General features: G+C 39.0%; 1 protein-coding gene across 2 annotated transcripts; it reads left to right on the top strand.

Annotated features, from left to right (window-relative positions):
- Positions 1 to 35,985: 35,985 nt before the first annotated feature.
- JMY (junction mediating and regulatory protein, p53 cofactor) lies at positions 35,986 to 102,621 on the top strand. Of its 2 annotated transcripts, XM_069880723.1 has the most exons (11): positions 35,990 to 36,997; positions 54,598 to 54,771; positions 69,359 to 69,509; positions 71,547 to 71,716; positions 78,207 to 78,372; positions 82,087 to 82,274; positions 86,853 to 86,939; positions 89,320 to 89,415; positions 90,681 to 91,227; positions 93,586 to 93,896; positions 97,236 to 102,621. In XM_069880723.1, exons 1-10 carry the CDS (start codon positions 36,227 to 36,229, stop codon positions 93,891 to 93,893), a joined length of 2,658 nt encoding a protein of 885 aa, XP_069736824.1. In that variant the 5' UTR covers positions 35,990 to 36,226; the 3' UTR covers positions 93,894 to 93,896; positions 97,236 to 102,621. The 2 variants fall into 2 exon arrangements, with proteins under 2 accessions (XP_069736825.1, XP_069736824.1); XM_069880724.1 differs by lacking the exons at positions 78,207 to 78,372; positions 82,087 to 82,274 and having other exon boundaries at positions 35,986 to 36,997.
- Positions 102,622 to 104,613: the final 1,992 nt, after the last annotated feature.

Below are 104,613 nucleotides of genomic sequence, written 5' to 3' on the forward strand. Positions count from 1 at the left end.
TTCCTTTTCAGACTGTTACTGGCACACAGATTTTTAAAGAAAGCCATGAGCCTTCACCAACCTTATAATGAAATGAAATAGTTACTAGCTGGAAATTTTGCCTGAAAGCCAAAAGTAGTCAAATCAAGAAAGTGGATTATTTGTGTAGATAATTTGGAAAGCATCCATGCAAGTATACATCCTTTCCTTCCTAAACCCTTCTGCACATCCTCCATGCAGAAAGTGGAATAATGCAAAACCTGTAAAACAAAAAGGCCAAATCTTTGATCGCCACCAAAATGCACATAGCATTAAAGATGTATGCATGATAAGGAGACTTAAAATACAAGATACAACTGTTAAAGAAGTTGCTTTGAAAAATAACTTCTGGTTTAGGGACTTCTTCTGGCAAAGGATGCAGCTTGACCATCATACTCTATATATAAGATGCTGGACTTTTTTTTTTTTTAAATTGTCCAGACATGCAAATATTTGTATTGAAGTGAGGGAGTTCACTTCACAACACAGAATATTGAAGAACCATGATATTTAAAAAGGTGATCAAATATGATTTTGAGTCTTTATGAAAGCTCACCCAAGAGGGAAACTATACAGTCCCTCTTTGATTCTTACCACAGACTGGGCTTAGAGAGGAATTGATAGTGGGACAAGTTGACAAAACAAGTTGACATGGTACTTTATTTATCACTACAGACCCCAAACTGCCACTGGTGCTCCCCATACCCTCGCCCACCAAAAATGAAAAAGCCTGAGCAGCAAAGCCAACAAAACTTTTTTTTCCCTTTCCTTTCTGTTCTGTGTAACACCTTAGTTAGGGGTAGGGAAACTCCTGGACTTGTTAAAGCTTTCTAATGGTTTATTACGTGACTTGTTAAGGAACTAAGATGGGCTGACAGCAAAATCAAAGGAAATTTCTCTCCTTAGAAAGCCTGTCTGAAAACTTAGGTAGAAAGTGAAAGGTGTTTTAGAAGGTCACCTCCTGTATTTAGTAACCTCAGGCAGGATCGGCTATTCATAGCTGAGAACATTTGTTTAAACTTTCTGGAAACACATCCAATGAAAGACCATTCATGCTAATCCCAGGCAGTCTGGTTACTTCACTCTTCTTAGTATTTTTTCCTAATTTGAATATTTATTGATGGAATTTAAATCCATTATTTCTTTCTAGCTCATTACAGACACAAAGAAATTATTCCCTTGTCTTTGCTGAAGTCTTTTATACATTTGAAGATTTACATACATTTCTTGTTTCTGTCTCAATTGAACAGACTCTATCCATTCATTCTTTCCCTGTGGCCTCTAAGTCAGTGATTCATCACAAACTCAGAGATCACCTCCATGAGACTTTTTCCCAGAGTTTCCTGTCTCTATGGGTTTTTTATCTGGAAGTAGAAGGGAAGTGATCTGAACTTTGGGAGTTCAGATCCAGAACAGAAAATCCGAAGTCTTTGTTATCTAAAGAATAAAGCTTTACTCATGAGGCTGAATGTCAGGACAAGAGGGATTTGAACAAACCATAAACTCCAGAAATTACAAGTTCTCTGTGCATCTTTTCCAGAACAACATGTGAAGAAAAAAAAAAATAAAGGCTTAGAAACCTGTTTAATTGTCAGGTTTTGGCCTGATTTATCTGTAAACTGTAGGAAAGCAAGGTGGTTTTTTTGTAAAGAAGGAAATTTTGTAGTAAGGCACAAAATCACAGAAAAATTATTTTAATTCTTATTCTTTTAAAAAGAGATTTTTTGAAATCCTACCAAATCTGAGACCTGTATATAGTATAAATTTCTTCCTGAAGTCATTTGTAGTTCACGTCTTCTTTTCCAACTCTATACACAAATGCGTTGGCAGGTTCTGTGACATTTTTTAACCTAAGGATAAAGAAGTAGACTCATATATCTGTCTTCTTCTACCCCATTGACTTTACAAAATACTGAACATAAACTAATCTCATTTCATCCTGCAATGAATTAAATTAAGTATATACAGCATTAGAGAATCACAGAATCACCTCTTGAATCATCAAGTCCAACCATTCCTATCAATCACAAAACCATGTCCCTCAGCACCACATCCACCCATCTTCTAAACACCTCCAGGGATGGTGACTCAACCACCTCCCTCGGCAGCCTGTTCCAGTGCCTAGTGACCCTTTCCGAGAAAAATTTTTTTCTGATGTCCAGCCTGAACCTCCCCTGGCAGAGCTTGAGGCCATTCCCCTTGTCCTGTCCCCTGTCACTGGGGAGAAGAGGCAAGCTCCCTCCTCTCCACAACCTCCTTTCAGGTAGTTGTAGAGAGCCATAAGGTCTCCCCTCAGCCTCCTCTTCTCAAGGCTAAACAACCCCAGTTGCCTCAGCCACTCCTCATAAGACTTGTTCTCCATCCCCTCCACCAGCTTTGTTGCTCTTCTCTAGACTCGCTCCAGAGCCTCAACATCCTTCTTGTGGTGAGGGGCCCAGAACTGAACAAAGGATTTATGGCGTGGTCTCACCAGTGTTCTCTGGACACACTCCATTCAAGTAGGATGAGCAGAATATTATAATAAAATATATTTTTTCAACACCTTGCTTTACTACAAAAATTCTTCATTACTTTTTCCTTATATTCCACTTTATTGAGAGAGATGGCATCTGGCCTAAGTTTTATATGAGATATTAACCTCCACTACGTACAATTTCATTAAATTATGATTTGTTCAATGGTGTATACCTCTCCCTACACACAACTCCTGACACCAACAGCAATCAACTACATCCCAGCTTTAGGAATCTGAAGATAGACTGCCCATATAACTTGGCCAACTTCACCTCAGAGATTCTGTGTCCAGCAGAGTTGTAAATCTGAAAAGAAAAGCAAATTTGGATAATAGGAATTGATACAATCAGAGAGGAGTGTAGATGCTAAAAAAAGAATTGCAAAGCATGCTGAAGAAATCTGTTTGGAATAGGGAGAAGCAGCCTGATTCTATCTCATGACTAACACAGCAACAGCAAACATGCATCGATCAAAAAATACTTTACAAGAATCACCAGTCATTGGTAGGTGCTTCAGGAGTAGTTTGTAATATTCATTAGCTAACATTTGCATGTCATCATTTCAGTGTGATTGAAGAAGGGGAACAAATGACAACTGAAACACAGGAGGAAAATGGTCAGAAGCAAATAAGCCCTGCTTTGCAATTAAGCTGCTAGCAAATGAAGTGAGTGTAGAAAGAGACCAAACTCGTACAGCCCAGTAGGCTAGTGTTCGCCTCTTGGCCGACAGGGTAGCAAGCTTTATAATAGATGTCATGCAAAATCCCCTGAACAGTTTTTATTTCTAATCAAACAGAAAAATAGGGCAGTTCCACCCAGGAAAAAACAAGAATAAGGGCTGTACTATTCTTTGTGTCAAGCAGCAGCATTCTTCTGCCACATTAGGAAGGGAAGTCTTTTCCTGTAAAAGGAAATTCCTGTATGCATGAAAGTTTTCATGTTCTTTTCAACTATGTCAGCTGGCCTATTGGAAGATCCTGCTGTCTCTTCCTACAAACTTTTCTGTAAAAAGGCCTTTCTCGTAAGTATCACAGTACTCCAGCTTCATGGAAAATCAGGAGTGTCCTACTACAGCAAAAGCTTTGTAAAAATCTTGTTTCTCACTATATAATTGAACATCTTTGTCAGTAATATGCACAGTGGGATTGAGTGCACCCTCAGAAAGTTTGCAAATGACACCAAGTGGAGTGGTGTGGTCAACACACTGAAGGGAAGGAGATGCCATCCAGAGGGACCCTGACAGGCTTGAGAGGTGGGCCTGTGTGAACCTCATGAAGTTCAACAATGTCAAGAGTGAGGTCCTGCACCTGGGTTGGGTTAATCCCAAGCATAATTAATTACAAGCTAGGTGGATAATGGATTGAGAGTAGCCCTGATGAGGGGCAGTGTTTGTTGATGAGAAGCTCAACATGAGCTGGTAAAGCACACTTGGAGTACTGCATCCAGCTCTGGGGACTTCAACGTAGGAAAGACGTGGACATGCTTGAACAGTACTTCAAGGAGGCCTATGAGAAATCTGGACAGGATCTTTTTACAACGGTGTGTAGAGGTAGGGCAAGGGGCAATGGATTTAAACTTAAAGAGAGGAGATTTACATTAGGTAGAAGGAAGAGATTCTTTACTGTGAGAGTGGTGAGACATAGGAAGAGGTTGTCCAGAGAAGTCATGGTTGCCCCATCCCTGGAGGTGTTCAAGGCAGGTTGTATGTGGCTTTCAGCAACCTGTGACAAGGGGGTCGGATCTAGATGATCATTAGGGTCCCTTCCACCCCAAATCATTTTATGATTCTATGATTACAATTTCTGCCCAGACTTCATGTATGATTAAATCTCATAAATTGTACTTCACATACACGGGCTTGTAGCATTCTGTGCAAATACTGCCTCCTGGTGACTCTCCATATGGCTACAGGCTATGGGAAGACAGAACCTCAAAACAGTTTGCCAGGTTTGTAAAAACAGATGTTAATCAGAAGAGCAATTGGTTTTTTATTCCATTTCAGAACAGACTTGTTTACACTTGTTTCACTACTTACTTCTTGTAAATATGAATCAGAACTCCTTTCAATTAAGATTAGGTGTAAGATCAGCCCTTCTGCTCTCTGGGGAACTGCCCACTGGAGACTGGAGCAGCAGTTTTCCTGGAAGAATCCCCCTTTATGATTGTTTTTTCTTGCAACTCATGTACCCATGCCTTTAGAGCTGGTGTAGATTTTCCAGCCCACTTCCTCACGTCTTCACTATTGTCACACACATTAAACCACAAAGTGGCCTGTAGTTTAATATCCTCTCTCTTGAGCAGAAGAAGCTTACTTTTAATAGCTGAGGTACTGGTCCATACAGGTGGGGAATAGGATCTAGCCAGTTAGAGTTGCTGGACCAGCTTCTCCACAGCCAATATATGGTAGGAAGAAATATTTTCTTGATGTTGGTGGAGTTGGCCAGCTAATCCATCTGCTGTTTGTTCCTTTCTGTCTTTCCAGGTCATTACTGCCAATAAGTTGGCATACAACAATGGTGCACTCTGTACAAAGTTCTGCCACAAATGTTGCATGCACTTGACTTCATCTGGATATATGGATAACTGGTTGTTCAGGTCGTTGTAAATCACCTCAGCACAGCTAATTCCCTCAGGTATGGGACAACTCTGTCTATGCTAGTCCACCTGCCTGGATGACTTACAACATCCTCCTTGAAGGGGTACCTTTCCCTCACACCTGACAGGAGTTGCCTCCAGAGGCTGAGGACTTGTGCCCTTTTCCAATTGCTTTGTCAATGCCCCCTTCCCTAGAAAGGGATTCCAGTTGCTTGGCTTCCCTACTTTCTAACTCCTGGCTAATGGTCCCACTATCCCAGCATCAGAGTAGCCAGATGACAATACTCACCTGGACAATGGCTGAATTCTTTTCACATATCTTGCAGCTCACGCAATGATAAGAATCGGGTGGTTACCACCTTGTTTATTATTTCTTCCTCTTCCTTCTCCACAGTCAGTGGCCGCCTCTCTTCCTCCTCCTGTTCTCATGATGTCCCTGCTTCAGCATAGACTGTCGCCTCTTTCTGCTTCTTATCCCACTTAGAAGAAGCTTGTTCATCCCTAACTAAATGAGCTGACTTCCACTTCTTGTGTTTAGAGGTGACTGATACTGGCACAGGTTGGTTCTTTGGTTCAGCTGCAGTTCCTATCATGGGGGTTTTAGTAGCCACAGTGCTTGTTACAGGGGTTGGAGCAACCTCAGTGCCTGTTTTAGGGGTTGGAGTAACCGCAGCGCTTTCGCCAGTGCTCGAGTAGCTGCAGTACCTGTCATTCTGCTGTCAGATACAGAGATCTTCTTTTCCCCTTGAGGGTGCTGAATAGCATTGAACAGGGCTTGGCAGGCGTGGGCCAGGCCCGAGCATGTTGCAGTGATTTGTGTCTCTCTGGAATTGCCAGGATGACAGCATACTTTTTCCCAGTATTTTACTAGGTTTTTCAGGATTCTGCACTTGCTCAGAAGTGAAGTTCCAAAACACTGGAGGTGCTCGCTGTCCTAAGTGCTTGTTCATGCTACTCCACACACCCTACCACTCATCACTATCCAGCCTTGGGGCAGATCTCTGAGAGATATTTTTAAATAGTAGTTTAACTCTAAACAAGACCTGAAGCGCATCCAGGAGATATAGCAATAGCAGCATGTTGGCCTGAACATCTCAAGGATATTCAAAATTCTCAAGAGCTGTTTTAAGTACCTTGAAGGAGAAAAGAAAGTTAAAAGAGCAAGGGGAAATTGCCTCCACAGTTCCCCATAGGTTGGTTCTCCAAGGAGGAAAGATGGAGTGTGATTATTAGTAGCTTCCGAGAGATGGCTCTCAAGGTACGGAAATGACAGTGACGCCAAGCACAAATACCAGATTAGTCTCATGACTAATAATTTTATTATAACATATGCCAGTGTTACACAGTACAGCTAAATAATAACCCTGACCCATCTCCTGAAGGTGATAAACAGCACCGCAGTACAGTATTACATAACAAAACTCTGAGAGCAAATAAATCAACGTTGTGAACAGTGACACTTAAACTAACACAATGAATGCTTCTAACAAATTTATTTTAATAAGCTGTTTTCAGATCTGTTGTTATCTCAACAAGTGGTGCACAGTACAATTGCTGACCACCCATTGACCAATGCTTAGCCAATGTCCAAGCTGCAGTTCCCCCAGCCAGCTTCCCCCTGGTTTATATACTCAGCATGATGTTATATCACAGGGAATATCCCTTACACCACTTGGGGTCAGCTGTCCTGGCTGTTTCTCCACCCAGCTTCATGTGCACATAGTCACCGCCAGTGCGTAAGAAGCTGAAAAATCCTTGACTTGGTAGAAGAACTACTTGACAACAAGTAAAACATTGGTGTGTTATCAACATAATTCTCATACTAAATCCAAAACACAGCACTATACCAGCTATTAGGAAAAAAAATAACTCTATCCCAGCCAAAACCAGGACAGTTACTTAACAACGAAGTGTTTTCTTTACAAGAACGGTCAAAGCTAATTAAATATCTAATTGTGAGACATTTCAGTCTTATTTTACTGCTAGAATAAAAGGGCTGGGCTGAGTATTTCCTTTGAGTGTGGCCAGGTCCACTCTTTTTAAAATAAAATCATACAACTTACAAAGTAGTCAAACGTATTTTAAATTATAAGGCACAGGACAGTGGAGAAAAAAAGTTGGAAGGTAGCTAGCCTTAAAACTTAAAATATATCTAAATGTTACCTTCTCCCTGCCTACCCTCTAAGACTAAGCCAAGGTCCTGACACTATTAGAATGCAAAGTTTGGACATTTAGTTCTTAGTAGTTCAGAAATTTAATGAAATGTCCTTGAACCTGCTTGTTTGTGTGTTTGTCCTACCAGTGAGTAATAAAAGACATAGTGTGTAGTATTAAATGCCATACAAAACTGCATCTGCCACACATCAGGGCAGAATTTAGCTGAGCTGACAGACATGCGGTGTTGCATCCACTGTAGCCACTGCTTTCTGCAGGGCTAGACCTTGCCAGGTTTCTGTCTTCTATCCTGGCAAGACTGCCCTATAATTGAAGAGCAGATTTAAGCCGTATTCTTTAAACCTTCCACTGCCTTTCCTGATGCTTTTATTCATATGAAATTTCTTGTCTCAGACAAGTAGTTATTCCACGCTACTTTCAGGCTGCTACACCTATGTCTAATGTGACTGGTTCTGCTGGTTATGCTAGGCAGACAGGACTCTTAAAGATAATTAGTATTTGCACCACTGACTTGAAAGATTATTTGCTCTTTATTTTTTTTTCGGACTTGAAGCAATATGTGTTCCATTCTATTCACACTGATACAGCAGCACAAAGGGACAGAAACTGGATTAGTTGTGTTTGCCTGAAAATGAAGCAATCCTTGTGTGGCATAATGATGATACACGTGAATCTTACCCACTAGCTTCTTTCCATGAGTAGGAATGTGAAGCATGGCAAAGGTGTGAGAGTGTGGCCAAGCCAGCTCACATTCCAGTTGCTTTTGGCTAGGAATCTAAAATAGTTCATCAGTTTAGTCATGTGAGCCTGTGGAAGGAAGATTGCATAGGTAAAAAATAATGGTCTGCTCATGATTTACATTTATGCTGAACAGAATTGTTATAAACTGCTCAAAACATAACAGCATAGCAACTCAGACCACTGATTTTCACTTGTAATTTTTACCAGAGTATTTAGCTTAGAGTACCCTGAGGTACTCTAAGCCATGTCAGGAAGTTGCCCTCAGCCAGATATAGAAAGGAGAGAGGAATATGCCCAAGTGGTAGTTGCTAGCACTTCTCAAATTGTATGCAGAAAATTGTTTGGTCAAACAAGATTCTTGGTTCAAAGCTTCATGCATAAACCATGCATAAATCCTCTGCAAACCTGATTAGCTTTTCTGTTCTCACTAATATATGCAGAAAATCATGGATCTAAATCAGTATTCCCTTATTAATAGTCAGGCATATCACACGGGTGAATGTCAAATGCTGACAGACCAAAGTCCTTCATTCCAGATCTCTGGGCCGGTGTTCTTCCCTTCAATGTAGCTGAGTAGCCAGGATCAAGACAAACAGACAGTCATATAGCTAACTACAGCAGAAGCATTAAAAGTAAGGACAGACTGCCTTCACTATTAGATATGTATTTACTGGCTAGAACAGAATCTGTTTTAACAGGGTGTCTGGTTAAAAACATATATCTGAAGCATAAAGAGATTTCCAAGTAACATAGCCTATTCCATCTCTTGGTTAGGTAGTTGTAGCTAATAAATCAATGGTCTTCTCATTCTTTCGTCCTAATATCCTGGCCTCATTTCTAAAAGTAGTGACTAAATGTGTGTCATACATATGATAACTTACTTATGAATCCCATCCTACAAGTACTCAACAGCTATAAAAGGTTCTTTGCAGGCACATCTGGTAGGACATTCTTCAGGTTTTTTTCTACTCATAGAGAACATATACATCAAGCTTCCATAAACTAGCAAAAATCACATTCATTTACAGGAGTGCACAGTGACTTTTTTGTTATAATTTTCAGGGACCTGACCCATGGAATTCATTAAAATAATAAAATGTATGCTACTCACAGCTGAAGATTTCCTTGCACATGAAAACCAGTAATATTTTCCATGTGAAAACCTGCTGCCTCTCAGTGATTTCTAAAGAAAACAACAGAAAAATGCCACGATCATTCAGAACAATAAGGACTTGCTTAGAATCCAGTGCTTTTAGTTAGTGAGTAAATTAACAGTTAATTATTTAGTTAGTATCTAGAGAACAGCACAAAGTCAAGGAATATTTTGTAAACAGTGGTCTGATGATAACGCCAAGTTGGTCTACTTAATTCCTGAGCCTACTACGTGTACCTCCTTCCATCCAAATTGTGTTTGTTGTCATTTCCTATAGGGTCACAATGAACTTTGAGTTAGGTGGTAACTATGTGTCATAGTGAATTCTGTAAATGGCAAGGAGGGAGATGCTATAGTAAAGAAATATTGAAAATCTTCAGAAAATTGGCCCCAATGCCTCAAAGTATTAAGTGTCTGCAACTACAGATGGAGCTAATGTGACCTGCAAGCAGTTTGCATGACCAAAACTAAATTCTTCACTGAGTAAAGAAAACACAACTGAGATTCCTCATGTGAAATAACATCTAGCCTCTGTAACCAGCAATAGTATGAATAAACAACAAGGATGTAGCAGAAAATTATGGTAATGAAAGCCTAATTCATCTGAAGAACCTTACATAATTGAATTACAATTATATAACCTCCCTCCTTGCAATATCTCAGTGCTTCATAGTCATTTAAAGTGTTTAATTTCACAGGAACCCAGAGAGTTCTGGTATATATATATATATATAAAAATAACTGCTGACCATCTGCTTCAGAGCTGGGGAGCCAGAGCAGGATAAACAGAGGTTACAATCAGATCAGTTCAAGTTAACTTCTCTGCCTTAAATACTTTGTCCACTGGTGCCATAGGAAAGCCGGGTCTTTCAGCCTTGTATGAACTTCTTGGACTTCAGTAAAGCCTTTGACATAGATTCTCACAGCATTCTGCTTCGGAAACCGTCAGCCTCTGGCCTGGACAGGCGCACACTCTCCAGTGGAAAACTGGTTGGCTGGCCGGGCCCAGAGAGTGGTGGGAAATGGAGTTAACTCCAGCTGGAGGCCAGTGACAAGTGGGGTTCCCCAGGGCTCAGTGCTGGGTCCAGCCCTGTTCAATGTCTTTATCAATGACCTGGATGAAGGCATCGAGTGCACCCTTAGCAAGTTTGGGGATGACACTAAGCTGGGTGGAAGTGTCGACCTGCTGGAGGGTAGGGAGGCTCTGCAAAGGGATCTGAACAGGCTGGACCACTGGGCAGAGTCCAATGGCATGAGGTTTAACAAGGCCAAATGCCGGGTCCTGCACTTGGGGCACAACAACCCTGTGCAGTGCTACAGACTAGGAGAAGTCTGGCTAGAAAGCTGCCTGGAGGAGAGGGACCTGGGGGTGTTGGTTGACAGCCGACTGAACATGAGCCAGCAGTGTGCCCAGGTGGCCAAGAAGGCCAATGGCATCTTGGCTTGGATCAGAAACGGCATGACCAGCAGGCCCACTGTACTCGGCACTGGTGAGACCGCTCCTTGGTGTTCAGTTCTGGGCCCTTAACCACAAGAAGGATGTTGAGGCTCTGGCGTGTGTCTGGGAAAGAGCAAGGAAGCTGGTGAAGAGGCAGGAGAACAAGCCTTATGAGGAGTGGCTGAGGGGTTGGGGTTGTTTAGCCTGCAGAAGAAGAGGCTGAGGGGAGACCTCATTGCTCTCTACAACTACCTGAAAGGAGTTTGTGGAGAGGAGGGTGATGGCCTCTTCTCCCCAGTGACAGGGGACAGGACAAGAGGGGATGGCCTCAAGCTCTGCCAGGGGAGGTTCAACCTGGACATTAGGAAAAAAATTTTCACAGAAAGGGTCATTGGGCACTGGAACAGGCTGCCCAGGGAGGTGGTTGAGTCATCTTCCCTGGAGGTGTTTAAAAGACAGGTGGATAAGGTGCTGAGGGGCATGGTTTAGTGATTGATAGGAATGGTTGGACTCGATGATCCTGTGTGACTTTTCCAACCTAGTGATTCTGTTATTCTGTAAACAACGCCCTGAATTGCTGAGCAGCACAATCTTGAACCTATATGCCACAGCAGTTGTGAAACCAAAGGTTTGTACTGGTAGCCAGTGGTCTGAATATGGCTCTAAAGATCTTCTCCATAGTCATGCTGAGTTTGAAGCAGAGTAGAAAGTTGACACCGGATGCTTTCCAAGTCCCACAGATCAAGCAGGAAAAATATGGAAAAAGCAGTATTTCTGAAAGTAATCCTTTAATGCAGTGGTAGTTTTAGGTGAGCCAGAGGAAAGTACAATCCCCTTACCTAGCTTCAGGAGTGTCCTGCAGGAGCTTCTGGCGCATGTTCACAAACTCACTTTGCCTTGATATTTCTTTCTTCCCAACAGTCAGTTAGGTCCTCCTGCTCACATTTTTTTTTTTCCCTTTTAAGACACCAAGAACCTCATTTTGAATTCAGCTGAAGATGATTTTAATTGATGTGAATTATGCAAAGCCTTTTGTTGGATTTTGCATTCTGGCTCATTCAAAGCCCTGCATCTAAAACCCCACTCTTTTCTGCTGTTCCAGGTCTGAACCTGTAAAGAAATCCCATTTCTAGTTTCAGAAATCTTCATCTGGTTGATCATATAATAATTATGATTTGTATGAACATAAGTAGTGGCCTTTAAATTTGAATTAGTGGATGAATACCACCAGATGAAACTGTTCTTTGCTAAGTCCTTTGTGATCCATAAATAACTCTGCTGAGAGCAGAACAAAGGCCCTTTGTGTTATTGCACGGCAGAGCCAAAAATGTTCTTGAAGGAAAGTTTGTTTTCAGTATAATTGCATACAGCTCATCCATAAAACAGCTTGTCGTGCCATAACCAAATATGTAGTTCTTTAGATTCCAAGAACATCTTCATCTATCTATATTAACAACAGAAACAAATGTATGGTAAGACCATTAGTATTTCACTGGTTTCTTTCTTTTATTCTATTTGATGTATTACTTCTTGCCTAAGGACACGGGTCCTGCAGGAATCTTAATGCTGGCACAAATATTTGCCTGTACAAATGGCCTTGCAGCACTGGGAGTTCAGGCAGTGAATTCAGGACTGTTCTCATATGTTTTGTGATAGTGTCCATCACCAACCCTGAGTGGAGACTTTAAAAACCTGCAGGATATGTAGCTAATATATTTTCAAGTACTGCAAAAAAGGCTGAAAATAAAGACTTTGATTATTTTAACTTTTACATACATATATACACTGGGTGGGCTAAGAACAGGAGGCTGTATTCAAACTTTCCAGTGAAAGTTTAGAAGCATAAGATTTTATTTTAGGAAAATTAATACATCCCCAGCCACCTCTACCAGATGAAGCATCCTGTTAGGATAATCTGTTTGGACACTTCTCAACAATTAAACAATCATTCTGCACTTGAAATGTTAGAAAAAAATTTGGGACCTCCAATGTTAGTGGACCAGACTATAATCCCTACAAGAAAATACCATAATTCAGCTAAGAAATTTTGTTTCTTAGTCATTTGTTCTTGCATCCTTGCATCCTTCCATTTACAGTGTAATGACTGTAGAGCCAGATGCCAATAATATCCTAATTCTCCACTGTGTTCTTGCTTATTTTTCAGCACTTAGTATCTTCCTTTTTTGTAAGCATTAGCGGGTAAGCAAATGATACTAATCCACAGTGCTGTCTTATTCCCCAGTAGCATATGTTTGTCTCCCACTACAACATCTGGGTTTGTATGGTTCCAGAAAGAATCATCTTCTACAGAAATAATTTTCCCTGTATAGAAATCTATAGTTAGAAAAAGGCTGCTATAGTGACCCACCTCATTGTCATCTTTACTTCTAGTGAAAGGACAGAAAGGATGTGATGACTATGTCGCAATGATTAGTGGAATAGACTGAAGGAAAGCTGGTTGTTTAAATTCTTCAGAAATATATCAATGCTACTCTTCTCTGTTGGGGACATGTCAGATCCCTGGAGGCCTCATATTAAAGTCACTAAGTGTGTGCAGAGCACGGCTTACTTTGCTAGGAAAGCATGAACCAGATGCTACCATTGAAAAAATATCTCTTAGAGTTGGGAAAAGTCCCTCTTCATCTCAGTTTCTGATTTTTTTTTTCTTAAGAAGCAAAAGGTAGCTCTGACTGACACAACATACACAACTGCAGCAGCATGTAGCTATTTCCACCAACAGCCTTGGAACCACATCCTGAAAGATCCATAGTGCTCTGATTCTTCCCTCTCACTTCCTTGTGCCACTCTGGCAAAGAATAAGTATTCCTGCAAGTGTGCCTGGCACCTAACCAGGGTAGAGCTAATGCTCGAGCACCACCTGGCCCACTTCTGTCAGGAGAAGAGCAGCTTGTAATAAAAAGCAGTGATTATAAAGGAGGTCTGCAGTAGGTTATAGAAGTAGCTTTGCCCCCTCTGCTACTATCACCTGCATCTGTGTATGCTCTATGCCCTACTCACTCTACTGGCAGCAACAACTGGGAGCAAGGAAGGCATCCAAAACCCTTCTGCATTTCACACGCATGCAAGTATGCAAGACCAATCTTGTCCCAAATTACAATCTATATAAAGACAGCCTGGAAATCATAGAATCATTTAGTTTGGAAAAGACCCTTAAGAACTTCAAGTCCAAATGTAAACCCAACATTGCCAAGCCCACCACTGAACCACATGTCTAAGCATCACATCTACATATCTTTTAAATACCTCCAGAGATGGTGACTCACTGCCCAAGCACTTCCTCCAGTAGCCTGTTCCAGGACAAGATAACCTTTTAAGTGAAGAAATTTTTCCTAATATCCAATCTAAACTTCATCTTGCCATGTTGTCATGTTAACACTGACATCATAAAATTGTGACGCAGGGCATGAAACAAACCCTTCACTGGCTCAAAGGCTTCTGGCTTTAATAGCAATAAGCAAAACTCTGGAATACCCTTTTCAAAGGAGGCATTCAAAGACAGAACCTAGAAAGAACCAACACAAAAGAACATATATCATAAAGGCACATCCAACTGAAAATCTCAAAATTGCCTGTTTATTACTTTACACAATGCTAAAATTTTAATTCTATAAAAATAAATCAGGAAGTACATAGTATACAAGGTCCCTATGCATGGAAAGTACAACTTTGCCTGTTTCGTCATAAGAAACATCACAAGGGAACAGTTGATTTTACTAGTATAAATGAAGTAGTGCTATACATCAAAAAGAGGGAAGACATGCTCCAAGGGTCAATATGCATATTATATTTATTGCTAAATCTCTGGAAATAAATGACTGCTTGTTTAAGCAGTTTCAAGCTAGCTGATAAGTTACACTGACAAAAATACTTCTTCATCTGAGAGACAGAGGAAAAGGTAAATCCAGCCATGACGAGTGTTCTATTCTCTATATACTTTTCAGCTGTGTGTTCATAAATAAAGGCTTGTAAATATGGGATCCAGCAAAGAAGATCCTACAAGACTTCCCTTTTAAATTTAAAAGTGCAATGGAAAACAAATTTTAAAAATTGACAAGGGAATTTGGGGCTCTTGAAACTTTAAATAATGAGAAGAGTCTGCCAAAGGACTACCTGTAGCAGACTTCAAAGTAACACTACACTTCAGCCTGAAGACACCATAACCATCTGTATATCTCTGGAAACTAATAACACACTGGCAGTCTGGGCCCTAAAGGCTATTTTTAGGCACTCTTTGCCTGCACTTCAATTAAAACTTTAGACTTAAATAACAAAAATAAAGATCAAATTCACAAGACACCCAATAGAAAAGAAAAACTAGAAAAGCCTATAGCGATTAAGGCACAGACCCTGTCGATGAGGCAACAAGCACGATCACCTTTATTGAGTGGATGCAAACCTTATATAGTGTTTCTGTATCCAGTCAGCAGCTACCCCAGTGAATTTCCACCTGTGAAAAACTCGCAGTTACAGGGAGAGAGTGCAACCCAATATTTACCACAGATGTGGCCCTCATCTTCATGTTTTCCATCTAGTGCATTCTTTTCTTATTAACTCACAGGTCTTAGTAAAGATTCCAAGGTCTCAACAAGCTAGCAAGCACGAGAACACCAGCCATTTGCTCTGTGCTTGCTGCTAATATCATGTGTATGCCAAGGCATCAGCTCCTTGTCCCAGCATACACGCCACTGAAATCTTTCATGTCCACAAAAGCCAAACTGAAATTTTTACAGAAGTGTCATTAAAATGTATGGCATTCAGATAATCTAGTGCTTACTAAACAGAAATTCCAGGAGTAGAACTAAACCCCTATGTTTTAGTCAGTTTCCTACCACAGAGCTATAAAGAACATTCTGTAGTTCTCTATCAGCTAAATTCCCTGTGAATGTGTCTTTGATCTGTGGGCAATTGCACTTTGCTGAAGTTGTTGCATGGTAATTATTTTCCGCACAGCCTATTTCAGGAAACAATTCAAAGATGAAAGCACAAACACTATTGCTTTGATTTAAATTTTTGTGATTCTTGAAGGAAGAGAAGCTAAGAAAATAAAATATCTCTATCTCTATAGTGCATACCCTCACAAGCAAGGCAAAAAAACCTTCAAGCTTAAAAAAAATTAGAGTCAAAATTTAAATTAAATTTTGTCATATGCCAAAATAAATTCAAGTCATGTTACATTGTCAGAGGAAACTGCAGCAAAGAAAATCCCTTTTTTAATACAAATCTGTAGTTAGATTTTAATTGGGGCACCCAAAGAAGGCCAAGCAACAAGAACACAGGTATGGAACTACAGAGGAAAGAGGCAAACAACAACATCAGGACAAAAAACAAAGCAGAAAAAGTAGAACAGAGGAAAGAAACAAATTGCTTACCTCTTGCTGCAGTGCTCTGAAAGCTTTTATTTCACTTCTCTCACACTCAATGCTCCTCCCCAGGGACCTCAGTGCTTCACAACCATAGCGATGCATTATAATGGAAATGCATTTTCATCACATCATATCCTCCACTTTTTCAATCTGCCCTTTGCTTGACTTACTTCACACCTCTACGATTGACTACAGTCCATTAAAATTACTTGGAGCACATTTCTGAGCCATCAGTGTGTCTCCAGCAAACTCATCTTTGCAGATTCCCACCCAGCAATTTCCTGCCCCTCTACAGCTGCACCTTACATTTCCCTCCAGGCTTCAGCTCCTCTGGCTGACAGAGTTTATAGGTGGTAAAATGTATTCATTCATGTGGCTAAATTGGAGAAAATGCTTCTTTCAGGGCAGTGGAATATCTAATTACAACACAGTCTTTAGCCCGTATTCAGGCACAATTAAATTCTCCTGGGCTCCCAAACCCCTTTGTTTTGTAGGTCAAAGGCATAACAGTTCCCATTGCTTCTTTGCTCTTTACAAGCCACAACATTCCAGCAAAATAAATTCAAAACTGCTCTGATTTTCACAAGGAAAATGCTTACATTATTTAAAAGTTTCCTAAAATTTCATTTTCATAATTAAACAAAAATGTTTCCTCTGACCCTTGAGAAGGTAAACAAAAAAATAAAGCGATTTGCCTTGCATTTCTGTCTAATATCACTGGAACAGTTTTTATTTCCAATCAAAGTGAAGAAGGAATTTGAACAAAATTGGAATTAGTCTTTGCTTTTCTTCTTCTCATTCAAAATCAGCTGGTTTTGCCAATAAGCTCAAAGGAGTGAAGGGTCCTGGGGTCCCACCAAGGTCTTGGCTTGGGGGGCAGAAACTTCCAAGTGTTCCAAGTTGTCCAATGCACAGAAGTCCACGTCAGTCATAGAATTACAGAATCAGAGAATCACTAGGTAGGAAAAGACCTCTTGGATTGAGTCCAGTAATTCCTATCAACTACTAAACCATGTCACTCAGCACCTCATCCACCTGTCTTTTAAACACCTCCAGGGAAGGTGACTCAACCACGTCCCTGGGCAGCCTGTGCCAGTGCCCAGTAACCCTTTCCGTGAAAAGTTTTTTCCTGATGTCCAGTCTGAACCCCCTTTCAGGTAGTTGTAGAGAGCAATAAGGTCTCCCCTCAGCCTCCTCTTCTCCAGGCTAAACAACCACAGCTCTCTCAGCCGCTCCTCGTAAGACTTGTACTGCAGACCCTTCACCATTTTCATTGCTCTTCTCTGGACTCGCTCCAGAGCCTCAACATCCTTCTTGTGGTGAGGGGCCCAGAACTGAACACAGGATTCGAGGAGCGGTCTCACCAGTGCTGAGTACAGAGGGAGGATAACCTCTGTGGGCCTGCTGGTCACACCATTTCTGATACAAGCCAAGATGCCATTGGCCTTCTTGGCCACCTGGGCACACTGCTGGCTCATGTTCAGTCACTGTCAATCAACACCCCCAGGTCCCTCTCCTCCAGGCAGCTTTCTAGCCAGACTTCTCCTAGTCTGTAGCACCGCACAGCTGTTATGGAGAAGATACGCAGTAAATCCAAAACTCTGTGGTAAAAACGAGAACTACTTAGTAGACCGTAGAATGCAAAATGTCATTAAATGTAGGTTAAGAGAACATTTGCTGCTGACTGAAGAGAAACACAGGGCTTGGGCTCCCACATGGAAGCCCAGCCAGACCAGCTGTTTTGAACACCAAGGAACAAAGAAAGGTAGAGACATCATTCAGCCTTAAAAGACACACTATAGTAAATGTGAAATGAACTGTCTTGACACTTTTTATAATGAGGGTGATGAGGCACTGGAACAGCTTGCCCAGAGTTGTGAATGCACCCTCTCTGGAATTGTTCAAAGTCAAGTTGGACGGGACTTTAAGCAAGCTGATTTAGTGAAAGATGTCCCTGTCATGGCAGAGGGAGTTAACTAGAGGATCTTCTAGAGGTCCTCATAAATCATTCCACAGTTGCCTTATAAAACCAGTTTTTTTTCCCAAAGTAAGGAAGAAAATGTTTAATGAGAGCTAGCTGATGTCTGTCATGTATCCATTTTAGCTCAAATAAAAGTTTAATGGTTCTTTCAAGGAAAACAGTCAGTATCATGGTAAATCATGGTATTTTAAGAGTTATGCATGGGCCTCAAACTATAAAAGCAGCTCTGATTATCTAATTACCTAATATTCAAAGGCAAATGCCCTGAGAGAAGCTCAGTCAGAGAAAAGACAGCCAGGAAACACCAGTGTTGAGCAGAAGAAGCCGCTTATATAAGAGCATTATCTATACAAGTCAAAAAAGTTTAAAGCTAGAAAGGTCTCTAGGTAGCCATCCGAGGTCCATGAAAGAATTGTTTGGCAAACAGATAGATCCACTGTGATCCCAATGAGTCTTCTCTCCTCAGTCCTAAGAAACACCCTGACTAGAGTAGTGCCTAGAGGCTGCATGCATGACACTGCCTCTTCCTTCGGTTTAAGCACATACAGCGGCTGGAAGGCAAATTACACTCCTGCCCTCACATCTTCTCACTTGTGCCTCTTTTCTTCCCCAGCATCTCCTTCTTTCTGCTCCTTTTCCTATGCCTTCAGTCTCTGCTTTAACAAACTAGATTGTTCTTTTGGTAGCACCAAAATGAGTCTAAAACAGGAAAGCAGAATAAAGCAATGCCTTTAAACAGCTCACAAAAGCTAAATCTTGGAGTTACCATGTGTTCTGCTCAGTATCCTCTAGCAACAATGCTGTAAATTAAAGTCAGGAGCAGAAACAGAAGGTACATTTTCTAACTTGGTTTCTTCCCCTCCTCCCCTTTATGTTTGCTTCTCTTAATTTATCATTTAGAAGGCAGATTCAGGCTTTTTACCATAGCAGTAATAACAGCAGCTCCTGTTGTCTTAACTTCTTTGTCCAAAAAGAACAGTTATTACCATCTTTAATACCAGCTAAAAGGCTGCCAAATACAATAGTTTCCCTTATTGTTAGAAACAAAACAAAACTAGCAGCAACTACTGAAGCTATGGAGAAATGAAGCAAGAGATGTGGTTAAAATCTCCCTCAACTGCTTCCTCTGCTTTTCTCTTTGTGGCTAATAAAGTTTTAAACTTCTGAGTTTTGCTTGTTTTGTCATTTTTTTTTAATATGTGGGTGGGTTTTTTTAGGTATGGGTGTTTGTTGAAGGACATTTGGGTGTTTCTGACTGGACAGACATTAACTATTCATTATTGTACAGTGGGTCATATAAATAAATAAATACCTTTGACCCTTCTGACTCATTTGTTCCAGCAAAACAGGCTTAAAGCTTCTAATTAATACAGGATGTCAGTGTCATCTCTCCGTCCCCAACAGATGACTCTACAAACACTATGCCATTGTTTCTTCCTTATTTTCTTCTTCCCAGTCCTCTTCCTCTCACTGCTTAGCTGCCATTCCTTGTGTTACCTCCCCATCTTTACTGACTTAAGAGCCCCAGCCATCTCTGTCTTCCCCAGGAAAGAGCTGCTTTTACCCTGAAATTAAATTGAAAGACAGTCCTTCGTGATAAAACTCAGTGTCTTTACTTTTGCTTACAGAAACCTGAGAAAACATAGCTCTTCTGATGAAGAAATGTGAGGCCTGAATGTATTCTTATTGTTAAGATCATATTCTATATTTCATATTCTTGCCTTCAAGCTCTTGCCTACAAATATAGTATGATTTGTTACCCCATTGTAGCTTATGACTCCCTTCTGTCCTTGGCAGCCATTGCAGCATCTCTATTTCTTCCCACAGCGTAATTCCATACTGTTTGCTGTACTTTCCTTGGAAAGATTCTTTATGCATGTCAGGCTCATGGGCATCCATCCTCTCCCAGTTCCTTGTTCCCTGCTAATATCACAGATGATTCTAGCTAGAATAGAGCCAAAGGACTTCACCTAGTATTGAAACTGCAGAAGGTAAGTAAGTTTCATACAAAGAAAGATCTTTATGTTGCAAAGAAAACCTGGCTGTATAACAGTTAACCTAACAAGACTGAGGAACCTCATGTGTTGCACACACAAGGAAAGAGACAGCACGGACATCTGGCAGGAATGAGTTACCAGGAGTGGATTGTGTTCTGGGAGAATGGATGACCTGCATGATCTGTTGAGGTCCTTCTCAGACATGGTTCCCGATTCTGTAAAAAAAGTAGCAATATCTGACCCCACTTAAGCTAGGTAAGACTACCTTCTGTTCAAGCAGCCGCTTAAAAGCTGTGGTCAAATTACACTGAAGCCAGGCTCTTGGTAACTGTTTAACAAAAGAAGTATGTTGCCACCATCTAGGCCCCATTGCAGGTTGTCCTTCTATATTAGATTTTTCTCAGATCCCTTCCCTTTCCTCTGTTCCTTAGTGCCTACTCCAACTGCAAATCTGTCAAGAGAAGTAGCTTGTATTAAATATTTGCCAGACTACTGGGAATGGAAGATGTTCCATTCAAGTCAGTGAGTCAATTCAGGGTAGTAAAATTAAGCACATAAATGTCTGTAAAATATTAGTGTAATAACAATGCTCATTTAAGGGAGTGTGGAGACTCACATTCAGATAGGTATAATAAGGAATCACAAATTAACTACATTGAAGTTATACTTTTGATGACTCAAATGGCATTGAACTTTTTGCAGTTCTACAAATTAAAAATAGGGTCCTGCAGTAAATAATTATTTTTCTTGCCATGCAAAGTACATTTGGTACCACTCAGAATGCTCAGGAAAATTTCAAATGTAATTTGTGAAATTAATATCAATGGATACTAAACAAAGGCACCAGAGGGAGAGTCTCCTGTTACTGTTGAGGTCACCAGTGAATATCCATTCCCATGAGGAACTGATCAGATCTCCCTGCAGCAAAGGTAAACAAGAGATGAGGCAATAGAAATTGTTGATTCAAGACATTGAACTCCTCTGACATATCCAATAAAATCAGAATACATTGCAGGTGACTTGAATTGGTTGCAACAAGTGAAGATCTTCAGTAGACCTGTTTCTGTCAACACACATATCCAAAACTTTGACTGAAAATGATCAAAAGACAGAATAGGTTAAAGTCCATCTACTCTTACAGAAAACAGGAAGACACTAAAAAGAATGCTGTTGTTAATTAGAGAAGAAGCATGGACATTTTAAAGAAGAAATAGAGTGATTAATGCATAAATGAGTTTTCTGTGTTAGTAAGTAAACAAGGAATTACCAAGCAAAAGAAACAGGACCATCTCTCAGTGTTCAACAAATAGAGAAATAACATAATCATTAGGAAAACAAATTTCATACTACCAAAATGGATCCTTATAACCACGTAAAGGGAAAAGAACAGAATTTAACAGCTGCCAATAGTGTCAATTAAAAGTATTTAAAAAAGGGCGAGTTTTTCCCCCAACTATACTTGTCTACTAAAAAGCATCTCTCCCTTATTTTAAACATCATTAGTCTTCTGTTTTCCATAACTATGGTTATGACAACCTGGATATCTCCAAAAGCAGTAAACATGCAGTATATGGCTTTGATACAGTTAAAGAGAAAGGATGTGACACAGAAAGGTGACAAAAAATTTCCAACAGGAACTTGAATAACAACTCAGAATCCTTCAGAACTTGCATCAACAGTGAAGGATGTTAACATGTGTTTGTCTTATGATGCAATTCTAGGAATAAAGACTGTCTGGAAAAGGTGTCAGCTGGTAATTAATGACAAGCACATGAGAAATCATTAATAAAAAATATTCCTATGGATGACCAGGTTCTCTGCAAAAGAAAAGAAGACCACAGCCTTAAAGCAAACATACCATACCACAATAAAAATAGGTTTATCTTATACATGCTAAGTCACACTAAAAACAAACAGGTGGTTCTTAATATATATGATAATAGCTTATAACATCATATTGTTTCATTTCAATAAGGTCAAGCATGAAGCAAATTTGTTCAACAGATGCTGAAAGTAAATGTTGGTAGTATAAGAAGTAGAGCCTGAGCTAGCGACACTGAAGTGTCTGTCTCAGAGCCCACTGTTGGGTGTGCTATGCTAGCCTGATCTTCTAAGAAAACAAGGTTTACACAATTGCCACCCATCAGTCTGTGTCCATGTCACTCCACACTTAATAATATTTGAATGTGCTGGCCAATATTTGCACTGAATTGCAAAATAATTCAGGTTAGATGAGTCCAACTGCTGATGTATCCAAAGGTAAATTAATTATAATCATGAATCACAAAATTATTCAGATTGGATGAGATCACAAGGGGTCACCTGGTTCAACTGGTGAAGTGTGAATGGGTAAATGCACTTTTTACAAGTTTCAAAAAAATCTGCCAGTAACGCTCACATAAATACACAGCTTAGGCTTTGTATCAGTGACCAAACAACTAAGACTCACATATACGTATTAACATAGCTTTTGATGAGTCACAGCACATACTGATGTTTACCCAGATGAGGTGGTGCCTTAAGGGGGTGCACAGAGGGTTAGGACATTGAATTGACGATATGGAACAAAAATCTGTAAGAAAATGGTTTTGAATAATCTATTGCTCATACAATAATTTTTTTGCCTGAGGCATAAATGTAAGAACTGAAAAAAGACTCATTAAATGGGCTAGAGAATATTAGCTTAAAATCTGACACAGGTAACCTTCTAATTTCAATTAAAAAGGCCACATTTCATGTCTGCTTACAAAGAATTTTATAAAGTAATAATTAAGGACATTGTTTCTGTTCTGAAGGGCCATAATCAGAAGATGAATTTTTATGCAGAGTTTGAATATTGCTTGAGAGGAAAAGTATTTCTTCCTAAAAATAAAAGCTGTTCTTTTTTTATTATACAAGCCTGATTCTCATTCAGCCCAGCTATTCATCAGTAATCATGTGGTATTAATGAAAAATCAGAAACAACCACTTACTACAAATACTGAATATTATTTGGATATAGATACGTGTATTATTTCTAACAATGTGCCCTCTCCCATTTCACATCCTTGACCTTTGCCGATTCACTGCAGAATGCCTAGTCACAGACTTGCCAAATAGTAATGCCCAGTGACATTACAAAAAGAAACAAAACTTCTCTCCCTTTCATCACCCTCATTTAAACTGCAAATTATAGTTCTGTATGATATCTCTTGGACTTTGCTACTCTTCAAAATCTGACCATCTGGATTTAAGGAGGGATTTTATCCATCCGCTAGGAGGCATGGAGCTCCTCAACAGATTTGGACTTCTTTTTACAAAGGCTGTTTCCTTTCCTTGGTGCTGTCAGAGGGATCACATGTCAATTCAGCTGAAGATGGAACCAGATGAAGATACCATCTGTTTCTCCTGTACCAAGTAACTGGATCAGACTCAAGTACGTAGCAGCTTCGGGTGTAGCTATGTCAGACATATGTAGCTATGTCAGACAGCAGCTGATGCTATCCAGTATTTCTCCAGAACAGTTTAATCTGGATGTGAACTTCTTCCGTAGGTGAAGACAAATCACAAAATCACAGAACCACAGAATCACAGAACCACTAGGTTGGAAAAGACCCACAAGATCATCAAGTCCAACCATTCCTATCAAACACTAAACCATGTCCCTCAGCACTTCACCAACCTGTCTCTTAAATACCTCCAGGGATGGTGACTCAACCACCTCCCTGGGCAGCCTGTCCCAGTGCCCCATGACACTTTCAGAGAAAAATTTTTTCCTAATGTCCACCCTGAACCTCCCCTGGCACACCGTAAGGCCATTCCCTCTTGTCCTGTCCCTTGTTACTTGGGAGAAGAGGCCAGCTCCCTCCTTTCTACAACCTCCTTTCAGGTAGTTGTAGAGAGCAATAAGGTCTCCCCTCAGTCTCCTCTTCTCCAGGCTAAACAACCCCAGTTCCCTCAGCCGCTCCTTGTAAGACTTGTTCTCCAGCTCCTTCACCGTCTTCGTTGCTCTTCTCTGGACTTGCTCCAAAGCCTCAACATCCTTCTTGAACACAGTATTCAAGGAGCAGTCTCACCAGCGCCAAGTACAGAGGGAGAATAACCGCCCTGAACCTGCTGGCCACGCCATTTTTGATACAAGCCAAGATGCCATTGGCCTTCTTGGCCACCTGGGCACACTGCTGGCTTATGTTCAGTCGGCTGTCAACCAGCACCGCCAGGTCCTTTTCCTCCAGGCAGCTTTCTAGCTAGTCTTCTCCTAGTCTGTAGCACTGCACAGGGTTGTTGTGCCCCAAGTGCAGGACCCAGCATCTGGTCCTGTTAAACCTCATGTCATTGGTCTCAGCCCAACAGTCCAGTCTGTTCAGATCCCTTTGAAGAGCCTTCTAGGGAGGTAGCCCTCCAGCAGATCGACATTTCCGCCCAGCTTACTGTCATCTGCAAACTTGCTAAGGGCGCATTCAATGCCTTCATCCAGTTCATTGATAAAGACACTGAACAGAGCTGGATCGAGCACTGAGCCCTGGGGACACCTCCTGTAACTGGCCTCCAGCTGGAGTTAATGTCAGGTCTTCTTCTGATGTGTAGGGGAGAACGCCTCAGATCTTCAAGATGCAGGGGTCTTATATTGACAGGCTTTCACATGAACACTCGGGATGAATGCTTCCCTATTCCATCAGCAACATTATTGTCACTTTTCATTCTATAAGCTGAGCTTGTGCTGTCGAGTGGAGTGTTCCCACAGCACTCCAGAGAATTTTGTTGCAAGACTGCCTCATGGACGTGCATCTTTACCCAGCAGGCTGTCCTCTGTCTTGAACTGTCTCCAATCTCATTGGATTCTAAAATGTTGGAACATATATCTGCCAGACTATTGCTGCTACCAGTTGTTACCTCTGCTCATAAGCTGGTAAGACTAAACTTTGCTCCACCCTGCTGAGTTGGGCTTTACTAGGAGAGAGAATTTCAAAATGGCTAGGAAAATACTGTGTTTAGCAAATATCAAATAAGTCTATTTTTTTTTATGTTACAATATCTGTTAATACTGTTAGTTTGCCCTGTCTTTTAGCTTCTGCCCCAACTCTTCCTCAATCTTGGCTTACTCTCTTTCTGTTGTGCCAACCAAAAACTAATTTTCTAAGATGTCTCTCTTCAAAGGCTTCAAGCACGTCTACACTGCAATCAGTTCTGTGACTGAATCCTGCACCTGTATACAAGACAGCTTTAGAATAAGCAGGTTGGTATAAGAGTACTGCTGAAATAGCTGTAACAGTACGTACTGGCTGGAGATACACTAGTTTCTGTGGCAAGACTTTGAAGTGACTCAAAACACACTAGGCATCTTTGACATAGTAAGTGAATACTAAATAAAATCACTAAGTATCCATGGGCTTCCCTGCTCTGCATGAATGGGGTGCAGAAGGATAAGCATAGGAATATATTGATAAAAAAATTATGTCAGAGTTTTGTGACTTTATACATTACTGATACTTAATCTTATAATTGATAGTGCTTAGAATCTTAAGCAATACACAGAAAGCAACGAGGATTAATTGGACAGCAAAAGACAAATTTCCTGCCACTCCTTGAAGTTGTTGTCTTGATAAGCGATCAAATGTCTTGCCTGGGAAGACAGCTTTGAAAGTCGCAAGCAATGAAAAAAAAAAAATCCTGATGCTTTCTTAGCTGAATATAGATTCTTGTCACCTTAATAGATTAAATTGATCACATCTGAGCTAAGACCCCTTGAGTATTGGCTAGAAATGTCACTCTTCCCCCTAATCATGTAATTGAGTAATCTAGGTCCATTACACAATCTATTCTTAGCTTTTTAGAGAATATATTTAGAAATCTGATCATCCAAATTGTGACCCAAGGACAGTATTAGCTGTGCTTACAATAGTCTGCTATGCTCATCTCAGCCAGCATATAATACAGTGACGTAAGCCATGCAGAATCTTGCAGGGGTCAGGTGGCCTGGAAACATACTGTAAGCATGAATGACTCATCAAGCGTTCAGTTTTCCTTCCTCAGATGAAAGGAACAACAAATTATATGTTTATGAGAGATGCCAGTATCCCAGACTAAAAAGATATGTGGTTGCAGTGGGTTGACCTTGGCTGCTAGGAGCCCACCAAGCCACTCTATCACTCACCTTCCTCAGATGGACAAGTGGAAAGGAAAATAGGACAAAAAAGCTTATGGTATAAGGACAAGGATAGAAATTACCACCCCAGGAAAAACAGACTCAGCTTGGGGAAATTGAATTAATTTATTGCCAATCAAATCAGAGCAGGATAATGAGAAATAAGAACAAATCTAGAGACAAACTTCCCCCAGCCCCTCCCTTCTTCCTGGGCTCACCTTCCTTCCCAATTTCTCTACTTCCTCCCCTTGAGCGGTGCAAGGGAACAGGGAATGTTGGTTGTAGTCAGTCTATAACATATTGTCTCTGCTGCTCCTTTCTCCTCACGGTCTTCCTCTGCTTCAGTGTGGGGTCCCACACACAGGAGACAGTCCTCCACAAACTTCTCCAACATGAGTGCTTCCCACAGGCTGCAGTTCTTCACAAACTTCTTGAACATGGATCCTTCCTGTGTGGTGCAGTTCTTCACAAACTGCTTGAACATGGGTCCTTTCTATGCGGTGCAGTTCTTCACAAACTGCTTGAACATGGGTCCTTTCTATGTGGTGCAGTTCTTCAGGAACAGACTGCTCAAGCATGGGTCCCCCATGGGGTCACAAGTCCTGCCAGAATATCTGCTACGATGCGAGACTAGGATCCACGGCGTCCTGCCAGGAAGCTACTCCAGCACTAGCTCTCCATGGGGTCACAGTTTCCTTCAGGACACATCTCCCTGCTCAGGTTTGGGTTCTCCCACAGGCTGCAGGTTGATATCTGTTCTGCCATCAACCTCCAAAGCCTGCCTTCACCATGGTCTCCATCATGGACTGCAGGGGAATCATTGCTTTAGTACCTGGAGCACCTCCTCCCCCTTCTTCTTCACTGACCTTGGCATCTGCAGAGTTGTTTCTCACATATTCTCACTCCTCTCTGCTGTTGTGCAGTATCACAGAGGTCAGCATTGGCCACTAGCAGGTCTGCCTTGGAGCTGGCTGGTACTGGCTCTATCAGACATGGGGGAAGCTTGTGGCATCTTCTCATACATGCCACACTTGCAGCTCCCCTTGCTACCAAACCCAGATAAACAAAATACAGTGGTCAAAAGCTAAGTGGTCTTTAACCCACTTTTTTCTAATCAAAAGGCAATTCAGGTTTTATCAGACAAATCTTTTTCTGTACATTCACATTATTTTGTTATAGGCCTGCCATGATCTTGCACACACCAGGATTGTCAGGCAACCAATCTCTCCATCAACATAGCAGAGACAGAGAGGATTGAACCTCTAAAACTACTTAAAAGCATCTGAACATTTTCTTGTTCTAGTGATTATTCAGAAGGCAGTCTGCATTTACTACCACAGGAACTAAAATTTCCTTTTTTTAGATTCATGTAGGTATTTTGTCTGCTATAACTTGATGCTTGTTCTGTGGTTTGTGGCTTCCCCACCTAGTCATAAATGTTCTTGATTGAGTTGAATTGTGGATGTGGCTAAGCATACTGCTTCCTGTTTCCTTGAAAAATAGCTTCCAGTGTTCCACAACAGTCTTGATATTGCAGCACAGGTCAGTACACTGTATTCAGAGCCAAGTAGACATTTTCTTCTTTCTTCAAAGAGCAGTATTTTGAGGAGTCTCAAAATATACCTGGAGTTTTCACTCTTGTACCCAAAGAAAATACAACTTTTGGGGAACTGTTTGATAAAATTATCTTTGTTTAATTGTGAGATATTAAGCATGACAAAAAGAGGGATTTTTTCCCCACATTAGAAGTATTTTTTGTGTTTTTGCACGTCAGACAAAAATCAAGTCCTTTTAACAAACCCTATATTTCTCAAAGCTACAAATTGTTCCTTCTGTCATCAGGATCATTTTCTCTAGCCCCACATACAGCACATAAGAGTACGGTTTCTATAAACAAACAAGTTGATGGATTGCTTTGTAAACCGCTAAAGGAAACTCCAAGCATCACCACTCCCAACTCATCCAGCCTGGAAGACAGGACTGCTCCAATTGTTTCTCTTGTTGCAAGCTGGTTTTTATCTACCACAAAGACTGCTGGTGAATTTCATGCAATTTAGTAAAACTCTCACTGGTTAAACTTAGAATTTTGCCACTAAAATGGCAAGTTTAAATTGGAAACAAGTTTTTCTACCTTCTGAGTTTTCAAAGAGGGATTCTTGAGTACTACCAACATAATTTTTACTCCATGAAATTCATTCTGCTTTTCATTTAAACAGACAAACTAACTTTGCCAGTGTACTCGTTTGGCTAAAAGAGAGAAGAATAACTTTTATGAATGATTCCTTTCAAGGAAAGATTGATTTGTATTTAAACTACTGGGTCCTCTCAGCAGTAAGCCTGAGATTACATTACATATTCAGTTTATCACATATTTTTAAAGCTTACCACACAGCAGTAACTCCACATGTTCTGCAACTGCAATAACATTTAATTGCAGAAGAATCTTCATTTTAGAGCAAGCATATGTATACCCAAAGAACATAGTTTTTCTCCATAAAATGGATGGGCTATCACATGCACTGCAGCTGCACTAATTCTGTGGTACAATGCAACTCCTTGTCCTTGGAAACTACCCCAAATCACTTATATCTTCACATACTCTCAAAACTATAAACACTCTTGAAAACACTCTTACTTTCCAGAAATACTATCATACAGACATTGCTGTTTGGCTTGCCCATGTTAAAACTTGGATCATACTGTGAATAGAAAACTATTTAAAATGCTTTTCCAGCATAGCTGTGTTAAGCACAATACTTAATAGCAATTTCAGGACACCTAAAAAGACTCCTGATGCTGCAGTACTTTGAAGATGCTATTGAATATCCTCCCCCTTCATCTTTACTCCTGTAAGGAACTGCACAGACAGTAGCATTAAATTTCCAGAGGGCAGACTTTGAACTCTTCAGAAGGCCGGTTGGCAAAGTCTCATGGGAGACAGTACTCAACAGCAAGGGAGCCCATGAGAGTTGGGAGCTCTTCAAAAAGGAAATCCTAGCAGCTCAGGAGAAAGCCATCCCCATATTCCGGGAAAAAAACAGCTTGGTTGAACAGAGAGCTCTTGAGTGATATCAAGAAGAAGAGAAATGTTTATGGGCTCTGGAAGAGGGGACAGGCCTCTTGGGTGGACTACAGGAGGGAAGTGAGATTGTGTAGAGAAAAAATCAGAAGGGCTAAGGCTCAACTAGAAATCAGATTGGCAAAGTCTGTGAAAGATAACAAAAAATCCTTTTATAAATATATAAATAATAAAAGGAGGACTAGGGAGACCATACAGTCCCTATTGGATGCAGAAGGAACAACAGTGACAGGGGATGAGGAAAAGGCTGAGGTACTTAATGCCTTCATTGCCTCAGTCTTTAATTCTAAAGAAAGTTGTTCCCTCTGTGTACAAACCCAGGAGCTAGAGGAGCAAAATGAGGCTCCCATGATCCAAGAGGAGGTGGTCAGAGCCTTGCTAGCCCAACTAGACACCCACAAGTCTATGGGGCCGGATGGGATTTATCCAAGGGTATTGAAGGAGCTGGTGGATGTGCTGGCCAAACCCCTTTCCATCATCTTCCAACAGTCCTGGAAGACTGGGGAAGTCCCACTGGATTGGAGGCTGGCTGATGTTGTGCCCATCTACAAAAAGGGCCGCAGGGAGGATCCAGGGAACTACAGACCTGTCAGTGTGACCTCAGTGCCAGGGAAAGTCATGGAGCAGGTGATCTTGAGTGCTGTCATGAAGCACATGCAAGAGAACCGGGTGATCAGGCCCAGTCAACATGGGTTCACAAAAGGCAGGTCTTGCCAAACTAACCTGATCGCCTTCTATGACAAAGTGACTCAGCTGCTGGATGAGGGAAAGGCTGTGGATGTATCTTCCTGGACTTCAGTAAAGCCTTTGACACAGTTTCTCACAGCATTCTGCTAGGAAACTGTCAGCCTCTGGCCTGGACAGGCGCACACTCTCCTGGGTGGAAAACTAGTTGGGTGGCTGGGCCCAGAGAGTGGTGGGAAGTGGAGTTAAATCCAGCCGGAGGCCAGTTACAAGTGGGGTTCCCCAGGGCTCAGTGCTGGGTCCAGCCCTGTTCAATGTCTTTATCAATGACCTGGATGAAGGCATCGAGTGCACCCTTAGCAAGTTTGCGGGTGACACTAATCTGGGTGGAAGTGTCGATCTGCTGGAGGGTAGGGAGGCTCTGCAAAGGGATCTGAACAGGCTGGACCACTGGGCTGAGACCAATGGCATGAGGTTTAACAAGGCCAAGTGCCGGGTCCTGCACTTGGGGCACAACAACCCTGTGCAGTGCTACAGACTAGGAGAAGTCTGGCTAGAAAGCTGCCTGGAGGAGAGGGACCTGGGGGTGTTGGTTGACAGCAACTGAACATGAGCCAGCAGTGTGCCCAGGTGGCCAAGAAGGCCAATGGCATCTTGGCTTGTATTAGAAATGGTGTGACCAGCAGGCACAGGGAGGTTATTTTTCCTCCGTACTCGGCACTGGTGAGACCGCTCCTCGAGTACTGTGTTCAGTTCTGGGAGTCTCACCACAAGAAGGATGTTGAGGCTCTGGCGTGTGTCCGGGAAAGAGCAAGGAAGCTGGTGAAGGGGCTGGAGAACAGGCCTTATGAGGAACAGCTGAGAGAGCTGGGGTTGTTTAGCCTGGAGAAGAGGAGGCTGAGGGGAGACCTCATTGCTCTCTAGAACTACCTGAAAGGAGATTGTAGAGAGGAGGGTGCTGGCCTCTTCTCCCAAGTGACAGGGGACAGGACAAGAAGGAATGGCCTCAAGCTCCACCAGGAGAGATTTATGCTGGACATTAGGAAAAAATTTTTCACGGAAAGGGTCATTGGGCACTGGAACAGGCTGCCCAGGGAGGTGGTTGATTCACCTTCCCTGGAAGTGCTTAAGGCATGGGTGACCGAGGTGCTGAGGGGCATGGTTTAGTGTTTGATAGGAATGGTTGGACTCGATGATCTGGTGGGTCTCTTCCAACCTGGTTATTCTATGATTCTATAGTAGTCTTGTATTTGGACAGAAGTCATTTGCAACAGCAGTAGTTTGGAATTGATCAAACTTTAAATCAGGCTTCCCAGATGAGACCCGGTTTTCTCAAAAACACTTTGTACTAAAGCCAGATTCTCCAAAGGGTTCGAAGATTCAGATCCAGAAGGGTATGCTTTCAGTTCAGCCTGCAGCATGCTGTAGTAGTCACACACTTTGTGCAAGCACTTAGAAGCATTATTTCTGTTCTTGTTCATAACATCAGCACACAGAAAACAATTTTGGCAGCACTGGGTGAGACCACTTTGCTGTGGTTCAGGTTATTCAGTCCACAGAGGACCCACCCTTTTACGCCCGGCAACTACTAATTCACACCACATATGTGCAAGTAAGCACATATGTCCAGTTCCATGCAGTTTCATCGCATCACCAGCTCGGTTCTGCATTTACTACGTACACGTCTAGGCAGACTACCATTTGTGCTGGATTGCCTAGTTTCCTTGTTCTCCCAACACTGAACTGAACTGAGATTATGTCTGAGAAACAACAGGGTCAGGCAAATGATACTGAGAGGCAGAAAAAGCACGGAGTAACTCCTGGCATTGTACAAACCTGCTCCTCACTGGCTTACTAATTCAAGATCTTATTAAATATCACTGTTTGGAGACTGCCCAGGGATAGCAATGACTCAAAAGTACTTCCTGCCTTAAAAGTTCTGGCACTTGACCCAGTTGTTACAAAAAAAACACAAATAGGACATCAAGAGAATTCCTTACATTTCAGCTCACTGTCATTTCAGTGACAGGATGCTTGTGGCTCTTAAAAAGCTTTGGCTGTATAAAATGTAATAATCCAGTTTGTCGGCTGATTAACTGCTGCTCCCAGCAGCCCTGTTGGCAAGGTTAACAAGGTCCCTCACATGTGCAGTTTCCATGACGGTCATGGTATCCTCATGTGCTGAACTGCCATTTCTTTGACAGCAGCATGGCAGCAGTTCCCTTCTCTCCAGACAGCTTGGGTCTTCTTCAGAGACACTGTCCAATAGTTATTTCAGTTGCCATAAACTTGGTATCCTTTTTCAGGGAATCAACCACAGATCAGGCTGATTGGGTCCTACCTAACCCACTTCTGTTTAGTGATGAAGAGTACACCTCATGACAAGCCCTGTTCAGACGCAACTTAGGCCTTTAAGAATGTTTTTTTGTTTGTTTTTTTCCCCCAGTTTATTCAGTAGAAATCAGCAAAGTATTTCCTTTAACCACCCTTAAGAACAATTCACCAACATCAGGAAAGTGAAAAACCTTCCCTTCATATTTTTATGAATGACAGGTAATGCATGTCCCCCAGTACAGAAGTTACTATGAAGGCTACTTGGTGCCCCTTGATAATGTGATTTTGAAAAACAGGTATTTCCTTGCAGTTTTTCTATAAGGGTACAATTTTGACAATATGTAAATAGCTCTTGAGTGCTGATGGCACAGCTTTCCTGCTGTATGAAAAAAAAAGACCTAGCAGAAAACTGATCGTAGCTGAGTGATTTTCAGACAAGTTTTCAGCCAACTCTCTAATATTATATTTATCAAATATCTGCTTTAAATCACACCAGCTTGTTCTTCTGCTGTTTGAGAACAGTCAGGCTAATACTGCTCCATATACCTCAGTCTCTGCAGTTACATACCTGAAATACTGAGGCTCTGATATTCTGGTTTACGAGAAATTGTGAGTCCTTGTTTAATTCTCTTAAACCTGGAGACAGAGATTGACATCTTCATTGTTTTGATTTTTCTTTTGTGCATTACTGAAGACAAAATTGAATGACTGCTTACTTTCTTCTGCTGAAAATTTGTTTCCAAATACTTAACAGATAGATTGTATTTCCTTCACTAATGTATTCTTTGTTCCCCAGCTTGGCCACTTCACGTGGAGTATAATCAAATCTTCCAGATCACTTCACAGATGCTTTGATCTGGTGCCTAAATTTACAGTAACAGAAAAGAATGCTGCTCTTCAAGATGTACAGCGCACATCACCCTTAGCTTTAGAACACAGATAGTCTTTCCTCTGGCTGCTGAGCCATAATTTCCTCCTTTTTTATAAGAGCCATGACTCTGGGCATATGAGACTTCGTCACCTTGATTCTCCTGTGTGTATGAGGTTGCTTTGTTAGTGACCAGAGAATGTTTGGCTTTTCAAAGGCCCTCTTCAAATACTTCAGCCTCCAAGGACAGGATGCTAGTCAATATAGTAACTTTAGAAAAAAAAGCTGTGACTCACTCCTGCTTTTCAGGCAAATGCAGTTAAAAATGTTTTATTTCCCTAGTGCTTCCTTTAAATTTGCAGAAGGAAAATATCACAGGTGGGTGATTGTGTATTTTATACTGATTATTTTTGATGCAAATATTTTGGGATAGTTATTTTTTTTCATTTATGCAAGAGGAGAAATGGTATGTCCTAAAGGTCTCCAGGAAACCAGACGTTGGCCTTAGGATTGCAGGCGATTATTCATTCCTTTCAGACATGCTTATGACAGTTGTCTGTGCTGGCTTACTGTAAGCTACATGCTCTGCAACATACGTGGAGGTCTCAGAGGGCACTACAAGCCCTACCAACTCTTAAGCTTAAACTGCTTAAACTTAAACTTAAACTGAGAGAGAGCTTAAACTGAAAAGCTTTAACTGAAAGAGCTTAAACTGCTGCCTCTGTGCAGTTAACTCCAGTAATACAAGTACACAGTTACCCAAGACTAGAGCATGCTCTTGTCTCCAGGCCTTGTTACAGATGCTGCACTCTTTTGCAGCCTGAGTGAGAACTTGTGCTGCACAGCACACTGTTAGGTGCTCTCCACAATGGATCTCTGAAGTCTTTTGGCTTCATACCATAAAAAGCCAGTCTCATTAGAATCATAGAATGACTAGGCTGGAAAAGATCCTTTGGGTCATCGAGTCCAACCATTCCTATCTGCTGCTAAATCATGCCTCTGAGCACCTTGTCTAACCGTCTTTTAAACACTTCCAAGGATGGTGACTCAACCACCTCCTTGGGAAGCCTCTGCCAGTGCCTGATGACCCTTCTTGTGAAGATTTTTTTTCTTGATGTCCAGTCTTAACTTTCCCTGGCTCAGCCTGAGGCCATTCCACCTTGTCCTGTCACCTGCCACTGTAACCACGCAGAAAACGACTTCACAGAATCACAGAATCACTAGGTTGGAAAAGGCCTACAGGATCATCGAGTCCAACTATTCCTATCAATCTCTAAACCATGCCCCTCAGCACCTCATGCACCCGTCTTTCAAACACCTCCAGGGAAGGTGACTCAACCACCTCCCTGGGTAGCCTGTTCCAGAGCCTAATGACCCTTTCCGTGAAACATTTTTTCCTGATGTCAAGCCTGAACTTCCCCTGGTGAAGCTTGAGGCCATTCCCTCTTGTTCTGTCCCCTGTCACTTGGGAGAAGAGGTCAGTTCCCTCCCCTCTACAACCTCCTTTCAGGTAGTTGTTTACAGCAATAAGGTCTCCCGTCAGACTTGTTCTCCAGCCCATTCACCAGCTTCATCGCTCTTCTCTGGACTCGCTCCAGAGCCTCAACATCCTTCTTGTGGTGAGGATCCCAGAAGCGAACACAGGATTCAAGGAGCGGTCTCACCAGTGCCGAGTACGGAGGGAGAATAACCTCCCTGGACATGCTAGTCACGCCGTTTCTGATACAAGCCAAGATGCCATTGGCCTTCTTAGCCACCTGGGCACACTGCTGGCTCATGTTCAGTCGGCTGTCAACCAACACCCCCAGGTCCCTCTCCTCCAGGCAGCTTTCCAGCCAGACTTCTCCTAGTCTGTAGCACTGCACAGGGTTGTTGTGCCCCAAGTGCAGGACCCGGCATTTGGCCTTGTTAAACCTCATGCCATTAGACTCAGCCCAGTGGTCCAGCCTGTTCAGATCCCTCTGTAGAGCCTCCCGACCCTCCAGCAGATCCACACTTCCACTCAGCTTAGTGTCATCTGCAAACTTGCTAAGGGTGCACTCGATGTCTTCATCCAAGTCATTGATGAATACATTGAACAGGGCTGGACCCAGCACTGAGCCCAGTACTTGTCACTGGCCTCCAGCTGGATTTAACTCCATTTCCCACCACTCTCTGGGTCCGGCCAGCCAACCAGTTTTCCACCCAGGAGATTGTGCGCCTGTCCAGGCCAGAGGCTGACAGTTTCTCAAGCAGAACGCTGTGAGAAACTGTGTCAAAGGCTTTACTGAAGTCCAGGAAGATACATCCACAGCCTTTCCCTCATCCAGCAGCTGAGTCACTTTGTCATAGAAGGCGATCAGGTTAGTTTGGCAAGACCTGCCTTTTGTGAACCCATGTTGACTGGGCCTGATCACCCGGATCTCTTGCATGTGCTTCATGACAGCACTCAAGATCACCTGCTCCATGACTTTCCCTGGCACTGAGGTCACACTGACAGGCCTGTAGTTTCCTGGGTCCTCCCTGCGACCCTTCTTGTAGATGGGCACAACATCAGCCAGCCTCCAGTCCAGTGGACTTCATAGGAAAAACAGACGCCCTTTCCCCGCGGAAGGACCCTCGAGTGATCTCCACGCTTAAAAACCTCCTGCCGGTCCCACCCCTCCAGGAGGTCACAGCGAGCCCCAGCGTCCACACCCTGCGTAGGGCCGAGAGCGCGGACGGCGGGGAAGGGGCGGGGGCACGGCCGCAGCCAATGGGAAGGGCGCGGAAGGATCTGGGCGCGGCGCCAGCCAATGGTAAGGGCGGAGAGGGGGCGGGGCACGGAGGCAGCCAATGGGAAAAGCGGGGTTGGTGCGAGGCGCGGCGCCAGCCAATGGGGAGGCCGGGGCGGAGCGGGATGGGCGGGGCTGCGGCGAGGTGTTGCCGCAGCGCCGCCGCTGCCGCCGCTTGTAAACAGACGCCGCCCCACGTGACGCGCGCGCGCGCTACCTGCGCGCGGGGGGCATTGTCCGCCGAGGCCGCGATCCGAAGAGGGACGCGGTTCGTCTTCGTTCTTTCCCCGCTCCTTCCCCGGTCCCCCGGCGCCAAGATGGCCGGTGGCGGGCGGTGAGGCGGCGGCCGGGCGCGGGGAGCGTGCCTGCGTGGGAAGCCGCGCAGCGCCATGTCCGCCTTCGCCCTGGAGGAAACTCTGGAGGCCGACTGGGTGGCCGTGAGGCCTCACGCCTTCCAGGAGCGGGAGAAGCACAAGTTCGTCTTCATCGTGGCCTGGAACGAGATCGAGGGCAAGTTCGCCATCACCTGCCACAACCGCACGGCGCAGCGGCAGCGCGGCGGCTCCCGCGAGCCCCCCTCCAGGCCCAGCGGCGCCGCGGGCCGGAGCGCGGAGCCCGGGCCGCCCCGGGGCCGGCCCCGCGCTGAGGCGGCGCCGCGCGGCATCGGGAGCCCGGCCCGGCGAAGGGGCCCGGCGGCGGCGGGCGGCGCCGAGGAAATCGAAGTGCTGGAGCTGGGCAAGGAGGAGGGGGCCCCCGCGCCGCCGCCCTCCGAGCCGGCCGCTCCCGACGCGGAGCCGGCGGGGGAGGAGTGCAGCTGGGCCGGCCTGTACTCCTTCCAGGACTTGCGGGCTGTGCACCAGCAGCTGTGCTCGGTGAACTCCGAGCTGGAGCCCTACCTGCCCGCCTTCCCCGAGGAGCCCTCGGGCATGTGGACCGTGCTGTTCGGAGCCCCGGAGCTCTCCGAGCAGGAGATGGACGCGCTCTGCTGCAGGCTGCAAGCTTACTTGGTCCATAGCTTGGATACCTGCGGCTGGAAGATACTGTCGCAGATACTCTTCGCTGAGACTGACGACCCCGAAGAGTATTACGAGAGCCTGAGCGAGCTGCGACAGAAAGGGTACGAGGAGGTGCTGCAGCGGGCCCGCCGGAGAATCCAGGAGGTGAGGCTACCGCGTCTCCACCTCGGTGTTACCTTTTCCTTACTCTGTGGCATCTGTAGTTATCTCCAGCTGCCCCCCTCTGACTTTGCAGAATCAATCGAACTGTGGGACCAAAAAAATAAGTATAGGAAAATCGTCTGGTTAAAAAAAAAAAAAAAGCTTTGGAAGATCTAAGTAAGAGAACGGAGCTTAACCTTTCCAAGGTCTCTAGGGCTAGGATTTAAGAAGTTGCGTATGTCCTTAGGCATCTGAGTGTGGCTCAGTACTTTTTTCCTGTGCAGTCGAGTGTGGATGTTTGTGACCAAGAATGTGATGGGTTTGGCTAGGTCTTACTCCCGCATTTTTGTTTTTGAATTGCTTTGCATCTCTCTTTCTTATGTCATACTATTTAGGTGAAAGTAACTAAGCTTCTACTAACTTATAGCATCAGTGTGTGATAATTTTTTCACATCTTTGTGGATGGAGGTATATGAGGATCCAGATTTTTCCAAAGGAGAATTTTATAATTCTTTTAATCTTTCAGTGACCTTGGTCCAGTATGTACTGTGTTCTGTCTAGGTGCACCTATGTGTATGTGTTAGGTTGTTATTGAAATTTTTATTTTTGAAGACACCATCTAAGTTGTATTGTGTAGATATAGGTCAAGTTTGGCTACGTCAGCTGTCTACATATACCCTGCCAATGTCTTGTGTTCAAAAATGTGTCGCGGTGAATATTTTTCCTTGCTGGAGTGTGTCTGCTTGCTGTCAATTATGATGGCATAGTTTTGAGTCTGTAGGATTTAAGCCAAGCTCTTCCTTAGTGACTGGAATTACTAAGTTTGAGAAAATTAATTTGTCAACGATGAAATCACGATGAGGGCATCCAAGAGTAGCATTGTCACATGCGAGTCTATTTCCAAATTGTAGCATTAGCATATATTGTTGTGATTTTTCTTTTTTTTAATGACTGTTTAAAGGCCTAGATTAATTAATTAATTTTGGTGTACAACTTATGCTTAGTTTCACGGTCTTCTGCAGCAGTTTCAGTTCAGAATATATTAAAGCATATTGCCTCTGTTTTGCTGTTTGACTCCGTGAATGCTTAGGAGTGTGTGCTTAGATTAACTTAGCCCTTAGATCAAGAGTTTTCTTAAGGAGCCAAGCATGGTAAGAGAAGTTCTTGTTAAACGTGTGGAGTATGGGAACAGGATACCTGATTAGAAGTGAGTGATGTTTCTGAGAAAACACTAATTTGGAATTTTTGTGCAAGAACTGTTTGTTGGAGAATCTTAGCTTCTGTTAGCACCAGTACTGTCAAAAAAAAAATGAACTGGCTGTCAGTGCTAGCTTTATCCGTAAAGAACTCTAAACAGCACTTTTATTATCATTTAACATTCAAAACTTGATGCAGATGAAACAGTAGAACCTGTTTGTGTATTTGACTACAGTACAACCTTCCTAGCTCACGGTAACCAATCCAGTACTGCATCTAAAGTCAGAACAGCTCTACTTCTGTCATTGTCAGTATGTAAATTGATACTTCTTTAATTAAAAGTAGTTCATGTTTAATAAAAGAAACCAATAGAATGTCTCTTTCTTTTTTAGCTCTCTCTCCCTTCATTACCAGTTGGGGTTTAGTTGGTCCAGAGGAAATGTCTGTCTTTTAAGCAAATACTTGTATTGTTTGTCATTGCAGTTCTCAGCAAATGAAGCAATGGATGATGGGTACTGCTCGGTATTTATGAAGTAAAGGGTTTTCATAGTTTTGAGAGAGCCAACCAAGTCAATGTTTCATCTTTTGCTTTGATATACTTTTCCATCTGTGCTTGAAGTCTGACTGTTAGCTGACTGGAGGAATGCAGTGTTAGATTCCTGCAATTTTAAATGATTTTGCATCTTGGGGAGAGCTTTTGAGGAAGAAAGAAAAGGATTGAGCACCATTGGCAACCAAAATGGTTATCGAGGAGTCTAATGAATGTGGAGGATCTTCATTAGTGTAAAATTCTGTAATAAACAGGTATAGACCTCCAAGACTTCAGCTTAACATTTCAAAATATGTCTCTGTGGTTTACAGTCATGTCACATATATCTTATGAATTCCTTTGTGCAGTTAGATGTTACCTAAGAAACACTTGCAGTTTCTCTAGCTTATGTTCTTCGGTGTGGAGAGTTAAAATGAGCAATGAAATCTCTCATGTTCATTGTTTCAGCATCCTCTACTTGGCCATCTGTTGATTTCTGTAAACTGCACACAAGTCAATTTATTTTCACAGTAGTTAATAATTGTTTCTTTTTGTAATAGACATTTTTATCTTGGTCTCAATTATTAAGCTTTCATAATCCAAGAGAATGTTGCAAGTAGAAACAGATCCAAGATGAAGAAGGAAAGTAGTTGTGGAGGAACTGTATGACCTGGAATTAATTTCTTCTGCATGACTTGCAGTTTTGAAATACCACATCTTTTATTTTTTCAAATAAAACTATTAATTCTGAAGTAGCTTAAGAGTTTATATCTAAAGGAATACTTTTATGCCTCATTTTTGAAAACAAACACTTGTTTGGAGCCCATGTTCATGAAGTTTGTTTAAAAAATTTCTTAGATGCTCAGCTAGAGTTCTGAGCTCCCAAATGGAGACATGATACAGAATCAGTTAATGACTATGAAAAGATGTTATTATCTCAGCAGAGGATGACACTGAATCCTTATTTGGGATTCCAGCTTCTTGGCCAGTAATTCTAAAATCTTAAACTTTGCAGAGGGCAGAAGTTCTCCTCTCTTCCAGTTTCCTGTCTGTGTTCTTCCCCGTGTAACAAGAGAGGAGTAATATCAAAGACAGCATCATACCTCTTTGGCAATGCTGTGTTGTCAAAAGGTTGAAAGCAGTTACAGTTTTGCTGAATAAAAAGTGATGTTACCATAAGATACTATTAGAAGGTTGTGTTGGCTTAGTCACACTAACCAACATATTCTGTTGTATGCTTATTTTACTTGCTCTTGCAAATAGTGTGTTGTAAGTTTGGGAAGTCTCTTTGTTACATGCCTACCTCAGCATCTCTGAATTAATGGTACTTGTGAATCTCTTTGTTCCTTATTGCTCTTACCTGCAATAGCAGTCTGAAATTTGGCAGAAGATGGCCTGTAGGATCTTGAATGCCAGATATAAAACTATTCAAGAGGCGTACTTTTGGTTTTTTTGTTGCTCTGTGAAATCTATGAATTCTAGTATCTGCAAGCAGACTGTTAAAAGCCATTTTGCATCTCTGTTCTGTGTGTGTTCTTTTGAATTGCTTTAGTAGAAAAGGTCTGAAACTCTTTATAGTAATAATGAAATTCTGAAGAAATTCTGAGAGCATCATATTTTCTGTTGCTAACCTAAGACTGCCTTGGGAGCTTTCATCTACTGATATTTTTAATCTCCTTCTCCTGCATAATGGAATATTTTACTAAGCAGGAGAACGTACTAGGAATTGATATTTTATGTTGGTTGGCTTAGTTTTATGTTGACTCAAAGGACTAGAAAGGTTAAGAAAAATTAACATAAGAATCATTTTATCTGTTTTGTCATAGCAGTAAGTTGTATGAGAAGAAAATGTAGGGGTTTTGACAGACATTTGTATTGTCATTCTCTTCTTAAATCGGTATGTATACAAGTTTTTATAATAATTTGCACAGCTTTAGTAGGGTAGTACGTTTTGGTTTTTTGATGTCAGAATCACACAGATTGGTAAGTAATCAATCCAGTTATAAATGATGGAGTTTCACATTTGTTGCTTTCCAATGGTGCCATTACATATTTCTGGTTTTATCAAAAAAGCTAAATAAGATCCATTATTATTCTTTTGCTTAGTTGAACCTGTTCTAATATTTTGGAAAAAAATTTATTCAGGATCATCTCAGTAACTAAAAGAACTTTATTTCCTTGCTTTTTGACAACGTGCATTCAGTTCTAAAGTAAATATATGTGTGTCAGTAGTGGGGCACTATATGAAACATGCAAGTTTTCCGGAAGTAAGGTGACCTGTTTCTATTTTCTATGCAATGACCTACTGTTAGGCATACTGTGATTTGAAGAGAGGTTTAAATGTCAAACTTGTAAATAATGCAAAAGTACATAATATTAAACACAAAAAAAAAAGTATTCTGAGTTTCAGTAACACAAAAAGTAAATGCTAGCACTAGTGTTTCCATTAAAACTAATCTTTTAGTACAAGAAGCAAAGACAACTGGATCACGTGTGTGAACTGCAGTAGCTAGATTTAGAAGATATCTAAAATGTCGTATAGAAAAGAGTACTGGTTTAGATTTAACTTTGGGAGCAGAGAGGATTCAAATAGGATACTCTGGAGTTTTTGGGTTTTTTTTCTTCCTCTTGACACGAACAGAGCAGAGATTTCAGACAAATGCTGACCATTCTGGAAATCCAGCCTGTTTTTGTTTGAAAGCTTCTTTTTCCATGCTCATTATTTGTAGGGCTAACACTTGTTTCCAGTAAAACTCTTTCTGTTTACATCTGCATACTTTGTAATAAGCTATTTAACTACTGTGTCAGTACTACAGGCTACTACAACCAAAATATAACATGTCAGCAGTGCTAGAGCATGCTCTCTACAACAGGAAGGTAGATTCTAAATTCTTAGGAGGTTCATGCTTACAGTGCTCTGGGTAGTAATTTGTGTTGAAGTCCAACCAAAGATATTTTCTTCCTTGTCAGCCATCAGCTTTTTATTTTTATGATTTGCAGCTGCAGTCATTAGCAGTTATTTCTGGTTGTTACCAAACAGTCCAAATCTAATTGATATTTTAAAGGCTTATTTTAGGCATTGGAAAGCCACACCTGACTGCAAGCATCAAACACAATACCAAGGACGCTGCAATACATTTTCAGATAAGCAGAATTAAATTTGAAGGGGTTCTCCCCTTCCGCTACCCTGCAAATAATAAAAATCTAAGTCACATGGGTATTTTCAGTGTTTCAGTGAGTTTCTGAAGCACATTCTGTATTTGTAATTCCATGTTATGTGCAGATTCTTGGACCCTTTGTAGCAAGGATAATTACATGCACAACGGCTTAATCATATGGTAGACTCAGAGCTGCTGAAAGCCTAAGATGTGGTTGCATACAGTTTTAAAATATATACCTCAACGTGGCTTCTAGGAGTCCCATATTTAAAGGATGTTAGATCATATTACCATAGTATTTGCTCTTTATTCTGTGTATTAAAACCTTCTAAGTAAAATAACAATTTACCTTTTAATTGAAAAATCTTATCTTTTATCCTTCTTCCATTTGATATCCTATTGAATAAATGTTAATTTTTTTCTACTGTCCCTCACTTTTACTTCTGCTTTATAGGTAGCAGTAACTTTTTTCAGAGATTTACCGAATTGTGATCGTAAGTTAATTAGATGTGGTTTTTTTGTGCATCTTGGTGTTGTCTCTTTTCTAGCCTAAGTAGGATACTTATTTTGGATTTAAAATTTGGGATTTTTTTCTTTTTTCCCCGCTTTCTACAGTGGTGGTGGTTTCTTTCCTATGTGCCGACTTTTGTCTTCTTGCATATTTTTTCTCATTTTTTTCAGCATTATTTTCTTTCCCTTCAATTCACTGTCCTAACTTAAAGTTGATAACTTTTAAAACTACTTTCTTAATCCAGTAATTTGCCATCCCCTCTGCCCTGTCCTTACCCCCTCTCCTTCCTCCCCTCCCCCTGTTTCTGGCTGAGATAGCATTACACATGCAGATCTGAAATTTGCAAGCAAATTCTTTCTAATAGTTGAATCTTTTATGTCTCTTGACAGTACTATGCTTACAGATAATCAGCGAGGCTTATGTTCTTATGTATATGTAAATATTGCTACCACAGAGCTGAAGAAGGCAGCGAAAACAGAGTTCTGCAAAAATGGCTGCGTCTACCATTTTTTCTCCTTGGGGAGCTCCTTTTAAGGATCCCTTTTTTGGTATTAGTAGAAATATACCATTGCAGTCCACCAGGAAATTGCTGTTACTGGCACGAACTTCAGTCTAAGTGGAGACTCAGTCCAACTAAAGATACATCTATAGAACTCTTTTGGAGATGAAAACCTACCCATAAGGACTATGGTAGGAAGGAAGATAGGAGGACAGGGAGGGAGAATGATGATACTCTTAAACATAGTGACTAAATCAGTGATATTATGTATATATATCTGAACTGTTGCTGAGGCTGTTATCTGCTACTTAAGTTGGCAGTGGAATATGGTGGCATTATAGAATGTTAAGCCTATTGCTTTAACTGTTGAGAATGCCTTTTAAGTAGGAGGAAGAGGATTGAGCCTTTATTTTCTCTGGAGAAGAATCAACTGTTAACATTCAGTGATACTACGATTCTATTATGTATTTTTTTTTAGTACTATACAAAAGCAAGAGAAGCAAATTAATATGAATTGAACTCTGTAGAGAAACCTGCACTTAAAATGTGTTTTGCCGTTTTGGGCCACTGGGGGAGTTGCCAGTAATACCACAGCTAGATCGTTTCTTTCCCAGAAAACATCCCTAGTTCTTTCCCAGAAAAAATCCCTAGTTAAAATAAACTAACTTTTTTAAAAATATGCCACAAGTTACTATTAATTTATGATGTAGTAAAAGCTTATAAATAAGATATTCTGCTGTTATAAACATTTTCCTCTGTTAAAAATTCACCATCTGAAAGTTTTGTCCTGCTACTGGTATTCAGCATGATAGTGCTGTAGGGAAGGAGCCTGTGAGGCTAACAGCAAATGAGGACTTAACCGTGTGGTGTATACTGACCAAGATTAGAAGACTGAGATCTTTGGAAGAAGGGAGTCAAAGTTAATGTACATTAGAGCAGTTTATTTGTATGACGCATCTTGCATAGTATTAACATCACTGTGTAACCGTTCAGAACAAAGATCTTGGATAGTTCACTGAAAATCCGTTCTTTAAGTGCAATGCTGTTTAATAGTAGACGTGCAATAATGTTTTAAGAATGGTGAAAAAAGGATTGTACCCTTACAGAAAGTAGTAGTATGATCTCATCATAAATCTAGTGCTGCTATTTGCTAGAATACAGCTTAATCTTTAAGAATAGTTGAAGTCTTTGCATACCTTGGAACAGGATTATAAAACCAAGGAAAATTGTCCAAATTTGTTGGGCAGGATATGGGATGATCTCATATTATCTTCCAGTCGTAAGCTGTATAAATTAATAAGAGAAGCGTGGTTTTAATTAGTTTGTGGTTGAAACTTGCCCAGTTTCCATTTTCTCAGGAATTTAGGCCTGAAATATAAACCGAACCATAATTGGTTTGCATGAAAACGTCATGAAGAATTTTTACACACAGTGGCAGATGTTAAATTGAAAAGTCTCCACGAATGTCTCCTTGTTTACTAGCTCTTGCTTGTCAATTGTCTACTGTTATTAGTAACCCTACTAGAGGCTCGTTTATGCACTTTGAATTTTACTTTTGGTTTAACTGTTATTGTCCTAGGCAGGAAGGTATTTCACTGTGCAGAGAGTTTCCCTGGCAAGCTAATTTTGAAAATCATCATCTGGAGCCTTCCAGAGTAGATGTAAATATCATGCTATTGGTGTATCTGCCTGTGGTTCTGCTGAGCAGTTGTAAACATTTTGGCAGTTGTTTTCAGTTACAGATGTTTTAGTGGTAAGACCCTGTTCCTGGGCTTCCTTTCTAGCCTTTTCTGTTTGTGGTAATTTACGCTATTAAATTTATCAGATGTAGGGTCTTATTTTTCCTTTGTTACATATGGGGCAGACAAATATTGCTGATTCAGAAAATCTTGAATGCTTAGTGGACTGTTTGAATTGCTCCTGGAAAGGTGTTATAAAACACTTGTAGTCATTCAGCAACCTTTTTTGTTTTTCCTGAAAGTAAATTGAATACCTTTACTTTTTTAAGTGGTAATGGAAGTTTTTGTTTTATGTGACTGTTGTAGTAATTTCCAAAATGCAAGACAAATTTGTAAACAAAAGTTTGTGACTATCTTTTGGAAAAAAATGCTAAGGTATTGCTGTGAGGGAACTGGATTGGTTTTTTTGCTTTGAAAAATGCTGTTTAAATAATCAATTAGCATTTGTTTGTGATGACTTGCAGACAATTTATGGGTCATCTAAAATTAGTAGTAGTATGACTTTTCACATAACTTGACTTATTTTGAGCTACTTTAGGGAGAGACTATTATAAAAGATTTTTCAATAACTTAGGATCATAGATGGTTGTGTTACAAAGAACCTGTCTGGATTTTCTAGTTTAATCTTATGCTTAAAATACAAGTAACTTCAACTAGGGCATTTTATTATTAAAAAAAAACAATCCAAGCCACCAAAAATAACCCTTAGGCTTTAAGTAACGCTATGATTTATATCTGTATTAAGGAAATTTAAAAAAAAAAAATGTATTAATTCAGTTGTGACACTTCTGATGGAAAAATTTGTAGATCAGTTTTAAAAGTTCCTGAAAGTTTATAATTTTTCTCTAATAGCACTGTGGCTTCAGAGCCCAAATTATTCAGCCTTCAGTAACATGGTATTTGTTGATAATCATCACATGTCATAATTAAATTGTACTGTTTTTTCGCTTCTGAGTAGTATAATTCAGCAAAAAAATACATATGTAGGAGGGGTTTAAAAAATCCTAAATTAGTTGTAGTATTTGGGCTGCTATGGAAAATTTAAATTAACAGGTAGAGGGAATGTATGTATTGTTTCAGCTGTGTTTTATTGTGCTGCTTTATCACACATGAATTTTATTTCACTGTGAAGTTTAAACTGCATGCCCTTTCACCTTCATTTCTCCATAAAAACATGAATAAAACCAACCCAAATGTGTAACACCACAGAATGCAAGTCTGTGTTCACCTGATAATAATATATATAGCTTTTGTCTGAAACATGCTGTTTTGAAAGTGATGTAATAGGTTATTGTTTACATATTTTCCGTTAAAGGAAAAGCAGTGTGCATGATACAGGATTTCAGAAGTCTTCTGATATCTTATGTAGCCCCTTGTTAGTACTGGTGGGCTATAAATGTGTTCTTTCTGTTGGGATTTTCTGGATATTGTATTGAACTTTAAAATAAAAAACCTCATTATTTTGTCTTAGAAACTTGGAAAAAATGCATTAAGTCATGCACAATGCCGTTTCTTTCTTAGAGCTGCCTTTCCATGATTTCACCAGTGTATAAGGTGGTGTACAGGTTGAAACAATGTTGAACTATTGAGAAATGGCATAAGTGGCTATTTGTTAATTGTCAGCTGCCATCCAGGGTTTAAAGCTGGGTTCATCAGCTGCCTTGTCGAAGGGAGCTGAAGAACTGGATCATCAGCTTTGTAGTGCTGAAAGGTGAACATCCTAGTAGTTTCTGTCCTCTCCACTTCAGCTCTGTGTTCCTTACTATTGTGCTTCTTTCTCCTTGTCATGTGTTGATTCAGCTCAGTAAATTAATTCAAGAGAAACCTCAGAAATAGCTTTCTGCCAGATGCTTAGTCAGTTCGTTGAAGGGTCTAAGAAATATCAAAGCTGCTGCAATGGAAGAGGGCATCTGAGAGGAGAAGGAGCAAGGAATAAGGAGGAAGCTGGGAGAAGAGAAGGAAGAGGAGATGGGAAGGGAGATCTCCTCTCAGTAGGAGCAAGCCATTAGCTCAGCTCAGCCTTAAAAAGTAAATTCACCAGTACTGGTGCTTTGAATCTAATATGGTCACAATACTTTACTTGCTTTGAATTAGATTTTAAATGTCTGACACTAGATTTTTCAGGCATTTGAGAATATCTGCTGCTGCCATGCCAAATGCATTGTAAAACTGATAAGAGTGCTAATTCAGTGCTGCTATGAATTCCGTGAACTGACTTCAGAGTGAAATTATGCCTCTTACTTTTTCTGTCCATCAAATTTTTGCCTTTATTTTCATGAAAGAACATTTTCTTTTTAGTAGAGTAGGTGCTAGGCCTGTATCCTGACACTGCAAACCTTATATCAGAGAAGGGTCTTAAGAGTAGCATTATAATACTTGCTAAGTAAATGTATTCATTGTGTGCAAATGTTAGTTTCTTTAGACAGTTGTTGATTTTGAGGCTCTTGAATATATTTTCCGGAATAATAGCATAGTTCAGAAGCACTGAAGAGGAAAGTCTGTAGACTAGAAGTTAGTGTAATTTATGGCACAGTATGAACACTTACATAATGTATGTTTGCAGTCTTCTGGCTTTGGGATTTTTTTGATCAGACCCCTGCAGGAAAAAAATCACTTAGAACTCATTAGGACATGTAAAATAAGCTCTTTGCCAAGCCTTCGGGGTGAGGTGTTGCCTATAAGTCTTTCCATCCAGAGTTACCATGTTCTAACTGATCAGTGATTTGTTATTGACTTCATCTTCCAGTTATTTTGCTGTTTCCAAAGAAAAGGAGTCCCAGAGTGCCATAGTAACTTTGAAATACGGTAAACAGATGTATTTTATTCATCAGATTATATTACAATGTAAATACTTATTTTTATGTTACTAACAGCAGAAAGAGGCCTAGCACTTTTGTACAGTGAACAATCCTATGCAATTAGCCCTTGTTTGCTATGATTTCTGTAGTTTGTTTGTGGCTGTGCTATCCTAAGTAATATACTAAATTCAAACAACTAACCTGTTTTTTGTAGACACTCATTTGGCATGATAGTATAACTCAGGAGTGGCACAGCCAAATTGCACAGTAAGGTAAGGTGGTCAGACAAGTACCTTCTTAAAGTAAAAGCTACTTTACCATGATGTTATATATACGTTTGCCTTGTTTACAGGAAGTAGAGATTTATAGATTTTATTTGTTGGCATTTCCTTCTTGAGTTTTCAAATGAGCTCTGATGTGCCGTACGTTGTTGTCAGAGTTGGCAGCTTTAAGACTAATCCTTGTGATATTTCAATGAGTTATATATGCATATGAAGTTCTGCTGAGATTTCGAAGTAGTTTTTTGTGTGGGAGGAGAGAAATTGCATTGTTCAGTAATGATGCATACATGGAAATAATTTTTTGGCTCGCTTGGCTACATTAGTGTACTACTTGAATTTTCTTACCCCGTTCAGTTCTTTTCCGTGTCTACAGTCTCGTGTTACAGTTAGCAAATTGAAACGAGGTGCATTTTTGGTAGTAAATTTTGCAGTGTAAATGAAATTCACAAAAGGAATTGTTACTGCCCTAGAAGCTATTAACCTAAGTATAAATGAAGATAACTGATATGAGTGAAAAGAGGCCAGGCAATCTGAAGTGTGCTGGTCCTAGCCTTCTGTTGTGCTCTGTTGTAGTGGGTTGACCTTGGCCGCCAGGTGCTCGCCAAAGCTGCTCTGTTACTCGCTCTCTGCAGCTGAACAGAGCAAGAAAATATGACAAAAGTCTCTTGGGTCAAGATAAGAATGGGGAGAACTCAGCAATTACTGTCACAGGCAAAACAGACTAGTCTTGGAGAAATTATTTTATTGCCAAACAAATCACAGTAGCATAGTGAGAAATAAAACTAAATCTTAAACCACCTTTCCTCCCCTCTACTTATTCCTGGGGCTCACCCTCACTTCCAATTTCACTTCCTCCTCCCCCTGAGCAGCACAGCAGAACAGGGCATGGTGCTTGCAGTGAGTCTAGAACATGTCTCTGCTGCTCTTTCCTCCTTGTGCTCTTCCCCTGCTTCAGTATGGGGTCCCACCCACAGGAGACAGTCCTCCATGAACTTCTCCAACATGGATCTTTTCCACAGGGTACAGTCCTTTAAGAGTAGACTGTTCCAGCATGAGCCCTTTACATGGGATGCAGTGTTTCATGAACAGACTGCTTCAGCATGGGTGCTCTGTGGAGCCACAAGTCCTGTCAGAAAACCTACTCCAGTGTGGGCTCCTCTCTGTGGGATCCTGCTGGGAGCCTGCTTGAGCACAATCTTTCCATGAGGTCACAGCTTTGTTCTGGGCACATCCACCTCCTCAGGTGTGGGTTCTTCTGTGGGCTGCAGATGGATGTCTCCTCCACTGTTAACCTCAATGAGCTGCAGGGGAATCTCTGCTCTGATGCCTGGAGCACCTCTTCCCCCTCCTTCTTCACTGACCTTGGTATATGCAGAGTTGCATATACCTTGCTCCTCTCTTGGCTGCTGTTGTGCAACAGTCTTTTCCCCTTAAATATGTTATCACAGAGCCGCTACCACTGTTGCTGATGGGTGCGGCCTTGGCCAGAGGCAGGTCCTTCTTGGAGTCACTTGGCATTGGCTCTGTTGGACACAGGAAACTTCTGACATCTTCTCACAGAAGCTAGCACTGTAGCCCCCATGCTTCCAAAACCTTGTCATCTCTCTGCACGCATAAACTGAGGTACATAGGCTCTCTGCGTACCGGTGTAAGACCATTTTAAATGGGATTTAAAGAAGAGTAATGTGGCTTGCTTGATATGAAGAGCTCTTCAGAAGCCTAGAAGACAGATCTAATGGAAGTGTTCCTTTTTATTTCTTGTGTTTTAAAACATTCTGTATTTTCCTTCCCAATATGTTTTCTTGGTTTTGTTATGTGCATGTGTTTGCCCTTTGTTTCTTAGAATAACTACAAACTTTGCACTTGTTTATATGTTTCAGTTGGTTAGTTTGATGAATTATAATTAAATTGTAAGTAATCTTCTGTAAGCAGCCCATCAGAAAATCCCTCCAGAGTCCAGACAATAGCCTTTGCAGTGCATCTACATACACTTCTTGTTATGTGTCTTCAGAAGCCTGGTTGGAAAAATGGCAAGTAAATACTATCAGGTTTCCAAGAATCTAAATTCATAGGAAGATAGACTATTCTGTAACTACTGTTATTCCAAAATATGAAGAAGCTTAGGAAAAAACTGGAAAATGTCTTTATGCGCTATTTTAACTAAAAGGGGGTGTGTCATATTGCAATCTCTTTATAAAATATGCAAAATAAAACAGGAATAATGGGGAAGGTTTTGGGGAAGAATAGCAAAGGAAATGTAAGACTTGATTCTTCACTCATTAAATTAGGCTTTGGATGACAATCCCGAGTGGGGTCAACCTCCACAACTGCACTGTCTGCTGTAATGCTTTTACAACTTTGTAGAAAAAAGAATTATTTTTAAAAATACTGAAAACAGAAATGGTATTTATTATATAGTTCAAATGTATGTGATGCTAAATTGAGAAAAAAAATAAGCGTTTCCTGCTGGTTATAATCTATCTGCATAATAGTTGCCTAAAATATATGGATTCATTTAGTTATGAACAATGTAACATCTGTGAAACAGGACTCTTAAAATAAATGCAGTATTCAATGGGTGTAGTGCTAGTTAGGCCTGTACAGGATATTACTCTACCTTCCTTTACCCACTTTAAATAATAAAAAATTTGTGGAAGTAAAAAATTCATATAAAGAGCATTGAAGTAAATGAACAGTATAACTGACTGTGCTGACAACTAATCATGAGTGGGGCATAAAACATGCTACAAAATTTGTTCTTTTATTTTATACTAACACCTTGACAACTGCATGGTTTTAAAAGTACCAGGTTGGTTTAGGCACTTGTCCAGCTTAATCTTACAAAAAATGTATTAGTTGGATTTTTGCTTCTAATATAGTGTATTACGTCAGTAGTGCCTGTGTGAGAACTGGAACGTACACAGTTAAACTACCTGTGAGTCTGTGGAGGGCCTGTTTTGCCTTATGACATTATTAATTCAGTGGATTCTGTGCTAGGCCCAGCAATATTGTTATTCGATAGTCTGAATGCTGTCTGCATGGCAGCCAGCTGAAAAAGTGCTTCAGCTAACAGATACAGAACCAGAAAGCTTCCATCAAACTGCGTTTTAGATCAAAGTGAGAGGGGTCCTCTATGCAGCCAGCTTAGTACCATCTGTCCCCTGTATCACTGCACCTTTAGAACTGGTGACAGTTAAAAACCCTGGACTCTTCATCTGGTTTACAAAGCTCTGTCTAGAAGTAGAAAACTATCAGTCTTCTGTTCATCAGCACCATATTGATCAAGGCTTGGTGATTGGTAATGACATCAGTTCCAAAAAGTGAGAGAAAATAGGTTGAACCTTCTGTATTCCTATCACTTCTTATCTGGGAGAAGAGTCTATAGCACCCCCCTTACCACAATTTCCTTTCAGGTAGTTGTAGAGACCTATAACATCTCCCCTGAGCCTGCTCCTCTTCAGACTAAACAACCCCAATTCACTCAGCCAGTCTTCATAAGACTTGTACTTCAGACCCTTCACCAGCTTCATTGCCCTTTGCAGATGCTCCAGCACCTCAGTGTCTTTCTTGTAATGAGGGGCCCAATACTGAACACAATACTTGAGGTGTGGCCTCACCAGCACTGACTACAGGGGGATGATCCCTTCCCTACTCCTGCTGGTCACACTATTCCTTATACATACCAGGATGCTGTTGTCCTTCCTGTCCACCTGGGCACAGATCATAACTATAATTTCAAATACATGTTGTAATTTCTCTTGTGTTTTTCTTCTTCAGAACTCTTTTTTTTTTTCCACACTTCTTCGGTTTCTTCTTTCTCTCATGTCACTTCTAACCCAGGAGTATACATGAAGTAGCAATTCTGTGGTGTTGATCTGACAGGACAAAATAATTGCAGTCTACTTTTGAGCTGGTTTACAGCTGTTGTGTAAAAGCTTAATGTTCAGGTGTTTTCCCCAAAAATGATGGTTGAATGATCCTTAGAACATGTTAATAGATAAGACGGGTGGAATAAGGGTGCTTGGAATCGCAGTTGCTCACAGTTTCCTAGCCTTCATACCTGTTTTAAAGAATTTTGCTGTTGAGTAGCTCTTTGGTCTTTGCTCCAAACCAAATAAGACGATACTCTTTGTCCAAATCAGTTTTCATATTTTGTCTTTTCTGGCAATTGTGGTTTAAATGAAATTCCATCCTGATTTTCAATCAGAAGAGACTTCATTAGGCACTCTGCATCATTGCCTTAGGAAGGCAGAATGGTTGTTTAACTTGTATTAATAATGTAACAGTATATATATATATTCTGTATGAATAACTTGCCCTCACTTTTTTTTTTTTTTTTTGTAAATGGGAATCTGGTATTTCTGAAGGACTCGGGATTAGGTTTGGCATTGGGGGTACCCCCAGCAGCATGGACAAGACCTTGAAATTATGCCCATTTACTTATCTCCTGTATGTGCAAGAATGTAATGATAATTCATTTCTTTATCCATACAGTTTTTAGTGATTGGCATGACTTTGCACTGAACAACCAACTAATTATAAGTAGATACTTGATTTTAGTGTCCTTAAGATGTCTTTATACTGTACTGATAGTCATAGAATTAAAATGATCTTTCACATCCTGGCAGTTTCACTTCAACTTCTGCAAAGTCATGACTGTCTTCCAGAATAGCAGGCCTTAAGAATGGCCTGTAAAGTAGGAGGGGAAAAAAGCCCTGCATTTTATTGTTCTGCTCTTGGAATGAGATTACTCAAGATTCTCCTTCAAATAGTGATACATTTTCTGTAGTTTTTGTCATTTTTTTGTTGCCTTCTTGAGTTTGCATCTCAGTAGAATATTGGTTTCTTGATGAAACAAATATGTACATTTGTTTGGTAAGAAGATACTAATAGCCTAAGCAACTAAAAGGAAATTAACATTACAGTGTGGTGTGGAGCTGCTACATAGGGACCCTTCGTGCAAGGAATGGCTTGAGAATAATGTTTTGGCTTTTCAGTACCTGCAAGCAGGAAGGTTTTCTGATAATGCCAAGGTGAGGTAGGAGAAGGCTTGAGTATGGCAATTCTGGCTTTAGGCACTAGCAACAACCAAGAGAAACTGAGGAATTAAGTGGTTTTATAGACCAGATAGCTAAAGCAGCTGATGGGCTAGAATAATATGTGAAATCCATAAGGACTTAGGATTCAGACCCAGGAGTATCTAGAGATGACTTCCGTCCCTATAATTGCAGGTTAGGTTATGGGTGTTTAACCCCGAAAGTTGGTAAAATGTCAGTTTTTCAGACTGTAAGCCACAAATCACTACCCAATACTCTATGAGAACTCAAATTCCACAAAGTACTACATACTGCTGGAAGAGAGCAGAAGAGCACAGTAAGTGACTGGAATAGGAATGATTTCCTAGGTGAACTTGTTTGGGCAATACAACAAATTGCCTCGTACTGCTGGGGAATGTCACATCCCCTGCACACAGTCTCTCCTAGATCTTTCAGCTCTGCTAAGCCTTGCTGAGGGCAAGTTCTTCCTGACATCACCTGACCATAATTTTAATACTGAACATGTAAACAAAGCTATTGTGAGCACCTCTGCATACTGCTCTGAATCTTCTCTCTAATCTTGGCCAATCTGTAGTGGTTCATAGGAAGCCCAGGTAGGGTTAGGAGGATCTTCAGAAGCAAACTTTACATTGTGAAGAAAGAAAACATTTTTCTTATCTTGTCAGGTAACTGAAACAGAGCATAATAATGTAAAGCAAACTGAGTAGACTGTATGGTAATCAAGACTGCTCTTGACTGTCCTGGGATACAAATGAACCAGGCACAGAAAGACTGTTGACAAAAGCTTCAGTTTCGAATCTACGGTTACCTTTATTTTGTCTTTCAGTTTTAAAGTTGATACAGTGGAGTATACTGACTATTTCAAGTAGATTTCATGTTCAACTTGAATGAACGTACAGAAGATACAATGTGCTTATTCCATAATGTTCCTAATATATGATAAGTTTAAATAAACTTCGACTGGAAATAAGAGACTTTTGACTTTGAAATTTATGTAAGAGAAGATCTAATTTCAGATAATCTTGTCTTTGCAAATATATCAGGTACTCCACGTGCCTGTATGAGATTAGTTTTTGTTTAGTAGTTTAATATTTTTTTAGAAATGGTAAAAGATTTCCAGTAGAATGTGAGGTCTGCTCAGGCAAATGCCCCAAATGGTTGCAAGACAAGCATATAAATTAAAAACATATGTTGTAGCCAATTAGTACAAGCAGATGAATGTTTGGTTTCATAAGAGCTAGAGGAAGGGATAGACAGACTTTACCAGAAACACAGATCACTGTGTTTTTTGTTGCATATGGATTCTTGACTGTGGCTCGAGGTGCACTGACATAATAGGGCTGTGTGACTCCAAAGCACTGACATGCAAAACACACCAGCAAATACCAAAAAACCTGGAAAGATCAAAATGTGACTTCACATTTCTTTTCTTTCTAATCACTTCTTGGACACCAGCACCTGAAAGTGTGAAATACGTGAAGTAGCTTCTCTAATTACTGTGCTACAGATTATTCTGCTAAATTGCTTTTTGTGCTGTATCTGTGCTTACATTATCCTTTCCAGAGATTTCTGGAAAGGAAATATTAATAGGAGTGCTGCATGTTTTGAGTTAAGGTTATCAGAGATACACTCATACTTGACTGACTAAGCTCAACATGTAAGTGGGGATTAAGATTTTTCTGTTGTTGTTGTTTTTTATTTGTTTTGTCTAAGTGATGATTGTGTGGAAGAGGGAATATGCAAAATGGGATAGGTTAAAACTATTTTTTAAACGACTGTCACTTTTAGCAGGAATGTTTAATCATGTCCACTAAAATTGGTACTTTTTCTACAGCTCCTGGAAAAACATAAGAACACAGAAAGCATGGTAGAGCTGCTTGAACTGTATCAAATGGAAGATGAAGCCTACAGTAGTCTTGCAGAAGCTACCACAGAGCTCTACCAGTACTTACTACAACCATTCCGAGATATGAGAGAACTTGCGATGCTTAGAAGGCAGCAGATAAAGGTATGGTAAAGGTAACTGAACTTTGTATTAATGGGGAAATAATGCTTTTTGGGGAAATCATGCTTTTTAGTTACTCTTTGCTATTTATTACTTACATTATGCAGTATATGCAGTGATGGTTTCTCAGCTAGAGGCTGACCCTGTTTTTCTGTTTCCTTCATTCAGAGGAGTGCTTTTGGAAAACAGAAACGTATCTGATGAGTAGCTAACCATCATCTGTTCAATTTGCTGTGTTTGACTGTTCAAATTAATTGCTGAATTTAGTAGGTGGAGCTGAAAATTTTTTGATTACTGGGAATACTGATACATATAAAATAGAAAAATGTTTCCAGTATCTCTGCTATTGTTAATTTTTTAAAAGGTGATATAGGAAGTTACTTTTCATTTTAGTTTTCTGAGATAATCCGATAAACCATAAGAAGTAGATAGTTTCTCATCTAATGTTGTAAAACACTTAAGCATGGAAGTGTATTAGATTTGTATCGTTTGTTGTAACACTTTAAAAGTATATTTTCGTAAGAGCTTAAAAAAGCATAGCCAGCTGAAGAATACTCATTTTGATAAAGCTGTTTCATAAGACATAAATAATACATGTTTTATTTAAAGCTAATTGTAATTGTAAATACTTAACGAAAAATAGCAGATGTCATCTTCATTGCATCCCAGAAGTGCTTTTGATAATATCATTATTTTCTATGCCAAATCTTCCGTTATATGTGTGGTAATATAGAAGCTAAAATTGGTTGGTTTCACTTAATCTGCATTACAAATGTCTGCTTATCACAGTTTGGCACCTTATTCAAGTTAGCCAACACTGGTTTTACTGGTTTCAATATAAAAATGGTGTTTTTCTCTGTTTGTGAGTGTAGAATGAGGGAGGCAGGCGAGACGATTTAAGATTCGAAAATTAATTTTATTTGACTTATTACTGTGTCCCTAAAGTGTTTTTTTCAGAAAATTCAGCAGTCTGAAACTGACTCAGTGAGATAATGTGATGATACTTGAACTGAATGCTTTTTTTCCCCTTGAATGATAAATGTGACTGCGTACAGAATTGGGATGAATTTTTTTTCAAATGTATTGTGTAGTTGAAGATTATGGACACTACTCTTAATAAAAAGCCTTCTTCAAAGCATGCTGAGATAGTTCAAATTTTATTTGAATTTCATAGAATCATAGAATAACCAGGTTGGAAGAGACCCACTGGATCATCGAGTCCAACCATTCCTACCAAACACTAAACCATGCCCCTTAGCACCTCGTCCACCCGTCCCTTAAACACCTTCAGGGAAGGTGACTCAACCACCTCCCTGGGCAGCCTGTTCCAGTGCCCAATGACCCTTTCTGTGAAGAATTTTTTCCTAATGTCCAGCCTAAACATCCCCTGGAGGAGCTTGAGACCATTCCTTCTTGTCCTGTCCCCTGTCACTTGGGAGAAGAGGCCAGCACCCTCCTCTCTACAATCTCCTTTCAGGTTGTTCAGAGCCCCATCCAACCTGACCTTGAATGTTTGCAGGGACTGGGCACCCACCACCTCTCTGGGCAACCCAGGCCAATGTTTTGCTACCCTCAGCATAAAAAATTTCTTCCTTACATCTAGTCTAAGCCTCTCCTGTATTTTAAAACCGTTAGTCCTTGTCATATCGCTACAGGCCCTGCTAAGACGTTCTTCCCCGTCTCAGTACGAAAGCTGCAATCAGGCCTTGCTCCCCATTCTCAAAGGGAGGATGCGGAGCTGCTGCCCTGCAGCCCCTCCCATGAGGGCAGCGCCCCCAGCCCAGCGTCCCCGTTACTTTTTTTTGCAGCAGAGGAAAACGTGGGTTTTTTGTTATTTTGTCAAACAAGAAAAGATAAATGTAAATGACTAGGGAGTATGAACTAAAAGTTGTCTTTTGTTCTGAGATGGTTTTTGGGGGGGTATTGTTTTTTTCTGAGGGGGGAGTTACAGCTTACTACTCTCTTGAATTCCAGTTTTAAAATGCCTCCTTTTTTTTTTTCTTTCTCTGAAAGAATAACCTTGATAAACTTAAGAGACATGTTCTGTGGCTGATTATTTTAGTAGTACAGAGTGTTATCTAACATACATTAAGTTCTTTTCCTAACTTGGCAATTTTTGAGTTACAAAACATGGCTGTCTATTATATGGTAGGGAAAGATCCTATCTCTTGTTTTCCATTTCATTGTTTGAGAGAAAGCAGTACTTGTATCTATGATGACAAAATACATATTATACTGGGTAGCTAGGGTAGAAGAACTGCTTTATAAATAGAACTTGTTCATGAAATGGTTTGTGTTAACTTGCTGCATATGGATTTCTGGCAGGCTTAATAATGGAAGAAAGATCCTTGGGATTCTATAAACCCTTATGAGTGGGGTTAGCCCCATTTTCATGCATAACAGAAGTATTTCTGATGCTTACTGCCTCGGTGAAATAGAAGCTGTGAACATGTGATATATACATTATTGTTTACGTATAAAAAGTGACAGGGAGAAAGATAAAGTTTATATGTGCGGCAGGGTAAGGAAGGAAGAATGTGCAGAATGTGTTACTCAAGTTAAAAAAATAAGTTTCATAATTTTTAAACTTGAATACGAATGTCAATATTTAGTCAGGATTGCACATGCTTTCTGTAGTTACTTTATTTAACATTTTTAGACCTTTTCCCTATTGGGTATCTGCTTTTGGTCTGTAGGGAAGTTGGGTTTTTTTTAAGAATTCAGTTTTCCTATGAGATTAGGAGGAAATAAATTGCTTTGCCTATAACCTTTGAGAAGGGATTTTAGTGTCTTCTCCTTTTGGATAGAGACATAAAAAAACTTGGAAAATATACCGTGGGTGTTAAATTTCTGTTGTTGCTGTGAAACTTACAGCAACTAACAAGCCTATATGAAGGAAGGGAGAAACAACACAAAATTCTGTCCGCTCAGCTGAGGCTTATTAGAGTAGGACAACTGTGTCCTGTGCAGACTGTTTTCAAAAAAAGCCTAAACCAAAAATACAACCAACAGAACAACTCAGAACAAAAATTCATGACAACCTTAAAATATTTAGAAGCATGAAAATGCAAATTAGTGTTGTACCCGGTAGATATGATAGAAGTATTTTGTTTTATTTTGGTTTTATATTTTAACTTAATTGTATGCTAGTTTTTCAGGTGTGTTTTGCCTCATTTAGTTTGAAGGGTGGATCATTTAGTATAGATGAGGAATCAAAGCTGTATTGTCAAGCATTAAATACCGCTGAATTTGAAAAACATAATAACAAAGGTAGAAGATTATGGAAGGAGAAAAGGATGGCTTATTGTGAAAGGAAACGTCACTCTGGAAAACTGACTTCTGCCAGAATTTCTAGTTAATTATCGATTAGTCATCTGACCCTAGAACAAAGCATTAAGTAGTGATGTTTTCTGAATTTTTGTGCTTTCAGCTTCAGAAACCTAGATTTGTTCATATTTTTAAGTGCAGCTCAAATCCATGAGGACCTCCCTTGGGGCACAGCAAAATGCTTGCCAGTTACCATGCGTTCTTGAAAAAATTGGACACTTGCAAGCACACCAGTGTTTGGGACTGATGTGCATTTTATTTATATACATACATACATATATACATATGTATTGGGGCATGTGTGTGTGTATGATACAGGAATTATCCTGCTCGCCCCAAGGCCTTTATGGAGGACGCACAAATAAAAGCTGATTTGTAATGAATGGTGTTACCAAATTGAGAAGAAGTCTACACTCATCTCAAGATTAAAATGTAAGATATACTTACTAGACTGTTCTGTGTGTCTAGCATGACCATATTTTGAAAGGTAAATGTATAAGCCAGCCAAACAGTCAGAACTATATTTTTGTTCACTGAATGCTGGAGAAGATACAATAAAGTAATTGAAGACAGTATTATAATGTGTATATACGCACAAAAGCTGTGCTGAATTTGTATAGGCATTTCTAAATTTCATTATTTCTGGACTGCTGCTGGTTTAGATGTGATAATTATCTAAAGACATTTAACCAGTGAGTTTTAGCATGTTAATTTCACTGTTTGGGTTACTGGTTCATTTCTCCCGATTTCATTCTCTCAGATATAATATAGGTATCAGACGACTGAAGCTTGATATTCAAATGTTGTTAAATGTTTTGGGCTATATGTATATTTTTAAAAAAATCTGGAAATATGAACTTAGAGCCATAGGGCAAACAGTTTTTATAGATTATTTCATTTAGCATTTATTTAGAATTCTAGTATTTTAAGATGTTATTTTTTTGCTAGAAATCAGACTTAAAATGAGCTAAAAAAGGCTGTAATATTTCTCATCCTAGAAATGTTTCATATTTTATAACCATGAATTTTCATTTATCAGAATGGATCATTTTCCTGTGAAAATTTAGTGGGTTTTTTTTTTGTATGTTGACAATACGTATTGCCATAGCAGAGAAGTGGGAAGTAGTAGGCATCAGTAGCTGGAAACCTGAAGCTGAAATACTGATCTTGAAGTCTGGAAGAGGCAGAGTAGGCACTTGTGCTCTGGTGCCTGTGATTTCAGGTAATTAAATTTTAATTTTGCCAGGTCCTCTATATATAGTGCAATCTTTTTCTGAAAGTATGAAGAGGAGGGACAGGTTGGTTGTTGATAGTTGGCTATATAACTTACTGACAAGTTAATATAGTCAAGCTTTAAGTCCATAAAGACTAATTTAAAGTGCTCTTTGATACAGGACACTAAATCTGCTTATTTAAAAGAAAACCAAATCTTTCAAAAGAAGAGCATCATGAACAAAAAAACCGTGCCTGCATGTACAGTTGCTCACTGCCCTTCAGAGAGCAAAACAAACTACCTTGCTACTTTTAGTTTTTGTTTTCTTTTAACTATGGACAATACTTCATGGTAATGTTGAGTGTCACTGTGTTTGATCAAACACCAGGTGAGATCAGTGCAAGGCTTTATTTTTTTCATGCTTTTTTTTTCTTTAATGTGCTTGGTATTAGACTATAGATCAAATGCAAGATAAATTGTTTCGTAACCTACATGTAGATGCCAGCAGAACTTCGGCACAAGCATTCTTGAAGGTCTGAGTTGGATTGGATCTGCGTAATTGAGAACTGATAGTATCTAGATGCAGGTGAGAGTCTATAGTCATCATTACCTCTCAATTCTTCTGCAGGAAATGAGAACATTAAAATGTAATCATGTATTAAGTATTTTTAAAAGCATTCTTAGTTCCATTGCATACATATTCATTATCTTCAGTGACATGTTAGTTGACCTGTTTGTGAGGGGTTTTAAGGACTTTATTTAAATACACTCGCATTGAGGTCTAGCACTGGAAATAAAGAGAGCAGCATATAGCTTGATAATTCATCGTATTCAGAGGGTTTTTTTATTTAATTTTAGAGTGCTTTATTAGTCTGTGTTGAGCTTCCCTTTCAAGCTGCTATAAGCACTTTTGTAGTTGAAAATATAACCGTGGCTCAACCATCTGTGGATTTATTTGTTGGTTTAATACTTACTAATGTACTGCAGTAATGAAGCTTATACCTAATTTGACTTTGATTTGTGCAAAATGAAATACTTCAAATTACATTGCATAGAACATTTTAGTTTTTGGCAAAAAATAATCCCACGAGGTATGAAACAAGTTCAAATGAGAAGATAAGATTAATGATAAAGGTAGCTAGCAAGATAGAATTTCTTAAAAAAATACTTCAAGACAGAATACCTGGAAAAAGTCTCACAGGCAGCTGAAGATGTTTTGGGGAAGGGAGTGAGTGTCAGTGCTTAATACTCTTATTAATTTGTAGTATTGCTTCCATGCATCAAATGTGTGCGTTCTGTATTACTAAATCCGTTTTTCAGTCATTGGCTGTTGAATAACTGATGTTTTAGTGAGCTAGTTTTTGAACTGTGTATTTTTTTCTTTTAAGCCTCATAATATTTTTGAGTTCATGGTGGTCTTGCAGTGAAAAGCAGGAATTCAAAGCTACACAGGCACATTGGAGGACACTAAAGCAGTGCTGATCAAAAAGTATGATTAATTGCATGGCAGTCCGTTCGGTTTAATTTCTCTCAGTTTGCAAACCACACCATCCAGTGGTTACAAACTAGTGACTTGCTGACAAGAAGTCAGTGAAAAACATCTGGTAAAAAAACCCCCTGAAGTAGTATTTAGTGGACAGACTGAAAGACTTCAAAGAATTCCCAAGTATCTGTAGTTGAAGATATGTCCTCGCATCATCAGAAATTATGCTTAAATAAAATTGCCTTTTGAAAAACCTGTTGAGTAGGGAAGAAACAGTAATCTAAGTTTTTGCAAGATAACTGGATTTGCAAATGAAGGTCATAAACTTCATTGAAAATAGACCCATTCCTCAAACACGAAAGCAATAATGTTATATTATGCTGTGATAATCTTGTAGTCTCAAGATCTGTTTCAGGAGGGCTATATGCCAGTTTCTGTTCACATTCTGAACTATGAATCCTTTAGATTTATTATATGAGCTGATAGCAAAATATTTTGCTGACTTAAAGTCAGGGCTTTAGAGCCTCTAAGCAGGTGATAATGCTGTAAACAGGTGATCTGATGGAACGCAGACTGGTAGTCTGAATAAGTAAGAAACTGAATTCTTGGTATGAGACTGAGTACAAAATAGAGGCATGCGTCTGATCACTTCAAATCTTCCTATGCACAAGGTATATAAAGTACAAAATGGCTCTGAATGCTTAATTGTAAAACTGCTTGTAAGACCTGTAGAAAAGTCTGATTATGTTTGAATGTCAAAAGGTTGGTTGGATGGTTTGTTTTTAAAAAACAACTTTTTTAAAAAAAAAAACATCTTTTTTCTTACAAAAAGATGGGTTGGATGATAATATGGTAGGTGATTTGTCAATAATAAAAAGTAACTCATGTGCGGAAGGGTGATGACAACCTTTGAAAGTATACTTGCACATTGGTATGCACTTCGCTAACGTCTGCTCCTGAGAAGAAAGTTATGAGAATTATCTTGACTTCTCTGAAACAGCCTGCCATTCAGCATTTTGAAAGAGGAAAGAAAGGTTTTGAATTAAGGAAAGGAAAAACATACCCCACAAAACTAAATAGAAACCAATGCCACACCTTTGTATATAGCCATGGTATACTGGTATCTCGAATGCTGCAGTTTTAGTTTCTCCCTCTCAAAAACATACTTGTAAGATCAGAATAATTACAAGATAGCAGGATAGCAAGGGTGTTTCCCTGCTAAGAGCCTCAGTGCAAGGAGGGAGTAAATGAATCAGTTTGCCTAAGTTTGGAGAGCAGGTGGTTCATGTAAGATAAGGAGATCTAGAAATCATGAATGATAATAGGAAGAAAAGTACTGAATGCTTTCTTTTGGTCTTTCTTGTACTAAAAATATAGGAGCCCCTCAATGAACTTGCGGTGCTTTAAAGCAGCTTGCAAATAAAGGGAAAACATTTATACTCTTCTTAAACACACTTTGCATGCTCTGTGGCAATAATTTCCATAGTTCAAGAATGAGCACTAAGTATGTATGTGTTTTGGAAAGAGCAGACTCATCTGTATCCATTAACAATGTTTCTGAGTAGCCATCAGCTTAGGAAGCCTTTGAGTAATGGAAGTTGGGGGTTATCAGTGTGTCCATACCTTGTGGCATTTTTTTTTTCCTTTTTTTTACCAAGTGCTAGTAGAAATTACAGTTTGAAGCAAGGGATGGAACAGCTTTGGATTTGACCTAAGATTAATGTGTGATGGGGAAATGGTGCAGAAAGGTACTAAGTAAGTGTCCATTCAAAAAAGGTATCTTGATGAAATTCTGAAACAATGTTAAACATGCGGAAAGTACTAAATTGTGTGTCCCTGAAAGGTTTTGAGTAGAGCAGGGTGGAAACTGGAGATGTGTAAATTTCTATAAGCTTTCATGGTATGCTTATACTGGATCTTGTAGGGCTTCATTTTCAGTCATTACAGTTATTTTCAGTATCCCTATTCATGGATACTTGTATGGGTTTAATGTGATTTCTCCTTGTCTAATGCTGTGTCCTTAATTATTTTCCTTTTATTACACTGTATAAAAATTGTCAACCATATTTTGATGAATTCTTGATGGCAATGCTTAACATTTTACCTATGGTACATAAGAAGGATTTTTAAACTGCAGCTTCAAAAATCCATCCAGTCCTTCCCATCCACAAGTACAATCTGAAACACAAATGCTCAAGACCACTCAATTTAACATTCAAGCTCACTTGCATAAATAAAATCTTCAAAGAACTGTCACACAATGTCTTAGTAAAAAACCACTTTTTTCTTTTAAAATAAAGTTTTCTTTGTGAAGGTGACTTTTTTTTTTATCTTAGAGCTTAGTCAATGAAGCTGAAATGTGAATAAAAGTTTTGTGATATACAATTTGGATAAATAAAGAAGGCATAATTTAGCCTTAATTCACAGAATCACTAGGTTGGAAAAGACCTCCAGGATCGAGTCCAACCATTCCTATCAAACACTAAGCCATGCCCCTCAGCACCTCATCCACCCATCTTTTAAACACCTCCAGAGATGGTGACTCAGCCACCTCCCTGGGCAGCCTGTTCCAGTGCCCAATGACCCTTTCTGTGAAAAACTTTTCCTGGTGTCCAGGTTGAACCTCCCTTGGCGGAGCTTGAGACCATCCCCTCTTGTCCTGTCCCCTGTCACTTGGGAGAAGAGGCCAGCTCCCTCCTCTCTACAACCTCCTTTCAGGTAGTTGTAGAGAGCAATAAGGTCTCCCCTCAGCCTATTCTTCTCAAGGCTGAACAACCCCAGCTCTCTCAGCCACAAATCCTAAGAGTTGTTCTCCAGCCCCTTCAGCAGCTTTGTTGCTCTTCTCTGGACTCACTCCAGAGCCTCAACATCCTTCTTGTGGTGAAGGGCCCAGAATTGAATACAGTATTTAGAGGTGCAGTCTCACCAGGGCCAAGTACAGAGGGAGAATAACCTCCCTGGACCTGCTGGTCATGCCGTTTCTGATACAAGCCAAGATGCCATTTGCCTTCTTGGCCACCTGGGCACACTGCTGGCTCATGTTCAGTTGCTGTCAACCAACACCCCCAGGTCCCTCTCCTCCAGGCAGCTTTCTAGACAGACTTCTCCTAGTCTGTAGCCCTGCACAGGGTTGTTGTGCCCCAAGTGCAGGACCCGGCACTTGGCCTTGTTAAACCTCATGCCATTGGTCTCAGCCCAGTGGTCCAGCCTGTTCAGATCCCTTTGCAGAGCCTCCCTACCCTCCAGCAGATCGACACTTCCACCCAGCTTAGTGTCGTCTGCAAACTTGCTAAGGGTGCACTCGATGCCTTCATCCAGGTCTCTGATAAAGATGTTGAACAGGGCTGGACTCAGCACTGAGCCCTGGGGACACCACTTGTCACTGGCCTCCAGCTGGAGTTAACTCCATTTCCCACCACTCTCATTAACTTGGTAGCTTTAATGTGACTTTATATGCATTTTTATGTACTGGAGGGGAAAAACAATTGAATAATCCCAGTTATTCCTCTTGCTCTTGCCATAATCTTAAATCTGTGATTTTTCACTTCTTTTAATTAAGAATATGTCTTAGTTTTCAAACATTCTCCATGGTTCTAGAAAAACCGTTCACCACTCCACTTTGCAGTACACTAACGCTATTGTTTACACTATGTTGTATATGTCCTAACATTTTGTTTGCTTTTTAGTTTCTCACTCACTTTACAGTCTTTGTTGAGTTGTCATTATCCCATATCTTGATGAAGGTGATCAACTCCCCTGTAGTTTGTATTGCTAGTTTCAGGCTTCAGGTATTTTAAGGTATCTAGGCTGTTCTGTGTAATTTTGCTTACATGTATTTACATTAATGTCTGTCTCTTTTTTTTTTTTTTTTTTTATGAAAAGAGTAGAAGTCTAAAGCCCTTTTTACAGCAGGGTACTTTCACTTAATGTATTTGCGATGGTACCTTTGGAGTTATAAAATATTTTGGGAAATAGTGCTGAGTTTGTGTTACTGGCTTGTAGCACTGTTATATTAAAAGCTGTAAAACTAACTTTGAGAAGTCCCTGAATGGATGATGAAGCTGAAATGCATGTATTATTGCTAATAAATCCAGCAGGCTGTGATTGCAGTTGGTTATTTGGCTTCCTGGAATGTATCAAAGGAAGGTAGCTGAGTGTTTCAAGCCGAAACGCTCCTTTATATATGAAGCTGGCTCCCTTTTGTATATTGCCTCAGTCATCTGTTGTGTTCCATGAACTTTATTTTTTTTATTCTTATAATTAATTGATCTAATGTTGTTACACCTGGTCATGGGCAGAAAAGGATAAAAACACGAGTTTCTCTAGGAGAAAGGTAATGAAAGGAGGAGCTGGAGAGACGTGACGGTTCACTGACTAACTATAATGTGACCTGGCCTATGTTTGTTGCTGTGTTTGTCCATTCTTGTCCCAGCTCTCTCTAGAAAGAATCTGGGAAGTATTAAAGACCTTTGAAGACCCTTTCTTTATTTCGGAAATTTATATTATGTGAAACTTAAAAAAATCCTATAGTTGCAGGCCTGTTTCTTATATCTTCTCAGAATAAACTTTGTTCTCTTCAGAACTCAATGTAACGACAATATACCTTCCCAGAGAAGAATGCTTCCAGCAGGAGAGTCTTGCATCTCTAATTCTCACTTGCTTACAGGCTATATTGGCAACCTCCTTTCAGTTTATTTCCTCTGAACTAATTTGTTTTCCTTCAAAAATGTATCTGTGTGGTGTAGAAATGTGTTCTTTTGTGTTCCATTACTCTGAAGTAACAGCTGATGGAAATACAAGTTCGCGTGATGTGTTGAGGTTAATGGCTTCTGCTTTTCCTTCCTCTTGTGTGCTTTCCAACAACCACTTCCATGAAAGGTGTCATAATTTCCTTACTTTGAAAGCATTGTCTGAAGTAAAGCTTGCAAAACATGACATTCTTCAAAAAAGAGTTTAGACAGGAGAAAAAAAAATATTAGCTATTTTTGCCAAGAGAGTTGGATTCTTCTCAAAGAGAACATAGGGGTCCACATTTGTTTCCCTTAATCCTTTTTTAAATTTTTAGCTAGGATAAAAGGAGAGTGTGGTCACTTTGACGATAAGGTTTTGTAGGTAGGGAGGAAAGCTGCTCTGAATTCTTCATAAGCTACAACCTCATGTGGCAGGTTCCTTCTTCTTTCGTCTCCAACTTCTCTCCCTGTTAATACCTTTTTACTCTTATGGGCTTACTTCCTAGTTCCTGTGATAACTTACAACTCCAAATAATTTCTATGTTTTGTATAAATGTACTCGTACTATTTAATATTATTATTTAATATATATTTGTATGTATTTCCTGTAGTGGTGCTTTACTGGACTGGGACCTAATGCTCAGACGGTGTTGTCGGGTGGGACCATACATGTTTTACTGCTGTGTCTTAGTTGTTCATTTCTTTTTTTTTTCCTATGGTGATTGTTCTGCCTTGAAAGGATGGCAAGTATCAATTCCATTAATGACTGGGAGATTATAATATTTTTCTAGGTAGGTTGCACTTGAAAACTTAAAATTTTACTCTTAAGGGATTGGTGATTGTTGGTATTTACTCAATACAGCTGTCGTTAATTCCATGTTTCCCAGGGTACGTGGCCATAACTGGCGGTTTGTATGCCCTCTGTCTTCTAGTTTGTCACAATTATTTGGTTTTGATTATAAAGAATGATAGTAATTACTGTTAGCAGTCTTTTCAAAGGTATTTTCTTTTTCACTGTGTATCCTTTTCATAACTCAGTTTTTCTTAGTTACATTTGTTGATGGAGAAATTGAATCAGGTGGAATGCACTGGCTGGATGGGAAGAGATTGCTTTTCCTAGAGGGTGCACTGGAGCACATTCAGGTCAACAGAGGGGTTCTCAGAAGCTGCAGGATGTGTGTCTCTGGGAAGTCTAGAAAAGTAAGCTTGGGCAGAAACACTGCAAACATGCTGGGAGAAGCAGGGAGCAGCAGAGGGCTAGAACTCAACAATTGCAGCTCCCAAGGTACCAAAGGGGATTTCAAGTTTGCTGGCTCAGAAAGTCACTGACTTAGTAGAAACAGAGCTGGGAAGCAAGGACCTGTCTACAAGGATGCTATGTTCATTGAATTCCTTTCTGGAGTCTCCTTCCTGGTGCAAGGAGCAGAAAAGGCCTTGACTCTATGTAACCACTGCTCAGCAGTAACTAAAATGTCTCTGCATTATGAACAGTGTTTTTAGCACAAATCCAAAACATAACTCCATATTAGCTGCTGTGAAGTTAAGTAACTCTGTCCCAGCCACATCACTCCTCCAGTATTTATGGCTTTAAAGCCAGGAAGTTAACATTGTGCGTGTGTTTCTCATATGCAGGCTGCAGAATGTGAAGTCCAAATGTGAACATTAGGGCTTTTGATCGTACTACAATACACTTTTAAAAGAATTCTCATCTATTGGTGTTTGTGGTCTATAGTTCTAAGAGTTTGGCTGTCTTGCTAGGTGACAAGCTGTGAGGCATGTAAGTCTCAGGCTATAATACTGCTGTCAGGGAAGGTTAGCTTAAGCAGCATTAAGGAAATGTTTCTGTCCTGTGTATCTTTCTGGGTCTTTCAGACCTTAGTCAAGCGTGCCACTGTTGCTGCATCCTTGAGGCATGGTGTTGGTCTGTTCTTGTTCATGCAGCTACGTGAGGACCTCCTTCCAGGCAGTAGTTGTGTGAGGAGTATGCAGCTCTTTGCCTTTTAAATGTGAGCATGTATATGAAGAGATGCATACAGGGAAAGGGAAAGTATGCATTAGTGACCATACCAGGTTGAACTGACCCATCCTCATAAACATTTACAACCCCACTTATTCCTTGTTTTCCCACATTCTTAAACTTTGCAGGATCATGAACATATGCTTGTGGTTTCAGATAGATACACATAGGCATAGCAAAGGTTTCTTGGGTTTTCTGTACCTTGCTGTATGTATACCTTCAGACTGAATGATGGCATGGATGACATACTTGGGATTGCATTTAATAAAAAGGTGCTTCTCTTTTTTGTTGCTTATAAGTACTTGCTCTAGGGCACAAAGATACAGTTGTATTATGCTATTATAAATCTCTTCAGCTTGCGCCATGTGTGAATAATATTTTGGTGGGGAAGATTTTGTGAAGAAAGGTTGCTTTGAGGCTTCTTACTCTGTTAAAAGATATCATGCCTAATAAAAATGTTACTTGCATTACTCAGTGATCCTATGTCGGTTACACTATCAGATTACTTCATTTTTAGCAAGGAATAGAAAAGGAAGACTTAACTGTTTTGATTTTTATCATGCTTCTTAAATGAGCTTGCTGTTTCAGAGTTCTGTTCAAGTGGGAAGCATTAACTTCACCAGTCATCATTAACTGGCATATACATACAGTTTTGCATTTATGTGGAGATTCTTATCTGTCCTCTCATAAACATTCCCTGTGGAAATCATGGTACATATGTGCTGTGTTGAAATACATGTTACAGTCAGGTAAAATTATTATTCACTTACTGTTTGTCCGCATTTTTATTTTGTCTGTTGCCTTTCTAAGGATTTTGGAATTACATAAGTAGATTAAAATACCTTATTAAACTACTCTAAATAATTTTTTCAAGCATTACTTAAAAGGTGTCTATGTATTTTTACTTGTAAAAATCATCCCTCTGAAAGATGGGCTAAGTGGATATACACAAGTAGATCCTGAATAGTCACTTAAAAACCTATTGTTTACACTTCAGCTATAGAGTGGAATGGCTCTTCAGGTTAACTTTGGGTTAAAATATCTGGAGGCATAGAGAATTCTGAGCACTTTTGGGTTTGAGGGACTTTGTCTATACTAGTGAGGTGTCTTTACCGATGTAAATGAAAAAATATTTAAAATTAAGGCTTTGGTGTGCAGGCCCAGGCTTAAATATTTACTTACTTAGATATTGTCTGTATTGTCTGTAGTGGGCTTACTTAATTTAATTTTTACTAAGTGTGTAAGAATTTCCAGTTTGGGGAGATAAAAGCTCCAGGTTTTTAATGGTTTCAGATATTTGTTACTTTAAAATAAAATTACTTTGGTCTTGGCAATAAAAACATACTTGAACTCCCTAGTACAAGAAAAATATATTTTTAAAAGTCATTTGTAAAAAAGAAAAACTGCTAAAATGTTGATGATTACTAACCACTGCGTCGACACATCCCCCATTTCTAGCTTCATTCTGACTGAAGAGCATTCATTTAATTCAAAATTAAAAATTCTGCACAGGAAGAAAGCCTGTATAAAGCACGCTTGTTATTTTAAGATGAAATATTTACAAAAGGATACTGGTAAATCAAATTTACATTTGATGTTTTGTGCTTCCAGTAAGAGTAACGATGAAACCGTGTATGTTCTTTTTCAACGGAAGGGAGCACCATAGAGAGATTTTTATTCTGTTGAATAGAAGCCATGGTGATTTGCTGGTCGTTTTCTCTGCTATTTGTTCTTCTTTCTTAGCCACCCTGAAACTGGCTGCTATTGGCAAAGTAGCAACAATTAATTGTGTTGTTAATTATGTACTGATTTATTTTCAGATCTCGATCGAGAACGACTACCTAGGCCCCAGAAGAATTGAGAGTCTGCAAAAAGAAGATGCTGACTGGCAGAGAAAAGCCCACATGGCTGTGCTATCTATTCAAGATCTCACAGTTAAATACTTTGAAATAACAGCTAAAACACAGAAAGGTGGTTATTTTCTGCTGTTCTATCCATCAAATAAAAGATCTTTAGAAAATGATGTAACGTTTCCCATGTTCTGTATTGTACTGTGGTTTTCTTTTTCTTCCCTCACCACCAATCCTCTAGGAGGAAAATGCAGTTGTTGTTCCCTTTTGCGGGTTTTTTTCTGTGTCTGTTTGAGTCTTTCACCACTAAGCCTTTTTTTAGAATATCCTTGGAAGTGAGCAGAACAGAAACTTTACATGAAAGTTTCAAACCCACATTTTCAATGTGTTTGTATTAGCTGCACTGTAGATCTGCAAAGGATTTAGGGAACATAGAGTCCCTAATGAATTCTGTCCTGTATACTAGCTGTGGCAGACAACTGTAGTAAGTGTTTAATACCTTTCAATTAATTTCCTTTTCCCATTACCCTTGCCTTTCTGTAATTATTTTTCATATTTCCAAATATGAAGCAACCACTCAGTTCAGCTGCTTGGTGAAGGCTGCTGTTGCTCAGAAGTCTTTATGAATTTCTGTGCTTGAATAATGTGACAGCTTTGCTAAAGACCTAGTGCAGTAAAACCTAGTCATATGACTTACCGTGTACATCTCTACCCTCATCCTTGTACTGTTTTAACTTAACTAATCAGTTTATTTGGGCAAACACACCTGAGGATGTGATATCATGTCACCTTTTCTGGTTTGACAGTGGACTGCCACTGACAGAGTTTGTCGCACTGTCTTCACTGCCTGACTGTGGGGGTCTGTTTGTTTCTTTGCTTTGGTGATAGTAATTGTGCAACCAGATAACTGAGTTGTAATCCTGGGAGAGAATTTTTTTTTGTTGGGTACATTTCCTGTCATCTCCCTGAGTGACTGCTAGATCTTCGTCAAGACAATCTGTCACTGCAAAATGATTCCTTTCGGTGACAAGCCAAGTTAAATATAACATGGAACTGCACCTGGTTTGAAAAAGTGGCTAAACTGGTTCATGCATGTTGGAGTTAATTTAATTACAGCAAAGTGTAAATGTACTTAATCGGCTTGATTCCTTTCATGTTATGACAAAGGCAGTAAATAAAATACCCCATTAGTTATTGAAGAAAGTATTATTTACTTCTAGGTGTCCCTATCCATGTCAGGGGGGTTGGAACTAGATGGTCTTAAGTCCTTTCCAACCCAAACTATGCCTAACAACGGCATATAATATCTATTAGCACTTGAGGACTGAATGCTACTTCTATGATTATGTGACTTTTGTGGCTTTTGCTTTGCAAAGCTAAGTGTACAGTATTGTGTGATTGTTCCATTTGTTAGAAATGCTGAAAATCTTATGTGTATCAGCGTGAATGTTGTCTGGGGCTCAGGAATAAAAATCTGAATCGGATAAGGGACTCCTGCTACTCTGAAGTCTTTATGGAAAGGTTCTCATTCATCTTGGCATATTAAGATCAGGCTATAATTTCTTTATTTAATTTCAATTATTTTTGTGATACAACTTATATTTGGTGTTAAAAGGTAGATGCTATTTAAATTTAGTTCAATATTCTTACAGAATTGCATTTTAATTAATTTTTTTTTGTTCTGAATTGTAATTTTTTTCACTCTTCATGTTTGTTTAAACTTAAGACTGCACTGTGAAATTATCAGGGGAAACTAGAGACTTTAATAGATAGTACTTGGGGCTTTCAGATGTGGAGAAAAATCTAGGATGCAGTGTAAGACTACATGGTGGTATTACTAAGATATTTTTAAGTCAGGAATTCTGAACTGGTGGTTCAAGAGTTCAAGTACTGTGTATTCATGACGGTCCCTCTGTGGATAACAAAATTTGAATTATAAAGATAAAATTATGAACAAAAAGCTAATGGTGTATTTACATGAATCCTAAGAATTTTTGCATCCCGGATTTGACTGTTAGTACTCTGTAGAATGACTACTGGCTAGTAAGAGAACTTTGCATGCTTTTGGATACAAATATATGCATTGTCTCTAAAAGAGAAATGACTGGTGGTACAAAGAGTAGACTGGTAACCTGTTTTTCTTTTTTCTCTTCTGTAGCTGTGTACGATCGGATGCGAGCAGACCAGAAAAAATTTGGTAAGGCAGCATGGGCGGCAGCAGTGGAACGTATGGAAAAGCTTCAGTATGCAGTTTCTAAGGAGACTTTGCAATTGATGCGTGCTAAAGAAATCTGTTTGGAGCAGAAGAAACATGCACTGAAAGAGGAGGTAATTTTACAGACCCATAAACAGGAAACTTAAACGTGCAGTGAAGACCCATGCCTTAAAGTGGGTTCAAGTACTTAAAAAGAAAAAAAATTTCAAGTCTAGTTGTTTGCGTTTTCTTTACAGCTTTTATTAATAAAAAAGACTGTATTTAAACTTTTAAGTATGCTCCACCATGTTAGACAAATGGAGTTGCAGTTATGGTAGGGCTTGGTGGGTTTCATGCCATTTACGTTTTCTGTTCACCTTGTTAGTCAGGCAGATAGACAGTTCTTAATGTTTACAGCTATCCACTAAGATGAAGAAAATGAAGAGAAGGGGTAGGACAGAAGTCTGCTGCTGTATAATGTCCATGCCTTAGCTCTCAGAGGCATGACCACCTTTTTTGGAATAGTTCTGACATTCCACATGGAAAGTGTCTGAACATTAGTAAATATACAGATGACTGGCCTGTTGTACCGTACTCTCTTAGCGTCTGCTTATTCTAATTATTGAGGCAGTCTTCCAAAGGGGTTATGCTAGCTATGGCTTTGCTGAGGAAAGAATGCATGCATTAGACTGTGTTTAAATGTCTTAGCAGTAAATAAACACTTTTTTGGATTTTATGATACTTCAAAAACAAAAATGCTACAAATCTTTTAAAATTTGTTATCATATGACTGTTCAGTGCTACGAACTTTCTGTCATACTTATGTTAATTTATGTTCTGTCCAGTCAATTGCTTGATTTTAGATTACTTCTAAAACACGTTTGCTGAAATGTCTCAGCAAAACTTGACTAAATTAATGGCTCTATTATGAAAAGGTTACCTGGAGAACTCACAGCTTTAGCACTGTATAGCTTGATGTGTTTGTAAGCCTGATAGACTGTGTACCTATTTTAGGAGCTTCTGTAGAAGACAGCTTGATCTACAAGGAAGAGAGGGTGCATGCAAGACACAGAGCATGAAAATAAAAAGTTTGGTCCGTTTCAATGCTCTTTATATTTAGAAAGCCAAGAGTTGTCTGGAAACCTGGTTTATCAGGCTGCTGCCATCCTTAGCTGAGAGTTGATGAGAGAATCCAGCAGTCCTAATTGGAAATACTGTACTTAATATGTTCACTTGCTGAGAGCAGCCATGCATCATCTTTTCTGTAGCACATCTTATTTTTCTCCCAGTAGAGACCTGTGAATTTTTGTTGAGTGAAATCTTGGTCTGGTAAATGAGTGGTTGGTTATTTTGATGTGCAAAAGTATGAGGGGGCTGCAGAGGAAAAAGAAGTTTGTTGCTGTATACTGGGGCTGAACTGAGAGTTTGGGGCTTTTGGGAATGGGGAAGTGGGGAACATCTGATGGGCATGGCACTTTGGGATGGTGTAATAAAAGGTATTGAGAACTCTGGATCAAAACATGGTGATCAAAACAGCTTCCGTTTTGAAAGATCCTTTTTTGCAGACGCGACTGGAGATCCCATATTGGAGAGGAGGGTTACAGTCATAAAATATTTGCTGATTACATTAGCTGGTGTGTTTGGAAGAGGTGGCAGTAAAAAAATGTAAACAACAGCAAAAGAAAAACGAGAAAGTGTTACATTTTCTTCTTTAAGCTTAAGGAGTGAAGACATTCCCGGTGTGCCTGTATGTATAAATTTGTTCTCACTGAGTAGGAAAAGGAGGCATATGTGAAATAATATACTTCTTTCTGTTGCACTTAATTTCATCTTCCTCAAATCTACATTGACCTTGCTGATTGATTTTAAGAGGGACAGTAAAAATGTCTTTGTTTCTGTAGTTTTCATTTGGTATTAATTGAGCACTTTTTTGGTTTCCTAAAATGAATTTGCTCTGTACATCTAGAAATATCTGGAAAGCTTCTACATTTTTCAAGTTATCATTTGACAATCAACTGCGTTGGTGATTCACATTTTCCTGTAGGATTATTTTTTTTGTTTTGGCAGATGAAAATGTTAGCTCTATGATTATGTATATTTTTTTAAATAATAGTAATAACTCTACATTAATTAGGTATCACACTTTTTAATTTTCTTGATTTGTACCGCCTAGGGTCCATCCATTGTTGCTCTGAATTTCATTTGAGGTGAATAATGAAAACTTTCCTTTTGAGGTAGAACGGAGTCTGCTTTTGTGGACTGGTTGCCAAGCCTTGTCTTCATGACAGTAAACAGAAGCATTAAATCAGAGTGAGAATCCTTTGTAATTCTCTAAGTATATAAAGTAATTAGGACAAATGAAAGTGACTAGAGACTTAAATTCCAAGTCCTATCTTGCATGTATATCATTTAATAACTGGTCATCTCTTTTTCTCCTTTTAGAAGTGTATGGTACACGTCTAAAGATACGCTTAACAATGAATTTTTAATTTACATAATAAATGTTATGTGATACTTATATAAATGAAATTGTATTCCAACAAAGTACTGCATGCTTGTCTTTAAGGTTGGGGTTTCATAATTTCATTATTCTAAGAGTATTTTCCTTTTCCTGCACATTGAAACTGAATTAGAGATACTTTTCCTTCAAATTCCTTTGAGTGTTTCAGCATATCTTGCATTTTGTGACTGTTAGCCTGAGTTGGATGCATCAGCAAAAGTAAAAATTTTTGGGTTCTAATCAAGAAGGCATGACAAGCTATTTCTGGAAAATTAATCTTCTTTTTGTAAGAAACTGGCAGTGATTTTTGGTCCAGATACACCATACTATTTTTCAGAAAAGTATCTTTAAACTTTTTTATTTTTGCACCAGCTTTTTGGAGAGGCAAGTAAGAAGCTAAAATTGGTAAATCTTTGAAGATTTATTTAAATATATTTGAATTACTATTTTTAATAACAGATTAGGAATGCTTTTGCTGTGTGCACTGTCAGGTGTTCAAATTGGTAAACTAAAATAGGTCATAAGATGGCAATTGTATTTTTCTTTAATTGTACATTAAATATTTATTTAATAATCTCCATTAAAATTTTTTTTAAAAGGCCAAAATAAAATTATTTTAAGTGGTGATTATGTTTAAAGAGAATAGCAGGAAGCTTTAAGCACCTTGTGCAATAATGGGGTGCATTCTGTAGACAAAACTTGGAGTCATAGTTAGGCTTTAACTAGTGCAGTAAGACATTATTAGAAAATTACTAATTGACAATGACAACCTACTTTGGACTTAGTTTTAAAATCCCACGTAAGTTCTTTTGAAATAACAGTATTGCAACATAATTTCTTTTAATACTTTTTTCTTGCCAGAGAATACTGGGTAATCTATTTTAAAGGGTATTAAAGAGAGCAAACCCCAGCACTTGAAAATACTTCTTTTATTTGAAGGATTTTGTGCATCACTGACATTTAGTTCCCATTCACTGAGAGAAAGAATAGGATTAGGTATTTATGGTTACTTAAAACAGACTCATGGCAGCGTTACGAAAAAAGAACTGAAATAGACCTTCTGTGTCAAGCAATTTATCTGCTGATTTCTAGGCATAGAAGATAAAAACAAGGTATTCCTTCAAAAAGACTATAATGCTCAAGAAACTAATTTATTAACATTTGAGTTGAGGATTAAGGCAGATAGAATGACAATTCCAAGACCAGGAGGTTTATGAGGGCACTGTTGGTGTTCAGCAAGTTGTTTATGGGTTTCTGAACATTTAGTCTTGGAAAAGAAATAAAGGTTATAAAAATAATGGTACACTCTTTTCATGGAGAAACAATGTTTCTTTTAATGTCTGAAGTTTTTTGATTGCCACGGATACTAATCATGAGTAATCAGCTTAACTCATTTCTTTATAATACTGTGTCCTTTAGATTCATGTCTTAGAATCATAGAATAACCAGGTTGGAAGAGACCCACCGGATCATCGAGTCCAACCATTCCTATCAAACACTAAACCATGCCCCTTAGCACCTCGTCCACCCATGCCTTAAGCACTTCCAGGGAAGGTGAATCAACCACCTTCTTGGGTAGCCTGTTCCAGTGCCCAATGACCCTTTCTGTGAAAAATTTTTTCCTAATGTCCAGCCTAAATCTCTCCTGGAGGAGCTTGAGGCCATTCCCTCTTGTCCTGTCCCCCGTCACTTGGGAAAAGAGGCCAGCACCCTCCTCTCCACAACCTCCTTTCAGGTAGTTGTAGAGAGCAATGAGGTCTCCCCTCAGCCTCCTCTTCTCCAGGCTAAACAACCCCAGCTCTCTCAGCCGTTCCTCATAAGGCCTGTTCTCCAGCCCCCTCATCAGCTTAGTTGCTCTTCTCTGGACTCACTCCAAAGCCTCAACATCCTTCTTTTGGTGAGGGGCCCCGAACTGAACACAGGATTCAAGGAGCGGTCTCACCAGTGCTGAGTACAGAGGGAGAATAACCTCCCTGGACCTGCTGGTCACACTGTTTCTGATCCAAGCCAAGATGCCATTGGCCTTCTTGGCCACCTGGGCACACTGCTGGCTCATATTCAGTCGGCTGTCAGCCAACACCCCCAGGTCCCTCTCTTCCAGGCAGCTTTCTAGACAGACTTCTCCTAGTCTGTAGCACTGCATAGGGTTGTTGTGCCCCAAGTGCAGGACCCGGCACTTGGCCTTGTTAAACCTCATGCCATTGGTCTCAGCCCAGTGGTCCAGCCTGTTCAGATCCCTTTGCAGAGCCTCCCTACCCTCCAGCAGATCGACACTTCCACCCAGCTTAGTGTCACCCGCAAACTTGCTAAGGGTGCACTCGATGCCTTCATCCAGGTCATTGATGAAGACATTGAACAGTGCTGGACCCAGCACTGAGCCCTGGGGACACCACTTGTAACTGGCCTCCAGCTGGAGTTAACTCCATTTCCCACCACTCTCTGGTCCCGGCCATCCAACCAGTTCTCCACCCAGGAGAGTGTGCGCCTGTCCAGGCCAGAGGCTGACAGTTTCCTAGCAGAATGCTGTGAGAAACTGTGTCAAAGGCTTTACTGAAGTCCAGGAAGATACATCCACAGCCTTTCCCTCGTCCAACATTCGAGTCACTTTGTCACAGAAGGCGATCAGGTTAGTTTGGCAAGACCTGCCTTTTGTGAACCCGTGTTGACTGGGCCTGATCACCCGGTTCTCTTGCATGTGCTTCATGATAGCACTCAAGATCACCTGCTCCATGACTTTCCCTGGCACTGAGGTCAGACTGACAGGTCTGTAGTTCCCTGGGTCCTCCCTGCGGCCCTTTTTGTAGATGGGCACAACATCAGCCAGCCTCCAGTCCAGTGGGACTTCCCCAGTCTTCCAGGACTGTTGGAAGATGATGAAAAGGGGTTTGGCCAGTACATCCGCCAGCTCCTTCAATACCCTTGGATGAATCCCATCCGGCCCCATAGACTTGTGGGTGTCTAGTTGGGCTAGAAAGGCTCTGACCACCTCCTCTTGGATCATGGGAGCCTCATTTTGCTCCTCTAGCTCCTGGGTTTGTACACAGAGAGAACAACTTTCTTTACAATTAAAGACTGAGGCAAAGAAGGCATTAAGTACCTCAGCCTTTTCCTCATCCCCTGTCACTGTTGTTTCTTCTGCATCCAGTAGGGACTGTATGGTCTCCCTAGTCCTCCTTTTATTATTTATGTATTTATAGAAAGATTTTTTGTTATCTTTCACAGACTTTGCCAATCTGATTTCTAGTTGAGCCTTAGCCCTTCTGATTTTTTCTCTACACAATCTCACTTCCCTCCTGTAGTCCACCCAAGAGGCCTGTCCCCTCTTCCAGAGCCCATAAACATTTCTCCTTTTCTTGATATCACTCAAGATCTCTGTTCAACCAAGCTGTTTTTTTCCCCTGCCGGCTTTTTTTCCGGAACGTGGGGATGGCTTTCTCCTGAGCTGCTAGGATTTCCTTTTTGAAGAGCTCCCAACTCTCATGGGCTCCCTTGCCATTGAGTACTGTCTCCCATGAGACTTTGCCAACCAGCCTTCTGAAGAGTTCAAAATTGAGCAGTTCATTCTTACTTGGCTTAATGGAAGAGGGTGATTTGAATTCACTTTGGTGTGTTTTATGTCACTTTTCTATGTTAAATATGTGACATAAATAAGCACCAAATATATAAGTATTTTGGCATAGTTTTTTTTTTCTCTTGTGAAGGACTCCATAAACAATCAAACTTCTCAGCTGTCATTTTAACTGTGGTTTTGTAGGTACTGTTAGCAAAACAACTTTTAGACTTTTTGGACTGAAAATAAGAAAACACTAGTTTCATTATGTACCTTCAGGAAATGGAGTAGTAGAGCAAAAGTGATAGGGATGTCTCACACTATGCATTGTATGACTTCTTACTTTGACAGTCACATGAAGTAATCCAGCACCATATAGAAAAGAAGTCAGGTGGTGAAGATGCCTGAAAGTATGTGGCTGATCAAAGCCTTTTCTCTTGTTGGTGTGTTCAGTTTTAATATGTTGCCTTTAGTGAACCAGAAAGTATCTAGGTGTAATCATAATGTGTGTGATTTTGTTCTCGTTATCCTGGTGTTGTATGTTTGTTTGTTTGTTTTTTCTCTTTCTATGTAGATGCAGAGCCTGAAAGGTGGTACAGAAGCCATAGCCCATTTGGACCAGTTAGAAGCTGTTTATTATGATCTACAGCTTCAGTTATATGAAGTGCAGTTTGAGATCTTGAAATGTGAAGAGCTGCTCCTGACAGCACAACTCGAAAGCATCAGAAGACTGATGTCAGGTGCTTTATGCATTTTAATTAAGATGTAATCTGTAAAAGATAATTCTCTTTCTAAAAGTCTTAACAAACCTTGTGGGAATGAAGTAAGAACAGATTCTGTACCATGTGAAAAGCTGCATCTTCTAACCTAAGTAGTATTAAGTTAAAATTTACACCTGTTCATATAGCGTATATATGCACATCTGAAAGTTTTGGTCTGGTTCTCATTGCCTGTGTTTGGAAGTAAGTGTAGAAGATACTATGTAAGTTTTGGAAAACTAAGTTCAGGAAGGAGGAAATGTCTTAATTACTGGACTTGTCTCATAAAAAATTTGCATTGATACTACTAATTTCTTTGAAGTGATTTTTTTTCAAAAGGTATTTAAAAATTATGCAAATTGGAGACCTTCAGCTAAACTTTGAAACTTGTCCTATTACCATCTCCCTGATTTATAGCAGTGAGGCAAACCTTTTGTTTCCAGAACCTACTATAACTTGTGTACTTACTTATGGCAATGGTGCTCGTAAATCAGATAGCATATTTGAATCCAGTTCTGTCTTTTGGACCTTTCTGTAGTTAATGTTTTTGTTGACACAAGCTCTGTTTATTGTTAAATGCGTAGAGCTTGCATAGAAAAAACTGTCATGAACATAAAAGTCACTTAAAAATGGAGGTATGAAGCTCAATTGTATTGTGACTTGTCTCTGGAAAAAGAGAAAACACAGGTGTCATGGATTCTTTTCATTGTTATGTGAATCTCCTCTTTTCAGGCTTGTGGTGGCAACATTTATTAAGTGCCTCTGTGGAAGATGAGGACTGAAAACTCTGTAAATGACTTAAAGGAATGTGGCAGCTTTGACCAGGTGCCTCTGTGCAGGACTAGTTAGTGCTCCAGACGGAGATAGTTTTGTAGCTGGGAAATCAGACGTTTAATTTTGATATTGAAGACATGGTTTCTTCGCCTGCAGACTGAAGGAAATACTTTGAACAGGAGGGTGAGAAGAAGTGTGCATCAAAATCCTTTCTCTTCATTGTAGCGATAATAAAACTTAAGGGCCCTCAGAGATTAAAGCCAACCCTGCAACCTGACCCAAATTAAAACCCCTAGTCAGCTAAAAAGAACAACCACTCCTTCCTCCATGGCAACAAAATAGTTCACTTTTCAGCTTTCTTTGCTGTTTTAAACGTGTAAAGTATTCGTTAATACAAAATCCAGAAGTTGGAGGTCTTTTTGTAATAAAGGCAGTGGTCTGTGTTACAAGGAATTACTACTCTCAGCTAATTCCCCTTAGGAGAGAAAATGAAAACAGTTCTTAAATGTATGGGGATTTTGTTCAAAAGGTGAAATTACCTCTTTCGACTTTAGTAGGTGGAAAGGATAGAACAATGAATGTGAAGAATGTGACTCTAAAGTGGGTATATCACTTTAGGACTATTCAGCACCTAATCTGAATGAAAGCATCTGAAAGATAACAGTGGCGGCCTCTTAATGCCTGTTGTTTCCTAAGCAGTCAAAAAGAAAACAATGATCTGTTGCGTCTTCAATTATGCTTTCTTTTTGAAGTGTGCTTACAATCAGTAAAGTAATAGCCTTTTAATTGTGCACATCTGTATGATTTATACTTAAGTGACTTGTAGAGGCTGTTGTTGTTCTTTACTCTTTGACTCTGCAGAGGTATTTTGGAGAGTCTGTTATTCTGTTTTGATCTGAGGGACAACAGCAGTACTGCTCATTAAGTTCCCACAGAATTCCGTAAAAGTGTGATTTGACTGGACTGTAAGCTAGAACAAAAACATCTTTTCCAAATTCAGCATATTGCATCTGAAAAATATAGAATTATAATAGATCGTCATATTATAAGCAACAGTAGTAGTTTTTTACTGTCATTAACCATAGAGCTGCACTGAAATTCACAAAATGGGAATTTATTTGGTTAAAATTTTAAAGGTCTTATCCTAACCGTACAGACTGTTCACACATCATGCATACATGAGTAAGGTGGTTTTCTGGTGGATGTGTTGCTCTCAATAGACAATGTGATAGATAGTTCCTGCTTTGCTTGGACGGTGGGTTGAATGAATATAAATTATATGGATAGTTTCAAAAAAGGAATAATTCTAGTTTGAATTATAAGTGGCTGAGTGGTGAGAAAGTTATTTATTTAGCAAATTAATAAGCACTTCAAAAGCTCCAAAGTTGTTATTAGAAGCCCCTTGTAATGTTTGGTGGATGTTGCAATATAGTTGCCAGTGTTTGCTTTTTCTTTTTTTCAAAGAGTAAAGTATAATTTAACATTATGTTTTGTGACTTATGAATTCCTGTCCTTAACTCTGCATGGGAGTGGTCTGAAACAATATTCGCATGTTAATTTTCCCATTTTCTCAGTGCAGGCCAAAATATTATAATGTTAGGACCATGAGTCTTATTTTTCCTTGCTGATGTCTCAAAGCGGGTTCCTAGTGACTTGGCAGTCTTATGTATGGTTGAAACTTGGTATTATATTTTTTTAACTGAGTGCTGAAGTAAAGAATCTAGTAAGTCTGTTTTTATTAGTTTTTATTTTAAGGTTAGGATAGTGCTGTGCTTTCTTTTCTAGTTCTACCGTGTTTTCTGCTGAGCTGAAATTAGCATGACAATAAATTTTGTCTGAGTAGAGACTATATGCACAAATAACAAAGTGAGAACAGCCTTTAAAATGGACAGTGTGCTGAAGAAATGCCTGCCCTTCTCTAATAATCTAGGACCAGAAGGAGGAGGAAGTTACAGTCTTACTGAAAGTAGTTGATGAAATTGAAATTAGAAGGTTTGGTGGTGCTGCCGAATAGACACTTGAGTCATGCCAGCTGTGTCTGCCTGTTTCACCCAGCAGTAATGCATATCCATCTTGATGTATTACAAAAATATCCTACTTAGTATGCCAGTGAAATAAGGAACAAAAGGCCTTTGCTGCTTCTTCATCCCAACATTCTGCAAGGGTTTGTAATACTCAGTCTTTCCTTCTTGGCAAGGGATGAGAAGGCAGCATTCAGAGATGAGCTCAGTGTTCCCTGAATGCTTCACTTAGGAAGCTAAAAGTCATGAGTGTTGATAAAACTATTAGTAATGACCTCCTTTTCAGGCCTGTAGTGCTTTGAAGGATAGCCTTGAAGTTGCCCTCTCTCTGCTGCTTTTGAGCAGGAGGCAGCGACTGCAGAACAAAGGAGGTCAAAAACCACTGAAGAGAGGATTTTTGGTGTTTTGTTGTCTGATGATTTGTCCTTCTTGAAATTAATAGAAGTGTAAGAAAAATCTCATGCCAAAGACTGCAGAAAGAGTCTGTATTCCCTTAACTTTGTAGTAAAGAACAGAGAATATTCCTGCACATTGCAAGTCCCTTGTATGAGTTAAGGCACCCAAAGACTTGTGGCCATTGTGATTTGGTTAGGCTACAGACACAAGTGCATGGATGCACTTGTTTTTCAATGCTCTGAATACCAGGCTGTGCTTCATTGGTATTGATTTCTGTTCTTTGTATAAACTTTAAATCCCTACAGTGCTTTGCTTTTTTTTTTTTTTTTTGGCCGTTTAGTGCTTTTCCTCTTATCTTTGGATTTTTAATAGGCCTCTGAAAGGCCTCTAGCTTTCTTCTGCATTAAGTCTTGCAATATTGGAGGGTTGCTGTTGAACTAAACAAAGTGTTAATCAAATACAAACTGTTGATTTGACTTTTTCATTGCTGACTTTATTAAAACAGAGAAGAGAGATGAAGTGGTATATTACGACACTTATGAGAGTATGGAAGCCATGCTTGAAAAAGACGATATGGCAACTTCTACACACTTGCAAAAAGAGGAGCTACAAAAGTTACAACAAAAAATCCGCCAGCTGGAAGCAAGGCGTGGACGTATTTCAGCCAAGAAAGCCTACCTCAGAAATAAGAAGGTATTATTAAATAGCAAGTTTCTAGCATAATTAGCAAATTTAATAAAACTTCAAAAGATTTTATTTCAGATACAACTTAACAAGTCTCCCAGAATTTTTGTGGATTATATTTACTTCTTTCTTAAAGTTTTTTTGCAGAATACCAAATAGAATAGCAAATATAATTAAATCAATATATTTGAGTTTCAGTTTACCCTTTAGCTTTAAGGGAGCCTTTAATTACTTTGAAGTCAATAAACTTGTTTGTATTAACTAATCAGAATACTTTCATATGGAAAGTACATGCTAGAATGTGTATTTTTATAGAAAGTGGTTTTATTTGTACACACAGAAGAGAATTTTCAGGAGTGTTTTCTCACTGGTGAGTTCTATCTTAATCTTCTTACCTCATCCTTTTAAAATTATGTGACAAGTCATTGATACTCTATTAAGCAAATTGCTATGAAATCCAGTCTGTATCCTTAATTTGTAAACCTGGCTGTGCTATGCAAGGCCACTTCCCTTTTTCATGTGTAGCGAGGTGGAGACATGCAGAAAGTTCTTTTAATATAGGTAATGTTTTAAAATTGTTTATGAAGTGTATGTAAATAAGTTAATTCTTTTTTTCAGAATTACTTGTTTATTGTTCTGTAGCAGTCTGTGGTTGAATCAGTATTATGATGAGCAAGATACTTGAATGAATAGAGTAGATCAAAGTTTTGAGAGAGCGTTGTAATACTTTTTATAAAATAAATTTCCACGCCATACCATATACTTACAAGGCTGTGCCGAAGTCTCAGTTGAGACCTCATTCTAGATTGGGATCAGGGTTGGTGTGGTTGTATGTTCCTGCTTATGTCCCTTCGTGTGGGAGATGACCCCTTTCTATTAACAGTTGGAAAAGATTGAGGGTAAAGCCTTCATGTCTTGCCTCCCATTTAAAACTAATAGTCTATGAGATCCTACAGAAAAAGCAAACAGAATGGTAGCTGATACATTTTATATTTCAAGATTTTTTAATATTTCATCAGTCACAGTCCTGTCTGGGTAATATAATGTAGAGAAGACTGCAGATAGGTTAGTATAAAGTATGTCTTCTGTTAGCCAGTTATGGGAAGTGGTTTGCTTAGAGTAATTGAGTTTATGTGAGTTTGTACAAAGAGAATGTATCAAGAAGCTGGGCTTTTTAGTACTTTAAGAAATAGATACTATCTGTCACATTGTGCTAGTTACATAGGCTATACTATAGTAGTTACGCCGTTTTCTCCTGAATATGTAAAACCACTTCTGGCATTGTACAGAGTACACAAACCCCTTTAAAAGTGACAGCCTGTTTGCTGCTCCTTGCTTAACTTATGGGAAATAACTAGTCAAGAAGTAAGAAGCAGGAATAGAGATTTATTTAGCTTGCATTCTTATCTGATGAACTAGTCTCCTTCAGTTATTTCAAGTTTATGCTATCATAAAATACCTGTGTGTGTTGATGACAATAAGCTATTAAAAAATAAGATTTTAATAGCAGTCTTATTATTTTTACTCCTTGACTGCTAGTTACAGATATTTCATGCATGATATTGCTGTTGTTATCCCAGTCTACCCCCTGCTGGCTGCCCAGTAGTATAAACTAGTTACGTGGAACAAGCAGCTATTTTAATAGGGACCTAAATTTATAGCAATGCATCAAGGTAAAAAAGAGGGCATAAAAGGCATTTATAAAATTATCTTTGGAAAAATAGACTTGTGAAGAAATTGTATTATTTTACATTCAGGAAAGAGTGTTGCTTGTCATGAGCAAACGAGGAGTAGCAACTTGTTTGTGCTGTTTGGGGTATGTTCATAATGTGCGCCTTGATCTAGGGAACTTCCTTATGTGCTGTTGTGTCCATTTAATAGGACACCTTTACTACTTTGCAAGCCCTCAGTTTAAAGCATAGCTTATGCCAAAATAGGTGTTACAGACCCAGTGACAGCTGGCTTAGGGTTACTTGGTTTATTATTATTACTGTAACTCAACATAAGGACATAACTACACAATGTTTGTAGTAAAATACAGTTTCTGCAAATACTAAGCTTACTAAATGTGAACCTAGCCCTTTAATTGGGATGATTTTCAATGTGAAAGCAAGGATCACTGGAACTAGTTAAATGTAATACTAGTGCAGACAGGCTTTAGTTTGTTTTACATGTTTCTAGTCTTAAACATGGTAGCTTATCCAGTGATGAGGGTTGAAAAGGTTCCTCAGCTCTCCTTTTTTGTCTCATTAATAGAAGTACAATTGGATACTGTGAAATCAGTCAGATGATTAAAAAAGAAGTGAACATTATGTCGTGATGCTTCTTCCATGCAGTTGGTCAACATCTTACTTCATGTGTGGCTCTCACTGGAAATAATCCTGCTTTCCCAGTTTTGAGAAGGAAGGACTGGTTCACATGTGGTGCAGGCTGTATTCCTGCTTATACACACACTCAATTACGATGTTTCTTTTTATGCTACAGTTTGTTGTTTTAAGAATATGTGCAACTTGTCATCTGCCATAATCATCCAGATAATTTTCTTTGATGCTATCACCTGGCTCGTTCTTTCCTTCATCCTTTTTTTACAGTCACTTAATCTTGTCTAGAAGTAGAACCCTGCATTTGTCTCTATGAAATTACTACCTTTCTTTTTTTTTTTGAGACCTTTCCTGTAATTAGTTCAGATTATTCAGATCCCTAATCCTGTGCTGCAGCATGTTTTCAGCCCCTCCTAGTCTTTTTTATTATTTCAAATCATAGATATCTAATTACATTAAAGTATCTTGCTTATTAGTAAAAAGTCAGCACCAAATATGTTTTGGTCTGCTTTATCCTCTTTACATGTTTAAAATATCTTTCATTATTGCTCTTAATCAGATTTAAATACCGATACTAAAGAGAAAATGTTTCATAAAAGTTTCCCAAGTATTTCATAGTTCCCAAATGTTTCATAATGTTTCCCAAGTACTTGAGAAACGCAAAAAAATCCAAACCATATCTAGCATATGTTTTCTCATTGTTTTATAATACTTTTTATATCTCATAACATACTTTACTTATGATTTTAGAAGACTTTTAATCATACTTTGCATTTAAGTAGAGAATAAACTATAAAGGTAAATCCGTAGTATTGCAAAACGTTTTTCAGATTCTTTAATAATATTCTGAAGCTACTTCAGTGTCTTTGAAATGCAGAGATTGGTTAGTTTGTAATTAAATGGATTAACTTCTCCAAGTGTATTAATTAAATTTTTCAGGGAAATAAAAAAGCTCCACAAACAAACGTAAAACCCAGCAGTGTTTATGTATCTATATATACCTCTTAGGGAGGTGTATATGTATATACTGGGAAATACTGGGGCAGTGTTTCCACTGAAGCTTAAGTGATTGTTGGGAGTGCTACCTATATAGAGTAGCAATGTCAGTGGTCTTGCAATTTAGAAACATTTTAAGACTGTGTGGTATTTCTACCCTAGATGGGAATGCTGGCTGCCTTTTAATGTGATCACAGTATGTCCATATGTCTTTTAGCAGAACATACCCTTTTCAGCCTTTCCAAGCATCAAAAATGATAGGCTTTTTTTAATCCTCCGCTCCTTGTCTTCCTGTCTTTCTGCCACTACTGTAGTATATTTCTTGATGGCTAGTAACTCCATCACCAGCTCTAAGCAATGCTTTTAATAGCAAATCTCCTGTCTGGCTCCACCCAGTAACTCAGGCTGACTGATACCTGAGGAGCCTATCGCTTCTAGTGTTCTACCTGTAAACTGCTTCCTAATGCTGCCCCCTTTGTATACAGACATGAGATGTTTCTAACTGCACGTCTAACTTTTTTTTAGTTCTGTGTGGTGCTTGTGCCTAGCCTCATTTCATTGCCCATACTGTCTTGACTTCCAATTGTTGTCCTATGGACAAGTCTATTTTGTCAGTCCTCTGGTTTCCTGCACGTGCCTTTTCTTTGTAATTGATGTGCAATGCAGTCCTTTTAGTATTATCTACAAGCAGTTTGAGTGTCACCTTTTTCCTTTTTAACTATTGTAACATGGCCAGTTTTTTGTAACCTGTTCTTATTTGCAGGCAATATAACAAATGCTTATTTTTAAACCATATGTTACAGACATGAACTTGGTATAAGTGAACTTGCTTATGCATGTATAAAATTGTCACAACATTATTAATGTTTGCTTTTACAGATGGTACCTGCAATAGGTGAACTGGCATTTGTAAATGGGAAGCTGCCTAGTTGCCTAAACAGAAAGAAGTAGTGTATTTGAGAGTTATTCATCAGTGTATATAAAAACATGGAAGTGTTTGTTGCCACTTTCGTAGTGGTATTGTAGAACGGGCTTTTCAAGCAGCTGTTACTTGTGTATGTTGACAGTTAAAAATAATGGGTTTGGGTTTGTCTGTCTTGGTTCTGTTTCCATTTTATGGTTTTATTGTAAGTTAAATTAGCTTGTCGGAAATAGGCTTTGTTATTTTTATTTTTCTAGTTCTTGGTGGTATCTGCTAAATATGACATTGTAACCTGTAAATCAATAGTTTAAATTCATATTTTATAGATAACTTTTTATGTCCCTGCAGGAGATCTGTATTGCAAAGCATAATGAAAAGATCCAGCAGCGTCACCAGAGTGTGGAGGAATGCAAAATGCACCATGCTGTTCAGCTAGTAAGTTTGATTTTTCTGCTATTGAGTTTAGCCTTTAGTTAACAATTTGGGTCCCTCATTATACATTCATTAGGAGAGTATTCATAGTGATAGCTGTTTTAGAAAGAATGTGCATGCCCTGACCTTTACACCATAAATTTCTGTTAAAGGGGGCCATATAGCTGTATTAGGATGACATTGAACCCAAGCAAATATAAACAGTCCTTTAATGCTGCGTTCACAATCTGAAAGTGATTCCTGCTAGGGCTAGGCTGCTTGCAGGTTATGGTAACGTGTACGTAGGTGGTTCCAGACATCTCAATAGTGCTGCATCAAGTGTACTGAAATGCATAAAGAAACCATCCACATTTGTTCCTGAATTTTTGTGAGATTGTTCATTATTATTCTACTTTCTACAAAACAAATCACTTGAGTTGTTTAAAGATGTAGTTCCAGCTGTATGCTCCACAATTCTTTGCACAGTCTCATGCACTGAGTAGGCTAGGTAGTCCAACTCTTGTGCTGAACATAACAGACTTTTTGTTAAAGAATATTCCAGTTCTGGGCTAGGTCTTTGGAACTGATATAGCATCAATGTTTAATAAAGATCACTGACAAAGATGCATTGAAATTCAAGCCTCTTTAATTCAGGCTTCAATTGGATTAGTGAAAGTGATTCTATTTCAACCTTATACATTTTTAACATAGATACATTTGTCCACTAAGTCAGCTGCATAATTGATTTTATGAAAAGGCTACTTGCGAGAGACAGTACATATTGGTGTAGTCTTTCAGGAACTTAGAAATATATATATTTTACTTTTTTTCCCCCTGTTCTTGTAATAAAGGCAAAGGAATTTGCTCTGTGGATTGTAGTCCATTTATCACTCTTAAAAATAAGATTTGATAAAATTGAAGGTCTTTCTTGTCTCTCAGACACTACAGGGCTTTTTCATTATTTATTTCATGGGGTTGCCCACTGGCATTATAAAAGAACCTTATGCTAAGGTTTTTTTGTCATCCTTTCTATTAATAATGTGACTGAAAATTCCTGTGGTTATTGTAAAGAAAAAACCTTAGAGCATCTTTAATTCTCAAAAGACTCTGAGCAATAAGTATTACTTAACAAACCAATATTTATAATTAAAAATTCTGATCACTTTTGTGAACTTCTGTTGCCATTCAGTCAACATAAAAGCAATGTCTGCCTGCCTGACATTTTCAGAAACAAGCCAGTGGCCTAGTGTCTTTCCAGAAGAGTCAGTCCCTGTGGTTTGGAAGGAATTAAGTATAGATGCTTTAGGGATAAGAAAAGGGGATCGTATCTAAAAAATAGTAAGGACAAAAAACAGAAGAAGGTGAAGACAAACAGCAGAATGTGGTGAAAAGAAAATAACAGAGAAATGGAGCAAAGAAGTTAAAATGGAAGCTTAAGTAAAAAGATTATAGCAAGAAAAAAGGATAGTTCTGCCACTGCACTTGCATGTTACGTATGTCATCAAGTAAAACATTTCCTGAAGCAGTCTCAAACTCAAGGAGCTTTTTGTTTGGGTTGGGTTTTTGTTTTGTTTTTAAATAAGAACAGTGAAATCACTTCTCCTGATAACTTTGAAGTTGCCTACAGTGACTTTTGCCTTTAGATAACTAGCATTTACTTCAACAAACTTGACTGAATAGTATATTTTTTTCAAAGATTTAGCAACTTTGTTGAAATTTTGTGAAAATGCAGGACTAATTAAAGGAGGTGGTTCCAAATGTGTGTTTTCACTGAGGTAAGATCCCCCCCACAAGAAAAAATACAAGTGTCTTAGTTGCAGGGAAGAACTTTAAAGCTGTACTGAAGTTAAAATTACAGAAAATCAAACTGTATTAATTAATGACAGCTTAGGTTAATTAAATATGAAACTTTCATTTATTGTTATAATGAAAATGTTTAGTTAATTTGCTCAGTATTGGGTGCAAAACTGTAGCACTGAGTTCTGTGATTACTTGCACCATGAAAATACTAACATGATGTGTTTTAAATGGGCAGCCTTGCAATTTAGACTGTCATTTTTTTTCTTGGAATGAGAGAAAATGGATACTGGTTTGCTCTCTGGCCAACTTCTACCATTTTTAATTTAGAGAAGCTTTTCCGGTGAAATATTCTGTTGTGTTTCTAGTTATTCCTCTTTTTTCAAGTGACAGTCTTCAAGTGTTTCAATTCCAGACTGAAATTTTTCCTTGCTGAGCTTAGCATTTCTTCAAGACTGTAAAACATGAAATGCATAATATTTTTAAGGGTAAGACAAAGACCAGATTTTGGAGTTAGAAGTGTGTCTGTTTTAGAATTAGGCTGTTATGTAATTCCTAACAGTGCATTGCATGTGATATTTACATGTTTTCTACACTTTTTTCTCAGAAGAGAGATCAGTTACAAGATGAAGAGGAAAGAAAGAGCTCCTGGGTTAGTCAGGAGAGACAGAAAACACTGGACAGACTGCGCACGTTTAAACAGGTAATAGAAGAAAAATTGGTTTTTTCCACCAGTTTCATTTACAAAAGTAATTTTCACTCATTCTAGGACTATACTATGTTATTAGCCACTGTCTTTCATTGCATAGTTAACTATTCTTTGGAAAGTTTACAACAAAATATGGTATAGGTAGTAACAATTTCCTCTGGCCAGTGCCATAATAAGTCCCAGTGTCATAATAAGCTTCTTATCACTCTTTCATCTATACCTTGTGACAAGACACCTGGAAAACTCCCCTAAAAAGTATAACCTACATTTCCCACGAAGATCATTACCGTTGTCTACACTACTGATTGCTAGAACACCTGCCTAACACCTGCCCCTCCTTCCTGTTATGATGTAAGTGTCAGAAACTCGATAGAATATGGAATAAATGAGACAATATAAGGAAAGGAGTGAAAGTGAAAGAGAGCAGAGAATGTATTAGTTGTCAAAGACTTCTTTTGGCTTTGCTGAATACCTAACAAAATACAGGTATGAGAAGCTTCTTTACTGGAAAGCTGCCTTGCTCGGCAGTATACTCTTCAGTTTGCAAGGCGTTTGATTTGCATTGCTTCTGTACATCAAAGCTAATTTACTTATTTTCTCCAGCAACTGCTAATGAACTGGCTCTGTGTATGAGTGTGTTTATATTATTACGGTCTCTGTTGCCTTAGGCGTACCATAAATGTTTAAAATGCATCAGACCTGTATATCAGAACAAGTTTGAATTCTTTGCAAAAAAATGGCTGTGAGTGAAACTAATATGAAAAGACAGATATTGAGGCAGCAAATCTAAGAACTAAATTAAAAATACTTTCAAAAGTCTCAATATTTGATGTTTTCAAGAGATGCTTTTTTAAGCAGTATCATTCACATCTAAGGCCAGTGTTACAGAGGACATTGTTGCAGAGGGACCCATTGGCCAGTTTTAGAAGAGGAAAGCAAGAGGGAATTTTGAATTATGGTTTTCAAAAAAGGTTTTGAATGTACTGTCTGATCCTTGGTGAAATCCTAATTCTAACCTATGTCTGTCCCTGACTAGGTCAATCACATATAAATTGTGACTTAGCCAAAACTAAAAATAAAGAAAACTTTTGCACAAGTATGAGGATAGATTTGCCTTGTTTTTACATCCAGAGCAAAATGAATGAAAATAATAGATGAATTCTACTTGTCAGAAAGGCAAACCCTAATGACAGGTACTTAGAATCTACAACAGGGCATTGTGTTTATTTATCTAATTCTTAATGACTTATTTACTTTAGCGGTACCCTGGACAAGTAATACTTAAGTCAACCAGACTACGACTAGCTCATGCAAGAAGAAAATGTGCAGCCAGCTCAGTGTCCTATGTTGATCAGCCTCAATCTTTGCCAGCAACTATACAAATCCAAGAGAAAAATGAAGAGATAGAAGTGGAAAATGCAGTTCAGCCTTTGCAAGTGCAAGAATCTACATGCTTAGAACAACTTCAAGATATCTCGTTACCTCCCAATGGTGTTACCTCTGAGGTGCCGCATGTTAGTACTTCTACGCTTACCAGTAATGAGCTTCAACCAGAGACTGTTAGTGTAGTACCACTTCCACCCCCTTTGCCTCCTCCACCTCCACCTCCACCTTTGCCCTCCAAGGAAGATGACACAAAATCCTTAGAGAAAAGCGACAGCATTGTTAAACGTCAGAGTGAGGAGAAAGGAGTCCAGCACTCTTCTGGTTTCCCACCAGCACATCTGTTTGACAGCAGTCAGCTAGTCAGTGCCAAGAAGAAGCTGAAGAAGACAAGTGATCTACAGAGTTTACAGAGGAGAAGAGGTAACATTTCACTTCTGTGTATATAGTTCTAATACACAACAATTCCTTTTTTGAATTGCTCTTTAGAGAAGTATATGCTGTGGGAAAGTTGTTAAATCCTTTTCAGTTGACAAATGTTGGCAACTCAGATGTTAGGACCTTTACAGCTGTGTGCGTTATACTTGTGCAGTGAGACAGAAAACACTTGTGAAACTGATTGTATGATATACCATGTTAGACTAGCTAGAAAATGGAACTAAACGATGCCTAAAAAAATTTTCCTATCCTTCCTTGCAGCCAGCACTGCAAAGACTGTATACTTCACCTGAGGGTACAGTGTTTATTTAACAACAGAATTTTGTTTCATTTTTTACCTAATAAATTGCATACTCATCTTGGGACACAGGAAACATTGAGAATGCAATCTTCAAGGTTTCTTCAAATATTCATGGGAAAATCCAGAAACTCTTTAAGTGCCACTGAGAGCTGAGTAAGAACATATGCATTTAACTACAGCTGGAAATTAAATGTGTAATCACTCATCACAGCATGTTAATAAATACTTAAAAGATCAAAAATTTCTTTTGAAACTGAAGAGAATGAATAGAGCACAGGGCTGACCTGGGAGATCTGTTACAACTTGTGAATTATGTGCTACTTGTTTTTACCTGTTTATCCATTATCCCATATGAAGTGGGGCATATAGCAGCCGTGTTTGGAGAAAATAATCCTGGCATTTCAGTGAAGCATACTATATTAAAGCTAAGTTTTCACTTGAAAAGCAGAGATGAAATTTTCAAAAGCACTCAGCTGAACTGTTTTACTGGAAACTACTAGAAAAATACTTTTAAGTAGACCCCTATTCACACAGCTGTAATGTGGCAGTAATAACATTTTATTAAAAATTCCATCTGTCTCCGTCATTTACATCTGCGGAAAAGATCCCACTATTAACATTTCCCTCATCCAGATAAAATGAAAATTAGAACTGTCTTCATCAGTCAGACAGAAACGAGGTTTTCCTCTAAAATTGTTCTAAAATGACTGAAAACCCTTGAAGCAACTGCAGTTGCAGAATTAAGCTCTTATGAGTCTTGCAAATTGCTGGAATAGTGTCTTAAGTTCATTATCTATTTTAATGCTGCTGTGTTCCATTTTTGTTTTTGTGAAAAAAAATGTCCAATTGTTTGGTGTTCTGATATTCTTTTTATCTTGCAATTTTATATAAAGCACATATTATGTATGCAATTTGATATATTTCATAAAATGACAAATGTAAAATCAAATTATATCCTCCCTCTTTAAAGTGTTGTTAATGTCTGCAGCAGCTTTCTGTCTGCTGCTCTGTATTCCCTGAGAATGTTCCAAATGTCTTAAGTGGCTTCAGAAATTTGACTGTGTATGGTGTTCTACAACCCTTTCTTCCTCCTCCAGATGTGCAGTCCTGTATTCTTCTATTCTTTCTTTTTTCCTTATGACTATTCCAGCTGTCTGGGCCACTAGTCTGATAGACAAAGCCCGCTTATAAACACAAAATAGGTTTTAAAAGTTTATTCTACAATATAAAAAAAAAAATGGACATGGATGTTCATCTTCTGATTGACATGTGCTGCACGTTGTGTGTGCTAGTGTATACAAGCTATTTCAAACTCGTTCTTTAAAATAATGCAGTCTCTGGGGTAGACATCTTACCTCTTCAAAGAGCCAATGCCTGATTTTTATAAATCCAGAGAGCTAGTATCAAATTGGTGATAAAGGCAAGATTTGTCATAAGGTACTACCTCTTATTTCTCTTTTTTTGTTAATTATAAAGGAGGGGAATTTATAGGCACCCCATGACTAGGTGCTAATACATACCTGAATCCAGAGAAGCAGGAAAATGCATGCTGTTGCAGTTGATTATACTGCTGCTTCCCTTACTGTCATGTAGTAGTAGTCAAACAGTAGGTAGAATCAGCCACGAACTTTAAGTGCTGACAATGGACTGCACAGCCCAGTGCTTAAGATGCATACTCATTACCTGAGTGTCAAATTCAACAAAGGTAATGTAATAAGCACTTTGATTTGTTGGTTTCATTGCACCTGTTTTGATTTTCCTGACTACAAACAGGAAAGCCATCTTGTTCAAAAAGTTTTGCTGCCTTCCTGATAGGAGATTAAATGGCTTCAGAAATAATAGTTGTATCTTTGAACCAGTTTTGACCTGGTAATTGGGAAGACACATACGGAGGCTAAAACAATAGTAGAGCTACTGTTATTCTTCTGGTGTGGGTCTATCATATTAATAGTATGTGGCTACTTTTTGATATATAGGGAATAAAAATGATGACTGATAAAATTTAGTAAAAAATGTACTGAAGGTCTTTTGATTTACTGCAGTGAGTTCTCCAATGGATGAAGTGCTGGCTTCTTTGAAACGTGGCAGCTTTCACTTAAGAAAAGTTGAACAGAGAAGTCTCCCTCCTTTTCCTGATGAAGATGATAGCAATAACATCTTGGCACAGATCAGGAAAGGGGTGAAACTGAAGAAGGTGCAGAAAGATGTTTTGAAAGAATCCTTTACAATTCTGCCTGATACTGACCCTCTGACGAGGAGCATCCATGAAGCATTGCGACGAATTAAGGAAGCATCACCTGAATCAGAGGATGAAGAGGAGAGTTTGCCTTGCACAGACTGGGAAAACTAATCTGTAATTAATCTACATTTAAAAAACCCCAAAACCAACAAAAAAAGCCCAACAACAAAAAAAACCCCAAACCCCTTAGAAAACCAACTTCAATACTTTTTGCATAACAATAGCAGCTAAGCCTCTGGTTGTGCATTCTAGGAAGCTTAGTATGAATGTGACTAAACTACCTGATATCCAGCATGGTAAAACATGCACATAGGAATTTAGTATCACTGACTTTTCATAGAATTCAAGGTTTATAGTAAGGAAAGCTTTTTTTAGGCAACATCTTAGCCTTTTATTGTTTTAATATTTTTGCTGAATATCAACAGGACTGCTCCTATAAAAAGCTCTATTTTATTTAGTAAATTTGAAGGAGCTGTTTGCAGCTTACCCAAAAGCTTTAAAAAGCTTTTAAGAAACAAAGCAGCACAATCACTCTTGGACACACCTTGTACTTATTTTCTAGTTACTCTAGCCTTGTAGAAGTTTAGTGTATTGTATCACTTCAGACTGAATAGTTCCAGGTGAAGGACCACTAGATTTGATTGCTGAACATATTGAAATCTCGTTTGTTATCCTGGGTGACTGATTCTTTGATAGCTTGATTTCCATCTGTAAATTCTCTGAATTAACTGACTTTCCAGACTATAAACAGTAAATATACAAATATAATTTTTACTTCTACTGCTTATATGAATCCCATGAACTTGCATTATGCTAAGCCACAGTGCTAAGGTACAGGTATTAAGATTAGGCAGATGAAGTTAATAATTTCACAATGAACCAGAAATTGTCAAGAAGATAGTTTTCAAAATTATGGGTGCATCAGTTGCAGAAACAGGTTCTTGAATACAACAGCAGCATACAGGACTATTCTGTCGTGGTGCTTTTCTGTTACCAGCATATGGGTGAACTTTAGTCTCAGTGAGAGCTGCCACTACACTTAAAATTTGGAGAGGAAAGAGGTGTGGCAATCTGTAAAGAATTTAAAAATCTGTTTAGAAATCAAAGTGTTTTCAAGAATATGGAAGATACTTACAGTCCTTGCACAACAGCTCCTTGTAGGAGAAAGGTAGCCTTTTTGGATGTTTACAGTCAAGCCTTTCTACCTTCATTAGTTATTTCCATAGTTGAAGAGTGACTTGATAAAGTGCTGCAGCTGTTTAAAAAGTCATGGTGACTTAGTGCATCATCTTCTGAATGTTGTCGTGGTTATGAAGTATTATGAATCAAGCTGATCCATTGGTATGCTATTTTCAAATAATATTTCAAATTTTTAAACAGGAAAATAAGTGTTACCTTTACTTCTTCATGAACTAGTCATTAGCCACACTAATGAATTAATACCATTTAATTATGGCATGTTCCTCCTATTCCATCCCAAATATACTGCTAGTTTTGGAGTTGAAAATCCAGGAGTGGAGGTGAACTTAAACCTTTGCTGAAACTCAGAGTGGAAATAATTTTACTTGGATATAACTTATTTCTATTAATTGCATAATGAAAACTCCCACTACCATATTCCTTCAGAAATCAAGTGACAGCTACAAGAAAACACATGCCTTGAAACTGACTTGGCTTTCTCAATGCAATTACTCTCTCTTAATTGCCTAGATAACTGAGGAAATTTAAACTTTGTGGTTTAACTTCGTGATTTTAGTAACTCTAACTTATTCTTTGGGATTTTGCATTTTTTTATCAAGAAGGCTGTTTAATACTATGGGTATTTTTTTTAAAAAAAAAAAAGAGGGAAGGCATTATCCAAGAGTGAATTTTAATTTTTTTTTAATTGAATTGGTGGACCTCCTAAACATTTTCCATTGGGAGTGTATCCTCTTAGAATTCTTACATGTATATTGCCGTACAATACAAATACACGCTTTCCTCTGCTATCCTTTGCAGCTCCATAGTTTAAAGTGCAGGTTGAAAATCACTGCCATGCAGTGCCTGTAAGACACTGATTATTTTCTCATTTTTATGAGTATACAGTTATGATATCATGCCCTTTTAAGGGTGCTTTCCTGTCAAATGCTGGGGCCCTATGAAATGGAACTGGGACCTAAAGCAGGATGCAGTGTCAGAATTCTGAGTACGTGGTCCTTGTAGTTTTTCACACATCCGAGACCTCCTATCTCTTACCAATATCATATTTGATTATGGAAACAATCTGTTTTCCTGAAATGAGACTATTTAACAGATAGTACAGATTTGATTGAAAATTGGTTGTAAAAAATAGCTAACGGCTCAGAAAGAAGGAACAGGCCCCAGGTATGGAAGCAGATGAAATAACCTGGGAGAACAGAATTGAGACAAAGCCCTCATGAAATTCAGCTGAATAAATACTTACCGCATAGATGAGTGTGCTTGCTTGAACATATAGATTGGTTACCCAGAATTTGTTACACAAGTGCAAAGTCATACCATGCTTTAAGATTCACCTTTTTTTTAACGATAAGCTCTGCACGTACAAAAAACAGTTGCACAGAGATTTTAGGTTGAAAACAGTTATACAATGTATATTGGCACATATGTTAAGAACTATGCTTAATACAGGTATATCCTTATATAGGCTAAATGTAATGCAATTATTTGCCTTAGGAGTGAAGGCTAAATGTAATATAATGATGTGTGTCTATCAGGGGCCAAAAAATGTCTTAATGTATGTGCAAGAAGTATTAACAGTGCCCACTGAAGTGGTTTTCTTAATTATTGAATTTTGAAAACAAACTAATAGTAACTAAATCCTGCAGGAGATCTAGTAATCTCTTTTATTACCTGCTTTATGAGCTAACTTCTATGTAAAGTTTCTAAGAGCAGTTCCCTCCTTATGAACACAATACCACGAACAAAAATGTTGAGGAATTCTGTGTATTGGAAGTACAGCTGAACAAGTAGTATGAAGGTGCATAGCTTCTGTATGAAAAATCAGAAGATTACTGGTTATCCAAAGGACCCCAGGCCTATGTTTGTGTGTGTGTATGTACGTAATGGTGCTCATAAATCACTGTAATATATCAAGAGTACTGTTAAGTAATGCCAAACCTGGTTTTCTTATAATGGAGAAGAAACAAGCTTTTTTTCTCCACAGTATGCTAATTCAGTATTTCTGGCCACTTCAACCTTGAATCTGTGTTCACTGCCAATGATAGCAGAAGGCAAAAACAAAAAAAAAGACCTAGTCATATTCTGTGTCCTGGCTCCAGAGTTAGTGTGTCATTACCGTGGGAGCAAAGAGAATCAAGGCTTTTGAACATGAGACTCAGTGTTGCATGTTGGAATTGCCTAATATGTTGATCAGAGAGTATTTGTACAGCCATTTAGCTTTTCAGATGTTGCTTTTTTTTTTTCCCCAAACAGGTGGTTCGCAACCACTGATGAGAGAAAAGAAACCCCAGTTGAAGATTACTTTTCCTCTTCGCTTCTGAAAATTCAGAGCCAGCAGTTACGACCATCAAATCCACAGGAGGCTTTCTTTGGCAAAGAAGTAATCTTTCTTTGGCAAATTATTCCATTCAATGAAAAAATTGCCTGAAATTTTAATTTTTGGGTCGTTTTTTTCTTTAATTTGTTCCAAAAATTCTGGTTTGGGCAGAAAGCTAAGTTGTTTAGATGTGCATTTTATATAATCAAGAACACCCAATTATCAAGCACTTTTTATATTTGTGTTGTAATGTGTGGCCAGTGACGTTTTGGGGGGAGGGGGGAGGGGCATTTTGAGCTGAGAGAATACTTGCTTTTAGAGTAACTTTGGGGTTTGGCCAAGACATCAAACGACCTATAAAACCTCACCTTCACTGCATCAAATATATCTCCTTTAAAATCCAATCAAATGGCTCCTTGCAGAGAAGGTTGCTATGAAGTTGTGTGGTACTCCAGAAAGAATTCCTAGTTGTACTACGGTAGCTGAAATTCAGTAACATGTAACTAGGACCTTTTTTCTTCTTAGTTTGGAGAAGTGTATGTCAGTATGTCAGCATGAAAAATAACAAGTGACCACAGAACAATAAGAAATGAGCTAAATTCAGTACATATTCAATAGTGTGTGTGTTCACAACATGGTACATTTAGCAAGACATACTACAGCACCTTTTTAGAAGGTCATTTGTAGTGTTGCGGCTTTTTAAAATAGACATTTTCATGCATTTTTAAAAATATTTCACTATGCTGAACTAACTACTTTTATCTTTTCTTATAAGGAGCAGTATTTCATTATTTTATGCTTCATTTTTCTCTTTTGGTTTAAAATGGCTTTTGATTACTGTAAGCAGCCTTCTTTAAAAAGATCCAAACACTTAAACATACTGATAATTCAGTTGTGAGAATCGTGCTTCTTTTGCTGGTTTTTATTATTCCGTTTAGTGGCTGCAAAAATGTTTGTATTTCATACCCAAAAGCCTAGTGGCTGAAAAAAAGGTCCCTTTTGATTCTGACTGTTTTTTTTCTAAAGGAAAGTTACAATTTCCTCTGCCCTGAATAAGTAAAAGTAATCTAATCTTCATGACTAATGGCTGCAGGTACTACTCTTATGATACTCCAGTACTAAAAGGTATGTCAGTACCTTGTACCATCTAGAAACTGCATGTCATTATAAATTCAGCCTGTTAGAATTCTAAGAAAACCAAATTTTCACTGGTATTTTATTTTCACTGGCATGACATATCCTTGTTTGACAAATACAGCCTTTGTCCTTTATGTAGCGCATTCCAGTCACTGTTCATCTTGTAACAGGTCGGAGACAAACTGCTACGTGGATTTGTTGGGGATTTTTTAAGTGAAGTTAGGCATTGCTGCATCATCTAATGGAACACATTGTATGTTAGTGCTTTTAACAGGAGATTTCATGTCTTGCCATTTATTTATATAAAAAGGAACAGAACTTACCTTAGCACTAGGCTATGTAACTTAAAAGAACCTCAGCTAGTGGATGAACTAGTTGTTCTGCTGTGGCTGTCCTGAAATTAAAGCTCAGTCAGACCTCTTAAGGGGATATCACTTTACCGTTGCTATCAGCAGGCATTTTCTTAACCTCGTTGCCTTATTTGTAAAGTTGGTGAACATTCATTTCCAAAGCACCTGTGAGCAGTGTTACTCTTAGAGTTTTATCAGTTTTGCTCTATTAGTCATCAGGTCTCTATTCTTCTATTCTGACACCAGTTCTATGAAACACTTCATACTGGCCTTCCAAGGACCTAAAACTACACAATGGTTTGGTTTTTTATAAACTGCTTCTCCGAAACCTGAGTTACATGGTGTGGTTGTAAGCTGTCTTAATACTGTGTTCTTTTAGCAGTAACAGCAATTTCAAATTCCATTATATTCATTTGACATTGCCTGTACCAGGTATGTGGTACAGGTGTGGTGTATTTTTGCTTTACATTTATCTGTATTTCCAGCCACACCACGTGTTAAAACTGAGGTAAACAAATAAGGTTTTTGGCTGTAGCACAAATCAGAACTGTGATGTGGAATGGTAACTAAGATTATACAATCAATCTGAAACTTAGTGCTAAATTAACTGTAGTGATTGAGCTACTTTTATGTCCCTTTCTATCTATTTTCCAACCTGCAGTTTTATTCCTTAAATTTTGCATATTGGACACTAGCAAGATACCAAGGTGAGGAAAATAGTGTAATTTTGAAGTATAGGTGTAATAGTGTCCTTGCACGACATTTGTCTGCAGTTTACCAGTGTTGTGGTTTATCTAAGTAGTTCCATGCTGTACTGTTTTCAGATGTTTTTGCCACATGAGCTGTCCTCTTTGCTTTGAAAAATATGTGCATGATTGAGAAAATTTACTGTCCTTAATCTGGTTTATTTTTAACTGAAATCTTAGGTTCCTGTAACAGCTTAGTTTATAGAAATGGAGTTCTCATATGAATATACATTTTAAGTGCACAATGTAAGTGGTCGTTATGCTGAGCATAGCAGCTTCTATCAGTTCAAAACTACCATCTCAACGTGGAAAGTAAACCTTTTTTGTCCCCACATACTGCTAAAAAAAATCCTGGATTTTAGTCCTCCATGAGTCACTAGATGTCACAATTTCACATAATTCTCCACTTTGATCTAAAAACTGTGCATATGTAGTGTACAGGCTAATGCATAAAACTTTCCATACTCTGTAATGTGAAATTTTGCATTGGGATGGCTGGAGCAGCAAATAGGGAAAGTATAAATATATTCACAAGAAACTTAAGGGAATTAAGACAGTCCTGCAGTCAGTTTGCTTCCTCTATAGCTGAGAAAAGCTGTAACAATTAGGTAGGTCCTTGAGAAATCATAGCAAGCATCACTACAGAAAAAAAACCATAAATGCAAGGAAGTAGAGCCTCCGTAAAAAAGATCTTTGTACTTACTATTTTTCAGTTGTGGCTGGACTTTATTATTGTGGCTGCCTTGTTCTGTTGCTAGTCATTTATGTTAAGCAGTTTGTCAGCTTTCATTCTTTTTCTCATTTTTAGAAACTTCTTTGTTCAGTTAAAACTGTTTTAGTGTAGTGTATCTGATCCAGTGAAGTGAAGACTTGGATTGCATTAGATTTATTGAACAAATGCTTATGTGAGGACTGAAAAATCTTTTAGGAGTGGGAAAAGAAACTGAATACTCAGTTTCTACTGAGATAACCAAAACACAAGGTAAAAAGCAATAGCCTTTTGATCAGAAATGGAATTTGCATGAATGTGAATTCCATGCTTTCATTCACAGAGGTTCCAGATCCTTTACGAATGACCAACAGTCTTATGTTACTGACTTCGATATTTTTTCAGATGCTAGTTACCTGTCTAGGGTAGATGAAGGCTTTTTTATTTTTCTTAAATACCATTTCTATTTCTGGGTTTTTTTGTGTTTGTGGTTTTTTTTTTAAATCTGACAGTCTGTGTCCTACACCAGACACCTGTAAAATAGATTAGTATGATTACATAATGTGTTTTTTTGTGGCTGCATTGGGGATAGAATTCAACATTTTTAACTACATTATTTGTAAAGAATCATTTTGAGTATAAGCACTATATTCTGTAATGTTTAATATTAAAGTAATGAGAGGTGCATTATTGAAGATGCAACTTACTGAGAAGAGGAGGCAGAAACTTCGGTTAATGTTACTCTTGTTCTGTTTGTTGCACTGAATTTTGAGGTTTGTAAGTCAAGTTTGCTTATGTGTGTAGTCAGATTTTATTTTTAATTGCAATGCTTATGTAATTAAATTACCTAGGTATATCTTTGGTAATGATTCCATAAGCATGGACAAGATGTTAAGTTTAGCACTACAGAATTAATGTTAAGAACAAGCGAAGCTTCTTGCAAAAGAAAGGAGTTAACAGAAGCACCTTACTGGGAGAGTGCATTGCATGATTTCAGTGCTACTGGAGCTGACAGAGACAGTAGGTCATCCTAAACTTGACTGCAAGTTGCTCTTTGGTGCAATAAGCACATTGACGTATTGCTATCAGTGCTGTAAGAAGTACAGCAATGACTGTTTTTAACCTATAAATATACTGTAACTTAAACTTTTCCTCCAAAATAAATCTATATTTAATTGCTGCCTAATACAGAAATACTTAGAATTTTTAGGAGGGTCAAGGGTGGGTGGGCATGCCAGTATATTTTTGGGGTGGGCTTTTGTACATACGATTCTTTGCACTTCCCATTCAGTTTGACTAGTAATACAAAACTCCCATCTCTGACTGTGGTGAATCTACAACCTGACATTTATGTATTGTCATTGTGATGTAGGTCTTCTAGATTCTGTGGCCGAGAGCTTCAGAATTTCACAGAAAAAATTGTTCTTTCCATTCTCAAATGTGAATGCTCTGATATATGTCTAATATGGAAAATGACCAAGCAATGAATTTTACTACGCTGAATTTCCAATATTAATGTAGAGTATTGTTTAAAGCCGTTTTGATGAGTATAGTCCATACTCTGCAGAGATTTTATTCCAGAGACTGTCACCTATTCAGTAATTAGTTTGCTGTAGACTAGCTTGAGTTTCAGATCTAGAAACATGTTTATGTTTTCTGAATTCAGAAATTCTGAACTTTGTTTTCTGAATTCGATATTGGGGATATTAGCTTAATGTCTTGCAGCTTGTAACTGTGTTTGCTATATGTTTTGAATTTCGTCTTAAATACATACAAATGCGCCATCATAAGATGAAATTTTAAGAATTACAGATGGCTGCAGGTTTTCTTGCATGAATGAAGCCAGTGAAGTTTAATGAAACTAACTTCTTTGTTAAGCCTATTGAATAGAAATAATCAAAAGAAAATCAATTTGCCATTCACTGGCTTTGTGCAATATTATCAGTAGACTCAAACACTACTAGCACATTGTGCTTGGCTTTAAGAAAGTTCTTGAACTCCATTATATTCAAAAGAACATATTAAATGTGTATTTTATTGTAAATGACTCTGCAAATTTACTATGCCTAAAAATGCTCAATGTTATAAAGTATTAAGCAACAACTATGTTTAAAATAAAGGTAAAAACATTTCTAGCAATACCTAAAAGCTAAAAAAAGTTTTAACTGTCTGCCTTCTGCTCTTTTTTCTTTAGTGCAGCTTTTCTGCAATGCAAGTTTATTGCTGTGTTTTTCATGGTTTTTTTTATTGTCATGACTTAAATTAACACCTGTACACAAAGTACTGCACTCACCTTCATGTACACGCGATGTAACATCATACTCACAGTTTTGGTGCTTTAAAATATTCCTTTTGTCTTTATTAAAGGATATTTATTTGACTACTGTCTTGTTTTAACTTTGAATATGTACCAACATTAAAAAAAATTGTAGTACAGTTCAATTCCCACAAAAAAAAATTAATATTCATTTAGGTTCCTGTTGTTACTCTTAACTCAACCAGCTGCCTGCCATTTCTTAACGACAGATGGTGGTGCCTAAGCTATGTTGCAGCAAGGAATAATTATATTTAGGTAACAGCTTTGTAAACTGTCACGTAAACAATTTAGGGATTACAGAAGAATCTTGCTCTTAAATAATGCAGGATGGTTGTGCTTAAATGCAGGTCATGCACACTTTCCATCTCTTAATCAAAAGACAAAAACACTATGAAAACGAGTAGATATTTGAACCCAGAAATATTAAGTGCTTAGCTCCCTTATTACACTCTCCTACATGTTTAAACCTAGCTAGTGGCAATGCTGTTACATGGACGGAGCAAGCCTCCAGCTGCAATCACTTAAAAAGATAAATAAAGATACTGGAAAAGCTCAAATCAAAACCATGTGGCTTCTCCAATATTTGATTTTTTTGTATATGTACAAAATAGTTAAAAAAGAAAAGTAGATTTTATGTAAAGAACTCATGCTTTAGAAATACCTTCATGAATGTTTTGAAGAGTTTAAAAGTTGGGATTTTTTCCAGGGGTGGGGAGATATCCCAAAATAGATGACTGATATGTCCCGGAGTAGAGTTGCCAGCTGTTTGGTTTTATTTTTTTTCCTGTAGCCATTTTGTGTTATTATTTATCAAGACTTAAATCTTATGAAAATATTCATGATGTGGCAGAGATATGTTTGTGTCATGTATCTTTTCACTCCTGTGTTTCTGGTACAAGAAAAGAATTACATTGTGGGCAATCAGTCTAGGCAGATTCTGCGCCCAGCTGGTCCTTTAGCATGAGAAATAAAAAACAATTGGTGTATTTAAGGAACAGGAACTTTTTACTGCAATTACTATCTTGAGAGAAGAAGAAAAAGGTACAATATTTCTAATGACACAGTGAAACAAAGATTGCATTTGTAGTAGAAGTCTACACTGCAAAGTGTATTACCCAACATCTGAGGCTGTCTGGCTCAGGTATCCTAGTGGTGTTTTTCACTTCAGGTGATAATGGCATATGCTATTAACTTTGGGTTGTGGCAAAACAAGTAGGAAATGTGTTTTCAAATAAGCAAGTTCTTCTGATCATCACTGACTCTTGTTTTGAGAGAAGAAGGTTGTATTTGTGGCAGGGGTCTGTTCCCAGTTCACCATGCCCTTGGCACAGTGAGTGACCCATGTGAGGGTGCCTTCACACCTTCTGCTCTGCAGAACAAGCTTCCATTTTAAGGGTATTTGCTGCCATCAGCTGGTGTCTGCTTTGGCTCTGGCTTCTGTAGATAAATAGCTGCTTTTTTATGACTCATGGATATTCTAACAGCTTGGAAATAAATTTGGTGCATGCATCAGAACTGCAAATTAATGAACATATCTGTAGACACAATTGGAAGGTAGTGGCATGCTACTTAAGTAGGACTTAAGTGTTTGTACAACACATAGAAGACAGAGATGGGTAGAACCATCATTTTCTTCATGTTTGTTACATGTCAGATGTAAAGGAAAGGTACATTGTAAATAAATATTCACTGAGCCAGTCCTCAAACTTGTTGATAAAACACCACCTCTCTCTGACAGAAACTATTGGTAGGTGTAGGGTTTGTTTCTGTTACAGTACTTACTATTCGGCAGACGAGAGGGAAGTGAAAATGGAAAGTGAGTTTGTGAGATCCCTTTTTTCAGAACTATGAACTGTTCTTTTCTAAGAAGTTCTTACAAAGCCTTTTTTACAGGCTTTGTACTTCCTGTCTTAAGAGGGAGTTTAAATGAACCTGGACTGTTGCAGTATCTCTGAATCACCAAACCACCAGCACGTTACTGCTGCCACCATAATCTGAGCTTTATGCTCATGTCACTGATCACTTACCATAGTGTTTTCCTAATAATAAAGTAGC

The sequence above is a fragment of the Phaenicophaeus curvirostris genome, chromosome Z (genome assembly GCF_032191515.1).
Source record: "Phaenicophaeus curvirostris isolate KB17595 chromosome Z, BPBGC_Pcur_1.0, whole genome shotgun sequence".
Taxonomy (NCBI): domain Eukaryota; kingdom Metazoa; phylum Chordata; class Aves; order Cuculiformes; family Cuculidae; genus Phaenicophaeus; species Phaenicophaeus curvirostris.

Excerpts from the sequence above, each read along its gene's own strand:
- JMY (XM_069880723.1), top strand. The coding sequence starts at position 36,227 with ATGTCCGCCTTCGCCCTGGAGGAAACTCTGGAGGCCGACTGGGTGGCC. Across the intron at positions 71,717-78,206 it reads AACATGCACTGAAAGAGGAG|ATGCAGAGCCTGAAAGGTGG; the intron begins GTAATTTTACAG and ends CTTTCTATGTAG. Across the intron at positions 91,228-93,585 it reads GAGTTTACAGAGGAGAAGAG|TGAGTTCTCCAATGGATGAA; the intron begins GTAACATTTCAC and ends GATTTACTGCAG.